Here is a 144,179-nt window from a genome sequence, read left to right on the forward strand (position 1 = left end):
CCAGACAGTTGACGCGGTGAATTGAACTGACTGGGAAATTACCAAATAACCAGCCATGTCTATTGCGATCATAATTTTAATTTGCCAGTCAGATCAATTCACGGCGTAAACTGTCTAGAATTAAGAGGCCCTGCTACAACCCTGCAATCTTAAAATTACTACGTAAAATAAATAACTATAAATACACAATACACATTTTAGACGAATTTTTTCATCTTAATTACATGTGAAAACAAATTTAATTATACACGGAAATATAAATAATTCAAGCATTTATTTTTCGAAATGAAAATTTTTAGGAATATAAGTACTTGTTTTGTCAAAGTTTGTCCAACGCCGGTTAAATTTACGCCTAGATTCTATATTCTTTATTAAATAATCCTCAAATCATGATTCAAACACCCTTGAGTTAAGATTTATTGTTACAATATAGAAACCATTCGTAAATAACGCCAAATAAGTGCCAACTGCGGGATAATATATACTTTATTAAATTGCATTTAATTAAAATTAATTAATAATGCCTAAACAATTAATACATGAAATAAACAGTCTTCTTTTTTTATAGTCATACAGAGTGTCCCAAATATGTAGATGAATACATCTCGATTCTACTATACGCATATTGACGTAAACATTTTAATATGGTAAAAGTATAATAAAAAATAAAAATAAAACATACTGTTGATTTTAATAAGAACGATAAACAGAAATAAGTATGATTATTATAGGGTAAAATGTATTTTTTGCCTTATTAAAAACACTCTGTATTAACAATATTAATATATAATAAAATACCAAGGTAAATACCACAATAGATGTGTAGCTATGAATAATAGAATACTGGAAATTTAAACCAGTACTTATAAATAATTACAAAAATAAAATTTGACAATACAAAATACAATTGCAGAGATTAAAATATACTAATAAATCCAAATTAATATTAATTTCAATACTTTTAACTAATTAGAAGTTGCATTCAATTATAATTTTGATTATAAAAAACGTACGACAGCTACAATTCGCCATTGTTTTGTTGCTTATAATCTAATAACATTAAATATGTAATGTTTTTGAGAAGTACATTCATGCTTGCAAAAACGATAAATTTTTATTAATTCAAATTATTGAAGCTTTTGCAATCATAAACCAAATTCAAAATAATTAAAGCTTATGCATATACACAACGATTAACTTGATATATACACTTAGAAATAACAAATCCAATAATATATTAAGTATTACATCTAGCAATATCGGTCAACTATTTTAAATACAAAACTACAAATGTAATTCCCATTATAATTAGTTTTCAGTAGTTAGTCTTAACATGGTTGCTTGCACAAGGAAACTATATTTTTTTTACTGAGATTAAAAAAAATAAACATTAATTTTATTAATAGAAAATATTTAAAAATTCTAAAGTAATAATGTGATAATCAGTGAACTTTAATATTATGTTAACATTGCGGCATTTTACATATTTAATGTGGGCGTTTTAATTGTGGAAAATAATGATTAATATAATAGAAATGATTACAATTAATATAAGCGCCAAGTAGACTTTCTTCTTCCGCAGCTTATTCTGCAAAACAATACCAACCAATGAACAAAATATATTGCCAACCGTGGATTACTATAGAAATTATAATAATAAATACATATATTGAAAAGATCTTATCAAACAAGATTTTCTAGTGATTTTATCAGCTTGATTGATATCAGTTGTATTTATGAACTCAATATTTATATATCAACAAGTAGATGATTCTATTCTTCGCTTAAATTTCAGAACAATTTTTATTTATATAAAGCGTTGCGGAATGGCTAGGATAATATTTTAAACTCCTGAGACAAAATGGTTCGAAAATTATCAATATATAGTGCAATATATTAGAGGGCTCTCAACTTATGAGAAGAATGTGTAAGATACTTTATAACTAGTATCTACCACCTATACAACTTTATGGAGCAAATTCCATTTTTCATTTTCAAATGACTTAATAAATGGAGAAAGTAATTCGACTGTATTTTTTGTGCCTTAAAGTTGGTCCAATTCAAATTGTGTCCCATTCTGCCTATATGAAGGCATTTTAGTTTTCCAGTTCTAGTAAAAAATAAATTATTCAAAGGTTATTATTATTAAGCGTACCTTGTAATTAGCAGCTTGATGCAACTCCTGCACTCCGCTCTCAACGTTCTGTGAAGCGTATTCGACGTTGGATTCTATGGAATCCACGACTGCGCCTTGGTCGTGGATCATCGCACCGAGCTCTTTGAATATCTGGTTCACGTCCATGATGTCACTCTGAAATCGATATATAATATATTTAATTTTATTCGACGACAATTGTCATCCTGCGACGCCAACCAGCACTTCACCGGCGTGGTGGATTACGGCCTGATCGCCTATATCCCGTGTCCTAGCAGTGGGAACGTATATGGGCTGATGATGAGGATCTTTCAATCTATACTAATATTATAAAGAGGAAAGGTTTGTATGTATGTATGTATGTATGGTTTTCACGCATAAACTACTGGACCGATTTTGATGAAATTTGGCACAGATAATCTTTAGATCCTGAGAAAGAACATAGGCTACCTTTTATTGCGAAATATGTACCACGAGCGAAGCCGAGGCGGACCGCTAGTTAATAATAAAATAAATTCCACCGTTGGATATGTACTTGATGCAAATTGATGTACCACAGACTAAGCCACAGCTGATCGCAAGTATATATACAACAATCTATTACCTAAGTTACAAGCGTACCTCAAGTTGTTTGATATCCTTCTCGCGTTGTTCGAGCTCGAGCATTTCTCGCTCCGACTGCATGGTGAGCTGTTCTTGCTTCCTCACATTTGTGTCACCCATCTCCACCAACTCTCTGTTGCTACCTAATTATACAGAAATAATAATTGTATATTATACTAGCTGCTCCCCGCGGTTTCACCCCCGTGACTCCACTCCTGTTGGTCGTAGCGTGATGATATATAGCCTATAGCCTTCCTCGATAAATGGGCTATCTAACACCGAAAGAATTTTTCAAATCGGACCAGTATTTCCCGAGATTAGCGCGTTTAAACAAACAAACTCTACAGCTTTATAATATTAGTATAGATATATAGTGAATTGACCGCCTTCTTGGTACAGTAGTAAATGCGTGTGCGTGGAACCGATCCTGAGTTCGGTGGCGACGAAGAAAAAAAATTCTCGGTCTGGCAGCACAGAAGGTGATCACCTACTTGTCTCTAAAGAAAATCAATCAGTTAAACAGATGTATGCATAATGCATCTGCCTCTTACCTCAGTCGGTGCTTGGAGTCAATAAATTTATGCAACAAATAATGGTGCAAAATAAATGATTTATTTATTTATCATTACTGAATAAAGTACAATTTGATTTCAATTGGTCAAGTTGTCTGGACGTATATTCAAAAACATTATCATTCAACCATTTAGCGTATACAATACAAGTAATATGTAAATGATAGAATTATTGATACTCATAATATAAGACTGTTTTTTTCTTTTCCCTTTCTTTTTTTTTCTAAATAAATTTTTTTCTCATATAATGCGATATTAACAATAAATGTGTTTTATTTTATTTAATATAAAGCTAAAGAATTGGATTATTTATTAGAAATTGCTAATCTCAGTAACTACTGGACCAATATCGGGGCAGAACCCAGATAGCTGGTTAATAATATATCGCCAATATCATGAATCATTGATTTTTAACTATTACAGATGAAGTTATGATTCATGATGAAACTGGTCACAATTATAATGAAAAGAGAATGTTCATAACCAGTTTCAATTCTATTGGAAATATTCTATTTAGCTCTTATACAATTTTGTGGAAATTATAATGTAGGACGAAAAGTTTTGAACAGGCTATCAGAGAAAATACATATAATCAGCAAGTTGTGAAACTGGCCCTTGATGTTATAATTGAATAAAATGTTGTATAAACAAAATGAATAATGATATACATATAATATACTTAAATCACATATTTTGTTTCCCTAAAAATATTCCAATTAAGATAAAGTTAATGATGTTAAAATTTAATATAAACATTTTTTTCATTGTTATCCTCGTAATAATATCACATTGTTTTAAAATAATCACACTAAATAATTATCAGTATTTAAAAAAAAGAAATCATGTTGATGAGTTCCTGAACAACAATAAATATTTAAAGTTTAAACTTGGTGTTTTATGTAAATGCATTGATATGAATATATAAAAATGCTATCAAATAATACCTAATTTGAATAAGATTGTGTAATCAAAATAATTCTAATGTTGATAAAATATGTAAATGTTTTCTACGCAAGTGTTTTTTATGTGTAAAAATAACAATGTCTGTTAGAACGCAGAGTGCTGACAACCTTCTTTTCTCTAAAGGAAATTGATCAGTGAAATAGATGTATAATGTATCAGCCCCAAACCCCGAAGTGATACAACATCTACTATATAAAAATAAGTCGGGTTTTCCTTGCTGACACTATAACTCCAGAATGCATGAACCGATTTCCACGGTTTTGCATTTGTTGGAAAGGTCTCGGGCTCCGTGAGGTTTATGGCAAAGAAAAGGTGTCTCTGGTGGCAAAACGGAGTTCGCCCGGTTTGCTAGTTTGACATAAATAAGTTCACAAAGAGATTTTCACTATCGGTCGGTTTCCGAAATGAGTATTTGATGTTAAGAATGTCTCAAACTATTTTTAATGCTGTTTAATCATTTTCGTGTAAGTGACATAAGCTATCTCAAACTTTAATCAAATCAATTCCCAATTCAGAATCCAGCCTCATATCTTTAAACAATGCAAGAACAAAGTAAAATGCAAAATCATATTCTATATGATATCATATTTCATCAAGATAGATAGATAATAAAAAAGTATTATCTTTGTGTACAAATACATAAGTATATTTTTGTAGACAAAGAATTGTTTAACAGCCTTTCGTAAATGGAAAAAAAATGAATAAAGTAAATTGATTGTTTAAAATGGATCTATTTACCTGTAGCAAATGGATCACCAATATTTATATTTTGTGCCTTCACTTTTCTGACATCTTCTTTTGTCTTCTGCGCTGCTGCTCTTTGTGTTGCCTGTAAATTAATTACTTATAATAATACCTGTTTTCTTGCTACGTAGCACTAAGATATACATTGTATTTATATATATAGTAAGTTGTTGCAAAAACAACATGTTAGCAAATATTAGCCCATAATATTAGTAGCATTATACCATCAAAAACAAAGAATGGTGGATATAACAAACCTGGAACGCATTGAGAGTAGCCATGTACTCATCGCTGAGTCTGTCTCTAGTCAACTTGTTAGCTGGCTGGTCCGTCTGCATCTTCATCAAGTCCATTATCATGGACGATGTGTCCTTTGCCAGTTTCTGAGTGTAGTTTTGTATCTGGCGACTATAATACAACAATAGATGTGAATCAATGTGAAGAATGTGTTATTCCATAGGCATTATAAAGAAAAAACATTTTGGCAATTGACAACTAATGAAACAATTGCTTAAAATTAAAAAGTTAGGAGATAATTACAAGCAAAACATAAGGAAAGATATTGGAATCATATAATTATATTTATTTTTTAACAAAAACCACTATTGTAAATTATTCTTATTACAAAGATACTAACAGCTGTTTCCTGAGCTCCTGGGAATCTTGCGGAGTTTGCAGCTGGTTGACCATCTTGGACATTGAAGATACTGTAGATACACAAAAATATGTTTCAATTATCACAAAGTTTATAAAATTTTTTAATAACAAAGAACTTTATATAAATAAATAGCATTAAAACATACCATTGTGTGATATCTTCTTGATATTACTTGCAATTGTTTGCGACAAACTCTGAAAATTATCATTGACGTCGTCGATCACACCTCCTTGGTATGAAGTTTCCATTTTGATCTGTGGAAATCTGCAACCAAGTTAATTTCTAAGACCTTACTAACATTGACACTGTACCTCAGTACCCACAACACAATGCACTAACCTTAATCAAATTATAACAGATTTGATTTGATTAACTTAGTAGTTATGACGTTCTCTGTTTCATATACGTAAGTGTGCGATGTATGAATTTTTTTTGATCATAATACAATATAGATAAGAAAATTTAATAGTGTAATAGAGCCGTGTATTTTCAGAAACACATCATAAACATTAAAACAAAGTATAGAAGACACTCAACGAGCTCATTCAATCACTTTTCACGAAGCGCACTATCAACAAAAATCTGAAATCGGAGTTCTGAATCACAATTTACATTAATTAAAATTTACAAATGACAAAACGTCGACACCTCTGTGTTTGACGTTTCCACTTTCCAGTTTCCACCCATAGAGTAAGTTACCACTTTTTACCCGTGAATTATTATTGCCAGCAGTCAAAGCATAAAATCTTAGAGTATACTAGCGACCCGCCCCGGCTTCGCACGGGTGCAATGCAGATACTAAATACACTACAGAGAAACTCTGAACGTTGTATATAAAAACATAGCGGCCCGCTCCGGCTTCGCACGGGCTGTGGCACGGGTATAAAATAGATTTATAAAATAGATACCGGGCGGACGGCCGGTACCGCCGCAAACGCTACGTCCCGCAATTTTTAAATCTGTAATATCTTCGAAAATATTCACTTAAATCATACGGTGTAAAGGGCCATATAGATCTATATTAAATGAACAATGTATTCAAGGTATTTAATTGGTTAAGGATTAATGCTGTATTGGTTAAAATCGCATCGAAAATAAGCCATTATTTGTCGTAAAAAGTAAATGACAAAAAAAAGTTATTGTGTGTTATCCATAAGAGATAGACATATACCATCGCGGACTTTTCTGTAGACCTTTTCAATGTGTATAATACTTAGTACATTATTTTGATAAAACTCGTAGGGTTCAGCCTGCGTTTGCAATGTAAGCGGAAAAAATGTAATTTTTTACGACATCACATTAGAAACCTCAAAAATAACAGTACTTCTCCACTATTTAATAGATGTTATTATACATATAAACCTTCCTCTTGAATCACTCTATCTATTAAAAAAAACCGCATCAAAATCCGTTGCGTAGTTTCAAAGATTTAAGCGTACAAAGGGACATAGGGACATAGGGACATAGGGACATAGGGACATAGGGACAGGAAAAGCGACTTTGTTTTATACTATGTAGTGATACTAATACAATAGTCTTAATAATACAATAGTCTTAGATTAAGGATTGGTCTCCGCGCGCGCGCTACGACTAGATACCGCGCCACCTAAAAACAATAGCTCTGTGAGTGCGGCAACTCATTTCTGTAGTGTGTGTTAGGCAATTTGTAAAGACGCTAGTGTGTGTGAAGAATTGGGCTGCCAGCTACATAAATTTTACCTCATAAATGGGAAATCTGGCATCTTGGAAAGAAGTTTCAAAAATATTTTTTTTCATCCTGACCTGGCCGGGAATCGAATCCATGAACATGCGACTCAAATCCACTTGCGACACTACTATACTATAGTCACAAAGGTTGTTTAAAAGTAAAAAAGCGGAAATAAAAAAAAACATATTATATGAGTCAGTTAAACATGGTTAAACAGAAATAAATTATTGTTATTATACTTTTTTATACATGTGTTAGTAATAGTATTAAAAAAAAAAGTTCAAATTATTGCTAAAAGATTTCCTCAACCACGTGTATTTTTTTGGATATGCAGAACGGCAACACTGAATGGCGTCGTATTTTCGTAGCAAAAATTTTCTAACTAAAGGAGAAATTTCGAATAATACGATACTTAGTGATGGTACGTGATCCCAGTGTCTTTCTTATTTTTTGTTGTATTATTTTTAAATAGTTTTATGACACAAATAGGCATTTTACTTCAGATTTTGTTCAAAATCTTTATAAACTATCGGTTCGCCCTCTCCACACAATGCTTGTGACACGACTGGCTTGGGTACGCCGAATTCGGCGTACTATTAGTTGCCGCATATTTCAAGTACGCCGGCGGTATCTAGTCGTAGCGCGCGCGCGGAGACCAATCCTTAATCTAAGACAATAGTATAGAGCGCGTGTATTGCACAAATTGCTTAGTGCGCATCGTAGGCAGATGAGCTATAGATACTTTATCGATGTGTGTGTGACAAATAGGGATGGGTAGGTATCAATTGCGTGTTGAACTATCGATAAGTTGTGTAAATAAATATGTATCTTAAGTAAATTTTATGTTCAATAAGTTATTAAAGGAAAAATATATGAATAAAGTATAAATATGTAATTTTAAATTTGTTTGTTTACCAAATGAATTAAGTTTGTTTATTCCATTTGAATATTTCTTCTATTAATTATAAGTACTTTAAAAAAATATGTTTAATTGGAATATCAGAAAAACGTGAGTACTTTTTAAATAATAAAGTTAATAAAATAAAAGATCGGGTTTAGTGCTATTTCTTTAATAATAAATCAAACAATAATAATAATGTTTTAAAAATGTTAAATAAAAATAAGAAATAATTAATAATTTAAAATGATAATATAATAAATATAATAATTTTATTATTATATTAATAATTTTGATAATAATAATTAATAATTATTGATATTAATAATTTTTTTATTTCATTTTATCCATTCTACTATCAAAATCTTCAAAATCAATTTAGCGGTTCAGAAAATATATCGTAAAATTACATACTTTACATTTACACTATAATACATTCGCATTCCTAATATTAGAAAGTGTATCATACAAAACACACGACAAATTTATTTAAAAATTTATTTACATTTTTAAAAGAGTTTTAATTTTAAAGTTAAATAAATAATTTGTAAAAATATAGTTCTTCTAGTAAACTTTATATCGAGTACAGCGTTGATGGGTCACATCACTACAATAAAATGGCGGCAGTGAGGCGCGCGAGCAAGCCTGCGCGTGTCCGCCTCCCACCTCCCCCTCACCCCCGCGATGCTAGATTTATTTTCATAAAAAATGGTTGCCTGTAAAGTCGGTTTTACGGGCGAAGATTTTACGTGACAACGTCTTTTTCTCGATCATAGTTGAGTGGGAGAGAGACGCAAGGCATTCGGCGGGCCTCTCTCTCGTTCGGTGACTCATCGTAACGTTACCGAGCGTTACACTTTTTCATAAGTGACTCCCAGTCGCAACCTAATTTAGGACGTTGTCACGTCAAAAATGGTTGCCTGTAAAGTCGGTTTTACGGGCGAAGATTTTACGTGACAACGTCTTTTTCTCGATCATAGTTGAGTGGGAGAGAGACGCAAGGCATTCGGCAGGCCTCTCTCTTGTTCGGTGACTCATCGTAACGTTACCGAGCGTTACACTTTTTCATAAGTGACTCCCAGTCGCAACCTAATTTAAGACGTTGTCACGTCAAAATAAGTATAACAATCGACTTACTGATGAAATGTGATAATGGATTTCAATTTTGTGTATTTTGACGTGACAACGTCTTAAATTAGGTTGCGACTGGGAGTCACTTATGAAAAAGTGTAACGCTCGGTAACGTTACGATGAGTCACCGAACGAGAGAGAGGCCTGCCGAACGCCTTGCGTCTCTCTCCCACTCAACTATGATCGAGAAAAAGACGTTGTCACTTGTCACGTAAAATCTTCGCCCGTAAAACCGACTTTACAGGCAACCATTTTTTATAGTATCATTTTTGCAAGAGAGAACTGCATATTTCACCATGTTTATTCGTAAATATGAATAAAATTCCAGAGCAACGCACTTCGTCAGCACTCAACCACGACTACGAGCGCGCGCGGCGGGAACGTCGTGTTGTTCCCACCTGTGCCTACTGTTCCCACTTGGTTGTTCGCACTCTATAAACTATATAGGTAAACCAGAATCTGATGGCAATTAGGGAAATCACAATTTTGAGTGTGCAGCCCTAGGGAAAATGGACTAAACGATCTTGATACTGCTTATTTTTTATTTTGTCCTCAATATCATTACTCACATTACATAAGTGGACAATACTCTACTTAATAATGAGATATCCACTTAATATTATGTAGGTACATACTTACATTACTTACTTATAATATACAATTATACAAATTACTTTTATACAGGTAATACATATTATTATTTACACATACCTATATTTGTATATATTCATTACCAGTATGCCATGTGAAAATATCGATATACCTAATGATAATGTAGATCAAAACTGCTTATAATTTTTTATAAAATAAAATAAAAATAAAATAAAATTATGTTTATTTTCGTAAGTATTAACAGACACACATTATAAAATTGACTTGGACAGCTTGGACTTGACGAATAGCCGTATTGGAAACTCCTGTAATAAGTTTTCATAAAATTATATTCTAATCAACAAACAATATTATAGTTACCTACATATAACATTTATTAATTTATAGTATCAAAACGGGTAATTCCAATTTACCAATAAAATCTTCAAAATTGAAAATTGTGATGTGTTTGACCCTTCTTCATCGAATGTTTTTCTATACACATTATAAACAACACCTCTTGCTTGTGATCGCAGCGGCTTTTTCGACATTTTCAAAGATTTTTCAGACAAAATCCTAAAAATTATTCATCAACTGCAAAAAAGACAAATAATTTGACATCCAATTTGATAGTTGTCAAATAAGTTGCCACATAAAAATCTTTTATTTCTTAAATATAAATATGCCATCAGATTCTGGTAGACCTATATATACTCTAAGCATAAAATAGAATATTATTATCTTATAATAATTTTAAAACAAAATGTAATTATATGCAAAGCTATTTTTTTTACTGCAGTTTTAATTTAAATAACGATTGATTCAATTATTATGAAATCATTATACAGCACGTATGTGTTTGTATTTATGTAATGTGATTTATAGATATAGGAATCTATGAATGTTTACGAGCGTTGAACGGTATATATTATGTTTTATTATTATATTATTATGTAGATTCTAGGTGTTCTATTGTGTATTGTGTTCACAGATTGTGTTGTTGTGTGCGCGCTCCAGAAATCAATAACCAACGTTTGATAATTGAACTATAGACTATAGACTCGATAGCATATCTCTATAAAATAGTCTATAGCTTTTCATGTATTTGTCTTCGTGTCCCTGTGCACTGTTATTTTTTATATACCTACCTGTCGAGTGATATTACTTCGATAGGATATTTGTGTGCTATATACAAAACTTATTGATTTTCATGAATTTTTAATTAGTCACCTAGCTCTCCTCTCTGTAGTTACAATGCATTTAATCACGTATTTGAGTTTAAACGAGTTTTAAGTGTTTGATATTGTGTACTGAGACCAAGGCGCAGATATATTAGGATCTCCAAAATGAACGAGTGCTTCATTGTTTCGTGGTATATCTGAATACCTTCATTTCGTTAACTTATTTGAAAATGAGTGTTTAATTCCGTTCAAAGCAGGTAAGTAATCTTTGGCCCCGGCGTAATCGGCGTATAATTGTAATGTTATTTTATAATTCTTATCCTTTTTTCTTTCTCTTTCGCAGTACAGTGAGATTTCACAGGAAAATGGATCCTCCAATTTATTTACAGTACACTCCTCCAAATGCGCTGCCACAAGAGTCGAAACTCGTCACTTACATGGTATGATTTTTTTAATTTAGCTAATTATTATATTTTGTAGATCTGTCTTTAATGTGATTTTTCTTTTCAGAATCGAAATACATCTACGCCAACGAGAGCATTGAATCAGGCGCTTGGAAAATTAAGTCTTGAACCTTCACCTCCTGTTGTAAGGAAAGTAAGTAGCAGTTTTCTTATTCCATTCTAAACTATATTTTTATTTTCTGTGGTCAATGGAACTTTCTTTAAAATTTGTATATTTCACAGGTTTTTATTGGAGAATTTATGCCTGTGAGTTATTATACTCCTGTAGCCATCCTCCCAGAGTCACCAGCAAGCTCCCCGCCGACCGCACTTTCTTCTATATCGGCTGCATCTCAAGTACATCAGGTGAATAAATGCTCTTCGATTTGGTGCTTAATTTAATTTCATTAGATCAATATATTTATTGCTAAATTTGTAACAGGAAAATGTTGGAGGCACTACCTACTTCTATTCAACGAATGATAGTCTTAACTCATCTGGTGGACTAAATTCATCAACATCAATGGGTTTGTATACAATGTGCACTTGTAGCTTCATAAGCATTAAAATGAGCTGCTAGTTTGATATTCAATTTAAGATTGGCTTTTAAAAATGTTAAATAAAAAACAAAATTCTAACAATAAAATCAATAAGAAGTCATGCCAAATCCCAGAATTCCATTGCAAAAGAATTAATATGGTAAATCATCTGATAAAAAATTGCAATCTTTGGAAACAAACAGTTTTATTAGTTATTGTTTAAATAAATTATATACAAATATTTTTACATATAGTCCATTGAATAAAAAGTTCTAGAGTGCGTGAGTTAGTAACGTAAGATGTTTCTTCGGAAACATGTCAAGAGTCCCTAGGTAATAAACATACTAAAACCCCGGGCCACTAGGAGGAGCCCCGGAGTGGGGGGAGGGGGAAAATGGGTCCATTTTTTAATTTTTCGCTTAAATCTCAAAAACGGTACATGTTAGAGAAAAACTTTCAAGGAAAAGTTGAAAGGCCATAAAATTATCTACAAGTTGTACCTGAATCATTTTTTCCTATATCCTACCGTTTCTGAGTTATACGCAGTAAAACATGATTTTGGCTCAAACAATTTCCACATCAATCGATCAAAAAATATTTCTTTCTTCCAAAAAACTCAAAAGTGCAACTTGTGACCGGTACTGATAGATTGCTCTTAATTAGGTCTATAATTGGTAAAATAAACACATTCCTCCATGGAAGCCTTTAGGAGGAATCGATTGTCAAAATATTATATTATGGTAGTTTGAGTTACTGAACTTGATCTTTTTATTTTTTTCTTCCAAAAAACTCATAAGTGCAACTTGTGACCGGTACAGATAGATTGCTCATAATTGGGTCTATCATTGATAAAAATACCAGATTCCAACACGGAGGCGTTTACGGGGAATTGAATTTTATTAGGGTAGTTACGATACTTGAACTTTTTATTTTTTTTCTCCGAAAAAACTCAAAAGTGCAACTTGTGACCGATACTGATAGATTGCTCTTAATTAGGTCTATAATTGGTAAAATAAACACATTCCTCCATGGAAGCCTTTAGGAGGAATCGATTGTCAAAATACTATATTAGGGTAGTTTGAGTTACTGAACTTGATCTTTTTATTTTTTTCTTCCAAAAAACTCAAAAGTGCAACTTGTGACCGGTACAGATAGATTGCTCATAATTAGGTCTATCATTGATAAAAATACTAGATTCCACCATGGAGGCGTTTACGGGGAATTGAATTTTATTAGGGTAGATACGATACTTGAACTTTTTATTTTTTTTCTTCCAAAAAAACTCAAAAGTGCAACTTGTGACCGGTACCGATAGATTGCTCATAATTAGGTCTATCATTGATAAAAAAACCAGATTCCACCATGGAGGCCTTTAGGAGGTATTGAATTTTATTAGGGTAGTTACGATACATGAACTTTTTAACTAACTACCCTAATAAAATTCAATTCCCCGTAAACGCCTCCATGGTGGAATCTGGTATTTTTATCAATGATAGACCTAATTATGAGCAATCTATCTGTACCGGTCACAAGTTGCACTTTTGAGCTTTTTGGAAGAAAAAAAATAAAAAGTTCATGTATCGTAACTACCCTGATAAAATTCAATTCCCCGTAAACGCCTCCGTGGTGGAATCTGGTATTTTTAGCAATGATAGACCTAATTATGAGCAATCTATCTGTACCGGTCACAAGTTGCACTTTTGAGTTTTTTGGAAGAAAAAAATAAAAAGATCAAGTTCCGTAACTCAAACTGCCCTAATATAATATTTTGACAATCGATTCCTCCTAAAGGCTTCCATGGAGGAATGTGTTTATTTTACCAATTATAGAACTAATTAAGAGCAATCTATCAGTACTGGTCACAAGTTGCACATTTGAGTTTTTTGGAAGAAAGAAATATTTTTTGATCGATTGATGTTGAAATTGTTTGAGCCAAAATCATGTTTTACTGCGTATAACTCAGAAACGGTAGGATATAGGAAAAAATGATTCAGGTACAACTTGTAGATAATTTTATGACCTTTCAATTTTTCCTTGAAAGTTTTTCTCTAACATGTACCGTTTTTGAGATTTAAGCGAAAAATGAAAAAATGGACCCATTTCCCCCCTCCCCCCACTCCGGGGCTCCTCCTAGTGGCCCGGGGTTTTAGTATGTTTATTACCTAGGGACTCTTGACATGTTTCCGAAGAAACATCTTACGTTACTAACTCACGCACTCTAGACCCCCCTTGGAGGGACTCATTCAATGGACTAATACAGAAATTGAATAAATATTACATATTTTTTTTTATTACATTACTAAATCAACATATATAAAGAATCAGTTTGCTATAACAATTCAGTAACTTACCCAATACTCCTGGTAGCATTCAATTTAGGTATTTGAGAAAAATATTTGAACATTCTGATTTATTGCAATTGCATCAACATTAACAATTTTGTATTCATAGGGGGATCAGAATGCATGGGTGTGCCATCAGTTCAATATCCACCACCAATGTATACAACCCCACCTCAGCACATGGGACCCATGTCGTCCAAACAAGCTGGTAAGTACCAATTTTAATATTTATAATTGTTTTTTATGTCTATGGGACTCCAAATAATGACATATTGTTATGACTTTCCAATTCAAACTTTTATAATATTTATGTTGTTCAAAATATCCAAAATTTTATAAATAGTAGCATACAGTCATCATGAATACATTGCCAATGAAGAGGACGCTCAATCTGCAAACATTTCATTTACATTATTTTTTTATTTCACAGCAGCTAATAATTAAAGAACTGTCAGACAAAATCACTTATGGTCACATGTAAGCTATAAAGTCAAAACATTTATCACGGTCACATTCTGCCTTGTGCTTTTTCCACAAAAAGTTATAATAATTATTTCAGATTAACTATTTTTTTGAATTAATGACGTATGAAATATGAATAATATATTTAAAAAAGGGAATATGAATTTGTATTTAATAATACAACAATGTTATGTTATAAATGTTTTATAAAATTTTCGGCTTTAAGGGCCATACTACGCTGAAGATCCCCGCCTTTGGCAATCACAATGTGCGGGGATCGATTCTGGAACATACTACGCTCCTTGGAGCTACTTAACATCTCCAGGTTACAATTGCAAATCATTATTATTCGTGATGTTCTTTTTGTAAATTATGTATAACGTTACTTTCGGTGATGATGGCTATGAGTAAATTGTTATGGCATGAAATGGATTTATTTTTTGCAAACAATTGACTTGACTAGTGATACACCTGACTATTGAAATTTTGTTCTCAGTGCGTTTACTCTCGATTTTATTTATTTTAAATAAAAGCTTCACAAAATAAGTCAAGAAATAACGGTATCACAACTTTTGGCAATATGTTTTTTTTCTGTTCATTAAGGTGATCCCTAGCTAGTCTGCAATAGGAGGAATTGGCATTTTTGTAACATTTATTTTGCATATTTCAAAACCTTACCATTAACCTATAGTACTATTACATTATTTACTTGTAATTTGTTTGCATGGCTGCTATTATTATACATAGTTTGATGTGTAATTGAATGTTGCGTATTAGCGAATGCATTAGCAGATTTAGACTATAGCCAGTAATTTGTAAGATTCTATGTTATATTTATAATGTATTTCTATGAATCTTTAATTTTTAACTAAATGTATTCTGCTGTAAAATTAGATAAATTAATTACATTGGTATAAACAGACTATATTGACCTAACCTCATCTTTTTATCGGTTGGTGGTTGATTGGTGATGGTGGGTCTCAATAAAATGAAAACCTTTATAAGTGTTGGCATTTTGTAGATTTTTAGATTAATATAAAAAAACTGGCCAATTATAAGTTCAGTGTGTTACTTTTTTATTTATTTATTGATATTAATAATCAATCAAACATCAAATAAATACGTTTTGTAAACTAGTTTTATGTACGATACCATATAGCTGATAATGGCAGTACGATATTATAGAATCTACTAAAATATTGTCGGCGTTTGCAGCTGCAGTAACCATTTTTTAATGCGTGAAGTGTTACTTAGCTTTATGATAAATATAAGTAGGTACTTATCAAAATATTTATTTTTTATCATGAAATAAATAAAAATGAATCACTAAAATCTTTGTATGCGCATAACTTCCAAATGACTACACTAAAGGGGATATATATTTATGGATATATATTTATTTTATGTGACTGTTAATGTCAGGGGAAGGTTATTGTGAAAAAAAAATTTCAACCTGAGCGGTGCTGTGGGCGTCCGGCTACATATCATACAAAAATGTTTTTCCGCAATCAAGACAAGCAGGCTGAAAGAAGAAAGATAATTACTTTTTAAAATTGTAAATAGCCAACTACCTACTTATTTATGTATCAAGAAATTAGAGAACGCAACGTTTATCGTATTAAATTTTTGAAATGAAACTGCAATAATTAGTTTTTATTACATATCTACAATAAGACGTTTTAAGTGTTGATATATGGATACTTTTGTCCCAGTCAAGAAACCGAACGAACGAGAGTGATCTTCTTAGCACAATATATGTGTACATTCCATTGAGATAATATTACTACGTATGGAGGAGACACCACGACCAAAATCTGTGCGCCACTTTTTTGCTCTAAGTTTTAAAAATTATTATCTAGTTAGGTACTTACCGATGAAAAGTTATGTTAGTCACTTTTCCGTATTATTTGTGCAATATCGTAACACACACGAAGGCATATTTGATGCGTTTCACTTTAAAACAAATTAAAAACGAGCGTGCAGTTAAGCCATATGGCTTATGTTGAGCGGAACACGCGGAACAGGCGGCGGTGTCGTTTCCATATGTATATCTCAATGGTACATTCTTATACTTTTTTGGTCATATCGTATGTATGACATTATTTGAATTTTGATATCATGCGAAAATTATTTTATTATTAAGATTAGAAATATTGGAGAAAAATTAAATGATTCTTATTACCATCTTTTATGTTATCAAATTGAGCAATCTTCTTGTCCTATATACGAAAAAGATGTGTATTAATACATGTATGTATTTATCTTGTCATGATGTGAAAGTTATATATATGCATACTAGTTTCAATGTCATAGATCGATATCAATAGATTTATATACGAATATTTATGCCGAATTCTTGATGAAACTTTGTCCACCATATTCCATTTGTTTAATATTTTTAGGCTTGGCACCGATGTTTTACATGCCCGATACGATTCGCTCCGAGATGTACCAAAGGAACGAGGATCTCTACATGCAGCCGGATAGCCGTCAATACCCAGGTATACAAACTTGATGCATAACGCATAATGCAAATGAGGTATGTATTTAACATTTTGTAACAGCCCTATGTACTACTGCCACTTAAAATGATCGGGCAGAACTGTCTGAGACGAACAAATACAATACACAAATAATATTACCATGTTTAAAAATTTTTATATTTAATATAACATCCACTTTCCATAGATTTGCCAGAAAATCTGGAGGTTTACTCGGAGCTGATGCCCCTCGAAGGGTTGACACCACACTCGATAGCGACGTCGTTCCGCGCGACTCATCGTCAAAATGGCGATCACTATGCTTTGCGCCGCTTGCATTCTTACGGCACGATGCCGTCCAAGAGATTCGAGTCGTGGAAACAAATCGACCATCCAAACATCATTCGTCTTAACGAATGCTTCACTACTAAAGCGTTTGGTGATCATTGTGAGTATGACCATGATGATTGATAATAATAATTTTGTGTTATTTCAATATAATAAATGTTAAATTCTTAAACAGCTATGATGTTGGTATACGACTACCATCCAGCGGCTGTGACGCTGATGAACAAGTATCTAGCTGGGGCGAACAATGGTAACGCAGCGGAGGCTAACGGGACATACCACGACCCATTCTCGTCGGACCCTGATGCTCCCCGCCCGTATACCCACCAGGTAAGATAAAGTTAAATGAGATACTTATAGGTTTCCAACATTTTTATAGAATTTTACTGTTAAATTATAGGTTTTTACTGTAATAGAGCGGAAAGTGAGAAATTTCGAGTGATTTCCTGGTATGGTCATTTTTTGGCTTTACTGGCACTTTCTGGAAAGTCGTCGCCGCCCATGAGCGTTCGCATTGTCGGGTTATCTATGAACGTTTTGTTGGGCTTAAATTTAGGCTTTTTTCTTAAAGGTGCCCATGACATATTAGTTAGGAAACACTGAGGCAGGTAGCTTTGGCAAAAGGTGTCTCGTGAATCACATCCAAGTGAGTACTTTAGTTTGTGTCGTGGGTACTCTATCATTTGTATTTAACAAATGTTGTGGGCAAAAGGTGTCTCGTGAATCACATCCAAGTGAGTACTTTAGTTTGTGTCGTGGGTACTCTATCATTTGTATTTAACAAATGTTGTGGGCAAAAGGTGTCTCGTGAATTCCAAGTGAGTACTTTAGTTTGTGTCGTGGGTACTCTATCATTTGTATTTAACAAATGTTGTGGGCAAAAGGTGTCTCGTGAATCACATCCAAGTGAGTACTTTAGTTTGTGTCGTGGGTACTCTATCATTTGTATTTAACAAATGTTGTGGGCAAAAGGTGTCTCGTGAATCACATCCAAGTGAGTACTTTAGTTTGTGTCGTGGGTACTCTATCATTTGTATTTAACATATGTTGTGGGCAAAAGGTGTCTCGTGAATCACATCCAAGTGAGTACTTTAGTTTGTGTCGTGGGTACTCTATCATTTGTATTTAACAAATGTTGTGGGCAAAAGGTGTCTCGTGAATCACATCCAAGTGAGTACTTTAGTTTGTGTCGTGGGTACTCTATCATTTGTATTTAACAAATGTTGTGTGCAAATACATGTTTTATGAGTTATTTATAATTGATAATAGAAAAACGCGATGCTCCGTGCGGTGGCGTGCGGTGCGTTGCTGCCGGAGCAGGTGCTCTGGAGCATCCTCGTGCAGCTGACGGCCGGATTGCGGGCCATACACGCGGCAGGCTTGGCTTGCAGGTAATGTATCACTACATAGTATAAAACAAAGTAGCTTTGTCCCTTTGTATTCTTAAATCTTTAAAAGTACGTAACGGATTTTGATGCGGTTTTTGAAGTGAAAACTTCTTTAGCGGCGTTGGGTATAAAATCTTAACACGAATCAGGGCTCAGTGTCAAAATGATTCAATTATAATAATTCTACCTACCTACATTCAATGTAAATACAAATATTTTGTATTAATTGTTATATAAATAGTAAATTGTTTTCACTTGATTCAATGACAAAGTCGTTCATTTAAAAACTATTCAGATGGAAATGTATTATAAAACATGGAATACAACAAAATAATGTCTTCTTTTTAGTCCTGCCTCACTATTACTTTTTTAACATGTTCTACTTTACATTCCAATATTATATTTTACACTACGGAAATGTCAAAACTCAATAGGTTTTTTTAACTTAAAGAATAGTATCGAATTTATCCCATTTTCTAGAACCCTCGACCCGACTAAAGTCGTGATGACTGGATGCCGAATTCGCATCGCGTGGTGCGGCGTGGCTGATGCGTTGCATGCCAACGAGATTGATATAAATCAAGTACGTAAAATACTATTATTGACAAGTTGTTTTAATTTACTACATTATAAGATATAGATTTTTACCCTTGGGTTTGACTAGCCAATGTAATGGTCACCATGTTTATCACTTTTTTATCAATTATTGGTATGAAAAATAGATCATGATCTATTATCAGACCTACCATCTTAATATACAGTGTGTCCGGATATGACATACCGATATTTGAAGGGGCTATTCTCCAGGTATTTTTATCGACAATTCAACCCCTCTATAGTCCCCTACCTCACCCCCCTCAAAATGGTTTTCGAATTTTTTAAAGTATGTTTCATCACTCTTATCAATTAAATTTGTTTAGTGGTCCCTAGAATAACTTGTTATTGTTCAAATAAAACCAAATTTAGTATTTTGTGACACTCACTTTCGAAGTTATTACAATTTTCATAAATTCACTATCCGAATTGATAGGTTTGCCATTTTGAGGGGGGTGAGGTAGGGGACTGTAGAGGGGTTGAATTGTCGATAAAAATACCTGGAGAATAGCCCCTTCAAATATCGGTATGTCATGTCCGGACACACTGTATATAAATCTCGTGTCACAATGTTTGTCCTCAATGGACTCCTAAACCACTTAACCGATTATAATAAAATTCGCACACCATGTGCAGTTCAATCCAACTTGAGAGATAGGATAGGTTTTATCCCGGAAATCCCACGGGAAAGGGAACTATGCGGGGTTTTCTCTGAAAACGCGGGCGAAGCCGCGGGCGGAAAGCTAGTTAAAATGTAAAATTTCATTAAAATTGGCATACCGACTCCTGGGATTGTGGCAACTAACGCAGTGACCCGAATTTATATAGGTATACATAAGATTATCCACTGTACCAAGGAGGATAAATGTAATATTAAATTGTTATCTAGTCAGTGAAATATAGGTTTTTTAAAGTGAAACTTTTATTACATCGTCTCAAACTTTTTGGTCTGTGTAGCGCATGTCGCGTGACGGTCGAACCGTACGATAATTATCGTACAAATACGATAGTTTCACTTTTACCGTGGTTTCATAAAACCACACAACATTTTTTTTTTATACATTTATATATTTTTTTTATCATCTGCGATCAGTCAATTGACTATGAGCAGATAATTTAGATAATAAAGAAGTGTAATATAGGTAAATATATGTTTTCCCAGGCTCAGCAAGACGACCTGACCGCCCTAGGCCGACTGGCACTGTCGCTGGCTTGCCGCACGATACACTGCGACAATCTCGCTGCGTCCATGGACCTCGTCACTCGATCGTACTCGCCGGACCTCAAGAATCTGATCTTGTATGTATATTTATTTATTTATTTATTTACTCTTCAATAAAACTATACAAAGAAAATTATTGCTAATATGTGTTACGTGGTAGGGATAATAAAAAGATGGCGCGTAACGAAAAAATGTTACACTAAATTTTTTTCCATCCCCGATAAAGAAGTTTCACTTCAAAAATTTTTTTTTTGCTAAGCGAAATATTAATAAGTATGTAGTAAATAATAATAGCGAAATATTGTGAAGATTAAATGTGTTATTATTGTGTAAAATGTAAGTGATGTGTATAAACTGGAAATTGTATTGATTTGTAAAATGGTTTAATACTTATGGTGATGACTACATTTTATTAATAAAGATAATCTTGATTTTTTTTTACTGATAATAAATAAGTTATTATCAGTTAAAAAAATACATTAACTAATAGAGTAAAAAGCTATGGATATAGGTATCACATGTCCTTTTAGTATCAATGTTAGGCGAATGTGTATTTATAAACTAATTTACATTTCTTGACGCAATGCTGCTTGCTGCTATTATTGAATTATATATTTAATGATTTTCTTTGCAATTTAATATGGCGAATATTTTATGCGCTTGGAAAAAGTGTGATGGCCAAAAATATTAGTACCTACATACATGTTATAAAATAAAGTCGTCTCCGGCGTCTGTATGTCTGTTTGTCCGCGACAAACACAAAAACTGCTCCACCGATTTTCATTATGTTTTCATGAATTTATAAGCGTGGTTCTTGATGAAGATTTTGCTTTTGGTATATAACTTGTGAAGTTATATACCACAAAGACACAAGGCCCAAAAATTAGCTCAATTGTATTTAAACATCAAGTTAACTGATGCGAAGTAATTTCTATATGTACTAGCTGTGCCCCGCAGTTTTACCCGCATTGCTCCGCTCCTGTTGATCTTAGCGTGTTGATACATAGCCAATAAATAGCGTTCCTCGATAAATGGGCTGTCTAACATCGAAAATTTTTTTCAAATTAGACCAGTGAACTACTGGTCTAATTTGAAATACTGAGATTAGCGCGTTCAAACAAACAAACGCTTCTGCTTTATGAGAGTATTGATTTATTTGTGTTTATTTGCAATGCATTATATTTTATGTTATTATTGGTTTTAAAGTGTATCAATCAACTGAAATGCGAATTTTATTTGCTTACATTTATTTGACTTTTTACAAAAAATATGCGTCATATAAAATATTTGTTTTCTATTGATGATATTATTTGCTATGCTTTGCTTTGAAATAGAGATACTCAACCTAAATGGTCAAAGGTCTTTACCTAAGGAAGTTTTTAATGAAATTTTGAGTTTCTATTAAATGTGACAAGTGTATACACCTGGTTCCTATCTTTTAATAAAGAGAGCTTGAATTATAACAATACTTTAAGTACGAAAGAAAATGTCTGTCTTAAAGACTATAATGTAATAAATAACATACTATTGTTTTTTAGAAATCAACCTGTAAAGTGATGAAATTTCACATGACAGTTTTAGCGCATTGTGGCACTAGTACATAGTAAAAATATAAATAATATATCTTCATTGGCTCAAAAATATATTACTGAATAAATACAATATCTGTGCCTACATACATACTGCTTGATACATACAGACTACATACAGACTGCTATTCTACTTGTATGATATAAATTGCAGTGCAATTTACATATTTGTATACACAGCGAATTATTTTGATATTGTGAATCCATACTAATATTATAAATGCGAAAGTAACTCTGTCTGTCTGTCTGTTACTCAATCACACCTTAACTACTGAACCAATTTGCATGAAATTTGGTATAGAGATATTTTGATACCCGAGAAAGGACATAGGATAGGTTTTATCCCGGAAATCCCACGGGAACGAGTACTATGCAGATTTTTCTTTGGCTGCGCGGGCGATGCCGCGGGTGGAAAGCTAGTGTATAATATTTATGGTATTTAATTTTGATGTTCGAATATTCGTGTATATTATGAGTAATTTTATTTTTCGTTAGTTACTTGCTGTCGGGCCAGCGACGCTCCGTCACAGATCTCATGCCGATGATTGGAGCCAGATTCTATACGCAGGTATGTTTATATATATTTAATACTACTAATATCTATCATAAAATTAACTAGTTTATATTATAACATTGAGTATTAAGTAAGTAACATATAGCGCAGGGCCGGGAAGAACTTATAGACGGCTCAATACCCTCTTGAACCGCCAGTTATCTATGTAGTGAAGTACAACACTGAAGTTCAAAACAAAAAAGAAAAAATGTTTTTTTTTTTCGATTATTATTTACTAGCTGCGCTCCGCGGTTGCACCCGCGTGGCTCCTCTCCTGTTGGTCTTAGCGTGATGATATATAGCCTATAAACCTTCCTCGGTAAATGGGTTATCCAACACCGAAATAATTTTTCAAATCGGACCAGTAGTTCCTGAGATTAGCGAGTTCAAACAAACAAACAAACTCTTCAGCTTTTTAATATTAGTATAGATGTACTATCATAAAATTAACTAGTTTATATTATAACATTGAGTATTATTTTATCATCATATTATGTTATAAGAGATTGCAATAGACTACAGTCTGGATAAGCATGATTTTTATCCTGGTTCCACGCGAATGAAGCCGTGTGCTCTAGCTAGTTCTGTTTCTAAAACAGAAGGTAATCCTATACTACTAGTCCCTTTTTATCGGCGTTGAGGAAATTTTCGAAGATACTATGTCTTTTGAGGGAAAAACAAAGCATGTGGGATTCTTAGACGTGGCAATTAATCGCGCAAGTACAACCACGCGTTGGATACTTGGTGAATCTCTAGAGAAACATTAGAAATTTATTGATATTTAATGGTCATACACAAAACATCTGTTCATCGTTTTCTGATAGTGCAGAAACACATTCAGCAAGTAGAGGAGCAGAAGGTATAAAAATACCGGTTGAATTGAGCACCTCCTTTTTTTGAAGTCGGTTAAATAGTAAATATCCTACTACTATTATAAAGGCGAAAGTTTGTATGGATGTATGGATGTTTGTTACTCTTTCACGTAAAAACTACTGAACCGATTACAATGAAATTTAGCACACATATAGAGGGTAACTTAGATTAACACATAGGATAGGTTTTATCCCGGATATCCCACGGGAACGGGAACTATGCGGGTTTTTCTTCAAACGCGGGTGAAGCCGCGGGCGGAAAGCTAGTTATTTATATTTTATATATCAGGTGGAAGCGTTAGAGCGACGTGCAGATGTATTCGAGAATCAACTCGCTCGGGAATTGGACAATGGCCGCCTGCTGCGTATTCTGCTCAAATTGTCCTTCATCAATGAGCGCCCTGAGTAAGTGTGCTTTTATTTAACATTAAATAAAATGACATATTTAGTTATTTGTATACCTTTTAATTGGCGCATCTTATTATTAATTAATTTCAAATGTTGCTGTAGAGTACCTTATTATAAATAAATATGTACTTAAAAACGAAAAGGGGGAAAACAATGATTATTGTCAATTGCGATTTCATTAATTTATAAAAGTGTAATGAAAACTCACTACTGAATTGTTTATCGGTTAAGAATTTGGTTGTACCTAATTGCTGTTTAAAAAATTATTCACAACATAGTATAAAACACAGTCGCTTTCCGTTCTGTTATAGGGTTTTTTTAATAGATAGAGGAAGGTTTAAGTATATAATAATTAATGTCTATAGTTTTGAGTATTGTGCTTATATAAATTGAGTGGCATACATTACACAGTGTAATTGAAGGTATGAATAAATAAATATTTTTATTGTTTATTATTATTATTTATAATAAATTAATATTAATTATTTTTAATCTACTATATAAAAATAAGTCGGGTTTTCCTTCCTGACGTTATAACTCCAGAACGCACCAACCGATTTCCACGGTTTTGCATTCGTTGGAAAGGTCTCGGGCTCCGTGAGGTTTATGGCAAAGAAAAGGTGTCTTTGGTGGCGAAACGGAGTTCGCCGGGTTTGCTAGTTTAATATAAAAGGAGGATGGCCACATATGACCTGAATGCGAACATTAATCATCGGTGTATCAAAAAATAGTAATTTATGCGTGCTTTTACTAACGGGGTCTAACTTATTTTTTTCGGGCCGGGAAAATGTTATGTATTATTAATAAATAAACTCAAATTCATAACATTGTTTGAACGCATCCAAACGTCTTTCATTTTTACCTGTGTCATGCGTTTCGTTTTCACAGCGCAGCGGGAGTTAATTAGCGATTACGTTTAAAAAAATACTAGAATAATAATATATATTTCTTTGTTTTATTTCACCTATCATATTTAATAGCAAAAACAGTAAGAAAGATACAATTTATAGATTTAAAAAATATTTTTGGCCATAAATACATTTAATAATATACCTAAAATATGTAAAACGGAACGTATTTTTTACCGGCATAATAGGCACAAGTCACAAAGGTTAGATGACACATGACATGACTGACGCGTAGCTGAAAAACATGATTTTGTTTATTATTTGTGTTGTATTGGCTTATATATCAATCAAATAAATAACATAGGCTACGTCGTCCACCCTTAGAATTTAGTTATGGCTGTAGGTATAACTCTAAACCATATTCATTATATACGTAGCCATAACCTCAAAAATGGCAAATTATGTAAAAATTCTAAGCTCCACCACTTTCAAATAATATATTTGCAATGTGGGATTGCTAAGGGTGGTTAGGCGAACCATTTAAGCCCTATATTAATCATGGTCGCGACATTTCATAGTCAGGTCTTGGTATGTATGGGCAGTGGCCGATGTCCTTTGCACATTAATAATTATCTGTAATTTAACAGATTGAACATGGACACGAAATGGTCGGAAACGGGCGACAGGTACCTTCTGAAGCTGTTCCGCGACTATCTGTTCCACTCGGTGACGCAAGATGGCCGCCCGTGGCTCGACCAAGCGCACGTGTCGCACTGCCTCAACCAGCTGGATGGCGGCAGTAATAATAGGGTAACGAAATCTATACTAATATTATAAAGCTGAAGAGTTTGTTTGTTTGAACGCGCTAATCTCAGGAACTACTGGTCCAATTTGAAAGTTGTTAGATACCCCATTTATCGAGGAAGGCTATAGGCACTGTATCATCACGCTAAGACCAACACTGCGGGTAAAACCGTAGGGCACAGCTAGTATTATATAAATGATAATAGCGTACTCTCGTATTTATCGTCGATCTGAAACTCAAATGGACAGTGGTCGTAATAATAGGGTAAAGATATACAGGGTGTAATCGTTGTGTGCACAGACTAAAAAAACGTTAAACTGATAAAGAAAGTTCTGTACCAAATAAGGAAAATGACTATAATATATTTTTAATAAAGAAATAACAAATTTTAATACATACTTCTAATTTTTAGTTAGTTCGATTCTCGGTCGAAGCAAGTGAATTTTCGAAAATCTTTGAATGCAGTTCTATTTCTTTTTAAAAATAAAGAAATGTTTTCTTTCAACAAAATTAGCTGTATTGAGTATTTCAAGTGCTTTCCATCCCCATCGATAAATTCCACACTGTATATTAGTCGACATTGCGTAATAGCTCTAAGATTTGGTTTTATATATTCTTTTGTATGGTTAAATAAAGGGTAGTATTTAAACGAGTGACTGTAAATTAAAGTTTTAATATAATAAAATACAAAATGAGCAGCTTCATAATATTTGAGCGACCTAATAATTGTTTGAGTGACAAAATTACGCCTTGTATTATATTCATTATTTGGCATATGATTTATATGTATTTATTTATACTGAGTGGCATTTTATCTTAATTGAGGCATTTCGAATACATAGAAAAATCACTTTGAAAAATACTATAATGGACAGAGTAGGTACTATCAGTTCAATTTGTTTTTGAAAGTTTTATCAAATAACTATTTGAACAATTTATTCTGGTGTTTTTAGTCGCTCTAGATGAGCGTAATTTAGACGCTCACTTAGTAATCTATTCGCTCAACTAGTAATTTAGTCGCTCATATAGTAATGTAATCACACAGTTAGAATTCTGATATATCAAATGGATTAATCACAATCCTCCTTTAGTACACTCAATCTGTATTTTATTATCAACTAATATTCGTTGCTTGTTTAGTTTATTTGTCGATTACTCAAATTCATACCGCTCAAGTTATTAAATCAGTATCTCATAATCAGTCGCTCTCTTTATTTTCAGTCGCTCGTTTTATTATTCCCCTTAAATAAATAATCATTACGTCCACAGGTGCAGCTAATGACGCGCGACGAGCAAAGCGTGCTCTTGGTGACGTTCGCTGAACTAAAGCACTGCCTCGAGCAAGCATTCGACGAGCTCACACAAGCGGCTACCCCCAACCCCTAGCCCTACGACCCGTGCTACGTGTGCCAGCAGATCAGTGGCATGCACTGCGGGTACTAGGCTGGACAATACACGTAGCCCTACACCGACTTCAAAAAAAATGTATGCGTGTACTAGAGTACACACGTAAGAAGTGAAACTTCTTTATGACCTTAAAAATGTCACGAGTACGGCGTAACGCAAAAATGTCACGCGTACGGCGTAACGCAAAAATGTCACGCGTACGGCGTAACGCAATAATGTTACACTAAATTTTTGTCCAACCCCGATAAGGAAGTTTCACTTCAAGAAGAAGTCAATTTGGTGGATTTTTTATCTATACTCCCCGATTTTGCCAACTGCCCTACGCCTACCCGTGCTACGTGTGCCAGCAGATCAGTGGCATGCACTGCGGGTACTAGGCTGGACAATACACGTAGCCCTACACCGACTTCAAAAAAAGAAGTCAATTTGATGGATTTTTTTATGCGTGTCTCCCGATCTTGTATGGCCTAGACCAAATTCGAAAATTCTTGTTTTGTTAAGAGTATTACCTCCCAATTGGTCCCATGATCATCAGGCCAGGATCTGATCAGGGAATCCTGGAAAAATCCAAGGAACCCTTTGTTTATTTGAAAGTTGCTACCACATAAATTTGGTCTAGTTCTGACAACTTGAAGGCGGTTTTTAGATTGGCAAGTAGTCGCAGCCTTCCCACTCTTTATGTATGTATGACAGCTATTGTTCTTACAAACAATAAGAAATTATAAAAAATGACAGCTATTTAGAACGCCGGTCACATTTTGTGAATCTGTGATACTGCACTAATAGAAAATAATGAATTTATATATTATGTATTATTTTGTTAGACTTATAACTTTCTATTTAAATTTTGAAGGAGAATTTATGTATTGAAGTCCTTACATTGGAAAATGTAATTGTAATTTTGTAAAAACAAATCAATTTATGTGAAGAATAAGTTTGCAGGCAAGTTCCCTTTTTAGCTGGCATTTTAATCCACAATAATACTCACTGCTAAGTGTAAGATCCAAATTCATTGATACAAATCAAATCTTAATGTTTCTGATATGTTCTTGATAAATTTGGATCTTAGGATTCTAGAACAGTCATTATTGTTATTCTCAACCTAGTTAATACTTAAAAAGAACTAAATAATGAAATGACCGAATCCACACGTGTATTGGACAGCCTACGCTACATATTAAAATTATATTATATATTTTTATATAAGCACAAAATTCCGCCATTTTGCATTCCCTTGAAGGATTGCGCGGTTCTGAATTGTTTTTTTTCTGTAAAACTCTTAAGACTTTATATGTGCTGTCGTTTGGCACGATATGTTCTTTTAGTTTTTTTTTTCTTACAAATCTGTTAATATATTTTTTATGTGCAATTTAAGGCACAGCGTTTTTCTTTATTTAAATTATTGATATATCCACAATGGATTAACTATTTATTTAAATGATAAAAAAATACACACACCTTGCGTAGGGTTGTTCATTGAACAAAATTAAGATATAGACATCACTATAGAACACAACTGAAGTAACTCGATCTCATTTAGGATATGCAGACGAAAATATATGGTTTGTGTATGAAATAACACTAAAGATTTCTGTGTGTGTCAACAGCCGCCTGAACAAATGCCACAAACATTCCATTCCCATATTAAAACACAGTGTTGAATACATTTGTGTATTCGTATGAAATAGTGTTTAAATGTTAAAGTACGTAGAGTTTCATATTTCCTATATGTGTTGTGGTTTACATTTATTGAACAATTTATATTATGTGTCCTATATGATAACCATAGAACTAAGTGCAGCCAACGAGAAGCGATACTTGGGTGAGCTCATAAGTCTGTTCTGTTTGGTCACCGTGGTATTATCCTGGTATGAATAAAGGCTTATTGCTAGGTGATTTATGCATTTGAATATTCCAGGCAGGGACAATTTAACAACAAGGTTACTATTTCCTGCTTATGAGCTCTTACCATTTAATTGTGGAGAAGTGGTTACTGAAGATTTGATGAAGGCAATAACAGTTGTGAAAAGAAAGATTTGGCGCTTCGAAAACAAAATAATTTGCACTAATAAATTTGACACTGGTACTGGGAAAAGATGATATTATTTTTTGAATCTTTTTTTTTGTAATAAAAATTGAAATGAGCTATCGTTAATTATGGATTTTTTTTATATTTATTCGCCAACAGGCTTCAGTGTAAAGTTATTTGAATTCAAAGCGATTGTAAAGAAGGAAACGATAAAGGTGTTGTAATGAGATGTGATTGATTATTATATGGAATGAAGTTTAAGTTCGCTTTTCGTTGGACGATTGATTTGAAAATTTATTCATGTACTCTATATTTATACGTAATTAAAAACTCGGTGTTATCAGTACTTAGTAATATTTAGATCTGAAATAATCAACTTACACATTTATCTATATTATTCGATACTTATATATTGGAAATATTAATTAAGGCTACCATTAAACTATTTATTTCATTTATTGAATAATTATGAATATGTGTTGTAATAAGTATTACCAAAACTCAAAATAGTAATCGTATTTTGATGATTTCTACATTTAACAGACATTATCATAAGATTTAATATCATGAAATGTAGGTTCATGTAATATGAAGTGTATGTGAACTTCTATTTACTCGTACGTATTATTATATAGAATTTATATTTGTGGATTCAACTGTTTGGAGAAAAATATCAAAAAATCATACCATAGCTGTAGAATACATTTTTAAATGTATTAATAGGAAATTAAGTACATACTTTAGGTACATTTTACAATTCAAATCATGTCTCATTATATTGTCTTTACTTTTCTAATCGTAATGTAGTGTTTAAAAAGTATTTATTAAAAATAAATTCGATTTTACCATAACTTTACAATATAATAATGAAATATTATAAATTGTAAATGTACTCAGTAACATACATAAACTACTACTGTATGTTTATTGTATACACATTTTTGGTAACAAAATTGTACTTTATTTAAATGACTGATTTTTAGTTTAATCAAATTCCGATCTATGTATATCTACTTTACAGCTAAACCGTTCTCGGCAGAAATATTTTAAGATGTCTAATTATAAGTGTATATTTCTTTTTTCTAATAAATAAAGATTGAAATCACAATCGCGCCTTTTATTTTTATGAACTTGAATTCAGCAATATAATAAGTAAATAATTGAGGAGAGTTCTCTCTGTGGAAGCCCCTTCTCCTATCCTTCATCCTATCGCTGTAATAAAAATATAGTACCTAGTATAAGTGACTGTAAATTAAAGTTCTAGGTCACAAAAATAATTAATTGGGGTTTTAGAATTACTAAGTAAGCGACTGACTGCGAGCCATGAAAAATCGAAACAACGACTAGCAAATATTAATTTGAGTTACGTAAAATACAAAATGAGCAGCTTCATTATATTGTGTTTCGAACAGAAAAATCACTGAATATAATCGGCAGAGTTATGTAGGTGCCTGAATAAACTATAAATTTTAGATAAATATTTCTACGTGATAAGATGTAAGATAACTTCTAAGTGATAAGACCGCTAAATAAGATGTACTCTTTCTTTTTTCAAGTATGTATTTGTATATTAGTGTGCATGGTATTGCATAAATGAATAAATTTCACACTATAATAAAGTGGGACTAGATTTAATTGTACATGTATTCTCAGGTATACTTAATAGGAATAACACGATGCTATTTATATTTTTAATACTAATGGAACTTTAGATTTTACTTTTTGAAATAAAATTTTATTTAAAAAATTCATGACAAAATATTATGTATAGTCTATATATAATAATCAATATTCAACAGGAATACCAACTGTATGGCGAAATGTCTCTACTTTTGTCTATGGTCTCGCTCATTTGGTTTGGAAATGTCAAACAAACAAAATAGTGTACAGAATTGAATTGTGTGTATGTAATATGTATTATGTATCAAACACGGGTACGAATATACTTTATGTTTATTCGGTAAAGTAAAGTCGTTCGTATATAACCATATTTATAAAAGTAACCCATGTAGTCACAGTTGAGCCGTGGTCTCATGAAGTTGTAGCTGGTCGATATTAAAGGAAGTGCAATGAATTCAGTCTGTTACAACGGGGGCAATGATAGACTTATCCATGAAGCAGATCAACTAATTTCTTACATAGAACGTGGATCATCAGTCGTAAAATTTTTTCCTCGGAAACGTCCCGAGCGCCGCACTTTATTAGTGCGTCGCGAAACTCATCAAGTAATTTGGTGTAGAAATGGATCTACTCAAAGACATGCTTACGAAGGAGCTTTGGATATTCGAAACATCAAAGAAGTGAGACTGGGGAAATTATCTAAGGATTTTGATAGATGGCCTGAGGAAAGCAAAAGACTAGAAAATTCCAAATGCTTTGCCATTTTTTATGGAACCGAGTTTAAATTGCGGTCGGCATCATTTGCAGGTAATTAAATTATATTTAACTTAATAATTCTTGAAACAGATATATGCACATAAATCATTATCATAAATAGCTCTATTTATTATAATAGCACTATGTTAAAACTAAAAATTTAATAAGATCTATCATCAAATCATAAAAAGAAAACCAAACAGTGCATAGATATTTAGCATTTCAAAATTAGCTATCGGAACAATTAAAACTCAGTGTGTAGGTATACTTGGCATGTTATGTAAATATCTTGAATTTTTATGACTGTGTTGGTGTGAACCGTTTCATATTTTGCATGGTCAAGGCTATGAATGCAACTGTTTGAGTTGCTCTTGATGTAAATACTGTTTTGAAATTTAAATAAGAATTTGTTTGAATCCATTTACATTTTAGCCCAGACCGACAAAGAAGTTGAGGCTTGGGTCAAAGGCATAAGGTTTCTAATAGAAGAGGCTGTGAATGCATCTTATCCATTACAAATTGAGAGGTGGTTGAGGAAAGAATTTTATGCAATAGAGAACACTCAGGAAAAGTAAGTGAAATTTTGAATTTAACTGTATGTGTTGCTTGTATTACACATCATTGTTTAATACATTATTTTTAAACAGGATTACGTTGAAAGAAGTAAAGGCATTTTTACCAAAAATTAATTGTAAAATATCAACAAGTAAACTTAGGGATATATTCCAAGAAGTAGACACCAGCAAGAAAGGGGAGATTGGTTTTGATGATTTTTCTATTCTCTACCACAAATTAATATTTGACGAGAATGTAAGTTTCCATATTATGTTCTGTTTTTTCCTTTTTAGTTTTTATATATTTTGATTTAGCAGGATGGCTTCGAAGCAATTTTTTATATCACTATATTTTGTATAGCTGTTACATTTACATAAGAATATCATAGACTGTATTGCAGGGATGGATTTAATTGAAATTAGCTTTCTATATTATAATATTTTTCAAATATAAAGTATTAAAATTGTTTGAAGATCCACTATGAGTTAAGGTTTTATTTTGTAAGTCTGTGAAAAAAACCAAATAAAATGTTAACATTGTGTATTTTTTTTAAGAATTCATATTTATTGTAATATTCCAAATATCCATGCAACAATCCTTGACCTGCAAACATGCGCAAATGTTTTACCTGTTCAGTGTGAACTGAGAAAACATGTCATTTTATAAATTTGTTATTACAGTAGAACCTCGATAAGTTAAAGTCCAAGGGAAACACAAAATATTTTAAGTTATAGAGGTTTTAAGTTATCAAGGGTCTATCCATTTTTCACTGCTTCTATAGCTTTTAATTTATCAGCGTAGGTGAGGGTTGTTAGTTTTCTTTTTGGACTCATTTTAAGCCAGTTTTATCACACAGTAAGTAAATTGATGTTTCCAGGACAACAATCAAAAACTTATGATGCAAGTAAGTTGTTGTCATAAAGCTAACCGCCGCAAAGCTTTGAAGAATTTCGATAAAGCAAAAAATAGGTAAATTATTCTTCACGTTAACAATACATAGTAAACACGTGCAAGCAATAAATACCGAAACCTTTTGTTTTGACACTCAAAATGACTCATTGACAAACAATTTTATGTTATAGAGGTTGTGGAAACATTTCTTTAAGTTACTGAGGGCCAATACAGAGATTATTTATTTAAGTTATAGAGGTTGCGTATTTTAAGTTAAAGAGGTTTTGGGCTCTGATGGGAAGGGAACATATTATTTTTTGAAGTTACAGAGGTTTTTATGTTACCGAGGTTTAAGTTATCGAGGTTCAACTGTATTATATTATTTTTTTTTAATATGATGCTTCTGAAAAACTTGCTTAACATACTAAAATGATATGAAATATTTGTATATGTGCATAGTACAATCAAATAATACCGATATCTTTTGCAGAATGTGCATGATATTTTTGACAAGCATTCATTATATTGTGCTAATGGCACTACAATAACACTCCACGAATTCCAAAGATTTCTGATTAAGGAGCAACACGATAGGTTGGGTGAAGACGAAGCATCAGCTTCACAGTTTATAAGAGACTATCTTCGTGATCCTCAAAGAGATATATATGAACCCTATTTCACTCTTAATGAAGTAAGTGTAGAGTCAAATGGTTTTAGTCGCTTTTATGCATAGTTCATACTTCCCTGCAGTGGTTAGGTCGTCACAAATGCAAGTCATTTAAAAATATTTTAATTCATTGCTTCACTTTAAAAGTGCTTTGAAATATTTTTTCTATACAAATATTATAAAGAGGAAAGGTTTGATTTTTTGTTTGTTTGTTGGTTTGTATGAATTGAATAGGCTCCGAAACTACTTGGCAGATTTGAAAAATTCTTTCACTGTTGGAAAGCTACATCATTTCTGAGTGACATAGGCTAGGTTTTATCCCGGAAATCCCACGGGAACGGGAACTATGCGGGTTTTTTTTTGAAAACGCGGGCGAAGCCGCAGGCGGAAAGCTAGTCTAATATAAAGTAAAACTATTTTTGTCAAGTAAAGGGAGTAAAGTAAAATATTAATAGATTTTTATTTGAAAATAATATTAAGACATTATTTGTTGATATTTTGGGGAGGGTACAGTTTTAGGTCCATTTACCATCTTGTCTACTGGTTTAGCAAGTTTTGTTTTATTACAGTTTGTTGAAATGCTGTTTTCCAAACAAAATACGATATGGGATAGTAGACATGATTATGTGACTCAGGACATGACAAGACCTTTAGCTCACTATTGGATTTCTTCCTCACACAATACGTAAGTTTGTTCTGTTTTTACATTTATAATTAATATATATTCTCAATAATAATAATTTTAACAATGGAATATTCCTCAGTTATCTCACAGGTGATCAGTTTTCAAGTGAATCATCTATTGAAGCTTATGTTCGTTGCCTGAGGTCGGGTTGTCGTTGCATTGAGCTGGATTGCTGGGACGGGCCAGATGGAACACCATTCATTTATCACGGCCATACTTTAACAACTAAAATTCGATTTATGGATGTGTTGCGCACTATAAAAGAACACGCGTTCGTTACTTCCGACTATCCGCTAACTCTGTCAATAGAAGATAACTGTTCTTTACCGCAACAAAGAAGAATGGCCAATGCGTTTCAAGATGTTTTCGGAGATATGCTGATCGTTCAGCCGTTTGAAAAGAATGAGACTTGCCTGCCGTCGCCTCATGATTTGCGTAAAAAGATCATATTGAAGCATAAGAAACTTCCAGAAGGCGCAGAGGAGAATTCGTTCGCATTTCGCCAAGAGGAAGGAAAGGATCTTGATCTCAGGAATACAATTAAAAATGGAATTCTATTATTGGAGGATCCCGTCGATAAAGAGTGGAATCCGCACGCATTTGTATTGACTGAGAATAAGCTATATTATACAGAACACTATAGCACGCAAACGGAAACAGATATAGATAGTGACGGTGAACAAGAGGGGGACACGGCGAGCATACCTCCTGATGAATTGCATTTTGGAGAGTGCTGGTTCCACGGGAAGTTGGCCGGCAATAGACAAGAAGCAGAGGATCTCCTTAGAGCTCACTCCCACTTGGGTGATGGAACATTCCTTGTCAGGGAAAGCGTGACCTTCGTAGGGGACTATTGTCTATCATTTTGGCGTCAAGGGAAAGTCAACCATTGCCGTATTAAATTAAAGCACGAGAGGGGCGTGATGAAATACTATTTGATCGATACAGTCTGTTTCGATAGCTTGTATAGCTTGATCATGCATTATAGACAACATCCGTTGCGCAGCCAGGTAATTTATGCTTCCTTTCTAACTTTTTTTTTCTTTTCACTTTCGCACGCTTAATTTTTTTCGTTGGGCTCTTGAATTATTTTCTTAACATCTATATTTAATTAATTATCATAACATTCTAGTACATCAAACATATTTTTAAATATCTTTTTATTTTTAAGGAGTTTTTAATAACCTTAAAAGAGCCTGTACCACAGCCGAATAAACACGAGGGCAAAGAGTGGTATCACCCATACTGTACTCGCGCTCAAGCGGAGGAACTGCTGAGGAAGGCCAATATGGACGGGGCCTTTTTGGTGCGACCGAGCGAGAAGGAACAAGGCTCTTATGCTATTAGTTTCAGGTTTGTATCATATTAAATATAATTACATAGTGTGTCAAGCTAGTTCAGTATACTAACTGAATTGTTATGACATTTGGTGAACAAAAAAATCTGTGCACTTTTTGGAATTTTCTTAAGCTTTAGAAAATTAACATAAATATGAATAAATTTGGTAAAGTAATAAATTTGGCAATATCCATCGTATTCAATGTCCGTCATCCATGACCATCTTACTTTTTATAAGAGAATTGCTATTAAAAGTCTTTCAAATTGAGAGTCACACTGTTTACTAATCAGGTAAAACCTAATGTTTCAGAAGGTAAGGATATAAAACTATAAGAACTTGTCACTAAAGAAGAACTATAATTTCTTGAATTTTGTCTGTTTACCATTCCGAAACGCTAAGAAAATTTATTTATTCCAGGTCTGAAAGGGAAATTAAACATTGTAGGATAAAACAGGAAGGTAGATTGTATACTATAGGGACGGTAAAGTATGAGAGCCTTGTTGAACTCATATCGTTTTATGAGAAACATCCTCTGTACAAGAAAATTAGATTGTCGTACCCAATCAGTGAAGAGGTTGTAAGGAGATTAATAATGGTAAGTTAAAATTTTCACATAAATATGTATCGCGGCGATACCTTTTAATTTCTTGTCTTCTCATATATTACGTAGTAATATGTATTAGGTATGTTGAAGCTCAAAACGTCCATGTTGTTTGTATGTATTTTTTGTTAATTTCACACTATCCTTTATATTTTTTTTACTAGGTACTTTATTATTCAGATTTTTTACACTTATTAAATTTTACTCAGGAACCTGATGATAGCTCCGTTTACGGTACTCCAGGCTACATGGATCCGACATCGTTCACATCAAAGGTATAAATATTTTTTATTACAAACTTGATCATTTTTCAATTGTTTCTACTACTTTAAAACACTTGTTTTTTCATGTATAGGTATATTAAGAAGAGCTGGAACGTCAACACATTTACACATTGCACATGTTAGGCCGGGAGATACTGACACAAAATTTCGGGTCATTTGTAACAGGATGGCTGTCTAGAGGGGTCTTAGACAATGACAATGACAAAAAGAACTATTTATAATCATTCAGGAGTTGTTGAAAAAAAATGTAGGGTGGTACAAATCGTTTGGCGAGAAAAAAAAATTCAAAAATTTGCAGATTTTCGGCGGTATGGTGGCCATTTGGAATCGTCCGAAAAGTATGGCATGGCGATTTTTGTAAATGTCTGCACGATGATGATTACCTGTGCAAAAGATAGCCTGGTACAAATGTTTGAATTGTTTTTTTTTTTTAATCAACGCATCGCGTCGGTATGGGGGGCTGTAAGTTACACCGGAAAAGTATGGCATGACACTACCGCCTACATCTTTTTTATGGGCTATCGGTGAATTCTAAAATTTTTGTGTTACAAATCGTTTGACTTTCGCTATTTATCCGACGAGTTCGACTAACGCCCACGCGACTAGTCCACCGGTACCAGCGTTCTGAGTTCTGACCATCATTTTTCTTTTAGTCATTGCGTAATAAGACCTCTGTAGAACCGCCATTCTGTTACAAATGACCCGAAATTTTGTGTCAGTATCTCCCGGCCTATGTATGTGTCATATTTTGCAATTGTTTATAAATACAGGGTGATGTAATTGGTGTAGTACGAATATCTAAATATCTATGAAGAATTTTGTGATACAGTAAATGGAAGAATTATAGACTATTTTACAGTATTTAATAAAATCATTTAATTTTTTTGTTCATTTTCATTAGAAAATATGTCAATTTTTCTCACTAAGGTGGAAATTTGGATGATAAGGATCTTGTTAGAAAAATATAAATTTTGACTAAAATCGGCATTTTTTTTTTCAAAAATCAAATTACTAATTAATCAGAGTTATCACATTATTAAAAAAACGCCCGTTATTTAAATCATTATCAAAACAACCATCCGTGTGTTGGGAGTAAGCGCACGTGTTATTTGTATTGTTTTTATGACCTGAAATTTAATTATTATTTGATAATTGAATGATTACTAATACTTTTATCCAATTGATTATTATTAGAATAAATAATTAACTTCATCAATTGATTTACTTTTAAATTATAATTTTACAGGTAAATTATGAGAGCTTTCATAAGTATGTAATTATATTTGCATATATTTATCTACAACGCACCCATTTTACAATTCAAGTCTAAAATGAAACTAGAGTCGCATTTATTTTTGAACATACTGTAAGTGAAATTGCATAAGTGTGAGTACTGTGAACATGCCAGCTTTCCCTAATTGACCGATACATATACTAACTTTATTTTAATTAACTCTTCTATCAATTATTCCTTTAGTGACAAAACACAAAGGGTGTGACGGCATTGCGTCGCATTTTTTGTGTCTGGTGAGAAGTTTACAAGTCGTAGTTTGGAAATTTCAGCTATTTAGCTTAGTACTTTAGGCTTTCAGATGTACGGTCTTTTATATTGATAAGCTTGAATTAATTATGGTCTGTGTTTATTTGGCATAAGCTAATAATATATTTCCTATATATAACCGAGTATAATTACATTGTTATATATTTACAGCTGTACAAATAAACGAGTTATAACATTTTATGAAAAGAATAAACTAAGAATAAGGAAAAATTATACAAATAAACACGTAATAAATGAAACCTAGTATAACGTCGTAATAAGTATTCATACTAATGCTATTTCGTCCTTATTCCGGCTACCACCCTATTAGTATAAGTCTGACATAATCACATAACCGAGTTATAACCTATCTTTTAGTACATTGTGCTGTGTTTTACAAGTTTTAGAATCAATTTTCAATCTAAATTTGAGATAATAGCAATGAGAGTAATACGAGAAGTAGAAAAAGTTGAGCAAATTAACCCTTAAATTGTCACCCCTAGATAACTTGGGTGTATAATGTCCAAATTTGGAGGATGTGTTGGAATTAGGATAGAAAAGAGGAAAATGAAAAAAAAATTTAAAAATTTAAATTTTTTCTATTGTTTTCACTATGTCACATAAAAGGGACATTGCCAATTATATGTACATGTTCGAACCGTCACATATAACGGACATTGCACATTATTCCTGCAACCGTGGTACATATATAAAATGCACATTTTCAACTCTGTAATTCAAAATTATTATCAAATTATAATTATGGACGATCAAGTATAAGCTTTTCAAACATCTGTCTTAAAATATTGGTTAAAACTTTAACGATATCGTTAAAAATAATGGATTTTAAAAAACGACACTATCAAAAGTCACAGCATAAGAATTGGCTAAGAATTGGGATAGAAATAGTATTACATAGCCTGAGAACTTATTCTTATGTACACCAAGAAAGTCCTCTTCCCATTCACTAAATTGTACAGATTGTAATGTGTTTGCTTTATCGTATGCAAAGAAGTCGTATACCATGCCTGAAGTACCAAAACAAACAGGAAATTTAAATCGCTTTTTTTTGGATTCTTTGGCATATATAATATCCATTTGCTGCCAGTTTTTTAATTTGTAAGGTATTATTATTTAAATTTTCAAATATTAGGTGGTATTTCTGGTAAGTAACATGGTACTGTGGCTGAAGAACTACTGAGAAGTAGGGAAGATTCATCTCGCACCGCATGTAAGGGCTGTAATTCTGCAGCAATAATATTTTGTTGATGGTCAAAATTCTGACTTTTTGGATCTTCATTGTGACTCAAATCAATATGTCGTATAATTCCGGAGGTATGGTGCTGGGAGTAAATGATTGACACTGTTATCATAGTGAAATCACTCCTGTAGGTCTACATTTCCTTCGAAATCGTCATCTCAACTCAACGCCAGACTCTTCAGCTTCCGTCAGAGGTAGTGAGGGAATTTTTTATTGAGTGCCAAGTCATGCTCCTGTTAAATATAATAAAAATAAAGAAAAATATATCAAAATGATGACGTTGAAAATGGAGGGCCTGATTGGCAACGTCCGTTACATAGGACATGTGAAGAATACCCTAGTGTATACTCCAAGTTGTCAACGTCCGTTTTATGGGACATCATAAACAAAGTAAGATTTTTAATACAAATATTGTAAAATATGTAAAAATTATGTCAAAATAATAGACTTACAATCGTATTCTGACTAATAATATAACATTATAAGCAAAATAGCCAAAATACTTACAGTTATAACCAATTTTATCAGGACAATCAAAAGATCCGTTTTTTGCAAATTTCAAATGGTCACCATTCGCGACTGTACTTCGCTTCGCTAACGAAACCTGCATGTACGCGAAGGACATAGCTAGTACCTTCCTAATATACCAATTGGCAATGCCTAGGTCTACTTTAACAGAGCCAGCATGTGTATAAATACTATGTCCTTTAAAACGGACGAAATCAATTTAAGGGTTAATAATTTCATTAAGTATTGAAATGGAAAATTTTGTATGAAATGTCAAAACATACGAAATTATGAAAAACCCTTTTGATATTTATAATGATTTATTTAGTTACGGCATGCGCCAAACCATACATACATAAAACTTATTTCTAAACTTATCACAATAATATAAACTTTCGTTGAAAATATAAATCTTCTAAGCCTGGAGTTGTATGTTTTGAGTACCAGTTATTTGGCAACTCTCTATCTCAACTCTCTAACTCTTATCTTCTGTTCTCCAGATATTGGATAGCGTTCTCTTTCATTTGCTTCATATTTAATGATATATATATATATATATATATATATATATGATTAGAATAAATAAAGAATAAGGATATCATAATTTCTTACAAATAAATTTGGAATAACGTCGATGTAAATATGCTCACGCTATGCAGTTGAAATTGTCTATGGTTGCTGTCATTTTGACGCTCGTTTGACTTCGTCCAATTTGAAGTTTCATCATACGATGTTCTGAATATTTATATATATATATATATATAAATATATTCCGATAGTGTATAAATTATTTCCAATAAATATTCAGAACATCGTATGATGAAACTTCAAATTGGACGAAGTCAAACGAGCGTCAAAATGACAGCAACCATAGACAATTTCAACTGCATAGCGTGAGCATATTTACATCGACGTTATTCCAAATTTATTTGTAAGAAATTATGATATCCTTATTCTTTATTTATTCTAATCATATCTATTCATTGCATAAGGTTTGAATAAGCAAGTTTTTATTTGTACGGGTGTTAACGTTTTCGCATTGTATTAAAAGTTATAATTAAAGAAACTAAAATATTGACGCTAAACCTAGCTTAAACTAATTATGGTGGCCGTTTAAGTAGATAGTTTAAGAGTTATCCTCAGTATAAGTTTTTTTCATGTTTTTTGCTATTTTGAAGCTATACTCTGTATTAAATTTTATACCACGTTTATTTGTAAGGCTCATAGAATTTTTGGTGCTATAGAAGTCATGTGACGTAGTTAGCTATTATCTTTGCTACCCATGCCATTAACCCGTTACGCGTCCGGCGCACAGCCAGCACCGATCCCGATAGTGTCAAGGGAGTTCACGAAATCTAGCTTTTTTATGACTACCGAGTTTGAAAATTTTATTTACCCTATTGTTCTATAATTATATGCCATGTATGATATATTTTTGGAAAGAGGAAGAAACTAGTTATAGCATAAAAATGTAATCATGACGATATATTTTTTCTATAAAATTATAAAAAATTGATTTTCTTTTGTTTTAATTTTAATTGCTTACATACTAACACTTACATGATAATGCTGAGTCATCAAATGATCATATTCACGTTTTCATATCACTACACGATTGCCAAATACATTCACTTATATTTTCACACATTTAACACAACGTATTTCACTATGAATAATAACAAATCTCCATTATTCACAAACAAGAAAAAAAGCGCCATTTTGCGTCTTCCGCACTGAAAAGTTGAGACACTTTTTCACTGAGTATTCTTCAAATATCCCTAAAACCAATATCATAAACGTATTCTACGTAAAATTTCCAGTAATATACGTCTCAATTATCACTCATCTAATTATTCCTCTCGGCATAATTCACAATCCAAATATTCGTTGAACAAGACAAATGTCACAAACTATGGCTGATGACGCAACTCAATCAATGATTCACTTTTTTTTTTATTTTGTGGTTTTAGTCTCTATTGCCTATCTCGGAGTCGTGTCGATTCGAATTATAAATGTTTAAGGCATAGAGAAATATTTTTTATACTGGAAACATTCACTTGTAAGAACGACAGATGACCTTCAAAGTCATTGGCCGCGTTAGGAACAGCTTTTGTATGCAGGACGCTACAGTACCATTTTGAGTTACGAGCAACCGCTGTACGTAGGACGCGTCACGGGTTAATGCAGTTTTGAATAATTAAATTTATTTATTTTCTAAATTGTTAAACTAAGAATGAATTTAATATTCAAAATGCTGATATTACTTAACAGAACTGAGAAAACGCATTTTCAAAAGCAAATAATAAATAAATAAAAAATTCTTATATTGCACGAGAAATTTCCTTTTTGTAGAATGGTTGTTTATGTAATAAAAAATATGAATGGATTTGTGACTCTTATTTATTCACAGACTTTAGAACGTTTAGACCCCCATATCTTATAATCTAAATTATGCGTACTGTACGCATAAATAAGAATTTGAATGGGTACGTTGCAGCTTTGATAACTTGTTTGAATACCAGACGTATCCGTAATAAAATATCAATCAATATACAGTATTATTTCGATGCCAATGAGATATATTATAATCAGGGTACAATACAGGTAACGGTGAAGGCTCTGTACGACTACAGAGCTAGGCAGGACGACGAGCTGTCGTTCTGCAAGCACGCGATAATCACGAACGTGGACAAGCCGGACGAGGGCTGGTGGCGCGGGGACTACGGAGGCAAGAGACACCACTGGTTCCCAGCCAACTACGTGCAAGAGATCGAGGTGCCCAACATGCCCAACGTTGTGAGTTCTACCAACCCTAAGGACATTCTCAATTCCTTGTGAAATTTTATGTTCTCTTAAAAGTTATCTAAATCCCAATAGCTCCCAATTCGAAAGAATAAGTAAGTTATTTTCATTTGTAGTGTTTTTCCTTCTTTTTTGTTAAATTTTGATTTGCTTTTTTGGTTTTATTTCAACAGACATTTTATTTTATTTCGCATTTTATAAGTAGACGGAATTTTGTATATATAATCACCATTTTTGCACCCCTAACTTTGTTATTTTTGTGTAGGCTTGTCTAGAGAACGAATCAGCAGCGTTGGGCTCATTGCAGAAAGGTGTAGTTGATGTTTTGGGGGCGGTAGTGGAGCTAGTGGTGGGCGAGGAGAGTGGCTCGGCCCGCTGGATCGTGCGCATCCAGAGCCCATCCATGTGTGCGCCCTTTGACATGGCCGCTCCCACCAGGGAGAACGCCTTGGAGTGGCTCTCGGCCATCAAAGAAGCGGCCTACAGTGCGAGCGCAAGATCTCTGCAACACAGGAAAATGGAACGCACGTGGCGTATCGCCAAAGAAATGTCGGATCTCATCGTATATTGCCGCTCTGTCGCATTCAACCTGGAAAGAATACGCGCCAAAGGATTCATCTTCAACGAGATGTCGTCTTTCCCAGAGACGAAAGCCGAACGGCTCATGTGCCAACAAGATACGGCCTTTTTCATGAGATATCACGCAATCCAATTGAGCCGCATCTACCCCAAAGGACAAAGGATCGACTCCTCGAATTACAACCCGATATCTTTCTGGAACGCCGGCTCGCAAATGGTCGCGCTCAACTATCAGACTCCAGACAAACCGATGCAGATTAATATGGGGAAGTTTAAGGAAAACGGTGGATGCGGTTATATCTTGAAACCAGAATTCATGTTCGACGAGCACTATAACCCATACGATAAGAAGCCCATTGAGCATAAATTGAAGTCTATAACTGTAAGATTGCGCGTGATAGGAGCGAGACACTTGTGCAAGATGGGTCGTGGCACTGCGAGTCCATTCGTTGAAGTAGAAATCATTGGAGCAGAATACGACAGCGGTGTGAAACTCGTCACGAAGACTGTTGGTGAGTTATTTACATACAATTACTACAGTGTTACAGGTCTTACTTCTAAAAATCCATACTTTAATATTATAAATGCGAAAGTAACTCTGTATGTCTGTCTGTTACTCAATCACGCCTAAACTGCTGAACCAATTTGCATGAAATTTGGTATGGAGATATTTTGATACCCGAGAAAGGACATAGGCTACCTTTTATTGCGAAATATGTACCACGGGCGAAGCCGGGGTGGACCTCTAGTATGAAATATTTTCACATTTTTCTTTTAATTATGATTTTAAATGATAACAATATTTAAATAGTTATTCAGTAGATTTACATGATGATTAGCCGTAGCTTAACATGTGACAACGGAAATTAGCGTCAAATTATACATAGGAAGACTATAATAGTCTAAATTTAAACCATTTTTAACATGATTTCAATCTTTTGCAGCATTGTACGATGCAAAAATTTTGCAGTCACGAATCTTTACATTACATCAGTTGATTTAATCTTGATCTTTTGAAAATACATTTATCATTCCTAGTCGAAAGCGACGTTGAAATCATTTGAATTACACAAAGTGACATTGGCATTGTACTTCGAGTAGGTTAAAGAAATAATATTATCATTTATTTTGTTATGCAAAATTTTCAGCTGACAATGGAATAAATCCAATATGGAATGACATATGCGAGTTCGAGGTTCAGAATCCAGATTTAGCGCTAATAAGGTTCCTCGTTCAGGACGAAGATGTGTTTGGTGACCCGAATTTTATAGGACAGGCCGTTTATCCGCTCAAATGTCTCCGTACGGGATATCGCAGCGTCGTCCTTACTAATGGATATTCAGAAGAACTGGAGCTATCCTCACTCCTCATTCATATATCACTCTCCCCACATTAGAGTATTGTTAGTACGTAACTCGTTTGACAAAAATAGTTTATCCAAAGCTATCTCGATTATTTTTTATGTAATGGCTTTTAGGTATACAGTTGTTACAGCTTGTTGCGGTTTCATGAGTTCTTTAAGCAATAGAGAAATTTAAAGTGCTATTCATATTGATATGAAAGTGCTATTCATATTGATATGACATGATAATGCAATCATATTTATTTATCATAGCTGATTATGTTTATTATACTATTATTTTAGTCCATGCAATATTTTTGTGTCGATAAATATTATTATAAATTTGAATTTGGTAGCTAAATGATTTTGAAAATATATCTATGTAGATTTATTGATTATGTAATTATGTATGCAGTGTGATGAATTGAGATATTTTATATGTGGGGTATAATGACTATGTATTTTATGAAATATATTTATATCGGTATAAAAATATATGTATTCTTGATAGCGTGTAATTTGAATACTAGTAATAAATCTATAAAAAGCCACAATATGTGACTATTGTACTGAAATATATAGCCTAATATTATAATGAGCATAATATAATTTGTCAATCCATACAGAATATTATATAATTAAAATATTATATTATTTCTTTAAAGAATTCTATTTATAGCTGAATAGAGTATAAAATTTTATTTATATTCATATAATTTATATACTGTATACTTCCTATTTTCTATTTTTCTTCCATTCGATTTTATTTTTTCTATAAATTTTTTCAATAAAATATTTTTGATATATAAGTAAATATAACTATACATGAGTGTGCATTTATATTTAACAATCATTGCATTTAAAACTTACAAAGATGTATAGAATAAATGAATTTTATGAACACAAATATTGGGTCATAATTCCGATGCAATGCCTCTTATTTTTAATACTTGAAGTATACTATGTAGATTTATTAAGTTTAGCCTTTTTGCAGGATTTCTATAGCTTCGTACTAGTTAAAAACTTCAAATTTGATTATGAAGACTTAACGATACTGCATAAAATAAATTCTTTCTTCAATATTAATTAATGTAGATTAAAATTTTTCTTCTGCGTTCCTAACTGCATATCGAGGCTAAAGCATTAGAAATTGCTATCAATTAATTTTTTTTTTTACATCTCTTTCCGTCATATTTTCATTCATACAAGTACAATTAATAAAATTGTCTACTGTTTTAAGATACCTATATTAAAGAAAAACAATATTTATAATTATTTTAATACTACTTACTATCTGATTATCACCAATACTTTCATACATTCGTTTTTATTGATATTACCAATGATTTTTTAAATAAGAATTGGATGAATATTGAATGTATAAATGTTAAATGTAAAATTATATCCTTTTAATAGTGTCTAAAACGTATATATGTAATCAAAATTCAAATATAAAAATATAAAAGTATTTTTAAATGTTAAATGCAGTAAGTATACTATTATTAGGTGTCTAGTAATGATAAGAATTATTATGAAGTTTAAATTTATGCATAATTTTTAGTAGTGTCAATTTATTATATTCATGTAAGTAATCACTTGTAATCTCGATTGATTGTTCAAGACTTGGTAAAGATCTTATTTTACAAAACGCATTAGATTTAAATCTTGAGAGTTATAAATGCATAATGTTTCGGTATTGATGGATTTTTGTGAAATGTTTATTATTTGTATATACAATGTTTAAAAAGATAATAATCAATGAACTACTATTGGGGGTAATATGGTGGATTCAGTTATCATGAAAGCCTATAGATTTGCTGTACCTATTTTTAAGTTTTTATTTTTATTATTATATCCAGACAAAATATAAAGTACACATCGTCGTGAAATAAAAGTTATTCTCTGAATTTTTATTAGTATTGTTGATAAAGTTCTTTATGAATATTTTAAGTAGTTTCCTTATCACTTGGTTATTAACATTTGAATATATTGTGTAAAATTATCTGATGTGTCGATTGTTATAAAGCATAATAAATTATATTTGAAATAATTATTGTGTGTCGTTTCATTTTTCTATTCAAAGATACTTAATATATGACTATTTTCATAAATATAGAAACTAATTCATTAAGGGATATTAAACCTTTGTTTGAAATAACTTTATTTCAAATAAAGGTTCTATTGGACTTCCAATACGATAATCGTTAAATGTTCATTGATATCACGAATCATTTCCTCTATAAAATTCTTTTTCTCGATACTTACTCTGCTATTATTATTATGTTTCTCATTTCCATAATACTCGGGTACCACCAGAAGGACGGTACCCGGATCTTTGGAAGGCTTACGTGGGGACACGGATCCAACACGCAGAGGCCCTTTCGAGAATTTTAATGTGTTGTGGGACACCAGCCGCAGCCTGCCCATGACTGCACTATAGAGATACAGTCCTGGGCAGTCCGCGGCCGATGTAGGACTATTGCAGGGTATGGAAATTTAATAATTGGGCTATGGATTGGGATATGATTGGGATGCTAAATGTGCTGGTATTGGGGACTATGGGAAACTATTATTTATTATTTAACAGTTTTATATACCATTACAAATTTTACAATCATATCATAATATTAAAAGAAAAGGAAACATTCACAGCACATAAGGCAACCTTATCGCTTATCAGCGATCTCTTCCAGGCTGCCCAAAATGAAAATAAAGATAAAAGAGAGTAAATAAAATACATATTATATGAAAAATAAGAGAGGATATAATACATACCTACTATTATTTTGAAGGAAAAGCTAAATCAGAGAAATGTTTATTTAAAAGAGTTTTAAAGGAACTTTTCGAGGAAGCTCGTCTTACAGCTATAGGCAAAGAATTCCAAAGTCTGATAGCGGTTATTACAAAGGATTTACCAAGGAAACTAGTTTGGTGAGGAGGAAAGCTAAGGAGAAGGTTATCAGCGGAACGAAGAGTATAAAAACCTGAATCTAGGAAATTAATTTTTTTTTTTAAATAGGAGGGAGAATTGGGATCAAAGAGGATGGAAAATAACAACTTCAACGCATTTGCATTCCGGCGAAGTCTAATAGGAAGCCACTTGAGTTTATTGCGAAACTGGGAAACGTGGTCATATTTACGAAGACCGTTAACAAAACGAATGCAGAAATTTTGGAGACGCTCAAGTGTACCTATTTAAATGCTCTTCACTAAGATCAGTGGTACAGGCGTCAGCATAATCAAGGAGCGGAAGAAATAGGGATTTAGCTAACATAATTTTGGTAGAAATCTGTAAGAAATGCCGTATACGTCTTAGGGAACTTGCCGCTGCGTAAAGTTTGCGACTTGTCTCTTTTACATGGTACGACCAAGACAAGGTCGTGTCAGTGTACCCCCAGGTTTTCTACAGATTTTTGAAATTCAATGACGGAGCCATCTATATGAACTTTGGGGATGTAATGTCCAGTCAATCCGCGAGATTAAATAGGGGGTTAATATTCAGACCGTACCTACGACTCCAATTCAAAATTCTTTCCAAATCTGTGTTCGTGTTTAAGATTGCTGAGGATAAGTTCTCAGCTTGGTGTATATCTGGAGATCGTCGGCATACATGTGGTAGAGAGAAGATAAATAACTAATAATAATAAAATATTGTAGTAAGTAAACTGAAACCTCTTGAAACGGACCCTCATCATATTCGACAACGTTGGCCAAATAAATGATCCGTCAATGTTTGTCGCCATGATCGGGGGTTCTTCTTCACAATCGACGGAAAGATACCTATTAAAGATTTTGAAAACTAAAGTACAGTTGGCTTACACATATTTGGTACAGTGGTTAACGCGTGAGCATAGGAGCGAGGGCTCCCCGGTTCGATTCTCAGTGAGGACAAACAAAACAAAGTCAAGGGAACACGGGAATTCAATTTAGGGTTCCGAATCTCAAAAGGAAAAAAAACGAAACGCTTATAGGATCACGTTGTTGCCCGTCTGTCTGTCTGTCGAGACCCTTTTCTGAAAAACACGTGAAAGTATCTAGCTGAAATGTATATTGAATACTCAAGTCTATGGTCCCTTTAAGTTGTGAAAAAAACTTATAAGCCAACGCAATCAAGGGATATAGCCGTTGATGCTTACAACATTCACAAGGGAATCAAAACCTACAGGGTACCCGTGAACCTGAGTTCAGTGCAAGATTCTGAAATCTTGAAAATTTATACGAAACAACGTCTTATAGAACACATAAAGGAAAAATTGTGAGACGTATAAATATACAGTACATAGGTAGTTAACATAATATAAAAAAACGGTTTTCATGGAACTCTCGGTGCGCAAGCCCGACTCGCACATGGCCGGTTTCTTTCAGTTGGCGAGGCGGAGATTTTGGTGAAGATAAATAATTATAGGTATCATAGTAAGAATGGTTTGTCAGAACAAATCCATCTAGCATTTGAATTTGAATAATTATGTTTATCTATCCATGCTAATAAGAGTGCTAAAGTAAAGGTGCATATAAATTAAGCACGGCAGGCGCGCGAGCCATTCGATTAGGGCCCTTCTGGCCTCCTCCACTCAAGCGACAGCCCAAGCCGAGGTTCGAGATCCCCGTCAAGGGGGGACGCCCTTGTGCATGCCGCTACCAGGGTGAACCTTCAGTTCACCCCCGCGTCCGCGTTAAAATGTAGAAGCCCTTCTGGCTAACATTGAGAGACACCACAAAAAAAAGGCGCGCGAGCCAATGTTCGACCAAAGTTGAAGTTCATTTGCCGCGCGAGCCGCGAGCCAATATGTAGTTAAATTGTTGAACGTAATTGCCGCGCGCAGGCGATCCATCACGAACAGAACGCGGCGGTTAGTCAGACCAGAACTGCAGTAAAAAATCTCAGACAAATATATGATATTTTTCAGGAGATATACTAACTAGATAGTGTGTTGAAAACACAATACAACTTATTTTACTCGATAGAAAAAAATCCCAAAGTTACTTACCTCTAAAAAAATCTTTTGATGCTTAAAAACCATACTAAACTACATGCAATCATTCTGTTTTTTCGGCAAATAATTCTACAAGCAACATACTAGAATAATAATGCTTTATTTTTTTTCCAATCAATAGATTTCGTGTAAATCCCAGCCAAATTCTTATTACCAAACCAAAAACGTACGCATGGTGCGTGAACGCCTGTGCACAGAGTGAACCACTAGTTATAGAGATCAGTGGAGTGAACAGACACTACCGTCCGAAAGGTGAGTACTGAGTAGTATATTCTTTGGTCCGAGGCCTGTTGCTAGACGGACGTGTCGCATGTTTCGCTGATTTATTTCCGCCAGAATTTTGTTTTTGTTGTAGAATCCATTTTAATTACTTTAAAACTGATAAATTATTTGTAATTTTGTAAATATTAAGTATGGGAAATAAAACAAAACCCGCCAAGAGGACTAAAATCTGTCTAAAATCTAAAATCGTGATCTCCATCAACCGTCGTCGATTGTGATAATGTGTGCACGAGTCACTCAAGTTCAGCTAGCTCTTGTAGTCCTCATGCCGACGACACCACTAGGCTTCTGTGGTAAATAATAAGGCATAAATTTAAGGAAATATGTGAACGCTACTGTGTTATTTTACTTCTAAGTTTTAGCCACGGAACCATCAGAAAATATACCTAATGCATACGCATAATATATTCATATCGACTTAAACACAACTTAAACCTGTGGTTCATCAACCAAAAAAATATGTATATATTTTTCGTTTAGATTTTTCGTGATTTTTATTTTTTACTCATTAGTCATTACGCTAGGACCTAGGACTATAGACTATAAACTGTACGAACATTTTGAATCTGGCAATTATAGCTTGTATTTTAAATTCTATATAATCTGCGACGTGTTCACTCACCAGCGTTCCCAACCGTACGATAATTATCGTACAAACACGATAATTTGGTGCCTACGTACGATGTACGATAGCATGTTATTATCGTACGCTGATTTTACGATAATTTCTATCAGGCAAAATTCGAGAACTTATATTATTTCACCCATACAAATATGAAATTTTGACGTGTTTCATATCGAACTTTCATGGGAACAGTGAAATTTTGTCAGATTGAATTTTAAACTTGGCGCGTTTATTGAACATAAAGTGGAAATTTCAGGTCTGTAGTCTGTACCACGCGTAAAACCAAAGAGTATAATGAATATTAAGGCACGTAAAACGTTTGGGTTTAGTGTCCCGTTGATTTGACAGCGGTAGTTAAACAAAGATTAACTATAGAGAACTTGCATACTTATCAATATTACAATTTATATGATTTATTTATTTATTTAGACTTTATTCTAAAAAGTACGATAATTTCGAACCAAAAACGCCTAATGTACGATAATTTTACGCCCCTGGTACGATAATCAGCTCACTTCAGGTTGCTAACACTGTCACTCACGCGAAGTTATTTATCTATCTACCGGAGGAGTTTTATTTTACAAAATTACATTGATTTTCTATTGTCTGTTTTATTGATATTACTATTGTTCATGTATTCAATTCTAAAATAAAGCAATAATTAATTCTTTAGTTGGTTAAGTAAACTAACACAAAATGTTAATTGCTTCTTTTGGAAGATACCAATGGCCGTATAGTTTTAGTGTTATTGAGTGTTTGTCTGTGCGGGAACTATAAATCGAAATGTTTTTATTCAAGAATGTGATTATGGACACTTTATATTGGAGAAAATGGTTTCTTTTTCTAGTCATAGCCTTAAGTCGAAGGCTTGATTTGGTAAATGGTGAGTAGGTATTCATAGTACTATGAATATTGGTATTTATGGATATGTACATTGACATTAGGTCCTAAATCGACACTACGACTACTCTAAACTACCTATTCTATCATGCATTCAAGTGTTTCAATCAGATACAAACAGGTCAAAGTTTCATAGTAGTTGTTATGTATTTCTAGACTTTTGTGTTACAAATAGGTTCAAAATATACATTGTATGCGGAAACATTTTCCATTGGTATTCAAGGATGCTGTAATAAGTAGCTAAACAACTACGAAACTTTGGTTCAAGAGAATCATCAAATGTAAATGATTTATTGTTTTAATTTTTACTCATTTGCATAATATTTCCATGCAAAACCTGTTTTGTACATCATTTTATATTTATGACATGACTATACGTATATACATACAAATTGGTAATATAAACTCTTCTTATAAAATATATCTTTATTTCACATCTTAATATATATAAATCTCGTGTCACAATGTTTGTCCTCAATGGACTCCTAAACCGGCACTCAACCGATTATAATAAAATTCGGACACCATGTGCAGTTCGATCCAACTTGAGAGATAGGATAGTTTAAACATGTAGGTACCACGGGCGAAACTGGGCCGAACCGCTATAGTCCAGGAGGAATCGGCGCATGAGTACCGAAAACTATTCCACCTCAATTTTTTTACGTGATCCTCTTCAAATTGCCCTACTGATGATATAAATGCATGTTGCCATGGGGCAACCCGGTGCCATATTGTTTAAACCGAAATTGTTTAAACAATTGCAAGGAATTGTTATTTTTCAACCGGACAAATTTTTTTTATATTTTTTATCGAAATACCAATAAAAAAGGTCCAATTACTTTTCACGATAAAGTTAATATTTTCAAAGATATGAATTTTTTAAGGTTTGAAAAATCTCAAATTTGGGTACTTTCGACCCATGAAAAATATATTTAAAAAAAAAATAATATATAAGTAATATTTTTTTTTCAATTCTCTATACAATAGTTAATAATATTGTTAATAGAGATTTAAGAAAATTTCATTGTTTATATCTGTTTTTTAATTGTTAACTTCGCGCGCTCACAAGTACGCGCCGCTTACCTTTAAGTATCGCCGTCTCTCTCTTACTCATGCGCTGCATCGGCCTCTCTGTGTCTTGAATCATTATTTATCATTTATCTTAAAAACTATCAACTTTATCAAGATTTCTAAAGAGAGCAATCTTATTAATAATTAAATTGTCTACAATTTGTTTCTTATATATTTTTTTCTGAAATCAATTTTTTTAAAGTTATTTAAGCATAAATTGAAACATGTAATTAAAATTACTTTTTTGTCAGTTTATATTACTTTTTTGTTATTGAAACAGCAAGTAAGGTAAAAGACCCAGTTATTGACACTGGCCTAGTTGTTTGACACTCGCAATTTGATTTTAATTAAAAGAATGAAATGTTCTCAAAAAACCAAAGATCTTAAAATTTTTAATTCAAAAATTATATTTATTAATTTATTAGAATTGATTTGTTTTTTTTTTAACTAAAATAAAATTTAAAGTGTCAATAACTAGGTCTTTTACCTTATTAATTACATTGAATAACTTCTTCAAACGAAAGTTATAGATGGAGAAGTATGAAATAATAAAACAAGATTTAAAAATAAGTATTTATTTATTATCAATATTATTTTTATATATTATATTCTTACAGTCTTCTGAATCACAACCACATAGAAGTATGCAACTTATATTATTTGTGAGCGCGCGAAGTTAACAATTAAAAAACAGATATAAACAATGAAATTTTCTTAAATCTCTATTAACAATATTATTAACTATTGTATAGAGAATTGAAAAAAAAATATTACTTATATATTATTTTTTTTTTAAATATATTTTTCATGGGTCGAAAGTACCCAAATTTGAGATTTTTCAAACCTTAAAAAATTCATATCTTTGAAAATATTAACTTTATCGTGAAAAGTAATTGGACCTTTTTTATTGGTATTTCGATAAAAAATATAAAAAAAATTTGTCCGGTTGAAAAATAACAATTCCTTGCAATTGTTTAAACAATTTCGGTTTAAACAATATGGCACCGGGTTGCCCCATGGCAACATGCATTTATATCATCAGTAGGGCAATTTGAAGAGGATCACGTAAAAAAATTGAGGTGGAATAGTTTTCGGTACTCATGCGCCGATTCCTCCTGGACTACTAGTATCTTTATAATTTTTGAACATGAAATTCCAATATGAATCCTTGTTCTCAATAAAAATAACAAAGAACCAAATTCATAGTCTATTCAGATGCAACCCATACCTTAAACATTACTTATTCCTAATTAGTAAGTATAGTTCCTGTGCTAGAGGATTCTTGTCTGTAAAATTCCTCTCCTTTACTCATGTTTGTTCATAGTCATTTCTAGAGTATCCTAATAAAGGAAAAATATATAATTTAGCTATTCTAGCAGAGGTAGTAAGTTTAATTATTGTTCCATTGATACATAATGCTAATGCTGATTTGAATTCTCTATTTTAGGCTTGAAGTGTTACTGCAATATTGAAAGTTCCAGCTGCCCTAATTCAACATGTGAAACTGATGGTTTTTGCTATGCTTCTACAACAATTGACAATGGGGAGCAAAAGTACACTTTCCAGTGAGTATTTGTTTTATACAATATAGTCTAAATTCTAAATAGTTTCCAAAATTGGGGCACACATTCACTGGCTGTACCTTCTACAAACTGACATTGGTACTTACTTAGTTTCTGTTCATTTAAAGGAAATAATAACAATATAATTGTTTGTATAAAGCGCAGTGCAGATTGATACTCTAGGGGTTTAAAGGTACATATTTTAGTAAAACAGTAAATAATAATTGTTTTAGTTTCTTTAACTAGTTTGTTTAAACTTTCTGTGATTGTTACAATTGGCAAAATATCAACACAAATCTCATTGCGTTTGAGTCTTTAATAGAATCATATTTTAATCAATTTTATCAAATCATTGACATGTGTAGTGAGGTGGCCTTAAGCTGTTTGAAAAGCAAAGCTTTCCCTCCTGTGTATCCAATGATATGCAGACAACCAAGAAATTATTGCTGTACAAACGATTTCTGCAATACTGATGAGGTATACCGAGAAAAAATTTCAAAACTACTTCATGTCTCAACAATGGGTAAGATATTCTACGCACTTGTGGGCGTGTGATACCTTCTTTGAAGACACAAATTTTGAGTTGTTTGTTGTACTTTTACATATATAATTGCATAATTGCCTTGACATATATTACCCATAAGTTTTGTGTTGAGATGCCAATATTCTAACAAATACGCTTATGATTTAGTGATTTGAATATGTACCTACTAAGCGAGAAGATTATGTCTGGCCCATAAGTTGAAAGTTAATTAGTATGTTTTGAATGATGTGTAATGTTAACAAATACTTTAATTTTTCGAGTGTGCATTGGTTTTGCTTTAACATACTAAACATTATGTATGGTGGTTCCACTCGCGGCACAGTTGTATCGAGCTGAAAGCTTTGATACCCATCGAGCACCCGTTCAGTTGCTCCACTACGAGAACTCGAAACGAATCGGTGGTGATAGAGTGTTGTAAGTCACATGATATGTGCAATCGGGACCTGCGCCTGGAGATTCAGTCGAAGCCGCCAGGTAGGAGCCGCGCGGAAGGTAGTGCCCTCGATGTGATGCTAACTTGCAAACTAGCTTGCCGCTCTTGCCACTGGACACCTTATTAATACCAAATGCGTAGCACCAATGTTTTTGTCAACGTTAAACTTATAGACGGATTGAACTACCTATCGTTTCGGCTCTTAATTTACTAAGTACATATTGATGAGAAAGTATAAGCTCAGATTGACATTCTTGTTACGCTTTTGTTTAATTAATATTTCACTTCTTCTAGCTCCCAAATGAACGCGGCTAGCCTACAGCTTGGTATTGGCCGCGAAGCAGCATGGCTGTGTGTGTTTTTTTTTTATGATTTGACTAATTTCTTTCTCCTTCTTAGTTGACCGGCATTGATCACCGTGTAGGGTTTAAATTATATGCACTAATTTAATAATTTATGGTATAGATGTTGGAACCAAGACACGATATTTCCTCCCGGAGATAGACCTATATGGTGTCGCGAGGACGAATCTCCCGATTTATTTTGCTGCGCAACGGACTTCTGTAATAGCGACTTCTTTCCAGGTATGGAAATTGCTAGAAATGTGTCGTCCGGGCGTCTATCTGGGGTAGCTTTGTAATGTTATGTCCTCGTCAGCATTTGTTGGTGCCGTCATGACAAATGGCATAGTAAATTATTACCATAACTTCATTATATTTGTATACTTTCATTTCAAAAGGAGCCAATTTACCGCATGAAGGAAAAAAAAAGCGTAGAATGTATTTGCCGTCTGGGACCATTACAGTCAGCATAATCTTAATGTTGTTTTTTCCCAGCTCTTCGTTTTCTATTGAATGTGGCTTGATGCCATGTTATAAATAATACAATATGTTTTCGAATAAAGTTTTAACATATGGGAAATCATTTCGAAAGTAAAATAGTATAAAAAATTATACAGTTATGTACTTAAACAATTAGGAGCAGAGAGCGGTCGCCTCCACGCAGCGATTACGTATGTCTTGCGTGCATAGTTCATTTATGACATGAGGAATGTCTTAGTTGTTCGACCAATGGGAATTAATAATAACGTGAGTGATCATAAGCCGGTTTATATTAATTTTAGCATGTTTTTCATTTCTTTGCTAACAATAAGTTTACTCAGAATGTTCTTTTTTGATGCTTTTTTAGTTTTAGTTTATTATATAGCATGTTTTAACTAATTTATGCTGCATAGCAATCGAATTATGGACTAACAAGCTATTTTTAATTACATTAATAATAGCGTAATATAAACCTTCCCAATCATATTAATAAATAAAATAATTGGACATAACATCTAGTTCTTAGAAATGTTATTTTCATTAAGTACATATTTCTCTTTTGTTTACTATATTTTTTCTATTTCTAATTACTTTGAATACCGCACCTGTAAATATTATAAGTCTCGCTTTCATAATTACTGGTTAAAACCGTTTGTGTATTTTACTTTTTCAATATAACGTTATTAATTTAATCTACACTTTGATCTTAGGAAAATTCTCGCCAACGCTCAAATTCACTCAATGTTTTTTTTGCTTTTTTTCAAATCAATCAAGTTAATTGCTTTTTCTGTACCTAAAGACAGAGCAAATTACACGAAATTCATAAAATTCTTCAAGAGTCCTTATGTAGTTTAAGAGCTTACTTACTAGTGACAAACATCTTGACACGAGATTTAAATACTTGTTAGATTTTTTAAATGTGTAGTAAATGTGGTGACGTGTTTGTGGTGATTGGCTAATTTGTATGTATGTATATAATTCAGATATGTTTGTTTAAGATGATAGTCAATTTCAATCAACACCCAGTATCAATTTATTTTCTTTGTTTCGAGTTTATCGGAATTCCTTGTACCATTAAAGTCCTTTATATCCGGTCTGTGCAATTTAAACGCACTGTATGTCAATGTTTTGTTTATCATTGATATTCGCATTTGTATACCAAGGACTCCCCGACTGTTCACGGATATGCCATCTGAATATGTAGTAGCATTGAATATGTAGTGAAAACAATTCGTACCTACTCCGGGATGTGTGAGATAAGGTTGCGAATTTATCGTTGGTAATGTATCGATAAAAGAAAATTAGGTATTATACGTTTTGCCATGCAATCGTTATTAATCATCGAAGATTTTCCTGTTTTATTTTGAAAGATTTTGTACAGTTTTGTATCGATTTTTGACAAAATGTTTAACACCAAAGTGCCGGGCTCGTCAGCGACAGCATGGCAAGTAGTGCCTTGGATAATGGGTTTGATGGTGCTGGGAGTGTGCGCAGCGATCAGTATTTGGTTGATCAAGAGGCCTGGCCGGAAGGGCCACTCCCTACCGCCATACGCACCGGAGGACTCGCTCTGCGAAACCCGACATCCTATGATCAAGACGACGATTCGTGATATGATCGAACTTACTACCTCTGGGTCGGGGTCTGGTGAGTAGACTTCAATATAATAAATAATAATGAATACTCACATTAAATATTTCCTAACACGTGCTGATGTTCAAATTTATTTTATGGAGATTATGTCCCGGTTTACTTTTCAAGGTTGCTAGGAAAGTTTGAAATTCGCAGAAATACTTACTTGTTTTTATGTAACTTGTTTACTGTGTTTACGTTTTGTTATCAAATGATATTGTATAAAGTATAAACAGTTTTTATCGATTCTACATATCATAGGTAATTTGTATATAGATTGACAACTTTAAAGTTAAAAGTCAAGGAGATGTAAATTAAGATAATATTATTATGCAATCTAAATACATAGTAATATGCACCTAACTAGTGTATCAACTATCAACGCAACGAAACATGAACACTACTATCGATTGCTTTCCTATAATGGATTATATTACTTGGAATATTTTTACTCTTTATTCTGTAATCTTCAACTCGTCCGCGTAATATAAAATAGAAAAGTATTATAAGTATAAAAGGGTCAATATTTTAATCAATTTAGCGTTTAAGCGTGTAATAAGTAATAACATATTACACAAACATTTGCAGTTTGCACACGTTTACTAAAATTTTTTTTGGTGAATTTTGAACAAAACTTTCCTTTTTTTAGGATTGCCATTGCTAGTTCAACGTTCCATTGCGAGACAGATTCAGCTGATGGATATCATTGGTAAAGGCCGTTTCGGTGAAGTGTGGCGTGGTCGCTGGCGTGGCGAGAACGTCGCCGTGAAAATATTCTCCTCCCGCGAAGAGTGCTCTTGGTTCCGCGAAGCAGAGATTTATCAAACGGTCATGTTGCGTCACGAAAATATATTGGGTTTCATCGCTGCCGACAATAAAGGTGCGGCAGTTGGTTGTAGTGGAATATATTGTGGTACTACAAAGGGCAAGACAGTTTTGCATTCAGGATTTTTTTGCGCGATCAGCTCCATCTAATGTCTTATCGAACATACAATTTCTTTTTTTGGTCTTTTTATATGTCATCCTGAAAAGAAGAAAGCGCAATCCAGTCCATTATGTTTGGGAAATTCCTGCATGCAAAACTGTTATTGCACTTCTACATACCGTTTCCTAATATTTATGCTCAGTTCGTTTCTCTAGCTAAATTTTGTTTACGATTCTTATGTACTAAGTTTAAGCTTCCTTCTTTACTCAGATAACGGTACCTGGACACAGCTGTGGCTGATCACCGACTACCATGAGAATGGATCTCTCTTCGACTTCTTGACCACTCGCACTATTGACTCCAATACGCTCGTCACTATGGCGTTGTCCATTGCTACTGGCCTGGCTCATTTACATATGGATATTGTGGGCACTAAAGGTAATTGTAATGGCAAAGGTAATTTTGTGTTTGTAAAATCTATATTCCCTGAGGATAGACGTATGTACTTTGAAATAAGGTTGTGTAATGTGTATTGTTTGCAACATGAAATTGGCTGTGTTTTGTTATATTATAATAAATATCTTTATCACTGATGTATTATATTAGTTTTATATTTTGTATACTTTCAGGTAAACCAGCGATCGCTCATCGCGATCTCAAGTCAAAGAATATTCTTGTGAAGAGCAATTTGACTTGCGTCATCGGTGACTTGGGTTTGGCCGTGCGACATAACGTGGCGAGTGATTCCGTCGATGTGCCTTCTACTAACCGTGTCGGTACAAAGCGATACATGGCGCCTGAGGTGGGTTAAAAGATCTTTGACAGACTTAAACTTTGGGATAATTGTTTAATTATAGCGCGAAATACTTAAAATACTTATTAGTATTTGAAAGAAAAGAAAGAAAGAAAGAAAACGTTTATTTAATGGCACATAGCCTCACAAGTACATAATGAAAACAATTTATACAATACTTATATGGTACTAGCTTCCGCCCGCGACTCCGTCCGCGCGGATGTCGGTCTTCGCGTGGATGGTTTATTTCTCCATTTTGAGTAACTCTGACAATAACATCTTATAAATATCTATTGGACCCAAATACGGCTAGGCCTATAATAATACGCAACGTGTGTTCGCGGTTCTACAGAACAACGTCTATGGATAAAACTGAAAAATTAAGATTAATTTTTTTTTACGTATTTTTCCAGGATAAAAAGTATCCTATTTTACGCCCAGGATAATAAGGTATAATTATACCAAGTTTCATCGAAATCGAACCGTTAGTTTTTACGTGATGCCTGAACATACAGACAGACAGACAGACAGACAGACAGACAAAAATTTTTTTAATCACATATTTGGGTTTGGTATCGATCCAGTAACACCCCCTGCTATTTATTTTTTCAATATTTTCAATGTACAGAATTGACCCTTCTACAGATTTATTATATGTATAGATTAAAAATACACATTGAAGTGTGTAGTCTGTGAAGCATGATACCATTAACCCATTGACCACCGAGCGGCCCGATCGGGCCGAGACACAATAGATTTTCTATTGTGTCTGTGATCCGAGGACTGACGGATTAAAAGGGGAAATCACTCGGTGTACATCTGCACAAATAAATATTATTAAAACATTAATTTTGGCAAAGCCTCTCACAATTATAATTCATTTTCCATTATTTTCCATTTCTTTCGCAGTTTTGATAATGTCAACGTATATCATAGTATTTAGATAAAGTCTATAAATTCCAGTCTATTACCAAATCTATAATTAAAACCTTATCACCGGATATACTTCTTTGGGGGTGTTATCGTGTTATTTCATCTATATTAAATACAAATATCTTTGGTGAACGAGCTAGATAGCGCCAGTGACGTCACAAACTGGCATCGACGATTATTGAAGTATGCGATGATAACGAGCCGGTATTTTGCAGGTATTGGACGAAAGCATGGATTCGAGGCAATTTGATCCTTACAAGCGTTCGGATGTGTATTCGTTTGGGTTGGTCTTGTGGGAAATGGCCCGTCGGTGCGGGAGTATGCCTGATGAGTACCAGCCCCCGTACTATGACTGTGTGCCGCCAGACCCGGCTCTAGACGATATGAGACGGGTCGTTTGCACCGAGAAGAGACGGCCCAATGTACCCAATAGATGGCACTCAGATCCGGTAAGTGTTGGAAATTCTGCCTTGCGAATTTATTAAACATGTTTAAATGTGCGAACGCAAATACATCTCAAACTTTCTGTGCTCAGTTCGACATAAATTCTCAGAAATGACATCCATACTAAAATTATAAACGCGAAAGTAACTCTGTCTGTCTGTCTGTTACTCAATCACGCCTAAACTACTGAACCAATTTGCATGAAATTTGGTATGGAGAAATTTTGATACCCGAGAAAGGACATAGGCTACCTTTTATTGCGAAATATGTACCACGTGCGAAGCCGGGGCGGACGTCTAGTATGCTAATAAATGGATGTGTTACATTGCAATGGCGATTTTTTCATTGAGCTTCTCGTTCGTCCAGGTGCTATCGGCTATATCGAAAGTGATGAAGGAGTGCTGGTACCAGAACCCGGCGGCTCGGCTAACGGCGCTGCGGATAAAGAAGACGCTCGCCAACATCGGCACGGCGGATCAGATTAAATTGTAAAATGTGATTAAAGACAAGTTTCCAAGTCTTCTGTCCCTTTCTATTGCTAAGAAACTCCCTACGTTAGAACGGGATAAATGTAGTTTTCGCACTCTACACTCGCGACATTTCTAAGGGATAGAAAGAGGTGGAAAGTTTCGAATTCAGTCCGTAAATGGGGCTTGTCTCTTAGGCCCTTAGTGAGGAGAGTTCTTCGCCTTTTCTGATAAACTCTAAATTCATTATGTGAATTATTATTAATGTTTAACTTTGCCTCGAAGGAAACTCTCCTCATGTAAACCGGCCTCAGGTTGGGAATATATTTTGTGGCCGTTTTTGTGACCGTCCGCCGGATCGAATTGGGTTATTTTTACTCAGATTTATCATTTATGCTTTTTTTTAGCACGCATTAAGCATTGATTTATTTTTATATTTTTGAACGTCATAGATTGTAATCGCTTTGACTTTGTATTAAGAAAATTTTAATTTTTGATCATTATTTTTTTCTTGCAGATCTTATTTTTGTGTTATGATTATTTTTATAAATTATAATACACTTATTAGATTACGTTCCGACAAATTATGTAGAGAATCGGATTCGGACCGGATAGGTAGTTTTATTTGATTTATATTCCCAGCCTCAGTACCTTCAATAATACTAGCCATTATTTATGTATCTTTTTCTAGACATTCTAAGCAATATATTGTAGTGAAATTTAGTGGCTTTTGCTTAGTGTAGTTCTAGACACGTAGTTGGCAATTTACTAATTTGAAATTTATTGACTGTAAATATTTATATTAAAGCTAATTGTACGATTCTTCTACGAGCCTTACTTGTAGTCATATACATATTTGCTATTGTACGAACGTCTTATTTTGCTTTTGGCGCGAATGCGAAAGCTAGGTTTTTAGTGCTTAAGTATGTGTAAATAAAATGATAGGTGCTTTTGTTGATATTGGTTTTACAATTTTTATTATTGTTAAATTATGATGATGGTTACAATGTATTATTGGAGGTGACTTAAATGGAATAAATAGCCGCGAACGCGGAGACCACGCTTCCACACTAATAAAAATAATAAAAGTAGTTAAATACTATATCAAAGCAGTTATTAGACGAAAATTAATATACTCACTGACACGAAGTTAGAGTTATCAATTACTAACAGGGTATATTGTAAGGTAAAATCTACGTTGCAACATAAAAAGTTCAAATGTAAACAAGAGTTGTGATAAGTTACTTGATAGAAATTGTTAGTGTTTCGATGATAACATTTAAATGAGTATGTAAGCGGGAAGCGTGGGCTCGGCGTGAGCTCGAGTGGTCCGCCTAGTCTTCTCTCCTGATCCTACCTCTTAGATTATAATCGACTAATGTTGGGCTCCCGTTTGATGTCAATGCTTTTCTTGCTCTATTTCCTCGTATACTGGTACTAATTTTGCGAACTATAATCTTTTCTTTTCGCTCTGTTTCCTCGTATACATTTTGCAAAGTTTTGTAGTTTAAGTTTAAAGTTTTGTAACAACTCGTATACCTAATGGTTGTTGTTGTTACAAAACATTTTGCGATGTTTTGTAACAACTCGTGCAATGGTATACATTTTGCGATGTTTTGTAACAACTCGTAAAATGGTATAAATTTTGCAAAGTTTGGAACAACTCGTATAATGGTATACATTTTGCGATGTTTTGTAATAACTCGTAAAATGGTATAAATTTTGCAAAGTTTGGAACAACTCGTATAATGGTATACATTTTACGATGCTTTGTAACAACTCGTGCAATGGTATACATTTTGAGATGTTTTGTAGCAACTCGTAAAATGGTATAAATTAAGTTTTGTAACAACTCGTAAAATGGTATACATTTTGCGATGTTTTGTAACAACTCGTATAATGGCATACATCTTGCGAATTTTTATAACAACTCGTAGACTGGTAATACATTTTGCCGAGTTTTATAACAATTCATTTGAGCTTCCGTTTTGTTTTCGAAATATTCTAATTTCACTTTTCCTACAATAATAATGGTATTTTGAAGTTTCCCATCAATAAGTTACAAATAAGGGTAATCGAGAATTGTTCTGTTTCCCTGTGACGAAGAGCTCACATCGAACGGGCCCAAAAGAGCATTTATTGTACTAACATGTTATATGGACTTTGAGTTGTAGTGATATTTTTCGTTACCAAGTATGTAGTTATTAAAGTTTTGTTGAGGGCCCCTGATTCCGTTTATTTATATTATTATAGCGCATAATTATATAAAAGTGTGATTATTAAATTACGTAATATCTTTTGTAAACAATATTCTGTGATAGACGGTAAATCGCAGCTAATCGGGTTAAGTTGACTTTAATTATTTGCATATACGTATTATTTAATTAGTTTATATGTATCTTGAACGTCTATTGAACTAAAATAATATATATGGCACATAGTTGTTTTGGCCCTGTATATTTATAAATTAGATTTATTCATTAGCGTTGTTCCATAAGTAACGATTTTGTGGTGTACATATTTTACAATTTGTTACGATTTGTACTTTTCACTAACATTAGTAGCTAAGTACGAATAGTTATATCGCTATGTTTGAATATGTTCGCTAGGAGCGTTGCACGAATCGAGTTTCATTTAAATATCATAATTATAAAGAGATATTTAATTGATTAGTATCGTTATGTATTTATAAGGTGAAAATTGATTCACTAAATCGATGTTCGTCACGTAAGTGGTACTAAGCAGTTCTCTGTATTTAGGATAAGTCGATAGGCGTAGGCCTCGAGAAGAGTTCTTGTACCTTTTTATTGTTAATTTATGATATCTTTTTGGAAAACCGCTTAAAATTGTTTAAATTTTATAAATACGTAAGCAGTCATGGGGTCTCGAAGGAAATTACGTTTTACAAAAAAATATGTAAGCAGAGATGAGTTTACGAAGGAAAATACAGTGGCGTTATTGAGTTTTTTGGATGAATGCTATCATGGTATTGTATATTATGCTTCATAAAACTGAAAAGGGCTAAATAACGAAATAATGAATTCAGGAAACATAATGATGTCGTATATCTTCCATTTACAAAAATAAATCCCTATTTCCCATGGTCAATGGTCATGGCTTCACGCGTGAACAGCCGGACCGATTTCGATAATTCTTTTTTTTTTATGTGTCTAGAGGCGGACGGATCTTACGAAAAATACTAAAAATATTAAAATTGGAATACTTAACTATTTAAACTTCACGCGTTTGTCCATTCGTGCGAAGAAAGGACTAGGTCTGTCGGTCAGCCAGTTTAAAATAGTTTGAGATAAAGATTATGGATATTAATTTACATTACAACCAGTACTTAACTTTAAAAGTTTTAAATTATATTATATCTGAAAGAAAATATAGGAAAAATATCCTCAGTTTGACGTAAAAGCATTATAATTAACCATCATCAATGAGACATCTGGTGAAGTCAAAGAGTAGGTACTTACTTCAAATAAAAATCACAATATTAATTAATTTCTTTCGTGAAATCATGACTGTTTAATGTAAATTAAATAACAATATGGTGTGTAGAACTAAGCAAAAGAAGTAAAATTATAAATGGCACCTATTGTATTTGACTATAACAGTTTGTGCGTGGTCTCCTTGGGGCGTGGTTTAAAAATATTCGGAGTTTGTATATAAGGAGATATAAGTATATTTATAAGAGTAAATTTAATCGTTTAGATTTCATACATTTCGAGTAACGATTACTTTAGGGATAATACAAGCGAGTCAAAGTAAACCGCGTTTTTAACCGACTTCAAAAAAAAGGAGGAGGTTATCAATTCGGCCGGTATGTTTTTTTTTTATGTATGTACACCGATTACTCCGAGGTTTCTGAATCGATTTACGTGATTCTTTTTTTGTTCGATGCGGGATGGTGTCGAATTGGTCCCATAAATTTATTCGGATAGACCCAGTAGTTTTTATTTTATGAGCATTTTTGTCTGTATTTGTAAATGTTGCAAGTACAAGTTTGAAGTCGGTTGTTTTTAACGCAGTTATCACTTGTACAATATGCTTTATATTTTCACATGTATAATTTAATTTACACATTGAGTTACTATGTACTATGTACTAGAGAGGCCATCTGCACTACACTATTTGTAACACTAGTTAGAGTCAATCGTCTCAAACTAATTTTTTTTGTTACATTGATTGGTTTTAATTGATAAGTTTATTCATATTTTTTTAATAAGATAAACAATATTTATTTGTTACATTGATTGGTTTTAATTTATAAGTAATAAGAGGCAGAATATCTACAAAGTGTATGACTCACTAGCCGCCCTGCGCCGCCGCGCTTGTCGCACAGATTTTTTTCGTGGTGTGTCCTCTCTATAAATAATACCTCAATGCATTTACATAGAATTTACGTTATATAATTATTTCCACAGTCATTGAATTACTCTTCCGTGTAATCAGTAGGGCATTACCATCCAAGTCTGTATCCATACTGATGTTTTAAAGTTATACTATATTAGTCGGATACGTTATATCTTAATGTGATTTTGTACGTAATTTATTTTTCCATTATTTTTCTTTTACTATATCTATCATATTGTTTTTAATTTATAACCGATTGTTGTCAATTTCGTTTCTGATTTGCATATTTTATTTGCAAATAGGTATATATTTTCTCTAAATAGGTACATAATTCATACAAGATATTTTACTAAACCTGTATAACTAGTATATCAATGTTCCATACTTATACATACGTATAAACAAAAATAGACTGATGTATATTTTAGAATGTTCAACTACAATTAATAAACCGACACCAACAAAGGGCATCCATCAGCAGCATATAATAACAAGACAATAGTAAATTTGTATATACCTATTTAAACACTAAAATCTGATACTATTTATTAGTAAATAATAATTATGGAAGTATTGCTGTATATACAATAACAGATGCGCTTTGGTGGCGTCGTGCGTGTGTCAACCGTGTTTTATATAAATTTGTATTTACAATATCCCTACTGATGATAATCTCGCTTAGTGATGTATCCTCGCTGAAATATATTAACAAATCTTCCAAATAAAGACTGTCAAATATACAGACAAGGAAAAATATTTAAATTGGAAATTTTTTATAGATCAGATACACGCTTAATATAGCGCTTAATTTAATATTTAATATTTTTATAATGAAGTTAAGAAATGTACCTAAATTTTATAACTTAAAATTCTACCTGATGATAAAGCAATACGACACCGTGTGTCCATTTCAGACTTGAATTCATAGTCTTACATTAAATATACAAATATTTTTATCATATTTTTAGTACTAGTGTAGGGCTGTAGTATTTATAATCAGTACAAGTTACTTGCTTTCAAGACAATCATTGATTAAATATCCTACTTACGGTATTACGATTATATATTTTTACACGTTCATTCAATAGTTGTATTTATTTAAAAATCTTGGAAAGGTTAACGCATTGGATATCAATGCGATATTCGAGAAGGTAACTTTTTTAATACGTTCATAATCCGATCCTTGAACGTTTTGTTGTAAGGTACTGTAAGATTAAGTCCACGTCTATGGATAATGTAAAACATAATAACAATGGTCGTCACCAGTTATAAATTATCTCAGTACCATATACCAATAAATGATACTGTTCAATTATCAAAAATATAAAAAAATGTTCAATTACGTACTGATGATGTTTGAAAACGTAGATGTCGGACTTGCATTTTGTGAATTTTTCATTCTAGTCTGACTAAAATCACACAGTATCTTTGTAATGTACTAGTAAGATTCTATTGGAAGGAGCAGTTATGTTCATTATAATTTTTATAAATAATACAGTCGGCGAAGTGTTGATTTGTTGAATTAAACTGTAAACATTGCATTGTTTGTTGTTACATTATTTATAATAGTATCTATGTTGTAAATTCAAAAATTCAAAAATGGTCAGCAAAAATAAATACTGTTGTAATATTTCTTACTTGAATGTAAAAACTAACTAACTAACGTAACGTCGACTGTACTTTATTTATTTAAGAAATTTTTTTATTGTTAAGTAAGTACACAGTACATAAAAAATCTAAATAGATTCGAAAGAAAATCAGGTTCTAAATAATACCGTAATATGTATACGTAATAATTGCTTTTCTTTTATAACTAATGTGCGTACTGCGTACTCCATTATCGAGGGTAAGGTAATAATATCATTGCCAATTTCTAACATTCACAATTTGCCATTAAGGCAGTACGACTTTGGACAAGATTAAACACGTGTTCTTTTATTAAATTATTATTAGGTACCTATCTAAGTTGTTTTTTCTAAAATCGGATTTTATGATTTTAGTATTTTTATAGGTAAGGATTTATAACACTTTAGGGCCGATTTTTCAATGCTTGGATATGGCTTGGATAAAACTTATCCGTCCAATAAAGTATTACACGATAATATTAAAATGTCACGTAAACTGTCAAATACGGGCAATTAGAATACGTTTTTATAATGGTAGTTTTACCTATACATTATTCGACGAATAAGTTTTATCCTAGCATCAATTGAAAAATCGGCCCTTAAACAATTATTTCATACCTAAGCTTAAATGAAACCATTTAAATGCTTTTTTTTAATTTAATGTGACGATAATTATTTTTGTATCATTTCTGCTTTTGCTTCTTTATGTCAAACACTCGAAAAAAAGTTAGTATTAAGTAAGAATTAATGAGAAGATATATTTAGAACACAGTAAGATTTCGATCGTGGTTCAGTAAAGCATTGAATTGTTACAAAATAGGTACATTTTGATTGCATCTGACGAGCAATACCGAGAAAGTACAACACAGCAGCAATATATTATATGTATCCGGACAAATTTTGCATCATATCACATGTTCATATGAATCCATTGATTCCAGATGAGTGATACTATAATCTGTACATAATATTATTTAATATCCCTTTTATGTAAGTTTTATTAATTGTTTATGGAGTGGTTTTAATTTAATAGAACAAGTGTTTTTATAAATGGTGTTTTTTTTATTTTATCCCCTCTTTCATCTTTGCTTTCGAATCAATACCTAATGGAAATTAGAAAAATGTTAATAACTTCAACATGGAGCTAACAAAAAAGTTCTGTGTGAGCATACATATTTTGCAATATTTGTACAAAAAATTGAAGTTTGGCGATTTGAAATGCAGGTTATTCAGAATTCAGAAATGTTATTCAGTTCTATGTTAAAAAGTTTTTTTCAGCAGTTAATGGATGCTTTTACTATATTTTGTAAAGGTGTAGCGAAGCGTTTCATTCATTCACCCCAAACATCTTAAAAGTAAGCTAGTCCACGAGCGGAGCAGCTCCTATTGGTGTTAGTGTGACGACTGCCTCGGCTATCCTATCTTACATTGAAATAATTTTTCAAATCGGATCCACAGTTCCTGAGATTAACGCGTTGAAACAAATTAACTCTTCAGCTCTATATAAGTATAGACTACAGATATATGAATGAAACTACCTATTTTATTTATACAGTATTCAATATCTATCTATGTCCTTATGCACCTTATTGGTCGAGAATAATATTGATGCAATCGATTATGTAACTTAGCTGGCTGTAAGGTGTCATATCTATAACTTTATACAATAGCTATATTTAACTAATAATTAAGAATATAAAAAAGTAGTATTCATCACAAAATTGATCCTGAGTCCAATTTACCAATGGTGAATTGGGAAATAAGCAAACAAAGTTAAATTTGTAAAATTTTATTATAAAAATTCTTAATTAAATATATTGAATGCGTGCTTACAAACAATTATAAAATATAAATACAAATACATCAAAAATAAAGTTCATTAGTAGAAAAACATTCTTATCTATGTTCAGTGGTAGATTTACAAGTTTGCTATGAATTTAAGCTATTAATTTTTTTTTGTGAAAGAAGTATAACCAAAGAGATAGAAAGAAAGAAAAGTACAGTAGAATGCCGATTATCCAAGAGCCTATTAACCCAATTTTGTGAAACTGGTCTTAAGTGTATATATATTATATAAAGTAAAATAAGCGTATATATATTAAATAAACTAAATAAAGTTGTGCGATACTTTGTTTCTCTTCATTACCACATGTTCAATAATCCCAATGGACCCCACCCCTAATTTATTTTGGATAATTAGGCATAAATAAATCTGCATGATTGCAGTTATAAGTTTCAGCCTACTTGTAAATCCACTACAGTCTTATTATATCTTAATTATTATTATAAAAAGTCTGGACGGATTAATTAAGATCATTATCAGAGAAATATATTAAGTCAAACTAGTTTCTATGCATAAGACACTTTCTGCTCATAAGCTTCATCCTCATCATTCCCATATGGTTCATCACTGAATGTTGTATGACGCAGCTTGCACCACTGCGCTCCATACCTTAGCATCAGGATAATGACAATTAAAACAAACAGGGAAAGGACTGCCACAGCTGGGTACAACATGAGAAATGCCATTTTTATAAATCGCTTTCTCTCTTATGTAGTTCAAGATATTCCTGTGATGAAGTTAAAGGTTGTCTTGATTTAGACGCAGCGACTTCGAAGTGTTTCTGGATTTCTTCATATGCTTGTGGGTAAGTATCCAAATTGGCTTTTATGGAGATGGTTTCAAGCTCAACTATGTCCAGTGGGGGCTGCTTGTGGGGTGTCGCTGACCAAATTGATATTATCCAACGATTTCCTGAAAAATACATTTAATTAGTCGTTTTTGTTTTTCGATTTAATTCACGATATTACTGCAGAACTAGGTTGCATACCTGTATGTCTATCAAGCCAATAATCGGAGTATCTTGAACAACAGCAAATGAAGTTCAGGATAAGTATTGATCCGAGAAGAACACAACAAATTGCTATCGTGATATAAAATGGTGTAAAATCACCGACTTTCGACCACGACTGCTGTGGGTAGGAAGCGAAAGTCTCGTTTCCTGTAAAGTAAGTTTCAGTTTCATATGCAGACATCTTATTACTAGGTACCTGCCGAAAAGAAAAATTTAGATTTAACCTTTTATTAAAAGGTTTTTATTAACAAAATGAAGTAAACAAAAAATTAATATTTTAGGGCGTGGTAAACAGTTACTTAGAATATGAGTGTACGCTCCAAAGAAAGGTTAATTTAATGAATATGTAAAAAATTTAAATAAGATATTATAGTTTTTTCACCTGAGCACGATGTAAATAAGGTCAATAAATTGGTTTTAAATTTTCATCTAATAACGATTTAACGACAGAGTTGCTACCATAGTTCGGTTGGTTCAGAAATCACTAATCAGATTGCAAACTGTACTAAAGTCAAGCCGGTCAAGCGTCAGGGGCCAGGGCTGCCAACTGTATCAACCACAGTATCAACAGCAATCAACAGCTAAACTCCGTTACAGACTATATATATATATATATCCGTTATAGTCTATGGTTTGTATGAAAACATTTTTTCAAATTCAAATTCAAATTATTTGTGATAGTATGCCCTTTATTAATTGATTCCCATGCATTGAAATTTAAGCGTTGACTGTAAGTTTCATATATTTGATACCTACTAACTTTCCGCCAGCGGCTTCGCCCGCGTAGTCAAAGAAAAACCCGCATAGTTCTCATTCCCGTAGGATTTCTGGAATGAAACCATGTCTTTTCTCAGGTCTCAACCTATCTGTGTAGTGTGTATGTTGAAAAAAATCCATGCAGCATTTTTTGAATTTAGCCTGAACATAGTTACTTACATACAGACAAATAGACAAAAATTCTAAAAACTATAATTTAGGCTTCGATGTCGATTATAGATAATGGCTCAAATATACTTTTAGAAAAACTATTCATTATTCAATGTTCAGTTTTGACTTTCCTACGATTTTGATTTTATTATGATAGGTACATACTAGCTTTCCACCCGCGGCATCGCCCGCGCAGTCAATGAAAAACCCGCATAGTTCCCGTTCCCGTGGGATTTCCGGGATAAAACTTATCCTATGTCCTTTCTCGGGTATCAAAATATCTCTATACCTACCAAATTTCATGCAAATTGATTCAGTAGTTAAGGCGTGATTGAGTAACAGACAGACAGACAGAGATACTTTCGCATTTATATTAGTATGGATTATAATATTATGATTATGTGGTTCAAGTTTCGATCTATGCATTTCAAATTTCTCGCACAGTTGATACCTACGAATCGGGTTTATCTTAAATCCGGTTCGAAATTATTTTGCTAATTTTTGTTAATAATTAGTCTGAAAGAACATAAAATAAGAACGTTTTGTTTTTTGCATAATAGTTAAGTACGTGTTATTTTTTATTATCATTCGTACTTTTGTGACTTTTTAACAGTTTCATTTTATAAAAAAAAGAAGGGTTGCACTCCGGGAGTGCCCGGCAGAAGTGAAAACTTGATCGTGTCCTGACGCGAGTTTAAGATTTTATACCCAACGCCGCTAAAGAAGTTTTCACTTCAAAAAAAAAAAACTTTCTCTTTCGTTTCTCAATACGTGCTCCACACACACGGCACACCTGACACTACTACATATTATATTACTTGCTCTGTGCCTGACACCACAGGCCACAGGCACCACAGGTGTCTAACGGGATGACTCACGCCATCTATTGAGATGATTAAAAAACCATCTCAACCAACATGAAACATTACTTCAATTTTTACAATATTGCAACCATTGCAACGAAATAACGCGGCTTTTGTTGTAGATACTTGATATTTAGTTTTATAACATTCAGATGCTTTATCAATGAGATTTTTTTAAAGAATAGAATAGAAATTCGATGGCGTGGGATGTCCCTTACATATATAACTAGCTGGACTCCGCGGTTTCACCCGCATTGCTCCGCTCCTGTTGGTCTTATCGTGTTGACATAATACCTATTAAAGCCTTCCTCGATAAATAGGCTATCTAACACCGAAAAATCAAACAAACAAAAAACTGTTCAACTTTATAATATTAGCATAAATTTCGTCAAAACCAGTTCAGTGGTTAAGGCTTGAAGAAGAGACAGAAATCTCACATTTATAATATTAGTAGGGTTAGATGGTAGAAACGTAACGAAATAAATGAATATTTACAATATATATGCATAAGTTATGTAGGTACCTACCTGCCATCGTTAATTAGTTGTAAAAAATAAAACAAAATCTTGTTTTTTATTATTTTTATTTGAAATTGAATATTTACATTTACAATAAATACAAGGGAATTAGAAAATACATACAATACAAAAATTATTACCTAAATTAAACATTGCCAAGTCCAAAGATTATTATTGTTATTCATTAAAATTATACGTTATTGTACCTTAGATGGTTTATTTAAATCACATGAATTATAAGCACCGAAGTTTAACAATTCTAAAGTTTAGGTATACTGATTTCTATTGAATTTATATATAAAACTATTCAATTCAGCAGTAATATATTTGGTTGTCAGTATTCTTTATGATTTTTTTAAATACCTACAACCTATATACCTATATTATACCTATATTACCTTTATTATTTTATACCTATTTTTTAATTGGAAGAAGGCATTTCAACTTTTGTCATTAAAATATTTTTCCTGTTAAGTTTCAAATTAATGTCCATTGATTGGCCTTAATATTATGTGAAGGTTAGGTTGTATTCAAGCAGTATGTTCATGTAGCTCGCAGATTATTCTTTACAGCTTCCGCTATATTAAATAATATACAACAAGTATGTATTTCTTATGGAAACTTTTAATAATTACATACACAATAATTACACAAAACAGAGAAATTAATATAGGTATATATGGTAATCAGGTTAGTGAAATATAATCAATCATCTGTTTCAAATCTGGGTAAGATAAAATTCCTATCGGCGTATAATTAATTGAGATGTTTATAAAAATCATACAATAATGTAATTATTTAACGAAGAAGATAAGTTTCTATGTTATTCGAAATAACATACCTACTTAATACAATTTACATTTACATTGTACTTGCTGTAATCACTGCAATTCAAATACATTTAGATAAACCTACCTACCTACATTCATCAGATCATTAAACCGTAATTTTTAAATTGGCCCCGCCATTTTTTTTGAGAAAGAAGCATATAAGTATAATTAATATACTTAGTTAAAGGACAATTCGACAAAAACTGCTGATAAGTTACAAGAGTCTTTAATATAATATTTTCGTTTCACTTTATATTCTAGTGACTCAACATGATACTTGATACAAAATTAAAAATTGTATGTATTAGCTTAAATTTAAAATTCGCGCGATTAAAATATTCGCACATATTTTTATTTTGTTAATAATGTAATTATCTTTGTTGCATATTTATTGTAGACCTGAAAAAAAGGAATACGATAAGTACATATAATACGATACGATAAGTACTACCAATAATTAATATAAAACGTTACAGAATACTTTTTCGTTGTAAATTATCTAAATTGCGTATAATATATTTTTTAAGAATGTAACTACATCCTTATTCTTTTTTAAATTATTATTTGTAAACTAGTAATTATATTTAGGTGTAAATAATAATTATAGTAGGATGTTACCCATCGCTGCTTTCTCTCCCAGGCCAAGATGAATGTCCATCCAAAGTTCTGTTAACTGTAAATGGAATTTTATTGTGACAATCTATATACAAACAAAACAACTTTATTTTATTTTACAAGTCGCAGCTTTCAGATTTAAAACGCATCAAATTCGCTTTGCATAAATCATTCGCATTCACAAATTCTATAGGTACCTACCTATTTGTATGAAAAATCGCAACGTAAAATGTAAAAAACAACGCATATAAAAGAATGTCTTACAATTTTTCTTGTCCGAGATACGGTTTCTTCGACGATCCCTCGCCGTGGAGGGTTTTGAACGAACTAAGCTTTCGATTATTTCTTCAACAGCTGATATGTCACCACTTAAACAATACAAAAAAAGAATTAGTATATTTTCCAATCACTACAGAATATGCTTTATGTGAAAAACCACAGTGAAAACCAATGAAAATGAAAGTAACCAAAAAGGTATTATTTTTACTAGAGTTAATAACTATATTATTAATTAAAGGAATTCAGTTCAGAACTCACTTTACTAGTATTTTTTTATTAGTACAGGGCTGGCTTTTGCGACGACCTTCTGTGAGTATGTCGGTGTCTGCATCAGTCTTGAGAAGTTCTTTCAGTGCATTGTCAGCCGTGTGGTCACCGCCTTTAGTTGAATACTTTCCAATCTATAACAAGGTTAGACTTTTGACTGCATGTTAAAGAAGATAATTTAGTTATACATCTAACTATTCAAAATATTAGGTATATTCTACAGTCACACTTATATCACAATGTATTATAATTATTTATTAAAATTTCAAACATTGTGAAATATCATAACAATTTGCAGTCAGTCGCGGCTTATCGTCATATCGTGATACATATTATTATTTCTTTTACGCGCATTAATGGTGAAGGATATTATAAAAGAAGTTTCCCATATTAAATTGCTATTTATTGTTGTGGATAATTATTGCGCAAGCGAGTGCCTTACATCTATAATCATTTTGCCTCTCGTCTTATTTCTCTCTCTGTGGTTGGCTCTCTTTTCTAATTGTTGTAACACTCGTTCTCTAGTTGTTCTGTATTCCAAAGCGAATTCAGCTATAACTTTAAGGAATTCTGATGGCCTAGTTTTTGGTATGTCTGCTGGTGGTACCCCGAGGTACAATAGGAACTTATTGTATCTGTAATATGAACAAAATGAGAAAATCAATATAGTACAGATTTTTTTTTAAATATCATATAGGCTGATAAAATTTAATCCTTAATAATCTTACCTACTCATCACCCTCTTTTTTATTAAAGTTAGCAAAATGATACGCTCAGCGGCGTCAGTTATGAAGTCATTGATTTTAGTTTTGTAAATTTGTGTTCCGTCGTGTTTGGCAACTTTTTTCATGTGGTCCCATGACGCCTTACAGTCTGCTTCTAATTTAAGAAGGTTGTTACTTAACACGTCAAAGTCCACTTTTGATGCACGAATAACAGGACCGACCTAATAAAGAAACATGGATTTAGAAACATATAAACCAATAATTATAACCGGGACGCATAAACCCACTACAAATATAAATCTTTTTTACCTCGCTAAAGAAATCTGTCGTGTCCGAGAATTTTTCTTTGATCATCTCACAAATGTGATATAACAACGGATGCTTATGAACTGTATCCTTGACTTCCATAACCTTGGACAAATATTCGAGGCGGAAACCTTTAACTTGGCTACCATTTAAGAAGCTACCGACAGATCGTAACGTAGAAAGAATGACTTTGAATGTTCGGTTTGCTTTTAATAATTCAATTCCTTGCTTCAGATCCATAAGGGGTTCAGCAATTTCTTTCTGTGGACAAAATGGTGGTGTGACATTGAATATTAATCACGAATCACATACATATTGATATGCAAGAGAAAATTTATAGAATTCATAAGAATCTGGTATTTTTTTTTAATTACCTCTAAATTATCAAAGTCAAGTTTAAAAACCCATAGCTTAAGCCTTGATGGCAATTCATTTATCGAAGCGAGTGTAAGTAGGAACTGTTCTGCACTCCCAAGAGGCAGATCTGGATTGGCGTACTGAAAATATATTGTAAAGTTTAAAAGAGTTAGTTCAACGAAAATATATTATAGATAATATGAGGTGTATTCTTCCAGTAGGGAATACAATGTTACCTGTGCTTCTTGAATTTTTACTTTTTCTTCTTCAGTGGGAAGCATTGTCAGTAACTTCTCTATTCCCTCTCTTCCTATGACAGTTGCGTCCATTTTCATTATTGCAGCTTTAATGGTTTGTGGCGTTGGAAGCTTTTTCATTGCAATATTTATAGCATTTGACCGTTTAGCATCTAGTATGAGATTCCTCTTTGGCTCCATTAATTTCTATAGATGTAAAAAAAGTAAGAGATTCAATAAAACGCGCATTACAAACGAAACACAAAATGGAAATCGTTGTCGTACTTACCTCCTATGTATTGGCCACACCAGATTGAGGATGATCATGAAAAACAAAAAGAAATGTTTAGTAGTCATTCAATAAATTGGATTTGACAAGAAAAACAAAAAAAAATACTGGACTATTTAGTACCTTGATTATCAGATCATTTGTTCGCGATTCAAAAAGATGTTCCAACATTGCGGTATCTAAGTTCACTTCTGGAAGGTCATCCCAAATAAACCCACCTACTTTTTCTCTGACAGTTGTAGGGAAGGGGGTCTCTTGGATTTCACGCCAGAATAATTTAACAGTTTTCTTATTTTTCCTAATTGTTGACGTATCGGAGTCACTTAATAACTCAGCTGGAAGAGATTGATTGTGGAGCTTTTTGGTTTTTGTCAAAGTCGGGAAATATCCAGGAAGAGGCGGTGGTACGCCAACGGAGGGAAGCATCGAAGGAGGTGGTGGAGGTGGTCCATTTGCTGCATTCACAGCCGGTGACATCATATCGTCGTCCGAATCTTGACGCAAATCAGAGAAATCCAGATCACATAAGTGAAATTCTCGATTGAGACAACCTTTTTTCAGCTCTTCCCAGTGGAGATCATTTTCGGACACTTTAATTTCGTGTAATTTAGGACTCTTTTCTATTGTTGGACTTTTAATTATTTCTGTAAGGAAAATAAAAGTATAAAATTTTTACATCATATTCTGGGGACATAAAATATTAAAAAAGTTTAAGTAGGCTTTACCTTTGGATTGAGATTTAGCCAATTCTTCTTTAGCCTTTGAAACTATACCAGCCATATCAGATACTCGTATTGGTTTGTCTTCCGGAACATGGCTTATAGGGCTCGTTAGCCTTTGCGCCAAATCTTTGATGCTATGTTCTCTATTTAAAATAATTCCTCTATCAGGTTTTTCTGGATTAATATCGAGTTGTTTTTGGCGAATAACTGCCAGTGCATCACAGGCGTTGACACTGTGACCTAAAGTACCATTTTGTATCCTTTGTTTTAGACCGGAAGTATATCTTTGGTTTCCTGACAAAAAATGTAACTTTTAGGACCAAGAATTTTTATGAGAACTATAAAATAACATTAATTGGTAATAAAAATATGATGCTTTAAATGAGTTACAAAATATAATGCTGATATTAGTGGGTTAGATAATGAACAAACCATTAATTAAAACATCCGGTGGATTAGACAGTTTTGTAGTTTTATTACTATATCCTTTGTCTTCTTCTTTGTGACCATTGAGGCCATTGCAATATCCATTCAGTCCACCATTCACCCCTAGGTGTTTGCCGTTCATATTAGAGTAAATGTTATTACTATTATTAGTATCCTTTTCATTGTTAATTCCATTTATTTTCTCTTCCTTTTTAATACCAAATAGTCCATTATAAATATCATTTGAATGATTGAGTAATTCTTCTTGTTGAATAATGTGGTGAGCTTGTCGGGCAAATCTGTCCCTTCGTTTTCTTAAAGCTGTACTCAGTTCTATGTTTTCTTTTTCTTTCAATGAGGTAAGGTTAGGAGATCGAACATTGTTAGTGATTGAAATTTTCTTTTCAGTTTCCTTACTGGACATGATGGCTTGTTTGGCTGTTGTTAGTAAAATGGCAAAATGTTTAGATCATGAAGCAAATGCAAAAACGAACACAACATTAAATGCTAAAGATTTACTGAAAGTCTAAGTAGAGAATAGAGTCGAATTTTTATGAATAAAACAAGAAAAAAATATATGGTTTAAGTAATTTCTATAAAAACATGTTGAATTTAAATGAAGGTAAAAATAGGATATATTTCTAGGCATTATTCGACGAAAAATTAGACTAAATTCTCCATAGTTATTTGTATAGCGTTAGGAAAAAAGTAAAAACTCAACGCGCACAATTCAAATCTTAATCATGCTTATAATATAGTTATTGCGTCACAATAAATTCTAGGTAACTTGTTACTACGATGTCTGGATGATATACCTTTTTCCTTTATCTGGTATTTTTTAGATTTTCTTGTTTCGGTGCTGGGCAGATTAATATTTCGTCTTCTCATGGATTTAATTATAGAATCGTCTAATTGTCTGAAACAAAATATGTACATTTAAAGACATTTATAATCAAGTAAAAATACTGATAGCCATATATTATTATCTGGATTAATCGGAGCACATTTATATAAATATCTATATTTTGTGTAAAAATTTGCTTAAATTTTTTTTTCAATAAATTCAAATATAAGTGTAATTAACTTAAAAAATATAACTTACTTAATCGCTGTATCGGTATCATCACCATCTTCGTACATCAAAACTGCTTCGAAAATTTGCAATTGTCGTAACAAATCTAAATCCGTCCCTTGCTTGGACATGTACAAATGGATAATATCATCTATCCCTTGATCTTGAAGAGTATCGACTTGATCATAATACATATTCTTATCTGGTATATTTATTAGACATATGTTTATTAAATTCGTTGCGCATATTAGAAGTTCAGTATCAGAAGCATCGAAATCTTGGAGTATTTTTATAATATTATACCAAGCGGGCCTGCCGTTTGATTTATCAACGAAGTTTATAGCATCGATGAGGAGAAGGCTGTTGGTCTCGGTGTATTCCACAAATATTGACAATAATTTTAAAGTTGTTTTTACAACGTGTCTGAAATTGCTTGCTGTTAAGGAATACAACCACTGGATACAACCCTTATGGTCCATCACACCATGCATACCATCTACATAAATAAGAATCTGTAAAATAGATATATAGTAAATTAGGATCGACTATCTACTGGAAGAGATAATATAATTTATAATAATAAAACATATTATTACATCGGCCACGGTCTGCCCAGGTTATGCCTGGCCAGTCTGTTTAGTCAGTCAATTTAACTCTCTCAAGGTCGCCACGTAATGGAGTCATATTCGGGAGTTTCATGAGAGACAGAGACTTTTAATAATCTTTACCTGTCCAATTACACGCAGTATGTAATCAAGGTACGTCGGATCCTCTTTCGCGCTGATCTGCATGAGGCAGTCCAGTCCGTCGTTTGCGACGAACTCATGGACCAGGTCCTTTTCGGATTTGAGCATCTGTTTGACAGTGAAGAGTGCCTTACGCAGCTCCTTCCCTTGAGAGTGTAGAAGCCTCTCTGAAATTATGTATTAAAATTTAACATTCTATTGAATAATTAAAAAATCTGTCCATTTTTATCCACTGACTTTTTGGAATCTGGTTATAGAGCTATACGAAAGAACGAAACTTATCGAATCAATCTAAAGCTATAGATTTTTATAGTCAGAGTCAATTTTGTTATGGTTGCAATAAAGAACAAACCAAACCATGATTTTGAACTCGAAAAATTATTCTGCACATTTTGTTGATGCGTACCACATGTGTGTGGTATACATAATATTATTATTAGCTACCCCTTTTAATATAAATGAAAACTACTACTTAAGCATACGTATAAAATTATTTTTTATATCTTACCAATAATTGCGTGTACTTTGACCGACAGCTGGGTGCGTAGAACCAAGGCATTTTTGCGGCTGCAATTAAAAAAGTTGGATCAAATCTTCATGTTTATAAAAAAGATGGTATAAAATTACCTACAGAATGAAAGGTTTGTGGAATTTTCTCCACGAACCCCTTCCAATATTTTGCAAAAATTATAGGATACCTAATACTTAAACACAGATGCATATTATGTAGTTTGTTTTTTTATATTATTTATTCATATATTTTTTATCGCAATCTTATTATCTAAGGTAATTGATAAATATCGTCTATTATTTATATTAATTATTTATCAATTACCTTAGTCTTAAAAAAATACTTTCTTCTATAAATATAATAGATATAGATATTAGGTATATGATTAAAAAAAACTTACAGTTCCTCTAAATCAATAAATATATCGAATTCTTTCCAATCCGATTGTTCATCACTTTCTTCGTCCAGGATGAAAGAATTTAAATTCAATGCAATAATTTAATATTTATTTTGGATTTTTATTTTACTAACTGTGCTGATGTGTATTTTCTGCGGGTGCAACTGCTCGTGTGAAGAGTTCAAAAAAAAACAACAATTCTCTCAATCATTTTACCTTACCCACTATCGCATTCATATACAGCATGTTATGTTTTGAACCATACGTATAATGCACTAGGAATTTCTTTAATATGTATAATAATCGTTGCCTTTATTTGTAACAAATATATTGTCATATACGATGTTTTGATATCTGAAAATCTTATGTTATGATTGGAAGTAATGATCAAGTAGTAGTCAATTGTAGTTTAAAAGTATTTTACGATTTATACGATTTACTTGGTTCCTAGTACAGTGGCGAAAACACTTTCATAATTATTATAACGTTTTGTCTACGAAAAATCCTAAATATACAAAATTAATTAAAACCACCTGTGTATTAACCATCATAGTGCAAGTTCATTGTTGAAGTCGTTATACGTTTTTGCCTTAGATTCGTCTTCATTGCGAATGAAATGGCGTGCAAAAAATGTCACATAAACAATTACAGTTTCGCCGGCAGCGCTAGTCAGTGCATTTTCTAGACTTTCCATATTACCCACTGCGATATTACGCTAATTAACGAATACAATAAACATCCATAGCGTGTCTGGCGCGTAGGTAAATAGTGGGTGATCGTAGTAAGAAGACATAAAGGACTACTTTCTTCAGTACAAGAGTTATATAATAACGTAGTTCTACACACTGTACACTCACTTTGTATGTGTATTGTGTAGATGTATATCTTTAGAAACGCCATGAAAATATTTTTTTACGCAAGAATTTTATTTTACCAAAAATCTGGCAAAATAATTGGTAAATGATATGATGTGTGCGAAGTTTGGTACCTTGAGACACTAGACTCTAATTATTAGCATTATCAGAATAATTAATTTTGTTATAAATTTTATTTAAAACACCCTTCCTGAAAGGGAACATGTTGTATGTAATAATTTAGAGGCGATTATATTTTATTGCGGCGTGGGGACTATGATGCATTGATTGTTTGATGGGAGGGTGACGAGGAAATATTTAAACTGAGTGTTAGGGACGTTGGGACACTTCTATTGCACTTTTACGAACTACGTCATAAGCTATTACCTTGAGGCAACCAAAATATATCCCAAAAAATAATTTTAAAATCTAAATTAGGTAAATAAATCTCTTATAACTATAGTACCTTTCTTGTAAGCCCTCCAACTCTTCATCTTGTTCGCCCAGTGTTGAGTCAAGGTCCAAGTAAGGTCCGTAGTCACCGTCTTTGAAGACTTGGAGTGTGGCATCATCCAACTGCAATAATACAACTTTTTATTACAACGCCATCTATGAAAACATGTTAGAATTGAATTAACAAACAATTGATGGTAGTAATTGTGTGACACTATTAGAGATGGAAGCATTGTTAATAAAATACCTTCAATATAGTCCTATAACTGTATACCTAGTATATGCACTACGTACACTGGGGTAGATCCCTTTAAAAATAATAAAAAGTGCAAAAAAATCGCAGTCGGATGAAACCCATTAGAAAAGGAGGGGAATATGATGAAAATTAAAGGAAAAATAAATTACGGTCAATCCGAGTTCGGGAAGTGGGAGGGGGGAGCTTTTAAGAGAAAAAAATGGTTTCTCTCGATTTCCGACAAAACTACAAGTCCTACGGAAAAAAGTTCAATGGCAAAGTTGTAGGTAATAAAAAAATCTACAACTTTTGTATTGACAATTTTTTCACATAACCTCAAAATTAAGGTGAAAAATTCAAAAAACCAAGTTTTTGGTTTTTTATTTTTAACTACTTCAAAATTTTTTTTTTCTACGACATTTGGTAGAAACTTGCTTTATTATGTCCCAAATACACTGTAATTTATTTGATTGAAAATATTTATTTTTTCGCCTTATTTTGAATTAATACCAAAAAAACAACCTAATTTTCAATCGAAAAGTCACCCGTCAAAATATCAGCTTTTTTCAAAAACTTTGGGAGCCTTTTATTCATCAAAATCTCTACTTTTATATGGTGTAAAAAAAATAAACCTTACCATAGTAAATGTTCTCAGGAAATGCTTACAAACAGTGTCATAATTAGCTTTTACTAAATCAGGCACACTTCTCGAACTCTATATCTTCTCTTGTATCGGCTTTTCGGTAATATTTCAAAAGAAAAATAATTATCTGTTCTAAGTATAATATTTTACAGCATATTCAAGAGCAAAATGATGTCGATAAAAACATTTCAGGTAGTTTGAGAAGTGTGCCTGATTTAGTAAAAGCTCATTTTCACACTGTTTGTATGCATTTTCTGAGAACATTTACTATGGTAATGTTTATTTTTTTTACACCATATGAAATTAGAGATTTCAATGAATAAAAGGCTCCCCAAGTTTTTGAAAAAAGCTGATATTTTGACGGGTGACTTTTCGATTGAAAATTAGGTTGTTTTTTTGGTATTAATTCAAAATAAGGCGAAAAAATAAATATTTTCAGTCAAATAAATTACAGTGTATTTGGGACATAATAAAGCAAGTTTCCACCAAATTTCGTAGAAAAAAAATAAATTTTGAAGTAGATAAAAATAAAAAACCAAAAACTTGGTTTTTTGAATTTTTCACCTAAATTTTGAGGTTATGTGAAAAAATTGTCAATACAAAAGTTGTAGATCTTTTTATTATCTACAACTTTGCCATTGAACTTTTTTCCGTAGGACTTGTAGTTTTGTCGGAAATCAAGAGAAACCATTTTTTTCTCTTAAAAGCTCCCCCCTCCCTTTTCCCGAACTCGGATTGACCGTAATTTATTTTTCCTTTAATTTTCATCATATTCCCCTCCTTTTCTAATGGGTTTCATCCGACTGCGATTTTTTTTTGTTCAAAAATTATCTACTCTAGTCTATACGACACTAAAGAAATAAAATACTTAACGAACTTATACGAACTACGCCTAACTGAAACTCTACAATATAGAGTACCTACTAATTATTATTATTAAAAGATGATTTTCGCCCTGTGTTTTCGCCTTGAAGTACCTAATTTTTAAATTGCTTGAAGTTATTAAATTAAAGGCAGATTTTTTATTTTTTATTTTATGGTGCACATCTAAAGCGAACTATAACTTATCATATTGATATTTACCAGACTCTACATTGTCACAGTGTGACAATATATGGTCCTGTAATGTATAAAAATAAAATTTAAAAATGAATTTATATCCCTACATAACTATAAACAATTAAAAGTCTTGTTTAAAAAAAAATGTTCTTTAAACAATTAAAAGTCGTGAATGTGAGAAAGCATGGAGAAGGACTCAGAATTGGCGAGTTGCCAGATCGGTAGTTTGGAAACTGGAGCGTCACTTGAAATAGTTCCATCTTACCGGGAATTCTGGACTGAATTTACTCCAAATAACTGATAGTTAACTATTAATTATATGGGATACGGGTCTGTTCGCAGGGAATAAACCCTATTTAGTACAGGCGGGTCGTAAAAGCAGGTCGTAGCAATGTAGCATATTTTTTTTCGTTTAGAATAAACTTAGTACCTAATCAATAAATAGCTAATGCAAACTGCGTAAAGGAATGCATTTCATGTTAAATTCGTATTTACTTGTACTTGCAAGATATTATCTTCATAAAATATTTTATTTTGTCATACATAAAATATGTTATGAACAATATGTATAATATTTTTCACGATCTTAAAACTTATTTCAATATTGAAAACTAAGATAATTTCCAGACTTCCTACTTAAGGTAAATACATACGATATAATATTGACATTTAATTAGCTGATGATGGTCATTAGCGTAGGATTCCGCAGTTAATTACATTTAAATGTCAGAAAACAACGATTTTGATAAGATTATTATATCTGGGATTAAATTAAATTTACATCGTTCAGTATAAAATATATTTCAACTAGTCTTTTTGGAGGCCATCTTCTCCTTTGACATATATCAATTAATCTATTCAAACGATTAATCATCTATAACTTAAGTACTACAATTTACTGGAACATAAATCCATACTAATATCATGGACTAATAAATATTTGTCTATGCTAATATTATAAATGCGAAAGTAACTGTCTGTCTGTTACTCAATCACGCCTAAACTACTGAACCAATTTTCATGAAATTTGGTATGGAGATATATTGCTACCCGAGAAAGGACATAGGCTACTTTTTATCCCGGGAAAATAACACAATCCCGGAAATCCCACGGGAACGGAAACTATGCGGGTTTTTCTTTGACTGCGCGGGCGAAGCCGCGGGCGGAAACCTAGTATTATATAATTCCTACCATATAATTTAATTATAGCAAAAAGAGAGATTATTCTAAAAACATTTAGCTTACATTCTAATATACTTTTAATATTACCTTTGTAGGTAACACCGAGTACCCCGTCATAGTATTTTCCGCTAAATTTCTAAAGATCACTGAAAACGTTAATTAATTCTTAATGGCTAGATAACGTTATATAAATAATTTAACCCGCAGTCATAGTAGTTAAGTAAATACTTTGTTGACGTTTTATTGGAACACAGATATTTTAATTATGTGCATCACGTTTTATCAGGTATTTACTGGTATTTACATTTCCAGATTTGATAGTTTCGTGATAATCTACAAGCGTTTTTTATTTTTTTAACCGACTTAAAAAAAGGTGGAGGTTCTCAATTCGGCCGGTATATTTTTTTAATGACAGAATCGTGGCTAAATCGATGGCTGACAGACATCATTTACGACGTACCTGCCTGCGGTTGCATGCGTAATCTTTACATTGTCTCGTTCCTGAGAAGAACCAGTTACCATTGTGACTATTTAGTTTATACTTATTGCTCGTTTGACAGTTGTTAAGTCCAGTTTACATTTGTATAATACCTAGTATAGCTGAGTTGATTCAACTAGTTAGCACAAGTATGTTTGATTTAGATTAAGTAGAACCACAGTAGAACTATGAAATATATTGTCTTTAGTAATGGAATTTACTGGCAGCAACATAATGAATTATTTAAGTTGGAAATAGTACTAAATATTGTTAACCTTTAATTAATTTAATCAAACACATTATTTATTATATTATAACGAATTAGGTAAATAGGTATTAGGTTCGTATCTACGTCTATAGTCTATACCTACGTAGTTCCAGCTAACTATGGAAGTTTTCTAGACACTACTGGATGAATTATAATTTATTGATAATCAATAATCATACAAGCATCTTGTTTCATAGCAACTGCAATGATTGTGAATTGGCAAGTTCATATAATTTTATCTTATTACTAGCTTTCCGCCCGCGGCTTCGCCCGCATTTTCAAAGATAAACCCGCATAGTTCCCGTTCCCGTGGGATTTCCGGGATAAAACCTATCCTATGTGTTAATCCAAGTTACCCTCTATATGTGTGCTAAAATTCATTGTAATCGGTTCAGTAGTTTTTGCGTGAAAGAGTAACAAACATCCATACAAACTTTCACATTTATAATATTCATAGGATATTTGAGATTTCTATAACCTTTCTTTGCTCTAGATCTTCGTTGATTTTTAGAAATAATAAATGTGTTATCACATAAAATTTGAAGGCCGTTGATTCCGTTCGGTTTGTTTGAGTTTTATAGCCCTTACATAAACAAAATTGGCCTCCGGTTAGAATGGTGAGTATAATGAATCTCGGAAGATTTAAACAGTGTACGCGATTAAGGTGAATGATGTTACGTGAAATAATAACTGTTGTTTATAAAACAATCTTCACCGTACAGCGAAGGACCTACTAATATAATGATTGTACTTTTATTTGTGGTTAGATAACCTTTGGACGCATTTCTTGTGATTCTTTTATTAAAATAAAATGTTTATTTGATAGATATATTAAAATGCTTTTCATTTTTTTATTTTTAATGTTTTTTCCCTGCGTACAATATTTTAAAGTGAAACAAGCTAAGCTATCATAAGTCATGTGTATTCTGAAGCAAATTCGTCACTTTCTTAGTGAATCTGGCCAAAAAAATGATTCATAGTTTTTTTTTGTATATAACTAGAGATGCAACGAATAGTTGTTTGGCCGGATACCGTATACCGGATGTTCGGCCTGACCACCAGCCGAATGTTCGGTATCCGGCCGCCGAATATTCGGCTGGCGGCATTTTGAGTTTCGTAGGTGAGTGTCGCGCACCGGCACGGCGCGGGCGGCGTGCCGGTTGACTTGTTTCGTAGTGAACGTACGCGCGGTCACAGTTCTTGGTAGAGACACTTTTATCGTGTCAGTCAGCACGAAACAATTTCGTTATAAAAAAAATTTCGTTAAAAATAATAAAAAGCTTCAATTACAACTGTGTCTTTATTTAGATTCTATTTATAAAATCTACCAAGTTTACTATCCGGTATCCGGCCTGATAGTACCTTACCATCCGGTATCCGGCCGGATAGTAAAAAAGGGCCGGATAAGCCGGATACCGGATAGGAACCGAATATTCGGTGCATCTCTATATATAACATACCTACTCATACAAAAAATATTACTCAAGCGCAGATTTGTAGAAGTAGTAGTAACTAGTAGGCTCTTGCTCGTAAACTCGAGTGTCATTGTCATAGATAAGACTATACGTAATTAGGAGTCATTGTTTTCGTAAGGATCGATATTGCAGAGTGATGCACTATGTGGCGGGAGATTTAACCGATTAAAAATATTCACCGTAAATTATTATTATTGTTGCAGTGCGGATGCGATTACGTGCCCGCCTCTCACCTGAAGGCGAACAAATATTTAGAACAGATAATTTTAGCTAAATACCGCGATGACTAACTTGTATTACGAACGTTACTTGAATAATGCTCAATATAGGTACTGGTAATCTATATCAATACGAATTCCACTTATAATTACAAGCTTGTGTTAGTGCAATGTAAGTACTTACCCTGTGAGGTGCTTGCAGCAATCGATGTACAGCGGCAATTTGATACGATAAGGGTATCGATAGGTTGAACGTATGGTAGAGAGGTCTCGTGGGGAGTCTAACATTGTACTCGTTGAAGGGGTCCAAGTCGTTCAAGTATTGCACCCTGCACACGAACGAACTCGCTCCTATATCCCTCATGGAGCCGTTTACCCTATTATTTTCGGGCATTTTTACTAACTCGATCATTTTTTTACACTAAATCACAGAGTAGCTTTCACGATATCACATTGTATGTACACGTTAGGATGAACCTAGGTCAATATCACTGGCATTTTAATTAATCTGTGGAGCGAGTTATTTTGTTGTTTTATTTTTTTAATGTTTTCGTATGCGCGCAGGCTTGCCGTGAATTCGGGTAGTGTTGTGCAGATAGGCGACCGCGGATACACTGAGCTGTTTTGTGGCAGAACACATGTGCCTGCCAGGTCACCGATCAAGATAAGTGTTTGATGTTATGATTAGATTTTTAAAGAGCACGAAATGTTAATTACGGATGCACGGGAAATTGCGTACACTCATCACAATGGGCACATTATTTTTTATTGAAAATATATTCATGGAGTGATTATATTTTTTTGCTTATGTATAGAAGGAAATAATTGAGACGAAGTAATAATATTTGTAGATACATTTCTGGTAGATATAATCGCTTCTATAAATTGAGAAAATGAAATTGACGTATCATGGCTATTTTTACCCGACTGCACCCGAAAGAGAGTCATATTTTACATGACCTACATTTTTCTAACATTAATTATGACCCGAATTCACTGGTTGACATTGTGATAAATCTCCTTATCTTAATTGAGGTATAAATAAGATAAACATGAATTATAATAATATGTCTTTATCTATTGGTATACAGAATGTAGCTGTAGTAGCCATGGTATGTAATATTTTATTTCGTAATGACCTAAAATTAGTATTGTGTTTATAATAATATGTGCATGATATAAAAACTTAAAACAAATGACATATTTTATAATCGCAGTCGTCATCTCTTCTATTGTCTTAGCGATAATTGCAGAATCAGTCATTATGCCCTTATTATACATCTTAATTGCTTTGTACATCAATTTTTGTTTATAAAAGCATATTATAGCATAAAAACTTGCGTGAGAGATTAATTTATCCTTGAGAGTCTGTTTTTCTGTGTGCAAACAAGGACATGAATGATGTCAATTATCCTATAGCGCTAAATGGTAATATCGAGTTACGACAGCTGTTGATTGACAAAACACGATGAGCGAGTCGGTCTCTAATTAAAATTGAAGAATATAACAAATGAAATAGAGTAATAAAATAAATAAAATTATGGTTCTCAAGGATATTGGGAGATTGGTATTGATTTGATGTAGCAATTAGGTACTACTAAATTTTAATTTGCTTCTAAACATATTGCACTTACTCACTCCAGAGCTCGAGATGCTTTCCGCTATACTGTCCTAAAGATAATTTAAATGTATTAAATTAAAAATATATTCATTCATAAATGACTCTTTATTAAAATTATCTTGTTTATTTATCAAAAGACTTATTAAGTACTTATGTTTATCTAAGTAGTTTTGAAGTTTAAATTTTTCGCGAGTTTTATGAATTGTTAGTATCGAAATGTTATTAGGAATAGGACCTACGATTACGAATGATTATTAATTATTATTAGTATTTATTAAAATTATATTAGCAGCATCTTAGATTGGTTTTAATGGCATACGCCATGCACATTGTGAGTATTTTAATAAAATCAAGCACTCTCATAGATCATGAAATCTTTCCAGTCACTTTCGTCATAAATTATTACTTGTTTGGATATGAACTAATTAAGACCTATCATATAAATTACTTATCAGAAAAGTGATGTCACCATTACATCATAGACAAATAGTTAAAAAGTCTTGACCTTTACGCAGAAACGAAAAAACTCATACCTCAGAAAAACCCGCGTGTTTTCACTAATTATTCTCAATTAGTAAATACGTAAATTAGTAATTTTCTCCTGAACTTGCATCCGAGCATGTATATTTGGTGAAGAATAATTTGTGGTATGTAAGTGTATCTAGTAGACAATAAGTATGAAAATAGTCACATTAAAATCAAAAGCTCTTCGCATACTTACGCCTAATGGCTTTTATGTTTTCTCTGAAAATTGTCATGTGTGTATAACAACAAGGATTTTAGTTTGCTTCGATAATTTAAATTGTGTACCTACACTTTTAAACTAAATTACGAAATGTACATGTACCTGTGTGAATTAAAACACTGTATTATAATTAAACCCGTATTTAAAGCATGGAATGTGAGTCATGTAAATTTTAGATGACAAGAGTTAACTGTTTATTTATGGAACTGGAAGACTTAAGACTAATGACGAACGACAGTCGTTTTATATTGTAACTGGACAATAGGCATTTAATAAAAGGTTAACGGACCAAAAACATTACGAAATAGCGCAGCGTGCGCACGCGCTTAGTGCCAGAACTTGCGAAACATACTTACTTGTATGTCTCGCTAAAGTTTTAAAAATATAAACGCCTTATTTTAGAACTAATGTTTATTTAATGTGTTTTTGTTCATAAAAGTTAGATTGCAGTTTAAAATGTAAAGTCTTGTAAAGGCAGCTTTTATAATGCATGTAATGGTTAAGGTCTAGCTTTACGTTCAGAATAATTGATATTAAGTTTGTTTTTTTATAAGTCATAATGGATGTAAGTACGAGTAGTAAGTAAATCTGTAGGAACATAATATAATATAATAAGTAGAGTCCAAAAAAGAGAACGCGTTATAAAATTATCTCAGATACGTAACTGTACAATGGAAGCAAGATCAAAGCAGAAAATCGATAGCAATGTGGTAATGTCGATGTATTCCCAAGTTTCTGATCGGGAAATCGTTGCTCGTGAGGTCGTCGAACCCTGCGCTGGCGCAAGTCGCCCTGTTTCTACGATTCATTATACCTTTTATTGGGGACACTGACTGGGAATGAAAATTAAAAATATTCTTTTGAAGCCGCTGATCATTTTTATTGATAACATACTGACTTGATCGCGACAATCTTTATCAGCGTCGTGGATGTAGAGTGCATCTGCGATTGGGGTTTTAAGATTAACTTTGTATTATTAACAATAACATAAGAGAGAACATAAATTCTTCAAGTTTCTCTATTATCCCATTATGTTATATGTGCAAAAAGTTCACGCAAACTTAGACATAGGTTCGAAACATCCAGGCAGTTATGGAAACTCGAAGGAAATTAAGGGCACGCAGTCGCTGTCTTTTAGGAAAAAATCTAGTCCATCAGATTGTGGGACGTAGTACTTTCTATTACTAGAAAATGTGACGATGCCGTTTAGATACAATATTTCTTGTTTGGTGAGTCGACGCATATCCATACTAATATTATAAATGCGAAATTCTGTCTGTCTATCTGTTTGTCTGTTACGCTTTCACGGCCGAACTACTTTACAGATTGGGATGAAATTTCCAATGAAAATAAGTGAAGAACCAGGGTTAAAGATTTTACTAGTTGTTTTGTCCGCGGGTGAAACCGCGGGGCACAGCTTAGGTAGGTATGTCATTAAGAAAGGAAGGCCGTACAAGTGATAATTGAGCACAATCGCTATTTATTTTCATATTTTGACACTTATTTAAGTATTTCAATTAAAATGTCTAGTAAATCAAGAACAAAAACCTTGGGTGATGATTGCAATTAAAACGTTTTAACAAAAAAGGCCACCGGCTCGTTCTAACTGCTCTAATAAATTGTAATTTTAATAAACGAATGTCACTGTTATAATTGTTTAGTTAAGATAGTTTATTTTGATATATTCTCTAGTATAGGTTCCTACACAATAAATTGAAAATATTTGTGCCTATTGCAATTTAGGGGAGCCTTCCCCTTAATTATGATGTGATTTTATTAATTTAAAAACGATATTTATTGATACGCTGTACCTACAGCGTATAATTATTGAAGTATAAAACTAATTCAAGATAAAGCGTTCACACAACATACCAACCAAAATGAGACGAATCTTAAATAATTGCATTTTTCCTAGTCTTGTAGTTAAGTAACACAGTATACGAGCTTTTGATTAATATTATTAATTGACTAGCTATTAATTGATAATCGCAGAGTCTTTGTCACGTCGTGACAGTGAATGTGACCCAGCACTTGAACTTTAGCGACCTCAGTCGTGTCTACAAATACGATCACGATTATTGTTGCTATAAAATTACATTACCCTTCTTTGTATAGAAAGTACAATATTGTGTACATATAATTACTTTTACTGAGATATCAAAATATGCACTGTAATATAACGTGGTTTGTTTGAACTTTGCGTTTGTAGACAGTAAAATAATAGGTGCCATTAATGTATTACTGTGACATGGAGGTCAAACATTTTCAGAATTTCGAGATCCTAGTTTTTTTTTAAATATGTAACAAAATTAATCCATCTTAACTCTATACGCTGAAGAAAGCACCTGCTTACAACCAATAAATAAAACCAGGTAAGTGTGCTGATATAAGACGTATGAAAAGATTAAATTATTCAATAGTAAAATTGATTGCCCCCAATTGCTTCAAAAATTTAATTTAAAGGTGCCTTCTAGATACCCTCGTAAGGTTTTGTTGCCGCTGTGTCCTCCTCAACGCAGAACCGTATCGGGTCGAAACTCACCCATTGCGAGAATTTGTAAAACTGTAAATGACTACAGTGAGTTGTTTGATATTTTCACAGATTCCCCCAACAAACTCCGCAAAATTTTTAATTCCCTTTTTAACGATTAAAATAGATAAGTGCATAATATATATTATAATTTTTTCATTGTTTAAGATACTTAGTAGTTAATTCATTAATTGTATACTTTTAAACTTACTTTACGCATGCTGTGTTTACCTGCTATAAGTGTTTTTTTACATTGATCATATAAAATTGTATTTTAACTTTGATGTTTTTATCTGTGATGTAAAGAAACGTTGGTAAATCAAATAAATAAATAAATAAATAAATAAATGAAAAAAACATTTTTTTTGTTATTGAAGTTCTCCCATAGATCGATAAATTATCGCACATTAGTTATGGTACCTAACAGAAGATAATCAAACGAAAACGGTCTAAGAAAGTGCGTGATAAATTAATAAACGTATGCGTATATTTAATGAGAAGAAACCTCTTTTGCATGTGCCTTAGTCTTTATAAAAAAATACCCCAATTTGTTTGTTAAAATTAAGTTGCTAAGTATTATAAGCAACGCGGCAGAATCCCATGCATGAAATGCTTAGTAAAACAGCTGTTACAATTTATCCATAATATTGTATTCAAATAGATTGGTCCGGGAGCCAGCAGCAGATTTTATGACCAAGTTCCTCTCAAGCGGTAATTAGTAAAATGCATCAAAGTATAGTATTATGAAGCCTCGTGAACGTCAGCTGGAGCTCGGTTGGGGGGAAGAGCGGTTGTAGCCTCCCGTATCAGCTGACGGTTTTTCCACCAAGATACAGCCAGCTGACATATATATATTTATCCACAGTTACATATAAGCTATCATCAGGTAAATTTTTGTTTGAGAGGAAATAACGGAAAATAAATTTTTCTTTAAATTTAACTTTCATGTTCGAGACACCAGCTGACGTATAATACACCATGTTGTAACCAGCTGACTATTTTTTTTCGTTGAGATATTGGGTTAGCTACAATTTGACAAATTTTTAGCTGACAGGAAATGAATGAATGAATGTATTTTTTTTCCTATGTGCGTGGGAGGCTACAACCGCTCACCCCCCCAACCGAGCGCCAGCTGACGTTCACGAGGCTTTATAATACTATACTCTCATGCGTCTGACGAATTATCTCTTGAGAGGAAATAGTTAACCTAATTTGCACCTGGCTCCCTAACCGATTGACTCGATCCTAAAGATAACGGTCCTACATGGGTCCTACTGACAGGTCCTATTATTTTGACATGACGCTTTGTAGCGTGAATCGTTAGTTGTTATTCTATTCTAATATTAACTACATTACGTAAACTATGGTCGACGCAGAATTGTGTAATATGCAAAAAGCGGTTGACTAAGTTTTAGTTACTATTATTATTGGCGAAACATGGATTTGCATTCAAAAATATAAATAAAAATTAATTTCTTATGTGAAATTGTTTATAAAATAGACATACATTTTGTAATTTACTAAGCGAGTTTTAATTACATACATCTGTTTAATCTAATTAATGACTGATTGAAGGTATGTTTATTTCTACGAAAAGTTTTATTTTATTTATTTGATTTTTGAACACATACTATTTAATAACAGTACTATACGTTCTTTATAATATAATGCAGAAGAAGACATAGTTAAACCATAAAATGATTAATTAATCTAAATTATTACTGAAACTTGTATTCTGCACTAAAACATTGACCCCGATTAGCGCGCAACACTTCGTGTCTTCGGAGAAACACTACAGATTTTGCAATGCAAATGAAAACGATTTTTAAAAGAAAATTAAATAAACAATAATTATATGATAGATACGTAATATCTTTTAATGTTTCTTAAGTTTAAATTTATGAAAGTTTCATAATATTCTAATTTGGTATAAGTTTGTTACGAGAATGTTAACTTTATATTAATTATAAAAATTCCTTGTTACGCTTACGAACAGCGATTGTAATCGGCTAGGGTAAGACTAAAAGCGGTCGACCGAGATATTTTAGCCAACTATCTTCGCGTTACCTTATTTCCATGTGTTGTAACAGTTCCACATTTGCAAATATATTGTTTTATACACACGCTATCGCTTTTTATTGCAAAAGAGCTTTGGCCCACAAACAAATAAAAATTCTAATTTGAATAATCCGCTACGTTTGATTTTTGTGATTTTAGGTAATTAAATGTGTGAAATTCTGATCTTCCTTCTAGTATAGGCATATATAAGTAAAAGTAACTGCTATTATTTTTTTTAATTTAATCAAGATTTCTTATCTGAATTGTTTTTTAAGCGACTAAATGAGCGCTGTATGAATAATGTAGAGAGAAATCTAATAAATTAACTTATTTATATTTAATACGTAGGGACATTTGTACATAGAAGACATACTATTATAAAAAACTAATTATGCATATTTACCTTCGAAATAAATCTATGAAATGAAACATAATTGTTGATACTAATTTATGTGCAATAGTGGGTCTACGCTTACATGAAAAGGTGCAAAGATACTCGATTTAATACAGTTATCGCTTCAGGCGAAATATGATAATACAGCCGAGTACGGCGCAACATTTAACATACCCTTTCAAATACGAGCCACCGTGGAAAGTAGACTCAGCACTTGAATTGTGTACAATTAAATTCTATAGCTCAGAAGTGCATTGGAAACGCCGTTAAACGATCACTATGAATTTCTATATAACTCTCGAACTTTTAGTCTTACATTTTTGTATATTAATTATTCTTCTCGTATAAATATTGAAGCTATTTAATTTTATGTTTCTTTAAATAATTTAACTATTCATAACAACTGAAAGTAAAATAATATTATAATACCAATCTTGTTGACTTAAAGAATTTAAATATCACGAAAAGCCTCCAAGCAAAAAAATTACCTCATTCATAATGTAATTTATTCATACAGCTAACAGAAAATTTACAAACAATCAAACATTACCGCAAAAGATATCACTTACTATACCAACACTTCACGTTACTAGCATAATATATTCGTATTAGGTAAGTGCAAAACTACACTAGTGCATTTAGCAAAGCTTATTAACTATCACATTACAATTACGTTCAGTTTACGAGCGGCACCTAAAAGCCAAGATACTTAGAACATACACATAACATATACACTAACATATAACCTATTGTCAAACTAGCCTTTTGTATTATGCGTGAGTTTTGGCTTAAAACCAGATTGCAAGAGCTCTTTTACATATTACAACAGTGACAGGTTTGTTGTATTGTGTAATCTATTTTTAATTTTCATTGCATTATATTTATAGAAAAATACAATAATAATTACACGATGGCAAAGAAAGACGCCTCACATTTATCAATAATAATAAGCTAGTTTAAACATGGCTAGATAAATCGATTTCACTTCTATATCTTCCTCTTGTTTTGTTGATGTTGAAATAAAGAAGCAACAATTAATAATTAATTACGCGTACAATTAATATTTAATTAGGCGTACGAGATAAAATTCTAGTAGGTAACAAGCCAAGACGCAATTATTAATTCTTAAAAGTTTTAACTCACATTACTGTTTATCGTGTCAATGACTAAAATATTGGCTTATTTTAAATTCATGACATAAACGACTCGGTCCATTAGACGGGTTGTACCTACTACCTAATTGACATGGGTTCAAAATGTAAATCCGACGTTGCATTAACATTAATTTTGCTTAAAAACACTGTCATATAATAGGTATATTATATACACAGAGCATATTATTTTTAAATGTATATAAACGTTTAATATTTTTGAGCCCGCGTGAATCCGGCTGGCGCGGGCGCCGCGGCGCAGCAAGTGTGGATAAACGTTTTGAAAATTTCTCTTATTTTTATGGCGATCAATAGTATAGGATAAGTATTGCACAATTACTTTGTTAATATGGAAGTCGCGTATTTTGTATGCTTCGGATCGCACTTTCGACTACCTACGAAAGAGCAGCAGGTGAGTTATCGGACTAAAGGCTTCCGCTATTGAACAATCGCGAACCGTGACGTCATTGATGTGATGTTAGCCCATCACAAAATAGCTTAATGATAAGCGGCATACTAAAGGTAATATACTCTTTAATCCGTTACGGGTTATGCTTCTTTATTACAGAATTATTGATTTATGTATTACTTGTTAGAGTAACTTTCTATTTTTGTAATATTTGTAATTAATTTTATAACTATCTGATCAAACACATTAAACACGTTCAGGATTGCTACACATAAAACCAGGAAGGTAAGCTAATCCCGACTCCACTTTGCTCGTGTGCATCTCGTGTGCGATTTGTAACACGATAGAGACGTAGCCACGTATCGATATTAAATTGAAACGTAACTTTTGCGGTAAAATAACAAATCAGGATCTTGTAGGAATTGGTTTTGAGTTACCCGACCACATACAAATGAGTTCATCGTGGGATCGTGCTACCGGTTATGGATGCTGGGAACAGATTGGTGCCAGAGCCAGTGATGTACCGAGTCACGACTGGTGCATTCGACTGTAAAGCTAGTGCTTCTCGGATTATTATTCTTTGTTAAATAGTAGCGGGATTTCGACTTCATTGTCGTGGCTGAGGTTCAGTGCGGAAGTTTAGCTTCATTAGTTTACAAAGCTTTTGATTTATACGTGGTAAATTGTATATCAGCTAATAATCGTGATTTTATATTGAAGGTAATTTTTAATATTAAATTATTATTACGGCTTGTAATGAGATTTGTATAAAACCAGAAATGTTTATGGATGTGATTTTTGAAATCATGAATGTACTGAAATTGGCACTGCATACATGTACACATCATACGCATGGCCTTGGGCTGAAGGCAGTATTAGAACACCAAAATTTTTTTAAACATGCTGACACTAAGCTAGATGTATTTCCAAAAGTACCAACCCTGAAATGAAAAGAACTGCATCTTAGTAGAAAGTGTGAACCTACCACCACACATAAACACTATACATTTACATGTATGTATGTTATGAGACAATAGAAATCTAAGGATCGCAAGTCACCCCTACACGCGCGACTAACAAGATTGACCGTGACAGTAGTCCCAGTGGGCTAAGTTACGCAATAATCTATATTTAACGCACTATTATTGGTACGGCTTAGCTCACTTATAGGATTTTACATAATAATGTTTATCATTAACTGATTTTATTACTTTTTATTAAAATGTATCTTTAGAGGCAGATTTTTTTAATTTTTATATTATAATAATCGCCAATGATGTAAGTGGTTTATTCAGGCTTACTTCTACTTATTCCGACCTTACGATTAAAATTTGAATCACGTTGCTGCTAAACTCTAGCACCCGCACCCCTAGCTGTAATTACAATATTCCAAATGTATGACAATAAAAGTAATCAGTTTAAGAAATTTTGCCGTTAAATACTTTATCTCGTCTCAGAATGTTCATAAAAATCCAAACGATATCGTATTAATAATTGCCGCTAAGTCGTAGTCTACAAAAAGCGCTGAGGTCCCGCAAAGTGACACGTTTACACGATGTATATGACTTATTATGCGCTTCCCAGAATGTGCTAAGAACCCAGGTCAACCATTTAAGTGACAATGATGAACGTAAGGTGGGAATCTTAGAAGAATGCTTTGTTTATATGCACGAAGATGATTCAGAGGGGCGTCAGTACCAACATAATGTGTGTTGACTTTTATTCTTATTTAGTTTGTATGATATTAAGAAATGCTTAAGGCTTTTTGTCTTCATGGGGTGGTCGTTTCGAGTTTAGAGAATTAAAAGCGACATTGGATGAAGTAAGATTGTGTGTTTGAAAATATGAAAGAATACGGCAACAGATTATTATATTGGTGGCGTCTTCAAAAATCTCAAAATCTCCTTCCATTTTTAATATACCATTATATTTTGAACTTCTTTACAACTCAGGTCCCTCGAAAAAATAACAGTAGCGTTTAGACAAGTCTTATATAATATATATTATGACATAATATGTATATATATGTATATCTAATAATAATCTATTGATGTACTTACCAATGTTTAGCCGCTTATGTCTAATTAAGTAACGAATATTCATATTATATGACCTTTCACATTTTATATTATAGTCTAATGTCATAAGAAGGATCGGGTCGGCTTTATGGCGCTTCTCGTGGTGTCTATAATAAATTTATAAATCTTCTTGCGTAAGAGGTGATGCCATATATTCGTAATTTTGAAGAACTGCAACCGCCTGTGTAGAACATCGAACTACGTAACAGATATTTTAATTAAGAAAAATTAATTTACCTGTCGTTATTTTTTGACAATTGAATTATTTACGTATTGAGTTATCGTTATTAATTATTTGTTCTATAATAGCCAATACGTACCTACCTACACTATGTAACATTTTATGTAACTTTAAATCGATAGAATTGAATATAGCCACATTTATTATATTGTTTGCTTTAATCACAGATACACGTTTACAAACATTTTTATCGTAATGAATCTGTGATATATGAATAAACTCGCTTGCTCCATTTTTACCAGTCGCAATGAAGCAATAATTACTTAACCAAACATACGAAGATGTTTATCAAGCGAGGAATATCGTTATCATGGCCTAAAATATTGCAAATACCAACTTTAATTAGCATAATAATCTGTTGCAACGGAACGAAGATATAAAGTTTTTGCCTATATTACTAAATGTAATTATTATGGAATTTGCTGTCGACTGTCGAGTAAGTACAGTTAATTGCAGTTTGATTTATTGCTCCTTTATTACTCGAACACGCCCAACACGCCCCTATTATTTTAGAATCGGTGCTACTACGGCTTAATCTGTGCTTATTATTATGTTATATATTATATTGTATAAAACAAGTTGTTGGTAGCGACTCCATCTCCATTGAGTCGTAGTTTAATACCTGATAACAAAGTACATCTTATATATAAAATTCTCGTGTCACAATGTTAGTCTGCATACTCCTCCGAAACGGGTGGACCGATTCTCATGAAATTTTCTGTGCATATCGGGTAAGTCTGAGAATCGGCCAACATCTATTTTTCATATGTACCACGGGCGAAGCCGGGGCGGACCGCTAGTATATACAGTGGTGGACGTTTAATTAGAAACTCGTAACACGATGAAGTAGTCATCAAATTCATTTAACATTTACGTATTAACGTATTAAAGATTAAGTATTATTTCGTATGTAATAGAACACCCGTTTATCTAGTTTTATAAGACAATGCTTAATTTTAATCAAACATTAGCTTAAATTAATAAAATTAAACAACTTTAAGTGAAACCTGATTTCCGAGTATTTTCAGTCTGGACAACAAATTAGAAACAGCATGCTTCGAGTGTTCCAAAGTCAAAACCTGTTGAAATGCCGACAATATTTTTTTCTTCTACAAATATTTGCACCGTTTTTTAAACATTCCGTATAAAAGTTTCTGAAAATTAATTTGCTTTGCAGTATAAATGGGTAAAAGTAACAATTGTGACCCATCAACAAGAAAAATAATTTTAAGTTTACATTTTGACAAAAAATGGAGTTACAGGAAAGAATAAAATTATTTAGAGTGTTTGATAAAAATATATTCAATGCTATAGTTTATTTAAAAGAGCATGGTACTTCCGAAAAAGTGCCTAGAAAAGCTCTATCATGAAAAACCACTGCATGCGAGGGATAGGCAAATGATTCTTTTGGCAAAGATGGATCCATTTAAAAGTTCAAATTCTATTATAAAATTAGTTTTTTCCGAAGATGAACCTCGCAATGTGTCGATGAGATCGGTTCGCAGGCGGTAATTTGAGGCAAAATTTTTTGGAGAGACGCCAGGAAAGTACAGCTTCTTACAAGGAAGGGAACAACGTGTTTCATTTACTTAGAAATAATGCTAGTGGATAGTACGCCAGTGAAAAAGTTTTATTTTGGGATGAAACTAAAATTAATTTAATCAATTTTGATGGCAAAGGATACACGCGTCGTTAAGTTAACCAGGCCTTAGATAATAAATAAACAGTTAAGCATGGCGGAGGAAACATTATAGTATGGGCATGTATGGGGTTGTTTTTAGACTGTTATAATCTTTATAGACAACAACGGCTTTACAACGTCGTGCCTTAGATTGTATGAGATTTTAACACGTTTGCAAAAACATATTTTCTAAAAGAATTGGAACCTTTAAATGGATCCATCTTTGAAAAAATAATTATTTGCTTATGCTCGCGAGCAGTGGTTTTTCATGGTCGAGCTTTTTTAGGCACTTAATCAGAAGTACCATGCTCTTTTAAATAAACTGTAGCATTGAATATCTTTTTATCAAACACTCTAAATGATTTTATTCTTTCCTGTAACTCCATTTTTTGTCAAAATGTAAACTTAAAATTATTTTTCTTGTTGATGGGTCACAATTGTTACTTTTACCCATTTATACTGCAAAGCAAATTAATTTTCAGAAACTTTTATACGGAATGTTTAAAAAACGGTGCAAATATTTGTAGAAGAAAAAAATATTGTCGGCATTTCAACAGGTTTTGACTTTGGAATACTCGAAGCATGCTGTTTCTAATTTGTTGTCCAGACTGAAAATGCTTGGAAATCAGGTTTCACTTAAAGTTGTTTAATTTTATTAATTTAAGCTAACGTTTGATTAAAAATAAGCAATTTATTATAAAACTAGATTAACGGGTGTTCTATTACATATGAAATAATGCTTAATCACTAATACGTTAATACACAAAAGTAAATAAATTTGATGACTACTTCATCCTGTTACGTGTTTCTAATTAAACGTCCACCACTGTATATATATCAAATTCGTGGCGAAACATGAACAAATAATGAAGTAAGTTTACTAACAGTTTAATAAGATCAAATTTCAAAAGGCACTGAAATAGTTAGAAATAAAAGGCTTTCGAAGTTTCAGCTATTAAGGTGGTCAGTTCCCGTGACCACATTGATTGCATTGTTTTGAATATACAATAAATACAACCAAGGCTCTGGTAATCCGTATAATTATGTTTCACGATATTGAACCCTACTGCTATGTCTTGGAGTCTTAAGCATTTAAATGACTCATTTTAAAAAGAATAGGGTTAACCCCAGTAAACCCAATGGCAATAGTAACATCGTTACCAATTGAATAAACTGTGTAGTTTTACGCTGTTACTTTAATTTAAGTAGATTTAAAAGATCGACCAGTTCAACCTTATTTTAAAAATGTTTATATTCAAATTACTGTGTTATTTCGCAGTTCTTCCGTTAATGACATATACGTGTGATGAAATGTTTGCATGAAGAATTTGGATCAAGAAGTTTAAAAATTACACATAATAGTTCTTTTCCGGATGAGTTATACAATAATAATAATTGTTGTAGAGTATTTTCACCGCTCTACATAAAAACAACAGTTAATATAATATTATATAATAACATAAATTCACAAAGCTGTATGGCGTATTAATATTTTCTTCTGTGATTGAATATTTAACTAAGAATATTTTCACCTAAAATGCATGGACGTATAAAAAAAGACGGACGGTATATCGCCTAAACATTGAGTGAAGCCTAGTAATGGCGGCGAAACACCCATGTGTGTGTGCCATGTTGCCATGGCAACCTGCTGTGTTGATGACAATGGCGGCTGTATTTTTTTCTATAAATTTTGCCGTAATAATTTTGTCATTAAAACATAAAACAAATAACTTGCTTCCCTGTGGAATGTAATCCCTTGTGTTTTGTTATTTAAAATTGTACTGTTGCGACACCATTTAACCACGCAAGACGGCATTTTAAATATTTTTTGTGAAACAGTGACGCAGTTAATCAGTCGGTAGTTCACGACGTAATGGCGGCCGACTAGCTTACTATGGTGAGAGTGTGTGCGTGTTTATTGTCTTTACACGATCGCTAGCTTACTATGGTGGCTTCACGTTGTTTGTTCGTAATACGGCGTCCGTCTTTTTTTATACGTCCATGCTAAAATGTTTATTTTATTTATTGATATTTTGACCTACATGTCAACTAATGATTTTACATGGAATCTGCCTTTTAATCCATACTAATATTATAAATGCGAAAGTAGGTAACTCTGTCTGTCTGTCTGTTACTCATAATCACGTTCACGCCTAAACTACTGAACCAATTTTCATAAAATTTGGTATGGAGATATTTTGATACCCGAGAAAGGACATAGGCTATTTTTTATCCCGGGAAAATGACGCAATCCCGGAAATCCCACGGGAACGGGAACTATGCGGGATTTTCTTTACTGCGCGGGCGAAGCCGCGGGCGGACACCTAGTGTATAATAATTATTATACATATCAGAAATGAGAAAACTACAACTTATTATTTCAACAGTGAAACTTTTAATGATAGAAATCCGATTCTCATTACAGCGAAGATGAATATAATTCTTTGGAATTGACATCGAGCTTATTCGTTTCGTGTTATTTTTCCCAACGTTAAGACGATAATACTTGTCAATTAGAGCTATTATAATCTCGCATTGTTTGCATTTTCTGTTAACTGAACGCTTTTTTAGCTTTGTCACAGTAAACAAGCCCAACACGAAAAGGTATGGTTAGGCTTGCCTACGCATTCCTACATGTTATTTTCCCACGTATGTATGGCATACACTAATATATGTAATACCTGCTTATTTCCATACTGTTAGATAGAGACAGCGAATGTTCCTTGTGAGCTTTTTGTGCGTGGTCATTATAAATGGTCCCTTTTAGTATGCTAAGTTAGCCTCCCGGACCATCTATGCATTTTAGGAAGTCACGAATAGATTATAGAGTTGCGATGGTTCTAAAAGAAATGAGCGTCATAAAATACGACTTACGAAACAAAAATATAGTGGTATGTTTATGTCTATTGACAAATATTTTAATATGGATTTTCGTTGTGTGTTAGAAGTTAGAACTTAGAACAGAGCATCAAAAGTTACATAATTTACGGATTATGTTTTAAAATCTCTAGTAGGTATTTCTTAGTAGTAATCTCTATAAATTTCCTTACTTTAAATATATTTAAATTATGTATTTACAGTGTTTCCTCTAATATTTTTGTTTTTTTATCTACACATAATAAATATTGTTTCTAATATAATATAAAACACGACAAAAATGGTTTATTGCACCAATTACGTATCGATACAGAGCAAGAATTATTATCCACCGAGTTGGAGTCGCGAAAACGATAAATCACGTTGAACATTCTTAAAAATTTTTTGACGATACGGTTGTAGGTCAAAAGGACAAAACCTTAACATATTCTTATTGTTAAACTCAAGATTTACTGCATTTATTAGCTGTAAATTGGTGTGAAATATTATTGTGATGTAGATGGGAAAATGTGAATGAATATTTTAGTGGTAGAGCCTCTACAAATAAATTACTTTGTGATAAACTTTATGATTGCTTGTTAATAAATAAGTTAAGGTTTTTTTTTCTTGTATTAACACTGATACTTATTGCTATAACCATATAATTTTTTACAACTGTTCCAAAAAATTTCACTTAAAAAGTGAACAAGACAAAATGGAATTACACTGAAATTTGCGTGAACTTGTAAGGTTGCGTCACCTTGTGACAATATATGAAAACAAAAAATAGCGAAGACCCGACAATGTATCTATGTACTTGATTACATCGCGCTATAAAAATTTAAGTCGCAACCAATCAAGGGGTCAACGCCTGCTGCTGCCCGTTTTGTCTCTAAATTCGAGGTTATTTCTTATCGATCGCGGTACGAGATTCTCGTGAACATGGATTGAAATGTCTCTTATTTTGTTCGACTAAATAAATTACTCTTGTTTCAATCCCTTTTTGTCCTTTTATTGACTTGAATGCATTTGATTACATAATGTAACAATTCGAAAAGAACATTTGGCAAAACGTTCGGAATGTATAACAAGAGTGCTACAAATGATTATATTTGTAGACTTATTACAAATAGCTTTAAATCCCACGTGAGAATGCAAAAGGATTATCCGATGACACCACTGATGGTCCTTAAAACTTTCCATTCGGCTCGAAAGAAATTAGTGATTAATGAGGCTTTCTACTCCATGTTAATTCATAAGAAAAAACACATCCTATCTTAATTGCAAAATACCTACGATTTCGAACCCTTAAACTGTACTTACTTGCTTGTATTCTTGTAAACGTATTTGGTTATGGCATGACATTTGTCTACTTAAAAAATGTTTCCATAGCTACTATAATTGGCTTGCCTCCAAGGAATAGGGACTAGGGTACCTGAGCAATTTTATTTATCCTGCGCTATTCAGTAATGATATCTCGTATGATCTTGGGCATAATGTTTATTTTTTTTTGGTTTCGATCGCTATTGTATTGTATCAGACCAGTCTGGCGCGTTTTAATTGTTAGCTTATTCGAATTCTTCTCTCGAGACTAAAAGCCTCCCACGGCATTTTTTTTCTTATTAGTTTTAAAAATTGTTATATTTATTCCTGTGAGTTGCTCGGCAATAAGTAAATATTTTTTTTTTCGAATTAACGCAGCTTTTAACAACATTTTTAAGTCTATGGACCGGTTTCGGATGCGAAATAACCTGTCAATTTAGTTTGTTTCGGGAACAGCGCGACTGGTTCCGGCAACTGGCATTCGGATTCAACTTCGAAGTTCGATTCGAATATATTTTTTCGAAATATATGTATACATAATAGTGGTATACCTATTATGGAGCAAAAACGGTAAAATTGTACAATCCGTTTTAAAGTGACCATTTTGCATAAATTAAAAAGCAGGCTTAAGAGATTTCTCGGTCACTAATTAAGATTATTTTGTAAATGCAAACGAAATAACGAGTAATTAAAATTAACCATTTCACATTATATTATCTTTAATTTATTTACTGATATTTTCTAATTCAATTTTATATTCGGCGTCAGTTATATTAACAAAAAACATACTAATTAATGCCAGACTTATCGTATATAATAGTTATGTAAGAGGATCTCGCCATTTGTTTACGGTCGATTAACTCAAAAGTTAAACTAACTTTTTAGCACTTGTTGGTGAAGGACGTGTTCAAGGTTAGCTTAGACATGCGTTTTCAAACCGGTGATATCATCACTTCCTTTATGTTGTATTATAATTATTTAATATAAATATGCGTAATACAAACTCAGTACGTTATTAACTTCGGTAGCTATTTGTGAAATTATTAACATGTCAATATAAGAAAAGATACATCGAAATAATTTTTAGGTAGGTAGTAGGTATGGTATAAAGATTAAAGAATTTATTGTCTAAAATATATTAAATGCCCACATAGCTTATTTACAAGTTTAAAACTGAATTAATCAATTAAACAAACTCTATATTAGTTAGTTCTTTAAAGAAACGAATCTTCAATGGCGGCGCTTATCATTCCCTCTTGCTCACACACGGCCGTACGGTATGCAAAAAAAAAATGGAAAAATAAAATCACTAAAATGTATTTGATTTTCCCTATTTAATAGTTTTTATCATAAATTTACAATGACAATTATGCATTTGCGAAAGTAAATAATGTTTTATTGGAATTTGACAAAATATGTTCTTTGGGAAAAGTTGTTCAGTTTTATGGGCTTATTACAAGTATTATGGGGATATTATTACATTCTGTATACGTAAATATGATAATTCATATAAATACACAAATACAATAACAAAAAAGTTTGTCAACAAACAATTTGAAATAATTAATAAAATAATTATCAATTTACGTTATTTTTATTTTCTTTTTTGGTGATCCTACCATCTGTCAAAGTCAGCTTTGGCCGCCATTGAAGATTCGTTTCTTTATTGAACTGACTAATACCTATGTATCGACTTCATTCAATTAATTTCGTCATGACGAGTTATTTTATGTGAGCTATCGGTTTTTTGTCATTCATAAGATAAACATCGAGTTAATATCACAAAAACCTAAGGTTTCGCGGGTTCATTGTATTTTCAATGGCAGATGTGAACAGATGTAGACCGTACTTGGAAACAGGTGAAAAGGTTGTTTTATACTTTTTGTTCATATTAAAACGGCTTTTCATAGGCATCGGGACGTTCTACATTTTTTCACTTAATTAGCTACCGAATTACTGTTACAAAACCGCTTTACAGGAATCTTACAGTTATTAAGTACCTAAGTATCAACTTTTTTATATTAAAAAATTAAGTAAATTTTTTATACACTATCCATGTTGTAATAATATTAAACATGCTTGTCAGTTCTGCATTTTAGCACAATAAAAATAAAGGCATAATACCTTCAAACAAAAGATGAAATGTAAGATAAAATGGACTTTCCCGACGAGAACTCCTTTGTTATGCATTTCATAGTAAATTGCCTTTGTTTGCGTTATCTGGCCTTTTATTGGGGAGTGTAAAAGTTATGTGTTATCTGTATCCGATAATAATTTAACGAAAAAACCGCCGGGCAAATCCTGCACATTGAATAGTTCCGGATATAAGCAAGGGAAGTTCAGGTTCTCACCTGTCAGGCCTAACGCCTACATGTCATTATTATTAACGGAAGTCTTATCGTGAAGGATATTTCTTTTTAAAAATATATTTTGTTAGTTTATGTTTTGGGTTGATACTTGATATAGTGATAATTTCAGTATTATAGTTGATTGCTTATTGTCTTGAATTGTATGGGTAACTTTTTTTAAATATTAACTACAAAAAAAAGAAAAAAAACAAATAACTAGTAATAAAATAGTAGATATCCTTACTACGCATAGGTACAATATAAATATTTATTTTTCATTATTCGCTTGAAATAATATCATTATCTAGGTAGGACGAAGATAGGTATTATTTACGTAGTAAAATAATATTACTACATAAGTCATCTTAATCTCCTTAAACATAATCCTTAATTTTATTTCGTCTAATTCTTTTTTAAATTATTAATATAGGTATTAAGTAAAAGAGGTAACATTGCATAAAATAAACAAATGCCACTTCGATTTTCCATAAAATCTTAAAAAATTAAATTAATTGTAGTTACTAGGTAAATAATAAAATTTTAAGTCATTCTAGCTTCAACACAGTGTTGTTTTTGCATTTATACTTGTTTATTAGATATAAAAAAATTAAAAGTAATCAATGTTCAATTAACCAAATTTTATACCTACTATGAATAAAATAATATATAAGTAAGCAAACTTATTATTATTTTATTCGTAAAGAAAATATTTTTAAACCTATAACGCCTTATCGTATAGAATAGATTTAATATAAATCAAGCTTTGTATCTGCGCTACATCATATAAATAATGATAGAAAGTATTTAATAGCTCGTGCATTATTTATATAATGTTGCAGGAAAAATGTTACCGCTCAGTATCAGCAAAAGCCTCGTGCATACGAAAAAGAACAAAAAAACCGGCTCCTCTTAATATAAACGTTTCCAATAATACTCATCAATTACATTAGATGCACGTACGTTTTGTTAAGAAGACACTATTTATTTGAGATCAAAACACTATCATTGAAACACAATACCACTGCATTGTTTATTTAACTTTTTGGTAAGTAAGTGTTCGCCATAACGACACTATTATTGTTAGCCCCCGGTCTATCTTTGACAAAACCGTAAGTATGACTGAAGAGTTTGTAGCGAGACAACTTGCCTCAGGTACGATTTTCACGTTCATATAATCCGGCCGAGGTGAAGAGACCTTGTCTCGCTCTCTAGAACCTGTGTAGCCTTAACTTTTAATAGCGCTACCTTATCCTGAGCAGATTATTGTATTTGTATTGTATTAACAGAGGAACAAAGGGATAAACATACAAGTATGTTTCTGTTTTAGAAATAAAATATATTGCATTAATTAAAATATAAATTGCAGCTATTGTTTTACATTAAAATAATTATTTACTTTCTCAATCCTAATTGAATCATAATAAAAATTCAAATGTTATTTTTATGAAAAGTGTAAAATATTTATTTACTTATTGTTTATATTTTTCTTGGTATGGTAGTCAAGTTCAAGGTGTTTGTTCCTAGTCCCTCGGGTGTATTATCCGATCCACGTTATTGTGACGTCACTGCATTACAATGTAGCAGCACGCAACTAACACATGGCTGTCTCTTTCTAACCCTCTGTTCCCAGAGGAGACACATTCAAGGATATGGTGCACTCCTCAGTTCACTGCTCCCGCTGCGTCTTGCACGGAAGCCTTTAGTCGTTACTTTTACAAAAATTTAGGCAACCTTTATTATTTCTGTAGTTGATATAACAATTATGTACAATTATTTATAACTTAAATTGAGAAAATAGACCACTTACAATACTGTGCTATTTAAAGACGTGTATCGTGAGAGGAGCGAGTTTTTCTGTCTATGAATTAATAAGTCCTCTTTTTTTAAAAGACCTGTTTACACGTAAAACGCACTGTCCGTTATAGATTCTATTTTTTGCTTCACTTGTCTTGGTCTACATTTTTACAACTGCCTGACATTATTAACAAGGTAGCAATTAATTTTAATAGGCTTTTCATTCCATTTTATTAGTATATAATAAATCGGTCTTAAAGTAGGTACTATATAAGGAAATATTAAAAACAACGATTCCATCTTTAATAGTGTGATAAAATAGGAGATGTTATTTACTCAATATAAAGTACTTACTTGATCCTCATCGTCGTAATCGATCAAATCGTTCCTGTAATTAAATAAAATCGATTATGTTAAAACAAAGCTTTCAAATCCTTTTTGCATTGTATGCTCAGAAAATATAGAATATTATTGTTTGATTGTAAGTAATACTAGATGCTACTAATAAAAACTAAAGAAAAGGGAATTTATAGATTAGATAAAGTGAAAAAGTTTCTAATAAATATAAACAATTGTACCTGGAATGCACTTTTCTGATAACAGGCATTTGCGCTGTGCTGTCATGGATTCTAACTTGAGTCGGATCTATCTCTTCACATTCATCATCGTCATCATCATCATATGAAATATTGTGATTGGTGCGTTTTGCTAATATGGAATCCACAAATGGACTGTAAATTTGGTTTGAATTTCCTAATATATCATCGATGTCTGTGTACCGTGAAATATATTTTGCACCTTTAGAATACGACAAATTATTACGATTTCTATAGTTGCAGTTATTCTCATATGGCGAGCTTCGATCTCTATACAGATCTGCATAATTGGGGGTTTCTAGGCCTTCCGGGCTTCTCCGATCACCCAGAGGTTCATCGTCAGGTAAATGTAACGGGAAAGGAGGTATTTGTGAAGATGGCATATATACTTCAACTTCTTCGGAATCAGAAGAATCACTTTCTTCTTGAGGTGGCGGAGTGGGTAACTTTTCAATACCTTCTGGAATGTTTTTATCACTCGATAACCACCAAGGTCGCTCGCCTGATTCAATATGTCTTATTCGTCTGAAAGGAAACGATTTTTGGTCGGAACCAGATTTACTTAGACTCAAGTTATTGGGTGAGTCAGTTTTATTATTTTTAGAGGAACTGTCATTACTTGATAAAAACCAATCCTTTTGTTCTCCAGATTCCATTTGTCGAAGTTTATAGAAATTATAATTCTTTTCTTCACTTCTATCATCTTCGCTGGAAGATTTTCGAGGTGGAGTTAGCCTTTCAATACCTTCTGGTATATTTGCATTACTGTCTAACCACCAAGGCTTTTCTTCATCTATAAATAAGCATTTCTTTGACGACCTTTTTGAATCATTACTTTCTGGTTTTTTCAGTTGCCTGAGTTGAGATTCGTTCTTATTCTCATTAGCCGTCTCATAAGTACTGGTATCAGTATTACTTTTATTACTGTTTTCTGATTCTAGCCACCACGATCTTTCACCAGATTCAATTCGCCGGATCCCTTTTAGTTTGACTAGATTGTCTTCATTTGAAGCGACTACATTATCTGTGTGACATTTATTTTTGCTTACAGCATTGTCTGATAGAAGTGTTGAAACATCCTTGCTAGTTGAATCTGATGTGGAATTATCAATCCATTTATTATTATCACTGGAATCCTGGTGACGTAGTTTAAAAAGATTAGTAACAGGTGCCAATGCCCGAATTAAGAATGATTTTGCTTCTTCCGTCCCATTTTCATTTTTATGTGATGCCGTTGTAGAGGAATGCTTATTAGATGTATCAGTTGGTAAAGATGTTTCATCTGCTGATGTTCGTGAGATATCGTTCGTTTTTGATTTGGATGCATTTTCATCTTCACTTATGGATGATGATAATGTTAAGCTTGATTCCGGGCTATTACTATCTCTCGATTTGTAATGTTTTATGCTCTGAGGGCCATTTTGTATTTTAGTCTTTTTTAAATTTTTTGTTATACTTTTATTTGAAGAAGCATTACTGCAACTGCCTTTTTCACTGCCTTGATCAGAATCAGTCGAACTAACAGATTTACTTCTTTTTTTTAGCTTTTTAGTGGAATTTGAATCTGTAGAATCCGTACTCGATTTTCGCCCTTTTCCTTTTTTAACCTTACTCGTACCCTCTGGTTTTGGAGGCTGAGGAGGTAGTTGATTATTCGTTATAGTAATTTCTGGAGAAACGAGTTCCGTCATAGAAACAGCAGATGGGCTTCTTGCTTTTTTTAATTTCAAATTAACATTTATAATGATTTCAGATGTTTCATCGTCCTTATTATTTTCGTATATATTAATGACATCTTGAGGAAAATCTGAAATTCTATTATCTTGATCATTACATTCATTGTCTTGTATATTTGCCGAAGGTTCTTCTTGAGTACTTTCTTGTACAACAGGTTCTTTGCTTCTACTTCGGCTACATCTGTCTCTGTAAGAATTTGAATTATCTCTTAGTGTAGAATACTGTGTTGAATATCTTCCTGCATAACCTGTATAGCTGTTAATGTTTGGAGAATAATATGTCCAGTTCGTAACACTTGTCCTACTGGTACCCGCAAACCGACTTGTTCTTGTGGGATCATCTAATCTATCAGATTGGATTTCTTTGTCAATTGCATCTGGTCTTTTTTTCTTTCTAGTTATTATTTTTTCTATCGTTTTAGCCAGGTCAGCTCTTCTTATTCGAACATAAGATGAAGATCCAGGTGGCGTTGGCGATGTATGTCGTGTTATTACTGTGACAGTTTCTAATTCTTCGTCGTCACCTACATCAATTTGATTTTTGTCTTTATTATTTACGTCTGAAACATCTCTCTTTGGCAAATTTTTCTCCTCAACTATAATATTTGGTAAGACGGGTTTTGCTGGTTCATGTTTTGGAATTTCTATATGATTAACAGGAGAAACTGAAGGTCGCTTAACTGGTGTCGGGCTTCTAAGATAAGACGAAGATGACAAACGATTGGCTATTGCATATCTGTTTACAGTAATTTCAGGTTTTATTTCGGATCTTGTTGTTGGGCGGCTGTAATTTATTTCAGATTTTGTTTCATTTCTTGTTGTGGGGCGGCTATAATTAATTTCGGGTTTGGTTTCAGTTCTTGCGGTCGTACGATTGTAATTTATTTCCGGTTTTGTATCTGCTCTCGAAACAGGACGAGTGTAACTTACAGAACGGGGATAAAGTTTGTAGTTCGACAGACTGCTGTAGCCTGAGGACTTTTCAGTCTTTGTTGGAATGTCTTTGTCACGTTCTGTGGATCCATTATCTTTGCACTTTTCTTTAAAACTTGTTTTTCTTTCGGGGCTAGCTTGACGTGAATGCCTGTTTAGCTTATATTTCGATGTTGAAGATACAGGACTAACTTCTCTGCTTTTATTTGTACTGACGGATGGAATTGATAGCTTTGAATAATCTTTTTTCTCGAACTTAGAGGATGTGGTTGGTGTATGTGATTTATCAATATTTGTTTTATTGTAGCTAGCATATCTATTAGCAATGGCACTGATTGGTGTTTCTTCACGGGCATTGCGGTCGGAAAGTACTGGAATACTGGATGTCTTTATGGATGAAGTTGTAGTGTATTTTGTAGTAAGTGATGCTGGACGTTCTGTGGCTGTGTTGGTCGTAGACCTTCCCGCGTCTCTATTTCTATTATACGACGATGAATCATACTGAAATAATAAAAAGTATCATTAAATATAATATAAATGCATATTGTTAAATGCTATTACAGGCAGAGTATCCGTCAAGCAGACGTAGAAATATTAAATCCATAATCCTCATTCAACACTATAAAATTAATCCTTTTACCAATTTATAAATAGCAGCAGGAATGCGTACCTATACGAGTATATAGATTATACCATACGTAGGGATTTAATCGAGCCCTTCACTCTTGGTACTGTCTGATTACTTATTGAGTGATCACAATAACAAAAAAGTACATTATTTAGTTGAAATATTTCTCAGATTGAGGGCCGATTTTTCAATGCTTGGATAAAACTTATTCGTCGAATAATGTATAAAACTACCATTTTAAAAACGTATTCTAATTGCCCGTATTTGACAGTTTACGTGACATTTTAATATTATCGTGTAATACTTTATTGGACGGATAAGTTTTATCCAAACATTGAAAAATTGGCCCTTAGGAATAATAAAGATACTTACGTAATTTCGGAAAGACATTTTAACTTGCTCTTATCATGTATCCATATGCTGTGTAATTGCAAATTGAATTATTCTGAAAATAGATAGAAAATATACTTTAAAATGGTTGACAGTGGATAGTATATGTAAAAAAGAAAGAAAGATAGACATATAGCAAATAAGACTTGTATATTTCTACTATAAACCCTTCATCTGCTAGTTTCTCGTAACACACTATGGTATTATTAAAATAAAAATAGCCTTAGGTATTCAGCGTATCCGGATACATTCATCTTAATAGCAAATTTTTCAGAACTAACGCTTGGGCAATTATAAGCTTTAACACGCAGAGTTAAGGATCATAATAACTTGCTAGATTCAATTTATTTTAGTTTATCTCATTAATAGTAACCACAATATATAGGAAGTAAGGTGCCTGCTATTGAACTACCAATTGGTCGAATCTATGGAATGAAATGTGGCGTGCTTTGTTTCTCACACTTGTAAAAATGCAATAGTAGAAAAAAAATGTTCTGTACTATGAGTTTTCTGTTCAATTTCATTATTTGCAACGACCTAAAAATGTATTTAGAACATTATACTAGTCAATCATTTATGGTCGGGAATGAAATTAAATCTGAATTTTCAATGTTTTAACGCATTTTCTTACATATAAGAAATAATCAACAATTTTCTACAGTAAAAAAATATTTATGTAATAAGCAACATTGAACCTGAGTTATATTTATCATCAGCCCATTGTATTTACTTTCCTTATTAATTTATGTTTTTGTCACAAGAAATATAAATGTTACAAAAATAAGAGCCAAGAGTACTTTACCGAGACCTACTGCCTATGCCGAGACAGAAATGTGAACTATTCCCGGCACAATAATTGTCCATCTTGAAACAAACGCCAGCATTTCCGACTGAATTAATTACACAATAAATTCATTGTGTAGTGAAAATACGTTCTATTTCCGTCCCAAAAGCTTTATGTCTCATTCTAAGTATCGCCTTCGAATATTTACCTTCTGTTTTGTAATCGATGTGAAACTGTTTCAGGATAATCCATACTAATATGTATTAGAAGTGTGAATGATTCTGTCTGTCTGTGAGTGTTTGTGTGTGTGCACGTGGTTATGTGTGCATATTGTGCGTGTGTGTGTGTGAATAAATCAATGTAAGTCTTGAATTTTTAAAGTTAAGCGTTTATCTTTAGGTGTGTGATTTGATTGCGTTTAATATTGAAAAGTCTCGTTCGTTCAAGTGACTATACTTATGGAAATACAAGCAGCTCTATCCAAAAGATTCATCTTTTCGGAATTAACGACCGTAGTCAGTACCATTGTAATAATTGTAGCGATAGACTCATAATTTTGTTGTTTAGTTTTAGTAGCATTTTCTATTTATTACTTACTAGTGGTCCGCCCCGGCTTCGCCCGTGGTACATATTTCGCAATAAAAGGTAGCCTATGTCCTTTCTCGGGTATCAAAATATCTCCATACCAAATTTCATGCAAATTGGCTCAGTAGTTTAGGCGTGATTGAGTAACAGACAGATAATTATTATTCTTGTTCAATCGAAAGTAGCCGGGGCGAGTGGGCAGTAGAGGATATTTATAATTTCTATGAATAATCCCAAATGAGTCTTTCAACGAGTGACTCTATTAAATAGTTACTCAGGTAGTAACTATTTTATAGTTAGGTACCTACTTACTCGGTTTCAGTACGATACACTAATTAACTCTTCATGAAGTTAAAAGTACCTATTAGTTGAAAAAAGAAAAACAAAAAAAAATACAAAAAAAAATAGTTCTTACAAAAGTATCAGTAAGTTCTATTTTATGTTTGGGATTTTAACTTAATATTACTATAATATTTATTTAAGTACGTAACTGAAGCTATGTCGTTAAAATTTAGAAAACAAAATATTATACGTTTATTGTGTCAACGTTGAATTAAATCTTAATATATATAAATCTCGTGTCACAATGTTTGTCCTCAATGGACTCCTAAACCACTTAACCGATTATAATAAAATTCGCACACCATGTGCAGTTTGATCCAACTTGAGAGATAGGATAGTTTAAACATGTAGGTACCACGGGCGAAGCCGGGGCGGACCACTAGTGATATTATATAGATGGAGATTAAAAATAAAGCCTCGCTTATTAATGCAAAAGTTTCTTAGGTTTTATTTACGTCGTGATAGAGCAATACAATGATATGATTTTTATGTCTAGAGATAGCTACAAGGCTGAAGAGTGTATTAGGCTACTTTTAACTGCAGTGAAATATCTTTCTATAATAAATGACGACGATAATAACGGACGATGCCGTAGGCCAATATGATCGATAAAAATAGTTTCAAAGCAAGGAAGTTACGAGCGGAAAACTCATGGTGTATTATGATGGTGGTAGTATGTTTGTTGTGTGGTGTTGTTGGATAGTATTCAATACATAATTATAATTTATTTAGAGCATACGGTACGTAAATGACAATTGTAACTATTTTCTTAAAGGTCGTTGGGACATCGGCCTATTTATCACCTACGGAAAAACTACGGAAGTAATTAAATAATAAACAAATATTGTATTTGAACATTTTAGCACATTGACACCAGACTAATTATACAGTGTATAAAAGATGTTTTAGCATGTTCATAAATAGCTCATTTATTACAGGTAGGTACTTCAAATATTCATTATCTGTATAATTTTAAAATAAAACAAAAATCGAAGACAATACCAAATAACTATTCCTATTCTAAATAAGGCTTTTATAATTTCGATAAACAGAGTAATATGTTAATTATCAAATCATATTTTAATCGTCACATTAGCGCAGACAAATTCGCTGGCATAAGCTTGTGCAGGATATTATGTAAGTCTCATAGACATTTATTTTCCTACCTGGCACGAGGCACTCTCCAATTCAGTGAATGACCTGAGAAAACATTGTTTCTACGTATAGTCAATTATCTGTGCCTATGAATCATTATAAATACCTAGCGAGGTTCTTATAATTTGACAAATGATGAATATTAAGTGTATGCTAAGCTTATACAAGCCTATTGCTCGGTCTATTCACTATGCAATTTATTCATAGAATATGTATCTATATCTATATATACATTAAAATATTACAATAATTAGCAGTCAGTAATTTTAATCTTTGATTTCATAAATTACTACCGTGACCTGTGTTTGGTTTGATTCGACACAGTTATTTGGGTAAAATACTATTCTATCCAAATCAGGAACAGACTCGAAGCTCACTCAAGCTTAAAGCTCCTTAAAATGATCAAATTATATTTTAAAAGTCTGGATGTTGTATGTACTTTAACTGTAAGTAGTTTTATACTGTAAGTAGCTTTTATAAAAAAAAAACTTATTAATATTAGACGTAAACAATGAAAATTATACTGTTATTCAAACTAAGATCTTATCCCGAGAGTTATTAAAATATTGCTGTGAGAATACCGATCCCAATGTAATACAAGTCGAAATAGATCCGCAACAAACAATTAAAATAGTGGATCTGTTAGATGTATTTCTGTCGAAAGTACATTACGAAAATAAATGGCCTACTCTCTGTTTTAAGTGTCAAAGACTCGGAGTTCGGCGCGGGTTGTTGCCTCGCCCAAAATGGGGACACCACGTCTTCCCGCCTGTCACCGTGTGCTAGCCCAATATTCTAAGAATTAATCAATTATTTAGCAATTAACCCTCCCCAAGGGATATATTTCACGACACAGAACTCAGAAGGGACATTATTGTTAACAGTTCGATGCGTTTTTTAAAACTACGCCCGAAAAACTTTGTGTCCACATATTTTTTGAAAAAAGTTTAATATCGAGTATATTATATTCTGAGACGAGTATATTAAATTCTGAGATTATTTAAATGATCATAAGAAGTTTGATGTAGAATACGACGGTGAGCAATTACCATAAATACGCTTTTGGATAAAAAGTAACGCACAAAAAATTAAGTGGTACTAAACAATAACCATTACGTTAAAAGAATGAACTTTCTTTGATGACGTTTTAAATTAGCCATATAATGAAATTGCCTGGATGCATTATAATAAATTCTGAACCTACCTACAATGGACAAAGTGCTCTCGCTAGTCGCAATGGAGAAATTAATAAAGTACGTTTAGTAAATAAAAATTGTTCGTAACAAAACTTTAATTTGGGTATATTAGGTATCGTGATATTTTAATATTTTATAAGTACTTTAATGAAGTAAAGAAACATTAATATTCTCCCTGTCCTCTTTCTTTACTGTCAAAATAAACAAGTCAAATCAATAAACAAAAGAGTGAAAGAAAATAGTTTAACTGGAAGAAAAACAGTGTTTACGAAATAAAAACTAATTAAGCTCACCACATTCTATTGAGATCGGAAATTTCCTTGAATCGAATAGGAAGTGTTGGATCCTTTATCAATTAAATATCTACTCCAAATATCGTATCGTAATTATATATCTGTATTTTGTTATTAGGAATTTGAAACGACTGTTTCGGACATTATACAAAAAATTCAAACACAATTTTTTTCGCAATTTTTTGAGTAAATTCTGCATTAAACTTGTGTGATAGTTAACGTTTTATTTTTACACCTATAATTCGATCCCTATATACAGATCAAAGCTGCAAGCATACAATGCAACCATAAATATTGCGAAGTCAGTACACTTTTTATATCGTAAATGTTGCTACCAGTTCTAAATGCGCACCAACAAGGCGCAGTCTCCTGTCTCACAGAGATGACAGGACCACTGTGCTCACGCATATTAAAGCAAACTTACAATATAAATACTGTATTTGAACCTTATGTCTACTGGGGTACAGGTGAAAATGTAATTTGATCGATTTGTTGATCATAGAATAGCATGCTTGTGTGGATGGCGGCGTAGTTAAAAATAAGTAAAGCGCATTCGATGCAATGGGATATCCTGACAAATTATTTTTATATATCCCCGTTTGTCCCTATATCCGTTAGTGGGTGCGTTCTCAGGAAGCATATTTTTTTTTAATTTGCCATCCAATATATCACTTTTGCTAAAAATAAAGAATTCAGTTACAATGCTGAAGTTGTATACCTAGGTATAAGAGTGTAGCTTTGTGTGCTTACATTCATATAATATATCGGTACGGTACATACAGTCATAATTCGCCTTGTAATTATTGTCTCAAAGTCAATTGATATCTTGTTAATATAAGTTTTCCTAACAATATTGTTTAAAACGCTACTCTATGTTTACAGCTCATATAGTGGTTTGTTTTCATAATACGTGGGTGAATTTAGAGTTACCACATAAACGTATTTATAGTACTTCAATTTCACGAAGTTTAGAGACATGCGCAGAATATCGTACAATTAGTAAATTAAATGATTTCATTATAATTTAAAGTACCTAGATGAATGTTGTTTAAGTATATAAATACGATAAATGAACATATTGTTAATTAAACTATTCGTATGCATATTACATGTTTCACAAAAAGTTGTTTGGATGAAATCGCTATTTAGCGACAAGTCTATTGTTTTCATTTCTAATTAGTTTAAGTCTTATTGTAAAGTTTTAAAGCAGTAAAGCATAAATGAAATAAATAGAGTTATTTTCTTTGGTGGACACCTTTTTTTAAATTCCATTTCTTTAACAAAATTTTAAATGAATTGGGTATTTAACATAATAATATAATCTGTTTGATATTATTTTAGTATTACTTTTAGATTTTATTTCTATCGCAATAAAATGAATACATTAGTAGCAGTCCCTACGTTTATTAGTGTTTATTCTATTGTACATGATCTGAATTATATACTGCGTTTCTTTTCAGTTCTATTTAGTAGAAATTCCCTCCAAAGTTTAAATAGTAAGTCATCAAAATTTAAATGCACGAACAAATGTTTCATTTTGAATTTGATAGATATATTTGCTTGTTGCTTCATATGAAATACACCCAGATTTTTTTACAAAGGCGTATAAACCCGATTAAAAATAAACGTTGTACAGGCATGTGAATAATATGGCTCTATTTAGAGCACAATTAGGTTGTATTTGGAGTAACGATCGCCTACACTTTTTACTGCGAATTACGGGTTCACTAAAATTTACTTTGATTTCGATGGTTGTATCTGGAGTACGTTTTTCCAAAGCCTGATATATTAAATAAAAAATAGGCATGTGATTGTTGTTCTTTTAAAACTTATAGATCAACTTATTATAATTAAAGTCTCCAATACGCGCACTACAAATATAAATACTATGGACGGTTGACCGAAAGAAACTAGAGCAAAAAGTCATTGTAATTTGCGTAGGTTCATACATCGTCAACAAACACGATCGTCCACTTCATTTCTAAACATTTGTAAAAGAACTGTGACTAATTGTGTACAGTCAACTAATATTCACATTCACTGGCTGAAACACAACTGTGTTACGCGCTGAAATCCCAGCTTTCCGCGTGTTTCAAAAAACTCTCAATAAATTCAGCGGAAGGAGAACACATACATAAAACTGACGATACGGTCCCAAATAATTACATTATAGTGTTGAACTTGACATACATCCCAACACTGTTTTTTGCCAGAGCATTTATTTATGAGTTTCAGATAAATATACATGTTTAACGTATATGTCGCACTGTTTTATATCGGAACGTAGATCCAACAATAAAATTGTTCCGTACGCGACAGAGCTTTAATTTACGGCTCATAATATTATGTAAAATTGAAAGAACAAAAGCTTTTTGATTTATTTGCTGCACGAAACTGTAGGTAATTGGAACAACTGTTAATACATTGAATAAAGGTCTAACAGATATCATATTATCGTTACACACATCGTTATGTTACGAGCTTCAAATGAAATGAACTTTCAGTGAAAATTGACACATTTGAATATTGTTTACGTAATATTATATCACAGAGGCTTACGAAGGGCATCATTTACAAAAACACATGCAGTAATGAAACTTGAATCGATTCGGTACTATAAAGTAAAAAAAGCTGACTTGCATACTCATATTAAAAAAAAAACGTTGTTAAGTTGCTTAAGTTTATAATAAAAGTTATAAATTTTAATACAAATATACATTACATCCTATGATTTTACATACTTTGAATACAAATATATTATAAATATATACCTACTTCGATTGATTTCTATTTAATGAAGTTAAGTTTTTTTTATTTTTTAATATACATATATCAAGCAATATTGTATATACTACGTACTATATGTACCTACATTTAAATTGTAAATTGAATATAGATAAACAATGATGTTAATGTGAAACAATCTATGGAATTGACCACTCAATGTCTCAATATTAAGCCCCTTTGCTTCTTCATATAAGATTGCACTCAATCTGTTTAAAACCATCCAAAAACTGCAGAAGTGAACACAACATTCCGAAATCGTTTATAATTTCAGGGCCGATCACTGAACAGTGTATTGTTTTGTCGTTAATTGCGATACTAGTGTTTAATTATCTGTATTAAGAATACGGAAGTGTTTAGTTATAATGGTAAAAGAAAATAAGGTTATTTAACTAACCTGTTTGGTTATGCGCGTGCGATGCAAGGCGGGCGGTCGGCGACTGGGCGGGCGGCGGCGACCACTCTGCACTCTACACTCGTTTTGTTACACAAGAGCGAGACAGCAACGAGACAGAAACGAGACGCATGCGGGATACATGTTATTTTTCAGCGAATGCATTCGGGAATTAATATTCAAATTTCGAGGGGAAGTAAATTCGGCAAGAGCTTTTGCTAGCTATAATAAATTTTGTCGTGAGCTTTGCGGTTCTATAGTTTATCATAAACGAGGAAAGAAGTGTATATTTGTAAATTCACGTACTAATAACACCTAATAAGTTCGCTTTATGCATACTTATCTGACAAATTATGGCTGGAATTTAAATTAGGAAGAAGCTACTTTCAGCTATTTTCTATAAAACGGAAAAATCCGGTGTTCTTATTTTAAAATAAGAGAAAGAAAACTAAATACAGTGAAACTTGGTTAAGTGGGACCTGGATAAATGAGAAACCTCCATAACTGGAACTCATGCTGAGGTCCCAACACTTTGGCACTGAATTACCTCTGTTAGTTGGACGAGGTAAACCTCTATATCTGGGATTTGTTCTTTCGATTTATCATCATAGTTACCTCTCTAACTGAGACGGCGAGTAAATTTTATGTGCATAAACCTCTGTAACTGAGATAACATTGATTGTTTACTCATTTTTATTCCACCCTACCATATATTTTATTTGATGATCGCACCTGTATAACTGAAATCACCTGTATTCTCACCTCTATTAATGGAACCCTCTGTAAATGAGACAGATATTTATTTATACCTGTATATCTGAGACACTGGGTAAGTGGAATACCTCTATAAGTGAAACGACATTGCAGGTCCCTTGATGTCTCACTTAACCAGGTTTCACTGTATCTCTTGAATTACCTATGTATTGATGAAAATTGCTTTACATTTGTTTTGAAGGAAGAAAACTACCCATATTTTCAAAGATTTCTATTCGCCCAACTCACATTACTTATTAATAAAAATATATTGTATTGATTTGAATTCATAAGCTCATGTTTAAAAAGATTCAAGTGTATCAACACTTGAATCTTTTTTCAATTATTCTGTAAATCAAAAATATCGTTTAAAATATCTGAATATGACTAAATATGTATGTGTATCCTTTATCATAGTTATTATTGCACTACCCATTTATGTATTTATTCCTCTATTGTACCAAAGGTTGTCTGGAAGAATTGTACATAGTGTAGGTTATATTTATGTGTTTGTATTTCTTGTTTTGTTATATTTAAGTGCAATAAAGTATTTATAAATAAAAAATAAATAAATATGACTTCACAATACTTATATTTTTGTTTTCTCTACATCATTTGTAGGTTTCAACATTTATAAAATAATAGTTAGCGGTTAATAAAATTTATATGTTAATATGCAATAAACCTCACCCTTACTTAATTTAAAAGTTGTCATACTGCTCAGAAACGGCTAGACCAATTTATATCAAATTTTATGTATTTTCGGTAGGTAGCTCTATAAATAGTCTATAAATTATAACATAATTTCATACCTCGAAGTGATAAGTAGGTACTAGAGTCTAGACAGGACAACGTTTGCCGGCTCAGCTAAATATTTTTCTAAACTGTCATATACGGACAATTAGAATACATTTTTTAATTGGTAGTTTAATACGTTATTCGATGAATAAGTTTTAACCAAGGATTGAAAAATCAGACCTAAACCACATAATATAAACCATTGTCTGTATCACTTAGCGACATCTGTGTATTCTTTCAGGTATTTTTGTGTAAGTATAAGAAATTTGTGTAGTGCAGGAATAGTTCAATAGATGGCGTATGCAACAAAACTATATGAATGGTTATGACGTGGTTATGACTTGGGCATTTTCACAAAAATGTATACCCCCCTGATTTTCAACTGTCCCTCGAATTCATTAAATTCTATATAATGAAGTAGTTGCCAGAATTATTTATATATGTTATCAAAGTGATTATACGTATACAATATTTTGTTTTTTTAACAAAAACTATGACAAAATCTAAAATAAAGTTAAGTTAATTATAAATAACAATCGAAAAATGGGTAATTTTACGCTGTCCCCTGCTTACTCTTACGCCTTTATTACATTATTTCTTAACTTTTTTGTAAGAAAGGTACCATCTTTTAAGGTTTTATTTGGTCCAGGATAATCAGTTACTGTGATAATAGTTAAAATATAATAACCTTATATAACAAAATAAAAGATAAAAAAATAAAAAAGAAAATCAAAAAAATTGTCCTTCCCGGAACATTCAGTTGTGTCACCGATTTTCTAAAAAGAAAATTACTGTGGTTCAATTAATTTTGCATTACTGTCAACACCATAGCTACTGCTATGCAACTTATCAGGTTAGAAGCCGTCAGGGTCAAAAAACTGCTTAGAAGGAGTGCACGCGTGTTTGCAAGCCGCAGGGACCAAATTCTTCATTCAGGTATGTGACCATATTTTGGCTTATTTCTATCTATTTATCTTGTAGTATTTAGTTAATTTTGTTTTAAATGTTTTTATATGTAAGTTGATCAAAAGTTTTGATGAATATAAGTGTTGTGGTTATATTTTAAACCGTTTTTATTACTAGAGGATTATCAAATGTGACTTCCGCTGTGTGACTATTTGAGCGGTCACATATACGCTGAACGAAAAGTCACAACATGCCTGAACACATAAAGCAATGTTTACATGGCGATTTTCTTGAGCTATAAAAATATTTTTCTAAGACATTTTTGACTGAGTAGGAAACTACGGCAAAAAGTAGATTTCAAAAATAAAAATTATTTCCCCATACAAATCGCAACAGCTGATTGATCATTTTGCATGAGGAAGTAAAATTTTTTTTTGAGGAAAAAAAAAAGAAGCATTATGCAGAAAAAGAAACAAAATAAGCCAGCAGAACTAAGAATCTAGACAATGTGCCTTGTATAACAACGAAAGATAATAATGGAACAAAAATTAATTTTTTTCACGATATTTTTCATTGGTTTTTTTTTTATTTACAGATTAACCTTCGTGTTTGCAGCGTCCACTGAAACAAGATTTTTTTTATCAAATATGGTGATTGAGATTATTTAAGGTTAATAATAAACGAATCACGAAGACTGATTATCGACTGATTAATTTGATTAGTGCCAATATAAAACATAAAAGAGACTTCTTATTCTTGAATCTTGATAGTAATTTACCCTTTAGATAAATAATAATAATGTGATGGCTTAAGCCCGAACTGATTGTGATAATTTAGTTTGAAGTTAAGTTAAGTTTATAATTATATTTATTATGTGTGCCTGCGTACTTTTTTTTCGCCATGTAAACGCACCCTTTCCCTTTTTAGGTATTCGGTTGTGTGACTGTCCCTATATACGGAGCTGAATTTTTTAAATATTTCAGTAGATTTTACATTTAATGCCCTTCAAATCAGTCTCTTTAATGGAGAATAATACATAAGTGTAATATTTGTTGCCTTTTCTCTAAAAAAGTATCTAACATTTTAAATGTAAAGATAATAATGACAGTTGAAGTACCAGAGTCACAATACTGAATATACTATTGTTTTTTTTAATTAGCTTAGATCCAAAAGTTGGGAATAGTGAGTGTTTAAAATATACAAAATAACGATTTTAAGTTAATAAATAAACAATATCTAAAAATTCTTATATTTTGCACTGTTTTTCCAGCTACTGAATATAGTCACACAACTGATATAAAATTGCGAGACTTTCCATTGTGTCCTATTATTTTTACAGTTTTCTCATTTTAAACCCATCATATTATATGTTTTCTTGAAGTATATTGAATTTCCGTTTTAAAGAGACCAAAAAAAGTTTAAAATATAATACTATCAAAAAAAATATATTTTTCAAGGAGGGGGTACATTTTTGTGAAAATGCCCACTTAAGTTTTTCGCTTTTTTAAAATTACTTTTTATGGTACGGGAGCTAGCAACGTTTTAAAAAAAGTCATTTTAGTATAGTTGGGTTTTTGATATACTGTTTCTCTTGCTATTTCAGTTAGAGTCCGGGCTGTCTGGCTGGCGGTAGTGGTTGCGTTTATTAGTGCGCACAGGAAAAAATCCGTAATTTAAAGTCATTTATTAACGCGTAATTTTTATAAGAAGAGTAAACATTCATTAAATAAATAAGTCTTTTATTACCAAGGCGAGATATTCGTATTCGTATTCGCCGAATAGTTGGTTTGATATTCGTATTCGTATTCGTATTCGTAAAAGTAGTATTCGTTGCATCACTATTTTTAATCTTTTGCCTTTAGATAGATCCATCAGACATAAATGTTTTATTGAAAGACGTTTTTTTCGTTGTTAAATAGGTGCCATACGCAATTTTTTATTTCAAAATAATTAAAATGTCATCGAAATAAGTGAAATTACATCAACATGAGTCCGCTTAAAAGGTAAGTAATAACTTTATTACTTATATTATATTATCCTTTTTTAATACTTATATTGAATAATTAGTAAACTGATATTTTTAATAGATGGTTTCATATTTATTACACTTTTGGGTATTTGAATTTGATGATATTTGGTTTTTATCAAGTTTACATTAACGTCCTATTTGAGGTTCGTTGGGAAAAGGAGGCACCATGGTAGATTGTTGCAAAAAAATTGTAAATAGATGAATATTATATATATTATAAGTAACATATAATTACTTATCCTTCACAGGGACTCTTGTTGATGGAATTTCACTTATTTCGATGACATTTTAATGATTTTGAAATAAAAAATTGCGTCTGGCACCTATTTAACAACGAAAAAAACGTCTTTCAATAAAACATTTATGTCTGATGGATCTATCTAAAGGCAAAACATTAAAAATTACGCGTTAATAAATGACTTTAAATTACGGATATTTTCCTGTGCAAATAAGATGCGCACTAATAAACGCAACCACTGCGGCCAGCCAGACAGCCCGGAATCTAACCGAAATAGGAAGAGAAACATCAAACAGTATATCAAAGAACCAACTATACTAAAATTCTCTCTTGTCAACGTTGGTAGCTCCTATACATACTATAATTTTGATACAATATTTTGATGAAATACTACAAGGCTAACGAGTAACATACACGGTAAAGAGGCTGTTATTTTGTTTATTTTACACTTCTTTACATTTCTTCTGACATTAATATTATTATATTATGTATTCGGATGTGTACATATTATAACATATTAAAAATAGACGTGCCCGTGGCTTCGGTTATATTATGAGAGTCGAAAAAAAACTTATTTTTCAAACAAAAATAATGCACAAGTAAATACTCAAGTAAGAAGGCTTTATCTGTTTTCTAAAATACAACATAAAATATCCTATAATTTTGTAATAATTATAAGCACTTGCGAAAACAGATTTTTGATTTAGGTAAGCTTTCAATGTTTCAAAACTAACTTTTTTACCTGATCGGAAAGGATAGTAGCAATTAGATTATTAGAATAAGAGTAATAAAGACCCTAATGATCTTTCGTGTAAAATCTATTTTAGTCTCAGTGATAATAATGAGAAAAAAAAATAAATGAGACTTAAAATTAGGTTCATCATTTCTGCTAAATTCAAACGGATTACCTGTAATTACATACTTACATCGTCGTTTAAGTAATATAGACTAGCTGGTCTCGGCAAACATAGTTCTGCCTCTTTTGTCACACAGAGGTATCAAAAATAGCTGTTGACCGAATCTAAGAATTAGCTAATAGGCACAGAAAATTACATGAGAGTCGGCCTAGCCGTTTTGTTATGGTTACTAATTCTAAGCCATGAGGATTTAGGATTTATTTGAGGCCTAGCCGTTTTGTTATGGTTACTAATTCTAAGCCATGAGGATTTTATCTATTAGAGGAAATATTATAGAGATAGAGATGTTATTTCGAATTGATAAATTTTTTTGTTCCCAGTTCATATATACTTCTTCCTTAAGCCTGGTTTGTTAAGTTTTGAGAAAAGAGTTCTATATTTTCTACTTATTGTCATTAAATTATTATTAATTAATATCAAATTATAAACTTTACTTCATTCAATACGATTTTTAAATCAATTTACACAAATAAAACTCATTTCGTTTTTAAACTTTTATTATTTTTTTACTCTTTAACATAAATAGCATTTATTTAATTTATTTTTAAAATTAATTAAAGTTACAGTTACAAACGTATAGTAAGTATATGTATTGCACAATTAATAAATAATAATCATATAAAACAACAGTTTCTTCACTTTTAGCTAGTGCGCCTACGGATAATAGGCGCGCGATGTTCTCGTGTTTCATATAGCGCCGATGACCTTATTAGACATAATAATAAAAAGCTTTTGGGTTTATTGGTTCCTTTATTTCAATTATTTAGCATTACAATTAAAAAAATGACAGCGGGATGAACGGTCGGCGAATGGCTTAGGCGATGTGGAGACACGGCAGCTTTAGGGCGAGCCACGGCGCCGAGCGTCCGTCCCGGATCTTCTCCGATTGTGTTTAGATGGCACTAGTGGGCTTTTCGTCCTCTAGTGCTATCTATCGGAAGTAAAACATCACTTATCGAACGACTAGGCTTAACCCGACCGGAATTGTGCCCCTTGATGTTGGTGAGAAATGCTGGTGTGGCGGGGCTAAGAGTGAGTCGCTCACTCTGTGCTGAGTGCGCGGGATTCCTGCACTAAGTACACCTGTGAGCCAGGTACGGTAGAAGTGGTGACGAAAGTGCGGTGCTTAGCGCGGATGAGAGAGAGATTGCTCTCGGCAGTTTCAGCGCGGTCCTCGGCGGCTTCGAGCTCGCGTTGGAATCGTCGCACCCTTGTGACACTTTGTTGAGAAACACCCTCCTACAAATTAAAAAAGTATACGTGATTTAGATGTTTTACACTACACAATATTTTCCTCCTTATTTCCATTACTTATACTAATTAAATTTTATCAAAGAAGATATAGTAAATTTTACCTGTTCCTGCAACTGCCTCTTGTAGATGTTGACCTTCTGGGAGCATTTTTCCAGAGAGTCCTGAAGAAGGACGATGTTCTTTTGGTCTTCTTCGCATTGAATCATGATCTCCTTAAGGGAGCGCTCCTTCTTGCGGAGGATCTTGATGGTTTCAGCGTGTCTCCTCTTTTCTTCGTCAAGCTCAAGTTCCATGTCCTTAATGCGGGCCTCAAGTTTGCTGATGATACGCTTGCCACCAACAATAGCGTTAGCCTCGACTTCCTCCAAACGGACGGAAATGTTCTAAAAATGGCAAAATCATAGAGTATAAGATTCATCATGTCATCATATTATCTAAAATACAACAACGGAGGAATCGCAGGTTACCTTGACTTCGATTTCAAGGGACTTCTTAATAGCCTCAATCTTGACAATCCTCTCTTGTTCTTCGTGCAGGTGCTCAACGGTGTGCTTCAGCTCAGTCTGAAAAGGTATGATTTATTATTAATGTATACAATTAAAATATTAGCAATTATTAACATGTTTACGTAGATACACGTAATTTGGTAAAAAAGCTAATTACCTGTACGCGCTGGTATCTCTCGTCAGCGACGCGCAGTTCCTTGGTGATCTCGTCGTAGTCAGCAGCGACAGCGGACAGTTCTTGTTCGATCTTAGCCTTGCTGCTGGACAGGTTCACGTTGATGACGGTAAGTTCATTGATGCGCGTCTGGGCTTCTTCGAAGGATTGTTCAATGGTGCGCTTAGCACGTAGGGCCTAATAATTACATAAATACCATGTTACTTTGTGTTCCATTATATTTTCATACAAGAGACAATATGAATATTCAGATCTAAATTTTTTACTGTACCTGTTCGTAATTGCCACGGATCTCTTCAACTTCACCAGTGAGAGATTGAATTCTGCGTTGAGCAACGCCGTATTGGTCAAGGGTCACCTGCAACTGCCTTTGAATCTCGTCGTAGTGGGTCTGGATCTCGGTAAGCTGTTGAAGTTTAAGAATGTTATAATAAAAAAAACATAATATTGGAAATAAATAAACTTATGATATGATTTGTTCAACTTATTTGTTTTAAAATAAAACCGTCGTTGTACCTGCAGAGATTGCTTCTTGATAGTCTTCTGCAAGTCAATGTTGGTCTTGTTGGCAACGTCAAGAGACAGCTCCAGTTCGGTGATCTGGATCTGCAGCTTCTTCTTGATGCGGGTGACCTCGGTCTTGAGCTTGGTCTCAGCTTCCACGACACGAGCGTTAAGCTGCTCAATTTCAATGCTGGTCTGTTTGCTGTTAAATAATAAATGTATTAGGTTGATTGGTTAACACGATTAAATATTTAAGGTGATATTATTAGGTACCTGCTGCTAGCTAAAATACTCATATCAAGTTTATCAAATTGTTTTATTGTTTCTTTTAATTCGTTCAATTTTTCAACGTATTCGATATTTATATTCGGTATTTCAGTTTCTATTTGTACAAGACATACTTTAGGCGAAGATTCACTCAATGTTTGTATAGATTTAATTTTAAATTCAGGAGGTAAAACGTCATCTAGGTTTTGATGTTTTGTATGTTTAATTGCTAGAGATTTTGACTCTTGCCAATCATTATTAAATTTGAGATTTTTCTTGTATGTTCCCTTTTTATTTTCACTTAAAACATTATGTTTGCTCTCCTCAAGTAATGTGTGAGCAATTGCTTTTGCAGATTTTCCGCGGTATAATTTTGCTTTAGATCTGAGCTCAGATTCTATAGCTGCATTCGAACCTAGTCTTGCTAATTCCCTTTCAACGTCTGCTAACATTTTATTTTGTCTTTCCTTAAAAAGTTTTTCTTTTTCCACTTTTTTCCTTTTAGTCTTAACAGTTACACTCTCGGTTTCAATATGTTTTGTTATATTCGCAGCAGCTGCGGTTTTAATGACTGAAAACGGAGATCGTTTGCTAACACTCATTGAACTCAAATCTCTCTTCGCCTGTTCAGCAACATCCCGCGATATTTTTCTCAAATCGTGCTCTGAATAAGCTTTAATTGGTTTATCAAATCTATATTTTTCTAAACCTCGTTCGTTATTCCATGGCAAATGAGGCGGCTTCACAGATTCTCCTTGTTGTTTTGCTGTGATATAGTCAATCATGGGTTGGTAAAAATTGATTCCATATCCGTAATTGTCCTCATATATTGCTGTGGGAGGCTTATTCCACTTTGATTCGGGCATTTTCATAGGTGGCATGATGATTTATTTGTTTTTTTTTTTTAAACACTAATTTAATATTTTTGGATGCACTGATTATGAATTAGTATGATGCACTGTCGACTTTAGCGCTACACTACAACTGTTATGCCAGCCAGCAGCAGATTTGCGAAGTGCAGTTTTGGCCAACCGGAGACGCCGCTATATTTAAACGGGAATGTTGCCAATTCATTACACAGTAGAATATTTTGATTGAACGTACATAGACCGCACCGGATATGACTGTTTTTGCTGATTGATCGTTATTGATCTTAAACCTAGTGTTAACGTTTCAAGATTTTTCACTTGACCCTATTTAAAATCTATTATCATGAAGTAGGTGTCACTATATTTTTACATAGGAAATGCATTAAGCTAAATATTATTATAGTGTCGCTTACCGGATGGATTCAATTTCTTCCTCCTTCTCCTGGAGACGGCGTTCAGCCTCATGACGGAACTGACCGAACTCAGCGGTCAACCTCTGCGAGCGCTGTTCCTCGGCTTTACGGCCCTAAATACAATATTTCAATTATTAATAATGTTTTAATACATCATTGCAATACCATTATTGCAATGACAATATGTCATTAGTACGTAAATTAAAAGTGACCTAAATCTTCACGAGGGATTATTTTTCAACTGAAAAATTTCTTGGAAAACTTTTCCGTCTTTTTTATTTGAGATCTAGGTGCAATCAATCAATAATATCAATTGTTTATCTTTCTCTAAAATGGGTTCAGTGAGTGGCGAGTGTGCATGCACAAGGAAAAATTTAAAAGGTAAAAGAAGTCCAAGCCGTTTTATTTATCGCTATATAAACATAGTAAGAGAAAATTTATCGAAATGCAAGCGCGAAACCTACGCATAATATATTTTCAGCAACAGCCGTGTGACGTAATTTCGGTTAAATTGATTGTGTCAGTTGCCAACACAAATGCTTCGACAAATAATCAATTAAATTAGTTTATTTGGCTCTAATGCCGTCACCTGAACGACCATTAACTATAATTAAAATTGCCCTGACGGCAAGCATGCGCATTTATATACAATGTAGTCATATTAATTATATTTGACATTCATGGGTAAAATGGATTCTAATTATTTTAAACTTGTACCTAAAGTAATAGGTACATGGTAGATTCTGATAAGGTATTTATCATATTATGTATTTATCATAAGTAGCCCTCGTAGAGCTTTTCGCATAGCAACTATACCAAAAATAATTTAGGTAGAGCTTAGATATTAGTTACAATTAGTTTATTCTTCAGTATACACATTGTTTACTTCAAAAATTATCCAATGATTCAGTCTATTAATTACGCATTACAATGGTCTTATCCAATGATAATAATCCAAACTAATATTATAAATGCGAAAGTAACTCTGTCTGTCTGTCTGTTACTCAATCACGCTTAAACTACTGAACCAATTTGCATGAAATTTGGTATGGAGATATTTTGATACCCGAGAAAGGACATAGGCTACCTTTTATTGCGAAATATGTACCACGGGCGAAGCTGGGGTGGACCACTAGTTTAATATATTTTTTTAAACAATCTGTGTTTGTTCTACTCTTGGAAATAGAAAATGTAATAAAATGATAGAAAATGGAAAATTTATAACTATTTTATCAGCGCTATACCACAGGCTGTAATAACTCCTCCTAATTAAATGTCATTCAATTTACGTTTAAAATAATTTCATTTCTGTCTTGTTTATGAATATAGAATACTATAAATACTGATGGCTCGTATATAGTTTAATCAAAGCCTATTTAGAGTATCTTAATAATCTTCTTTTTGAATCGAAATAGTTAAAAACGTCATTTGAAGATGGTTTTTAAAGTAGGGACTTACGAGCATGGCCTGATAAAGTAAGAATTCGATAAAATGTTTCTCAAATCTTGTGTTTATGTATCTATCACTTACATCCTAATGTTCGAGGTTTGCCAATTAAAGTTAAAAAGCTAAATGTATATTAATGGTAAACCTATTAGATATTTATTGCCTATATCCTCATCGATCGAGTTATAAATGTGTATGAATTAAAGAAAGTGTTATTTGTGTAACAAAAATAATTCATGTAATGTCTACGGAAGAGCGAATAGTTCTACCACAAACATTTTAAATTTTAAATTCTTAAAAGGATATCTCAATGACTAGAAAAACAGTCAACAATATTGTTAGTGAAAAATAATTTTTGATTTTGACTTCGAAGTGAAACTTCTTTAGGCGCGTAGAGTAAAATTTCAAGGTCGCGGCATGGCAATACCGTCACGTCATTGAGTAATGCGAGGATTTTGGTATCTTTGAATCTTGCCAAAGAAGTTTCACTTCTGACACGAATTTTTTGAATGGTTTTTTGTTTTTTTTTCTGGTTTACTTACAGCCTCAGCTTCCTTGTAAGCGGCGGTGAGTTCTTCTCGCTCGTTCTCAAGACGGCGCAGCTCGATCTCGAGCTCGTGAAGACGGCGGGTCAACTCAGTGACAGTGGCGCGGGCGTCGTGCAACTCATCTGCAATATAGCGTAGATTCATATTTGACACTACTTACACACATTACATACTATTTAGATATTTTACTTCAATAATTCATGTTTTGTATTAAAGTATTAATTATTTTTAATGTGGGAGCAGAACTTTTTGTACCACTGATTTCCTTGAAAAGCTTTGTTTTTTGTAACTAAAATTAATGTTATCTTACTCATAATTTAATAGCAGCTTATAAAATTTTGCAAAATAGTTATTATGAACTTTTTTAAACCGATTTTATTTATTTCTTAAAACTGTGTCTGTTATACATAATATAATGTAAGTATATCTTACCACCCAGTTTCTTGTTCTCGCGGCCAAGAGCGTCCTTCTGCTCACGAGTCTTGTCGAGCTCGTGACTGACGCGCTGGAGCTCGGTCTGCTTGTTGCGCAGGTCGCGCGTGCTCTGTTCGTAGAGCTGCACTGTCTCTTCCAGGCGAGACTTGATCTCGATGTTCACGCGTTCAAGCTGTTCAGTCCTCTTCTGCAACTCCCGAGCAGTTCCGTTCGCCTTCTCCAAGTCGATAATGAGCACTTCAACCTGAGGATACACAATTCTTAAGTATTTGATTGTATGACGTGAATTGTAAAGTATCTGGCTAGATTGGAAATTTTAATAGCTTTCAGAAAAGTTAATTTTTGCTTTACATCTTTATTACTTACTTCGCTCTGGAGACGAGACTTTTGCTTCTCAACGCTGTTGATCTTAACGATGAGGGTTTCGATCTGTTCTTCCTGCTCTTGGATGCGGATGGAGTACTTGCGACGGATTTCCTCGATTTCCTCGGCCCTAGCGGCAGCCTCAGCCTCGAACTTGGACCTCCAGTGCGCAACCTCTCCGTTGGACTTAACCAGTTGACGTTCAAGGTCCAAACGAGCCTCAGATTCCTCTTCCAGTTGGACGCGGACGGATTCCAGGTCAATCTCAACCTAGTCATCAAATATTTCTTTAATAGAATTTCCTTTGTCATGCATACAATTGAACAATATTTCTAAATCCGATTCTTGTAGAAATGACTCGATTTTAGAAAAAAAATATCGTATTGCTACAAGTAGATAATTTGATAAAAGTGGAGTAAATTTTACCTGGTGAAGGTTAGCCTCAAGAATTGAGCGCCTTCTTTCATCATCTTCGAGCCTACGACGCGCGTCCTCGAGCTGGCTGATAACCTGGCTCTTAAGGTACAGTACGTTTTCGATGTTCACCTGTAATAAATTTACATACGTTATACTTAATTTAGAGTAAATTTTCGTCGAGTAAGATATTCAACAATAGGCTATCAAAAGTACCTTAAGGTCCTGAACTTCCTTAACGAGCTCAACATTTTCTTGGGAAAGGCGCTGCTTGTGAGATGTAATATCAACAATGGTGCGGTTCAATTCTTCAATCTTGACGTGAAGTTCGCTGATGGTGATCTCAAGGCGTTCACAGGTCTTTGAAATTGTGATCTTTTCCTTGCTTATGTTCTCCACTTGGGCCAACAGCTCGTAAACTTCGGCCTGGAACTTAGACTTTTCCTTCTCGACCCTGGGGACAAAGAGACAAAAATGCAACCAACTGCCATAGTCAAGAAAGTTTATGATAACAGCGAATAAATAATGGAGTCCATGTAGAGTGGTGGATATAAAACGCTTAGCTTAATATTAACATAATTCGCAGCAGCAATAACAAAATACATAAATATGTTAGAAGATGGTCATATGATTCAAGTGATTGGTGTAGGAGCAAATGTCCTCACCTGCTTTTGCTGTGGGTGAGTTTGTCGATTTGCTCCTGGAAGTCGACGACGATTTCCTGGTGCTTCTTCTTAAGCAAATGAGCTGTTTCCTCTGATTCGAGATGGACATCTTCAAGGAGCTTACGAAGCTTGGTCAACTCCGTGTCTCGTTTTCTGTTGATCTCGAACTGTAAAATATACGAATGGATTTCAAATTACATCCCCATATTTATGTTTACAATTTGGGGTACGCATTTGAGATTATTCTTACTTATGATGCATAAAATGTGAATTCTACCTATCTTACATTTATTATCAAAATATACGTTTACTAGGATTGTATTGCTTCTTGATCTTCGTTTTCGTTTAGTATATTTCTGTAGCTAATAAAAAAAAACATACATAAAAATGATGTACCTAGAATACAATAAAAGTACAAAGACAAACATATGAATAATATTCGCAATAGCATTTTCAATTTTTTGCATAAAAATTCGCAAGGCCACATAATGTATAGTAGGAATAAAATAAAGAAATGAGGTGAGAAATATTAAAAAGTACCATTATAAAATAAAATATAAGTATTGCTGTTCTTGTTCTATGGTTTCTTTACAAATCCCCAGTTTCTTTCTTCTTCATTGAGATAGCAAACATATATGTTTGTTGTATTCTGATTTCTCTGAATTCAATATTATAATATGTATTTTTCTCAATAATAGTTCTTCACATTTTCAATTAAACTCTTTATTTTCCGTAGGTAACTCCATTGGGATACACAAAATCCATCCCATTGTTTTCTTCCTTTCTGTTTTTTCATAGTCATCATCTTATATCTAGTTTATTATTAATAATATAATATATAATACAAACTAATACGTAATGAAAGTTTACCTGACTCTCAGCTCCACCCTCAGCCTCCTCAAGCCTTTCCGAGAGCTGGATAACTTGTACGCTCAAATCTGCCTTCTCTCTTTCGATCTGTAAATATTAAATTATATGTTAATTTTCCATATCCTTATAGAAATGTAACATTCAAATACACACTAGAGCACGAAGGTAGGTCATGCGGTTAAGGCAGACTAAATTGTTAAATATATATATATATATATATATATATATATATATATATATATATATATATATATATATATATATAATACTATATACCAAGTTCGTTGAATTCTTATTTAATTTAGAATTAATTAAATCATATTTAAAAAATAGAGTTAATATTTATTAATCGTCTATATAAAATAATTCAAAGAAAAGTTGTGAAAATTTATTAAAGTACCCGCTTTAACTGTCAATAATAAGCAGGTGGAAAGCATCAATTAAGTTGAAGTTAGAAATATTGGGCAAAATTATTGTTAAGTTCCACGTATTCTCGTTCGATAATACGACCTTCACATACTTCAGTATTTGTTTCAATCTATTATGAGAGCCAGTTCAAGTCACAGAGTTGTGACTAATCCGGATATTTTCACCAGTAACTTCTGGATCTATTATTATATTTCAATATTGTGGCATTCTCGGCGAACAAGCATCTTTTGGCCCAGTTTCAAAAATGACTTAGGAGAACGAGAAGTTGAGATTTAAGAGCTTCGCGCATAGGTAGCTAAATATATCACAGCGAGTATGATCTCGGTTGGGAAGGATTATTCCGCGGGCTGCCGTCGCGGGTGCAGCGCGCTGTCAGCAGTCGCGCGCGGCCCTCGGGCAGCGTTGCGCCGTGCAACAGTCCAAAATAGAATGAGCAAACGTTACGATGTAATCATCGGTCACCGATATTAAATAATGTTCATTATGAAATGCTAATTTTATTTAGTACGATAAATAAAATAAAAATACAGCTATTTTCAATCATCTGATATGGAATATAATTTCTAACGAATAATCTATTTCGTATTAATGAAAATATATTTAATGTAACACATTAAGGAAAATATCATAGTAATGTTAAACAGCACATAAAATATAGCTTTTAGAATTTTTCTGTTATAATTTCTAGCACATGATTATTACACTAAACATATTATATCAGCACATTATCCTTGATGTTCTATTAGTAAAGTTTATAAGAAGCAAATTTCTTTAATTGTTATATTCATATGAGAAAAGGCTTTTCCAAAGAGAAACTTTACGTAAGGGCGTAAAGGTAAGGCGGAAAATCGAGGGCGGCGGTATTAATAGAGGTATCGCGCGCCCCGCCCACACCTGCGCCGGCGCGCCCGCTATGGCCGCGCCGGCCGCTCATATCACATTTCGCGCGTTCATCGCTTACCCTCTGACGTAGCTCCCTTTCGGATTCCAGGTCATCTTGGAGGAGACGAATCTTGTCCTGAAAAATATAACATATTCTATCATGTATCCGCAAAACACTTCACAAGCACTGCACTGATCGAACGGCCGGTACCTCCAGCCTGGAGAGAGCACTCAGGTCGGCGCTGTACTCGATGTTAACGTCGGTGGTGCCGCCGCCGCTGCTGCGGTAGGTATACTTGGAAGTCTTCGCCACGGCGGACATTGTCGCTGGTTCGTCTCTCGGTCGGCAGTCGGCGCTACGTTACCGGTCGGGCACCGTTCGACTAGTGAGAGCGGGAGCGGGTTGCGTGCGCGCATCAACCGCCGGCCGCCCGCCGCGCCCGCCGCCCGCCCGGTCCCCGCGCGCGCCGCCGCTGCTGCTCCAGGCCGCCAGCCGCCTGGAGCTCACGGATCGTGTTACCACCCCCGCGCACCCCTCTGTCGGCCTTTTATAGACACGCCCGCCTTTACGTCTTCGTACTTCTCTTTTATTTGTTTTGCCCAAAAATTTGGCGAATTTTTACCCATATCGCTCGCGCGCGGGTGCAGTTGCGCCCATGCTGGATGTTGCGCATGTCGCGCTAGATCCAGGTTTCTGCGGAATGCCTGGCGGGCTCTGGCGAGCGCCATCGACCCACACAAAGAACCACAAATCAATTGAACTTAACAATGAACTTCTTGTACTCTTAAATCGATCTCAAGAAGTCAGCAGTGAACGTTTTGATGTTTACAAACATCAATCAAATCTAAATTTAAACCGTGTGATTTGCGAGCGGTATCACATAGATATGTTGGGGTGAATACGATAATTGTATTGGGTATTGGTTCAGCGGGTCATAAGTTCAATCATTTTATGTGAATGTCGATTTATTTTGATAAAATAATGTAATGGAAAGAAGAATACAATCTACCCTCTCTCACTACTCCTCACTCGAATTAAGATATTATAATAACTCATACCTCTATCGAGCACGGAGATCTTTGAATTGAGTTTTGTCAGGTATAATATCGACTAAAATGGGGAGTAAGTTCTTCTTTCTAAGTAAGTAAGTTATACAGTAGTTAACTCGACCGTAAAGATTTCTTTCAAAATTCCACATCAATCTCTTTAAGATAAGAGAAACAAAAAGACGAGTTTGGCACTCATTATAAATATTCCCATAGTTCCTAATTACAAGGACATACATAGGTTTTGCTTTTAGCGTTTGCTATTGTATACCTAAAGGTATTTTAAAATAAAATAGGGTTTTCAGAACTATTTGTTTATTTTTAAAGAGATTGTACTTTCACTCATGTAGATGACTTAAAGCACGGACTAAATCCCAGAGCACGAGCCTTGAAACTAAGAGGTGTATCTTTCTTTCAGCACCTATAGGTTCGATACCACGGTAATAGGAACTATTATTAAAAATATCTTGGTCTAAAATTACGGATCATAATATGGTTCTTTATTTTATTTCCGTTTAAGTGTAAATAATTTGTTCATACATGTATAATAATTGATCTTGATCGAAATTATAGGGTTTAATAAATAGCAGTTCTTAGGATTTGGGACTAATCTTAGAGCTTAAGTAATCTGTTTCCTAAATTATAAGTATGGCTATGACTCACAGTGCTAAAGCTGTTAGCCACGCTATTATAATGCACTAGCTTTTACCCGCGGCTTCGCTCGCGTTAAGAAGTATTAATATTAATTAGGTATATTTTTTGCGGCTTTGGTACTTTTGTTTAGCATATGTAAAAACTTAGGGCCTACAAAACTACAAAACTTTCATCACATATTTAATCCCCTTAGAGGTGGAATTTATCAAAATCCTTACTTAGGGAATGCGTACGTCATAGTAGCTTTATGCAGTCTAAGTCCGATCGGTATAAATTTGACATAGTTTCATAAAAACTTTCATCCCTTATTTAATCCCCTAGGGGGTAAAATTGATCCAAATCCTTTCTCAGGGGATACCTACCTGCATGCCAAATTTCAGCCCGATCCATCCAGTGGTTTAGGCTGTGCGTTGATAGATCACTATATCAGTCACCTTTGAGTTTTATATATATTAAGAAGATATTTTAAGGTATGAATTTTCGAAAATCTTTTCTTACCGGACGCCTACGTCATAAGATCTATCTACATGCCCAATTTCATGCAAATACATCAAAGGAATAAAAAAATTCCTACAAATTTCTATCCCCTATTTTACCCCTTTAGGTGATGAATTAAAAAAAATTCTTAACAGAACGTCTACGTCATATGATCTATCTACATGCCCAATTTCATGCAAATACATCCAAGGAATAAAAAGTTTCACACAAACTTCTATCCCCTATTTTACCCCTTTAGGGGATGAATTATCTAAAATCCTTTCTTAGGGGACGCCTACGTTATGACATCTACCTGCATGCCAAATTTTAGCCCGATACGTCCAGTGGTTTGGGCTGTGCATTGATAGATCACTATATCAGTCACCTTTGAGTTTCCAACAAATTTCTATTGCCTATTTTACACCTTTAGGGGATGAATTAAAAAAAAATTCTTAACAGAACGTCTACGTCGTATGATCTATCTACATGCCCAATTTCATGCAAATACATCCAAGGAATAAAAAGTTTCATACAAACTTCTATCCCCTATTTTACCCCTTTAGGGGATGAATTTAAAAAAACAATTCTTAACAGAATGTCTATGTCATATGATCTATCTACATGCCCAATTTCATGCAAATACATCCAAGGAATAAAAAGTTTCATACAAACTTTTATCCCCTATTTTACCCCTTTAGGGTATGAATTAAAAAAAAAATCTTAACAGAACGTCTACGTCATATGATCTATCTACATGCCCAATTTCATGCAAATACATCCAAGGAATAAAAAGTTTCATACAAACTTCTATCCCCTATTTTACCCCTTTAGGGGATGAATTTTCTAAAATCCTTTCTTAGGGGACGCCTACGTTATGACATCTACCTGCATGCCAAATTTCAGCCCGATACGTCCTGTGGTTTGGGCTGTGCGTTGATAGATCACTATATCAGTCACCTTTGAGTTTTATATATATAGATTTCGAGGCTCCTGTATGATGGTTCCGTCAGCAATTATTTACATTTTGATGGTCTAAAGAGGCACCTATAGCGGTACCTGTTTCATTATAATTTTTCTCCCTTAGTTTACGGGACTCTACCAAAGATTACATTATGTTGATTCTACTAAACTTATTACTTAATTATCATATGAATGGAGTAAAAATAAGTCATTCAATCAAGAATACGTGCACTCCAAGAAGATTCACATGAATATTTGATATGATATTTGTTAATACACTTTGTTTTGTCCGGAAAAGAAGGTTAATTATTTTTTGAAAGAATAGAAGCAATTAAATAACGCGGCGGAATTCGAACCCGCGTCTTTTTGCCAAGACGGGGCAACACATATTAGCGTCTCTATTACCCGTGATCCTGCCCGAACCTGAGCAATCGAATTTCTTCTACTCTTTCGGTTATCTGCGTAGGGGTCACCCCATTATTTAAGAAACTGTCATTTTTAAAGCTATAAAATATTTAAAAGCTAAAAAAAATTGGTTGTCTGTAAAGTCGGTTTACTGACGATAGTTGAACGTGACAACGTCCGATTGTGCTTCTTTGTCGCTCGTTCCGCGCTCTCGCTTGCACTTCAAGCCTTACATGGAACGCCTCAGATGAGTCAGAGCGAGGTAACGCCGCATGAGTCATGTTTTTTCGTGCGTGCAGCCGGCTTTATCGAATTATAAGACGTTGTCACGTCAAAAACTAAATATTAAAGTAAGTCAATTGTTTTGCTATTAGAGTCTGGCCAGCCAAAGCTGAACCCAGTGTTTTTTGTAGCGGCCACACTATGGAATGTCATCATGGCGTTTCTGCGTAGTTAGTTGTCAGTTTTGTTGAAAACGGTTCAAATCATTTGCTTTAATAACGTTTAAATCCTGCTGTGTTGTGTACCTAATGTACCTATATACTATGATCACCTTTATGGCTATCAAAAGTATCAAAATGATTTTTTCCTACTAAAGCCGATGTTACCAGGTCCATATTTTTTAAATTTGCCGCCCTTTACTGGGTTCAGCTTTGGCTGGCCAGACTCTATATCATTATTCGAATACACTGTTAATAAATTTCCAAAGTTCATTTACTTTGGTATGCTGTTATAGTTGGTGCTAAGCTGTTTTGTTTTGACAATACGATAGTTGGATGCACTATTGCATTATCCAGAAGTGGAGAATTATTATTCAACATAACATCGGTATTCTGTACTAGATATACAACCTACGTAGATGTATAACCTCTTCAAACCTATATTCTGTTTTTAAAGCACGACCAAAAAGGTGCTTCGTAGTTCGTACTTTCGATTTGGAACTAAAGTATCCATATGAGAGTTGGTTGCTCCTAGGGCTGACTTTGAGTAAATTTGTAAATTAAGCCGCTGAAAACGACATTGCAGCATCAAAACGGAGGCAATGAGGGGTGGAGGGGCATTTCTGACCATGTAAATAGTAAAAAAAAGGCTATAATTATATCTTTAGCTCATAAAATACCTTTTAACAATGTTTGCAAATTTCAGAGGATGTCACAGAAATTTTATCAGAGTATTTAAACGATTGCATATTTATAATCATTAAATTAAAAACAAGTGATTATACGAAAATTAAATGTCAAGATGTAAATAAGAAGCCGGATAAAACGCCGGCTTGTAATTAATCATTGCTCTATTTCAGTTCAACGCAGTACATTCATATAGAAAGCTCGTACAACTTTTAATTCATATTTTATTTCGATACAGAGATAACGATTTTATAATGGAATTCTCTCGTATGTGAATTTTAAATGTTTAATTATTATAGTGTTATTTAGTTTTCAGCCAGTTTAGTTTTCGTGAGCGGTACCGTATTTCATTTTTGCTATTTCGTAATATTTATTTCCAAGTAGTCATAGCTGTTCGATTTAAAACATTCTGGTATACTAAGACTAATATTTGACGAAAATAATATTTTAATTTCAGTATTTGACGAGTTATAATTTGGCTATATTTTATCTTGTGTCATACCGCCGGTATATTATATCCTTCCACATCTCGCTGTATCTGCTTTATTATTTGAGCATATAAATGATCGCCAACTTCTCAAAGGAGATAAGGCACTTGAAGAAGTAGGTTCGCAAGCGAAGATATTATAATGTTGTGTTCACGAATGTCCTAGAGCCGTTCCAGCGAAGGCGCAGGTGGACGCAATTTTCATTTATATTCGTACACCTGCGAAGTGGACTAAATGTGTTCCGTATGCTGCGGATGGCCGCGATGATTCACCAACCTATCCCCAAATTATATGCACCGCTATACTTGAACATCCTCCGCCTGAAAATAATTCAGAAAAAAGCTGTTTTTTAGATAACCGGCAAATTTACGTTCAATCTTTACCGAATTTTAATAAAATTCTTCAAATTTTAGCACTTTTAAGTCAAATATCGCGTTCAAAATACCAAAACGTGAAATCAAATCGTATTGTTGGTATTTTTACGTCACATAAATAACTTGGATTGTTGGCAGACCTCGCGGTGACTCCTTTATGACTGTATCGGGTGTAAAGATTGAAATAACTTTATAGTCCGTGAAGCCGATGAATAGGTTTGATATGATTTGGAAATGTATTTTAATGTTTTATTGCATTTTATAAATAGCTTCTTCATACGATCTATCGTATAGTATAACGTGACGGTGCGGCGCCTTGTCTGTATGTCTCTTTGCTACCCTCTTTAGATTAGATACGCAATTGATATTGAAATATGTTTTATATACCATTGTAATTTCGTGTAAAATGTTCAGTATTTACCTATACTGAATAAAATTTAGAAACCAAATCAGGAATAATTTTACTTATTTTTTACATAGGTATTAAATTTACTACATTTTTTACGAGAATGCGAAACTCAGTCCTGTAACTTTTTATTTTCTCTATTTATTTCTCTCCAAAAAATATAAGCTGCTATTGACGCAAGGAGGCAATGACGCATTTTCAGTCTTTTCCAGGTGCTTGCATTTGTCTTGAAAAACAACTTTGTTATCATAAAACTGTGTATTTCCAAGTTTTTTTTTTCAGAAAACATGTAGCGATTAATTTATATTTGTCAATTAATAATTTTAATGTTAATTTCTTACCTTTTATTTTGTGTATTCTACATATTTAATTCGTTTTTAAATACAGCGTTACAGATCTTAATATCGTCCTGTCAGATTGAAATTAGGCCACTTATTACCAGATTGCTTAAAAGTAATAGGCAACTTGTATAAATTAAAGATTTATACTTACTGATAAATTAATATATAAATAAATCTTGTAATAAATAGAATATGATCAATGACGCATAGATTAATGTTTGCTTATATAAGATTTTATCATATTATATTACCACTTTTACAAGACAGCCTGCTTTGGTGATAGTTTGGTGATAGGGAAAATCTCTTTTTCATAAACCAAATGTAATAAAAAAATCACTTCTAAAAATATACATCGTAGTTATTTATTTCAATTCGAATACTTCAAAAATCTTGATATCAGCTAACCAATCTTTCAGCACCCAAAATAAACCATATTCAATATGTATATATGCAGGTATATGTGCAATGTTATGTCGTTAACAAAGATGACAACGCACGTAGATATATTAATCGAGAGATTGAACAACTTGGCATGGTACGAATAGAGCAAACTGTCATTCTGTCTATTGCACGTAGTCCCAAACGCATATGTTGAGATAGGCTCAATTTGCACTAAAAGACAACATTCTTTTATAGGTTTATGAAGATATTTTTAAATATATTAATCATTCCTTTAGGCGATTTAACTGATTAATGTAAAAATATACACAAACTAAGCATGCGTGCCATATACAAAATGGGTCGTCAATTTTATTTCCAGGAAAAGTGAGGAGATGTAAATCTATCGTTAAAATATAAAATAAATGTCAATTATTATCGTTGACTCATATAAAAAAATCCATGAATCTTGCAAAATATAATTCAGTATTTATACAACGCTGAAACGAAGAGAGCAAACAGTTGTCGGCCTGTTTTCAGTTTTCTAAATAACTGGCTAGGTAAAGGTGCGCCGTCGCCTACGCACTACTATTTCTGATCTCGATGGAATGTCGGCAACATCGTCCATTCGATCATTTCAAAAATAATAATCATATTGCGTTAATTAAACGCTTTTTACTGGTTTTAGGTTAAGTATTATTATAATAAAATCGAAATAACGAAAACGTAGCAAACGTGCCGTTTTAGATATCTCCGTGCTTTATTTTGGAATAGGCTATGACTTAGTTGTATATATGTAACTGTGTTAGCTATTAGATTGCCTGCAACTTTAATGTAATATCGGTACGCTTTTATGTGGTGAGCTTTCAATTTTTCTTCACACTTTTATTTTTCTACACAGACGTATTTGGAAATAAGAAAAACCACTTCCGAGCGGCTACTGTTATGACGATCTAATTTGTGTTTTCTTTTATTATAGTTTTATATTTTACTTGTTGTTGTGTACATGTACACACTATGTTAAATCTAAAATAATTATAAATGTGCAAACGCTTATAGTTACTTATATTATTTCGTTCATTTTTAAATTATTTCATACGAAACTATTTTTAGTTTCTGACTCACCACAGTGAGATGTTATTTGATTTGCTCACTGTATTTTTACCAAGTGTTAAAATTATTTTTTCATCGTTGTACCTAAGTTTATTGTGGTCCTCGGTCAGTCAACAAATTTATACCTCATCTTTTAATTATCCATTTATTATATGTATTATCCGGTTATACCAAATGCTAGATAATAAGATATTAACTGCAAGGCCTTTAAAATATAAAATTAAACCTTAACTGGTAATAAGTGCCAAGATGATCACGTAAAACATTTCATTTATCTCGATTCGTAGAGCGACATTGGTTTTAAAAATAAGAATTTCAAATTATTTGTACATCAGTTGTCACACTGTTTTTATATCTATTAACGCATTTCTGCTGGCTCGCCTTGAACTAAACCAATTTCAAGAAAATTCAATTAGTTAAAAAGGTCATTCAGCGGTTTACGTTTACAAGATATGGTTTATCTAACAATTAGGTATTTAAAACTATATATTAATTACATATAATT

At 32.9% G+C, this 144,179-nt stretch overlaps 9 protein-coding genes and 1 long non-coding RNA gene across 13 annotated transcripts in view; 4 read left to right on the top strand and 6 right to left on the bottom strand.

The window, feature by feature from the left end:
- The window catches only part of Syx7 (syntaxin 7), a 6,514-nt gene extending 144 nt beyond the window's left edge, over nt 1-6,370 (bottom strand). Inside the window, exons 1-8 of the mRNA XM_089710549.1 lie at nt 6,035-6,370; nt 5,841-5,959; nt 5,675-5,744; nt 5,295-5,445; nt 5,032-5,122; nt 2,777-2,901; nt 2,156-2,311; nt 1-1,588 (exon numbers count right to left, since the gene is read on the bottom strand). The exon at nt 1-1,588 is cut by the window's left edge and continues 144 nt beyond it. Of these exons, the coding sequence (XP_089566675.1) occupies nt 1,502-1,588; nt 2,156-2,311; nt 2,777-2,901; nt 5,032-5,122; nt 5,295-5,445; nt 5,675-5,744; nt 5,841-5,943 (783 nt within the window). The 5' untranslated portion in view covers nt 5,944-5,959; nt 6,035-6,370 and the 3' untranslated portion in view covers nt 1-1,501. The remainder of the gene's footprint in view (nt 1,589-2,155; nt 2,312-2,776; nt 2,902-5,031; nt 5,123-5,294; nt 5,446-5,674; nt 5,745-5,840; nt 5,960-6,034) is intronic.
- A 4,740-nt stretch (nt 6,371-11,110) lies between these two features.
- PAN3 (Poly(A) specific ribonuclease subunit PAN3) lies at nt 11,111-27,575 on the top strand. The gene is made up of 16 exons (XM_089709972.1): nt 11,111-11,461; nt 11,548-11,644; nt 11,715-11,801; nt 11,891-12,013; nt 12,090-12,174; nt 14,638-14,736; nt 17,393-17,491; nt 17,679-17,918; nt 17,994-18,148; nt 19,088-19,209; nt 19,687-19,789; nt 20,963-21,099; nt 23,107-23,179; nt 24,326-24,441; nt 25,940-26,102; nt 27,367-27,575. The coding sequence occupies exons 2-16, from the start codon at nt 11,570-11,572 to the stop codon at nt 27,481-27,483; spliced, it is 1,794 nt and encodes a 597-aa protein (XP_089566098.1). The 5' UTR covers nt 11,111-11,461; nt 11,548-11,569; the 3' UTR covers nt 27,484-27,575.
- A 3,805-nt stretch (nt 27,576-31,380) lies between these two features.
- Nucleotides 31,381-45,085, top strand: sl (small wing phospholipase C gamma 1). 2 transcript variants are annotated; one of them, XM_089709802.1, is made up of 12 exons: nt 31,381-31,960; nt 32,342-32,480; nt 32,557-32,719; nt 33,846-34,046; nt 34,592-34,707; nt 34,787-35,717; nt 35,879-36,060; nt 36,464-36,641; nt 36,857-36,922; nt 42,832-43,035; nt 43,307-44,132; nt 44,769-45,085. In XM_089709802.1, exons 1-12 carry the CDS (start codon nt 31,603-31,605, stop codon nt 45,014-45,016), a joined length of 3,612 nt encoding a protein of 1,203 aa, XP_089565928.1. In that variant the 5' UTR covers nt 31,381-31,602; the 3' UTR covers nt 45,017-45,085. The 2 variants fall into 2 exon arrangements, with proteins under 2 accessions (XP_089565928.1, XP_089565994.1); XM_089709868.1 differs by having other exon boundaries at nt 42,844-43,035.
- A 6,326-nt stretch (nt 45,086-51,411) lies between these two features.
- On the top strand, nt 51,412-64,296 carry babo (TGF-beta receptor type-1 babo). Of its 3 annotated transcripts, none has more exons than XM_089710225.1 (9): nt 51,412-51,746; nt 54,282-54,399; nt 54,762-54,919; nt 57,614-57,841; nt 58,476-58,706; nt 59,022-59,189; nt 59,381-59,553; nt 60,693-60,926; nt 61,288-64,296. In XM_089710225.1, exons 1-9 carry the CDS (start codon nt 51,647-51,649, stop codon nt 61,411-61,413), a joined length of 1,536 nt encoding a protein of 511 aa, XP_089566351.1. In that variant the 5' UTR covers nt 51,412-51,646; the 3' UTR covers nt 61,414-64,296. The 3 variants fall into 3 exon arrangements, with proteins under 3 accessions (XP_089566351.1, XP_089566198.1, XP_089566258.1); XM_089710072.1 differs by lacking the exon at nt 54,762-54,919 and adding an exon at nt 55,263-55,414; XM_089710132.1 differs by lacking the exon at nt 54,762-54,919 and adding an exon at nt 55,839-55,957.
- Nucleotides 64,297-69,439: 5,143 nt separating this feature from the next.
- Nucleotides 69,440-69,901, bottom strand: wrm2 (wurmchen 2 transmembrane micropeptide). The gene has a single exon (XM_089711070.1). The coding sequence runs from the start codon at nt 69,899-69,901 to the stop codon at nt 69,722-69,724; it is 180 nt and encodes a 59-aa protein (XP_089567196.1). The 3' UTR covers nt 69,440-69,721.
- Nucleotides 69,902-69,903: 2 nt separating this feature from the next.
- Nucleotides 69,904-70,732, bottom strand: wrm1 (wurmchen 1 transmembrane protein). Its single transcript, XM_089710986.1, has 3 exons — nt 70,610-70,732; nt 70,204-70,423; nt 69,904-70,127 (listed from the first exon to the last, which is right to left on the bottom strand). The coding sequence occupies exons 2-3, from the start codon at nt 70,406-70,408 to the stop codon at nt 69,904-69,906; spliced, it is 429 nt and encodes a 142-aa protein (XP_089567112.1). The 5' UTR covers nt 70,409-70,423; nt 70,610-70,732.
- A 2,258-nt stretch (nt 70,733-72,990) lies between these two features.
- Fhos (Formin homology 2 domain containing) lies at nt 72,991-120,297 on the bottom strand. The gene is made up of 22 exons (XM_089711174.1): nt 120,227-120,297; nt 112,673-112,745; nt 108,986-112,173; nt 108,762-108,795; nt 81,634-81,743; nt 79,914-79,972; nt 79,388-79,572; nt 78,690-79,171; nt 78,403-78,503; nt 77,594-78,025; nt 77,165-77,455; nt 76,563-77,083; nt 76,440-76,442; nt 76,151-76,357; nt 75,932-76,054; nt 75,561-75,818; nt 75,255-75,472; nt 74,969-75,161; nt 74,518-74,660; nt 74,245-74,348; nt 73,984-74,038; nt 72,991-73,764 (listed from the first exon to the last, which is right to left on the bottom strand). Exons 2-22 carry the CDS (start codon nt 112,688-112,690, stop codon nt 73,737-73,739), a joined length of 6,753 nt encoding a protein of 2,250 aa, XP_089567300.1. The 5' UTR covers nt 112,691-112,745; nt 120,227-120,297; the 3' UTR covers nt 72,991-73,736.
- A 1,825-nt stretch (nt 120,298-122,122) lies between these two features.
- Nucleotides 122,123-123,559, top strand: LOC149491177 (uncharacterized). The gene is made up of 2 exons (XR_016317728.1): nt 122,123-122,710; nt 123,276-123,559. It is a non-coding gene; the product is annotated as an uncharacterized LOC149491177 (long non-coding RNA).
- A 2,784-nt stretch (nt 123,560-126,343) lies between these two features.
- On the bottom strand, nt 126,344-136,301 carry LOC149491178 (paramyosin, long form-like). Its single transcript, XM_089714212.1, has 16 exons — nt 136,116-136,301; nt 135,984-136,040; nt 134,594-134,680; nt 133,724-133,890; nt 133,275-133,512; nt 133,071-133,190; nt 132,648-132,914; nt 132,279-132,525; nt 131,841-131,968; nt 129,853-129,965; nt 128,316-128,505; nt 128,071-128,205; nt 127,782-127,976; nt 127,586-127,681; nt 127,220-127,501; nt 126,344-127,103 (listed from the first exon to the last, which is right to left on the bottom strand). Exons 1-16 carry the CDS (start codon nt 136,224-136,226, stop codon nt 126,906-126,908), a joined length of 2,631 nt encoding a protein of 876 aa, XP_089570338.1. The 5' UTR covers nt 136,227-136,301; the 3' UTR covers nt 126,344-126,905.
- Nucleotides 128,532-129,689, bottom strand: LOC149491179 (paramyosin, short form-like). Its single transcript, XM_089714429.1, has one exon. The coding sequence runs from the start codon at nt 129,449-129,451 to the stop codon at nt 128,555-128,557; it is 897 nt and encodes a 298-aa protein (XP_089570555.1). The 5' UTR covers nt 129,452-129,689; the 3' UTR covers nt 128,532-128,554.
- Nucleotides 136,302-144,179: the final 7,878 nt, after the last annotated feature.

The sequence above is a fragment of the Colias philodice genome, chromosome 1 (assembly GCF_061535455.1).
Source record: "Colias philodice isolate Cphi_HAF_F1 chromosome 1, ilColPhil1 Martin Lab GWU primary, whole genome shotgun sequence".
In the NCBI taxonomy this organism is placed as follows: Eukaryota; Metazoa; Arthropoda; class Insecta; order Lepidoptera; family Pieridae; genus Colias; species Colias philodice.

Excerpts from the sequence above, each read along its gene's own strand:
- babo (XM_089710225.1), top strand. The coding sequence starts at position 51,647 with ATGTTTTTATTCAAGAATGTGATTATGGACACTTTATATTGGAGAAAA. Across the intron at positions 51,747-54,281 it reads AAGGCTTGATTTGGTAAATG|GCTTGAAGTGTTACTGCAAT; the intron begins GTGAGTAGGTAT and ends TCTCTATTTTAG. Across the intron at positions 59,190-59,380 it reads GGATATTGTGGGCACTAAAG|GTAAACCAGCGATCGCTCAT; the intron begins GTAATTGTAATG and ends GTATACTTTCAG.
- wrm1 (XM_089710986.1), bottom strand. The coding sequence starts at position 70,408 with ATGTCTGCATATGAAACTGAAACTTACTTTACAGGAAACGAGACTTTC. Across the intron at positions 70,128-70,203 it reads TTGGCTTGATAGACATACAG|GAAATCGTTGGATAATATCA; the intron begins GTATGCAACCTA and ends TGTATTTTTCAG.
- sl (XM_089709802.1), top strand. The coding sequence starts at position 31,603 with ATGAATTCAGTCTGTTACAACGGGGGCAATGATAGACTTATCCATGAA. Across the intron at positions 31,961-32,341 it reads GCGGTCGGCATCATTTGCAG|CCCAGACCGACAAAGAAGTT; the intron begins GTAATTAAATTA and ends TTTACATTTTAG. Across the intron at positions 35,718-35,878 it reads AACATCCGTTGCGCAGCCAG|GAGTTTTTAATAACCTTAAA; the intron begins GTAATTTATGCT and ends TTTATTTTTAAG.
- LOC149491179 (XM_089714429.1), bottom strand. The coding sequence starts at position 129,451 with ATGCCACCTATGAAAATGCCCGAATCAAAGTGGAATAAGCCTCCCACA.
- PAN3 (XM_089709972.1), top strand. The coding sequence starts at position 11,570 with ATGGATCCTCCAATTTATTTACAGTACACTCCTCCAAATGCGCTGCCA. Across the intron at positions 12,014-12,089 it reads CTGCATCTCAAGTACATCAG|GAAAATGTTGGAGGCACTAC; the intron begins GTGAATAAATGC and ends AATTTGTAACAG. Across the intron at positions 14,737-17,392 it reads CATGTCGTCCAAACAAGCTG|GCTTGGCACCGATGTTTTAC; the intron begins GTAAGTACCAAT and ends TAATATTTTTAG.
- Fhos (XM_089711174.1), bottom strand. Across the intron at positions 108,796-108,985 it reads ATCAGAAAAGTGCATTCCAG|GAACGATTTGATCGATTACG; the intron begins GTACAATTGTTT and ends ATTTAATTACAG. Across the intron at positions 81,744-108,761 it reads ATTACGACGATGAGGATCAA|TTGGATGATGCCACACTCCA; the intron begins GTAAGTACTTTA and ends GTATTATTGCAG.
- wrm2 (XM_089711070.1), bottom strand. The coding sequence starts at position 69,901 with ATGGCATTTCTCATGTTGTACCCAGCTGTGGCAGTCCTTTCCCTGTTT.
- LOC149491178 (XM_089714212.1), bottom strand. The coding sequence starts at position 136,226 with ATGTCCGCCGTGGCGAAGACTTCCAAGTATACCTACCGCAGCAGCGGC. Across the intron at positions 128,206-128,315 it reads TCAAGAAGCAATCTCTGCAG|CTTACCGAGATCCAGACCCA; the intron begins GTACAACGACGG and ends AAACTTCAACAG. Across the intron at positions 127,682-127,781 it reads AGAGATACCAGCGCGTACAG|ACTGAGCTGAAGCACACCGT; the intron begins GTAATTAGCTTT and ends ATACCTTTTCAG.